This window comes from Carassius carassius, chromosome 40 (assembly GCF_963082965.1).
Source record: "Carassius carassius chromosome 40, fCarCar2.1, whole genome shotgun sequence".
Taxonomy (NCBI): domain Eukaryota; kingdom Metazoa; phylum Chordata; class Actinopteri; order Cypriniformes; family Cyprinidae; genus Carassius; species Carassius carassius.
The window spans coordinates 6740434-6863212 of NC_081794.1; the positions used below are offsets into that span (position 1 = coordinate 6740434).

The 122779-nt window shown below is 38.1% G+C and overlaps 4 protein-coding genes, 1 non-coding gene and 2 pseudogenes across 14 annotated transcripts; 6 read left to right on the forward strand and 1 right to left on the reverse strand.

The window, feature by feature from the left end:
- Positions 1-2967: 2967 nt before the first annotated feature.
- trnal-uag (transfer RNA leucine (anticodon UAG)) lies at positions 2968-3049 on the reverse strand. The gene has a single exon. It is a non-coding gene; the product is annotated as a tRNA-Leu (tRNA).
- A 564-nt stretch (positions 3050-3613) lies between these two features.
- Positions 3614-17889, forward strand: LOC132122038 (eukaryotic elongation factor 2 kinase-like). Of its 4 annotated transcripts, XM_059531885.1 has the most exons (19): positions 3614-4052; positions 4486-4767; positions 5821-5886; positions 7118-7218; positions 8389-8449; positions 8568-8605; positions 9069-9240; positions 9365-9514; positions 9607-9739; positions 9852-9979; positions 10498-10693; positions 13312-13367; positions 13502-13579; positions 13969-14025; positions 15393-15527; positions 16224-16412; positions 16512-16636; positions 16723-16901; positions 17424-17889. In XM_059531885.1, the coding sequence occupies exons 2-19, from the start codon at positions 4513-4515 to the stop codon at positions 17531-17533; spliced, it is 2229 nt and encodes a 742-aa protein (XP_059387868.1). In that variant the 5' UTR covers positions 3614-4052; positions 4486-4512; the 3' UTR covers positions 17534-17889. The 4 variants fall into 4 exon arrangements, with proteins under 4 accessions (XP_059387868.1, XP_059387869.1, XP_059387870.1 ...); XM_059531886.1 differs by lacking the exon at positions 13969-14025; XM_059531887.1 differs by lacking the exon at positions 5821-5886.
- Positions 17890-19062: 1173 nt separating this feature from the next.
- Positions 19063-29002, forward strand: LOC132122039 (proliferation marker protein Ki-67-like). 4 transcript variants are annotated; one of them, XM_059531891.1, is made up of 17 exons: positions 19063-19312; positions 19813-19916; positions 20739-20820; positions 20938-21053; positions 21165-21234; positions 21327-21396; positions 21530-22270; positions 22414-22646; positions 22731-22837; positions 22880-23346; positions 23448-23569; positions 23707-23881; positions 23970-24092; positions 24186-25198; positions 25448-25493; positions 25610-28033; positions 28448-29002. In XM_059531891.1, exons 2-17 carry the CDS (start codon positions 19828-19830, stop codon positions 28540-28542), a joined length of 5973 nt encoding a protein of 1990 aa, XP_059387874.1. In that variant the 5' UTR covers positions 19063-19312; positions 19813-19827; the 3' UTR covers positions 28543-29002. The 4 variants fall into 4 exon arrangements, with proteins under 4 accessions (XP_059387874.1, XP_059387872.1, XP_059387873.1 ...); XM_059531889.1 differs by having other exon boundaries at positions 22731-23346; XM_059531890.1 differs by having other exon boundaries at positions 22426-22646; positions 22731-23346.
- A 1422-nt stretch (positions 29003-30424) lies between these two features.
- Positions 30425-35301, forward strand: LOC132121856 (kinetochore protein NDC80 homolog; annotated as a pseudogene).
- Positions 35302-35782: 481 nt separating this feature from the next.
- LOC132121857 (speckle targeted PIP5K1A-regulated poly(A) polymerase-like) lies at positions 35783-41671 on the forward strand (annotated as a pseudogene).
- Positions 41672-51716: 10045 nt separating this feature from the next.
- On the forward strand, positions 51717-54349 carry LOC132122604 (peptide Y-like). Its single transcript, XM_059532982.1, has 4 exons — positions 51717-51866; positions 52138-52325; positions 53805-53882; positions 54048-54349. Exons 2-4 carry the CDS (start codon positions 52138-52140, stop codon positions 54067-54069), a joined length of 288 nt encoding a protein of 95 aa, XP_059388965.1. The 5' UTR covers positions 51717-51866; the 3' UTR covers positions 54070-54349.
- Positions 54350-55126: 777 nt separating this feature from the next.
- Positions 55127-118915, forward strand: mpp2b (MAGUK p55 scaffold protein 2b). Of its 4 annotated transcripts, XM_059531897.1 has the most exons (14): positions 55127-55237; positions 55329-55494; positions 66187-66267; positions 83967-84067; positions 88290-88442; positions 88539-88694; positions 104749-104976; positions 112302-112433; positions 112521-112623; positions 113547-113615; positions 113887-114048; positions 114334-114536; positions 117996-118124; positions 118213-118915. In XM_059531897.1, the coding sequence occupies exons 3-14, from the start codon at positions 66237-66239 to the stop codon at positions 118387-118389; spliced, it is 1644 nt and encodes a 547-aa protein (XP_059387880.1). In that variant the 5' UTR covers positions 55127-55237; positions 55329-55494; positions 66187-66236; the 3' UTR covers positions 118390-118915. The 4 variants fall into 4 exon arrangements, with proteins under 4 accessions (XP_059387880.1, XP_059387879.1, XP_059387877.1 ...); XM_059531896.1 differs by having other exon boundaries at positions 55150-55494; XM_059531894.1 differs by lacking the exons at positions 55127-55237; positions 55329-55494; positions 66187-66267 and adding an exon at positions 71565-72023.
- The last annotated feature ends 3864 nt before the right edge of the window (positions 118916-122779 follow it).

The window sequence follows — 122779 nt, forward strand, 5'->3', positions numbered from 1 at the left end:
ACTGTGAGTATTAATGCAATTAAGAAAAATAGCATTTGCTGATAATTTTGACACAGTTTTTGCTTGAACGTGTTATACATATATAATAATTTCTGTAATACATTTTCATTTTGCAACTTATAAAGCGTTAAAATTTGTATTAATTTTACATATTAAAACTAGTGTGTGAAATGGCAAATTAAAATTATGTAATTTAATTTTCATTTTCATTTTGCACCATACGTTGCACAAATGTATTGGAAAATGTAAATGTAAATACAGAAATGCATTGCTATTTTACATATTGCATTGTCATTGTGCATATTACATTCCAAATTGAATATTGCTACCCATATGCTTCCATACAAAACAGTTAATCCACAGCAAAATGCAAACAGTCTGCATAAAGTAGCTGTGCCTTTTCACGAGCCGTTCTGACTTCCGTAAAAATGTGATGTCAGAACTACTTAGACACCAACTTGAGCACTGCCCACTGTCCCACCAGACAACATTGCGTCCATGCCATTGCTGTGCAACTACAACATGGAGACATATCGAGAAAATGCTGTTCAGTCGATGGATTTCAGGAAAAGACATCATTGCACAGGCTTCCAAACAACATTAATATAAGAGACCAGTGGCTGAAAAGTAAAATGTGAGAGAAAATTGATTTCCCTGGTTGTTGTTTTAGAATAGTTTTTTCTTGCGCTTTTCCACTCAACTGCAATGCTTTTGAGCTTGCGTCTTACGTATTTTGCAGTGTCTCTAGCATAACACAGCATTAAAAAAATTTGGGCACTCAGGTCAAAACAAGTTTAAAAGTTTAAACGAAGAGACCTGGTGTTTTTTTTTTTTTAATCAAATCCCACGGTCACGTCTTGCATTTTCACAGCCATAACATTTGTGATTGCCCTTCTGTGACGGGGCCCCCACACACTACAGGGGTGTCCCGTACGCCACTGGATGGTCCTGGTATCTTTTCTCCCATGTCTGAGTGCATTCTCCACCATTAACTGTAGAGGAATGACAGTTAAACCCTCTGCATAGAGAGACCAATATGGCCAATGAAGACAAGGAGTCAAATTTGCAGGTTGTTCAGTTGACAAAGTTTACAGAGTTCTCCACAGTTCCAAAGGCCAGAGAAAATGAGTAAGAGGATCCAACCTTGAACTAACTCAGAACAGAAACACTAGTACTTTATCATATGGATTGTTAGATCATTCCTGAATGAATGAATAAATGAAAATAAAAGAAAGAATGTAAAACAACACAAATGTATGGTTGCTCTCTTGAAGTAACACACACAAACACACACACGTTTGTTTCTGTGTATTGTGGGGACTTTCCATAGATTACTATTACTTTGACCAAAAAATATTGTATTATCCCCTAACCCTAAGCATTGCAGAAAACCTGTTTGAATTGTTACATTTTCAGATAAACATCATTTACTATTTTTTTATTTATATTTTTATTTCCCTCGTGGGGACAGCAGACCGGTTTACAGAGTCCCCAAAATGTCAAAATTTCAGGTTTTACTATCCAAATCCAAATATCCCCACAATGTAGTATAAACAAGTGTACACACACACACACACAGGTTGCTAGAAAGAATCCTTCAGGATGATCATATTACATCACTTCTACAGGTTCTGAAGGGTTAGCAGTACAAATAATTCTAGCAACATCCAAACATGGTGTTTTCTTCATCACGTAAATTATTTAAAGACAGTATCTTGGCAACACTTAGTTACATTTGTAAGCAACTATTGTAAGAGTCATAGGTGAGTCATTAATCTTCTCATCTGAGCAGCTGTTGATACTCCTGGATACTGCTCATCATATTCTTAAACAACCCCTGCAAATACACCATTAGATACAACAGCATCTTTTCCCATCAAGGTTGAACTGCAGCACATTACTGGATCCGAACAATAAAGAGCACTGATACAAATTTCTACATGTTTTTCCAGCATAGTTAAACATCATCTATAATAATCTAAATCATCTAAAATAATTAAAATTGCAAAGCATACATGGGTTAGTGATAAATGTGCAACGTTAGTGACCTTTACAGCCCTAACCACAGAATAAATAAACAGGAACAATGTTCAACAACATAAAGAGGAACAAAGTTCAAATTAACAACTCTCTTTATATAAAATATAAATATATAATTATGATTTAGATTTATTCTATGGCAGCCAGGCTAAATGAGTAAACACTGTTTGCTACTGCATTCCTGCCATGGGTCAGACCTTCAGTCACCTCTCAGAAACCAAATACAGACATCTCCTGTAACAAAATACCAGATTATGTATAATGGTTTAAGAAGATTATGATTAGTTATTCATAATAGTATAAAAAAAGAGGAGTGGATTGCAGTTTCACCCCTTCACTATCCACCTTATTTTTCTGTGTGGAAGTAAGCTGTTTTCTGTGAATGTTTAAGACAACATGCAGTAAATGGTAAGACTGTTTGCACTACAAACCAATGTGTTCATAATTCAGATATACTATTAAAATAATGGTGAGACACCAATTTGCAATCTCAAGCAGCAGAACGAGCTGTTTTGTACAGCTAAAATAGCTGAAAGCGAATGGAACTGGAAGCCAGACTCATAACATTTATAAAAGGCCATGCCTGCTCTTATGGGAAAAATAAGGTGGATACATATATTCATATAAACAAGAGAGACATCTATACTAACAATAGTTTTGATTGATCTGATTTCTGTATCTTAATAAATTTTGCATTAAACGAATTTCAGGGCTCTGTGTAGGTCATTACACATCAACATTGTTTTAATTGGAAAAATAGTTTTACAGGGTTATAAAAATAACCTAATAATAACGTTCTGTATAAGTTCTGATGGCATTCAATCACGAAAGTGCTGACTGGGAGTAAGACCGCGAGGGTTTAGGGTGCGATTTGGGTCGGGCGAGACTTTCGCGTTCAGGAAAATTTTGGAAAAGTCGAAAATATATTGGCAGCGGTGGGATTCGAACCCACGCCATCGAAATGACTGGAGCCTAAATCCAGCGCCTTAGACCACTCGGCCACGCTACCATAAAACTACGTAAGCTACATATTAGCCTACATACCTAACATATTAACTCTGACAGAATTATTACATTATTTCGCGCTTAACAACATCAAGTTCAATTGTTAAGTATCATAAGTTTCATTTAAGTGAATCTTCTTGGAACAAACATAAGCGTCACATTTGATGACGCTGACACTGGCAATAAAATGAATCCCAAAAACACCCGCTCGGTTTGCAGGCCACCAGAACTGGATGAGCAGGTCTGTTCTTCATCACAGTGGCTACGTGCAGCTAGTCCTCACCAGTGGAGCACTGCCCTGCCCCCAGAACACGCGATTCTACTATGGCCAAGGCCCATATAATGAATATTAATTACGTAACGTGACGTTCACCTAGTGCGATCATTTGATTTGATTTTGGAATGTGGCTGTTTTGAAGGCTTGGCTTATAAATATTAATTTACAGGAAACGTCGGCATGAATAAATTAATATTCATGAGCCATGCCCCAGCCTTTAGTAGGATTCGAAACATTACGCTGAAATCGATTAACATCATGCGCTCCCCATAAAAAGGCCATGTGATTGACTATGGCACATGGCTGTCTTCTAAAAATATTCTGACGTTTTATTCCTTATACAAATTTGTTTTGTGTATTACTTCCATATATTCAGATACATTCATGTATTTTTGATAAAGACCACTAGAGGGCTGAATAAGCAGCTTTGACGTTGTGATGAGTTAAGGCGAAGGGTGTTGTTCCTTGGAGATATGCGCGGTTGGAGGAATCAACACGAGGGAACATTGCTTGCTGTCCAGGACACGTAGTACACATTTGTGCAAAGGCACAGTAAACCTGTCACTGTGCAGTGTGCTTGAGAAACAGCCGCAGCTGAAACTTCCGTTCAAACGCGCTTTTCATTGTTGAATTGGCTTCCTTTTTAGAAAGGGTTTAGAGGCGAATCGGAGATCTGTCTACTGTTGTCGTTATGTCTTCATTCTAGCAGCTTTATTGATTCGGAAGTAAGGTATGCCACTTGCACTTTTGATTATTCTTTATTGTAGTCTGTACTGTTTACACCTTGAGCTGTTACGTTATGCTTTTTGGTGTGAATAATTATTCAACAAATTGCATTAGATAAATGTAAATTTAAGCTTAAAATGAATCACGTTGCACTTGAACGTATTAAAATGAAATGAGTTTGTTATTGCAATCGTGTGTTTTAAGGTTATTTGGCACAACAACTGTTTGATGGGTCAATGGAATGCATGAACAGGAACAGGTTTATCTCGGACTGACATTAACGAATACCTTCACAATTTGACCAACGTTCTGGATCATTTGTTCTTAGTTCATCTAAAAACAACAACAACAACAACAACAACTGATTTTTCTGTTTATTGCAATGCATCTGCTGATGTAGCAGTATTTGACACGTATTCTAATGTGCTTGTTTGTAGTTTTGGTGCACAGCACAGTGGGACATCATGGCTGACGAGGAGCTCATGTTTAGTATGGAGGAGCTGGTGGGAAGTGCTCGGGATGGACCTAGGAATGGATGTGCTGAGAGTACACGGTCTTTCCAAGATTCCAATGCAAGCGATGATGAAGATGACCTCCGTATCTGCCCCATCACTGACGACCCCATAAGCCCAACCAAAGGTTGCTTTAATTACCAAAACAACGTCCTTTGCAACCAGCAGCTTTCAAATTCGTTGCCCAAAAACTCTTTCACATACAGGGTGAGTCTTTCCCAGTTAATCCGCAGCTGTAACACTTTACTGAAAAAATAGGTTGTGCTAGATTTTGAGTATAGCCATATGTGTAGAATACAGCACGACTTCCAGTGCCATATTTCTTTTATAAAACTGTTACTACATAGTAAAAATATTAAGGACACAAACATTCATTACAATGTTATTGTATTAAGCCAATACATTGAGAAGCAACTTCCTAGACAAATGTAGTCCCTAGCTTGTAAACAAAAGCTATTTTTGGACCAGCATACCACTATTTGTACTATATCTGTAGTACACAGCATGTTTATTGTGTGTAGTATAAGAATTTTATGGTACTTGCTTAATTTTTTTTTTTTACAAAAGAATTACTGATTTACAAAAAGGTGCAATATACAGCAGTTGTGCTAAATGGTGGTAAATGCCTCTGACACAAATTACATAGAAAAATGTGTAATAGGTTTTTATTTTTGAATTACACATTATTAAAATAGTCATGTGACAACAATGTGGCATACTAGTGTTTGAAACATTCATCATTGCTTAATGCACAATGTTTCACAGACTATTTCATACTATTACAAATTTCATTATTACAGTAGCTACATTTTACATCATAGATGAATACATTGTGTGTTTTAGCATGACTGTAATGCTGTATCATTATCCAGAACTGGAACTATCCATTTCATAATCCTATTTTGGTGGTAATCCAACAATGTCCTTATCTTGTTTATGTCCACTTAGACAATGACCTCTCTGTAATGGTGAAAGAGACTGCCTGTACCACAGATAACTAGTGAAGGAATGTTTTTTCTTAACCACGGAGTTTTTTTGCTTTGTCACCAAAAGAAGCAGTGAACTAATATTCAGTATGCAAAAATTGTTTTCTCCATCTCCGTGACACACTCACTTCCATATATGGAGCTCTCTCAAGCTCTTATGATGGGACCTCCTTGATCTCATGTACTGTAAATCTTACTGTAAATAAGTCAGGTTGCCTTTCTACTAATATTTTTGTGCTTAAAAAAGTGGGTCTTGTCTATTCCTTCAATATAGAACAAAAATGAACCCGAGCAGGATGGGCACTCTGTCAGGGTTGGCTCTTTAACTGAGAAAGGCCGGGTATGTTTGGAAACGTTTCAGTTTCTACCCTTCCACTTTACTTTTTTCTCTCCCAGAATTTGTTAACCCCTCTTACCCTGAGTCATTGTAGCATCTAGGCTGGAATACACACTCTTTCCATATTTCTCCTATCACCTTATTTTCCCTTTCATTCCTTGCTTTTGCTCACTGTAAAAATAATATCTATAAGGGGTGCAAAGAATGTGTGTCTGATGCCGTACAGACAATGATATTTTTTACATTTTACTTTATAGTTTATAAATGCATGTTAGATATCTATTAATATCTAGTGTTTTTGTAACCTAGCATAGTAAGACTTTCTACTTCAATAGAAATAAAAAACAAGTTAAGAAACTACCAATGCAAATACTGTTCATGCCTAATATTAATATGGGCATTAAAATTGTTAATGTTTTAAAAATTATGAATTTTTAATATTTACGTGAGTACTCTTTAGGAGATGCCCATGACTTATGGATAGCTATGTCACGCTATGTCTTATGACACATGGGTAATGTTTCCATACTTCAGGGGTTCCCTGTAAAGAGGAGCCCACACTTTGGTGGCATCTGATGTATATTTGTACTCGCCATCTCACTGACCTTTCGAAAAGAAATAAATAATTTGCTGAATGTACTTGTCCACAGGATCTATGTTTACTGGTTATTTTGAGATAACTTGTCATGTCTGCCGCACGTCAGGGTTACTTCACTGATGATGCTTGGTCCATGATGAGATTAGTACTAGTACAGTAAACCATATCTCTTACAGCTGTCATTTAGAATTTGCAAAGCACAAAGTTCAGGAAATAACCAAAAAAATAGCCTGGTGTTTGCTCCTGACAAATGCTTACCAAGATCACATAACAGCAACTTCTTGTTGGAGAAAGCCTACCTGTCCAACAGGAATGGAAATCAAGGAATGTAACAGTTCTTGTTCCAATTCTGATTCCTAAAGGGAACAGGGTGTCTTGATAACCATTTTCTGATGGCATTTCTTACATTTTTTTTATACTGGGATCCATAACTTAATGCCTACTGAATGCTCTCAGAATTGATTCAAGCTTTTCTTTGTCCTTTTATTCTTGAATGACCATTATTGCAGCATACCTATTTTCCTCCAGTACCTTCCTTCTTTTCCCAACCATTGCTTTGTGCTTGCACACCACCCAAAATATAATGTGGATCTCCCATTTTAAGTTTTTCAAACAATTTAAATTTCTTTTGGTCAGGCAACTTGGAAACATGCTATTGAGAAAGCCAAAGCCATGCCAGATCCTTGGGCAGAGTTCCATCTGGAGGAAATTGAGAAAGAGCACTGCACTCGATACAGGTGAATGAAAGTGAGGCCTTTTGAATTGTTAACCTACTGCTCAAGGAGTGGAGGTTTGAATCCATCAAGAGGCAACACATAAGCCATGTTAGAGAAGTTAATTTGAATCTTTAGACAGCCGAGCTTCAAGCTAGGTCAAGCTATTCCTTTGGAAAAGAATTGACATTTTTGAGAGCAGTAGTGGCAGTGTGCCGATTTTTGGATTTCTGGCCAAAGTTTTATGGATGTGCACACATTACACTCTCTTCCTACACTACAACCTACCAGCAAAAAGCATCTATGGGTTAAAACGTTCCGAACCCATAAGACTTTCATTCATCTTTAAAACATAATTGAAATTCCATTTAAAAAGTCCACACGACCAAACCCTTGGTGGTTTAAAAAGTTCATAAAGCGATTGTGGGTGTAATCCATAAGACTTGAGAGGCTTAATCCAGAGACATGTCTTTATATGATGAACTGATTTAATTTAGCATATTGATCAATTCACATACATGTAGCATAATAAATATGGTAAACAGAAGCTCAGCTGTACTTGCTTGATGCACGAGAACAAACCTGAGAGATTACTGAACTTTGGTGTTTTCCTGTTACCAGTCTTAAGATTTTACCACTATACCACCTCACAGACACCTGACACAACTCTTGAATGATTTCAGAACATGTCATTGCATAAGAGACACTGTAAGAATGATATCAGTTGGATACAAAAATTAGATCCGCTCCTCGATTCTAGAGCCTAATTTTAAACATTTGTAACTTCACACCTCTAAAATATCCCTTGACTTCCAGCCAATTGCTGAGTGTGCCGTTAAACAACTATGTTTGGTGGCCCCAGTCTGCATGGTACACAGTGTTCTGGTTAACGGGGAAAAAAGCAGCACTTGGTTGTGTAAATATTGGGCGTTTGCTTTCAGGGCTGTGCCCATTGTGCAGTATCTACTCCATTTACTCTTTTATTAACTGTCCTAATGAAGACAAATAATCACTTTTTTGTATTTTGGTTTCTTCACAATGTAGAAAATAAATTTTTAGGGTAAATTGTGTTTACATTTGCATCACTATGTAGCCAAATAGTTTGAGGCTAATTTCTAGTTGCTGCTGTGAAAAAGGTTTGATAACTACTTCCTGAGAGTGATTGACGTGTAAACGTGTGTTCTTGCTCTTTAGATACAATGCGATTACTGGTGAATGGGCAAAAGATGACATATTTATCAAGGTTTCCTCTCAGGTATTTTGGCATAATAATACACATTTTTTGTGTCAGTAACAACAACATAAATGTGTTAATACTTATTATTTATGTATATATATTTAAATGTATTTATTTTATTCTGTTTCTTTCACAGCCATTTGGAAAAGGAGCAATGAGGGAATGCTACAGAGCGTAAGTCAAGCCAATTTAAGCATACAGTTTATACCCTAGACTAGATAAATATAACCTAATGACTATTGGTTTTAAGTGAAGAGTAAAATTGTACCATTTCTTGTCAAGTATTTCATTTTTGTAGTTAATAAAAAAAGTACAAATATTCCATGTAATTGTTCAATTGCTGTCAAAATGGCACATTATAATATTAAAGCATTAGAAAATTATATTATAATAGTTTTACTTGTCACACTGCATGACAGTACTGACGCTGCTTGACACATCTTTTACTTTTGAAGGCACATTCACCACATTAACCAGCCTATCAACATTTAATTTCAAATATTTATTATGCTTTATAATAATATTTTTGTATATGCTTTAGTGGTATGTCTTCCATTTTTCAAGTGATAATTTTACAGCTCTCATCTTGGTTTAAAAGTTTTTTTTGACCTGTAGCTTTGTTCTCTTTCATTCACAGGAAGAAGTTGTCTAACTTTTCCCACAGCAGCAACTGGAAATCGGCCTCAAACTACGTGGCTAAGAGATACATGGACACCGTGGACAGAATTGTTTACTTTGAGGATGTGAAGTTACAAATGGTGGCTAAATTATGGGGCGAGGAGTTCAATCGCTACAGGCCTCCCAAAAAGGTACTACTTCATTGGATATTGTTTGTTCATAAAACATTAAAATTTTTATTGTGTGTAAACTAGGTTTGAACAATCACCCCAGATATGAATTATATACTTATTTAATGTATTCCATCATTATTAGGTTGACATCATGCAGATGTGTGTTGTGGAAATGACTAGTCGCCCTGGGAGCCCTTTGTTTCACCTGGAACACTACATTGAGGGGAAGTACACAAAGTACAACTCCAACTCTGGTTTTGTGAGGGATGATAACATACGCCTTACTCCCCAGGTGTATTGTTAAAGACGTAACAAATCTGAATCTGTTGTCTAAGTCAAATGATGTGTGCTTATTTATTGGCAATTATTCTTTTGTGGCTTTAGGCATTCAGTCATTTCACATTTGAGCGCTCTGGACACCAACTGATAGTGGTGGACATTCAGGGTGTTGGGGACCTTTACACAGACCCTCAGATCCACACTGAGAAGGGGACCGACTTTGGAGATGGCAACCTAGGTATTTATCAACATCCTGCATTCTTTTTCTCCTTAGAAACTTGATTTGTCTTAAGGTTGACTAATGTAAGCATGATAAAAATGTGTAATTATTATCTGTGTGTTTGTTTCAGGTGTGCGTGGCATGGCTCTTTTCTTCCACTCTCACCTGTGTAATAAGATCTGTAGGAGTATCAGCCTCACTCGCTTTGACCTGTCCCCTTCTGAAATTGCACAATTGGACCGCACCAACAAAATGCTGGTTTGTATCGGATAATAATAGTTTTAAAAAATCCTTATGTAAGTTTAGTCAGTGCTTGATGGTTTTCCTTGATGGTTTGAATAACAGAATGACAGAATTTTGAATGACCGAACATTTTGATTGGACAAAATTTTTTGGGTCCAATGTAGTGCTGTCAAAAGTGATAATGTGATAATGTTTGGTACTGAAATTTTAAAAAGGTCAATTTCCTGCTAAGATTTGATCGCTGCTGAGCAAATTCTTAAACAGCACTGATTGGTCATTGTGTTCATGCGCTCATCAGATATGTCTGTGATTGGCTTCAATGATCATTGCTTCATGCTCTTCACCAAGTGCTCACATAGAAATACATGAGAAACTCTATGGGTTATGAAGGAACTAACCATAGTTGCTTTTAGGAAACGCACGCCTGATCAGGCCTACAGAATAGTATTATCGCTTGGCACTGCATTCACAAACTGTTGCAACTCTTTATTCTTTTCTGCAGGTTTTCTAAATAAATTATTTTTTCTAAGCAGCAGTCAGCTCAGACTGTCCTCCGTGGATGTGAAGAACATTGTGGTTCGCCCAGGGTCCGGACGACCTCTCTCGGCCACACACCTGTGCTCCTCACCCGGCTCTCTGAGACTTCCTTGGTTGATGAAAGCAGTGACACAGACTCTGTTCCCTGTTCTCCACTTACTACGGGCATCTCCGCAGGCCGATCATCCATGGGTAATACTATACTAACCTGGTACTATGTGTGAATGCACCTGAGTGACCCAGCAGAGTAATATCAGATCCCCTTTAAAGGGGTCATCGGATGCCCATTTTGATATGATTCTTTAGGGTCTGTAACATAGTCTGGTTAAAATTTCTCAGTGGTAGTGTAAAAAAAACCTTTTTTTTTTACCTTTTCAAAAAACGCTCTTTTCAGGGCAAGCTGTTTTGTAGCATTTTCCTTTAAATGCAAACGAGATCTGCTGACCCCGCCCCTCTCTTCCGAGCTGCTTTCAGAGAGACTGTTTACTTTAGCAGCATTCATCATGAAACTTTCTAATTGGCACATTATTAGGAAAGGCAATTTGCAAAGATTCATTACAAAAACCTTATACTCACTTTTCCTGTAGCTGAAGCTGGATCGCGACTGATTAGTGCGGATGTTATCCACTGTGTCTTCAGCCGCTCAGATGTCGGGAGTAAATGACGACTGCTATGTTTTTTATTACATCCAACAACAGAACACCTCAATCACTTAGGAGACATTCTTGTCTACATCTGCTCCAACGGTGAAACAAAAGCGGACTGATGACAGCTCACTCAAAGCATCTAAGATTGGCTCGATTTGAAAAAGGGGAAGTGACTTAAAAAAAATTTAAGTGGTTGGATGGTTGGATTTTTATCAATATAGGGTAGTTGTGTACATACACTGCCAATACACATTTAAATTCAAACAACTTGTAAAAGTGCGTGTAGCATCCAGTTACCCCTTTAAGTCAAACCACATCAAGTTGGTGACAGATATATTCTATGAAGGTAATAATACTAGATTACTAGATAAGTAAACAGTCACAACCTATTTGAATGGAGAAAGACTGAAAGGATAAAAAAAGTTGGTATTAAAAAAACATCTATAGTGAGCCATACAGTCTGACAACAATGGTATCATACATTTAGGTATCAAAACCTAAAGATTTAGTTAAAAATATTAATACACTTATCAATCTCTTCCACATACTGTCTATGGTTATATGAATGTGTTACAGTTGCCCCCTACTTAAGAAAACAGACAAATTAATGAATGACATTTCTTATGGTCTGTTGGCTGTCAGGATGTTGTAACCATCTTGAAACACTTTTTCAAATATAAATATTTGTACAGTAAAGTACAAGAAGTCCTTCCACTTGTTGTCAGCTGGCCGAGAACTTAAGTGGACCTTTGACTGGCTGGTTGTGATGTTACTAAAATTACCAGTTCTTTTCACTGGGAAAACATAAATAGATATTCAGTGCATTTGGCTATTTTTAGACAGAACGTTCTCTGTACTTTCAAAATGCTTAATAGTTTAGTGTGTTGTTTGACACTTATAAAGCAAAAATCCAGAATCATCCTTTTGTATTTTGATACTAATATGGATAACAGAAAACTGTAGTTAAAATAAGGGTTCCTTTAAACATGAATTTCTGCAGCAGTGTGGCTTATCTAAATATAGCCACATTTTAATTTCCCTATAGACAGAATAGTAACTATGGGAATAAGTGTTTGTTTTCCTTAATGCTCAATTATGTTCTTGCCTAGAGTATGATGCACGCTGATGGTATCTATGGCTTACTTCATGAATATTAATTAGCTGTTGTTGAAGTTGCTAGGTAACCTGGGCCAGTGTGGACCACCACTGATCTGAATTTATTATAGATCAGTGTACACCACCCTTTCATTGTTTTGGTTAGAATTATAAGCACACACATCCTAATTTGCATATACAGTCATGGCCAAAAATATATGCACCCTTGGTAAATATGATCAAAGAAGGCTGTGAAAATTCATCTGCATTGTTAATCCTTTTGATCTTTTATTTAAAAAATTCACAAAAATGTATCCTTTCATTAGATAATAAGAATTTAAAATGGGGGGAAATATCATTATGAAATAAAGGTTTTTCTGAAGAACAGATCCTCATCGGGCATTATAGGAGAAAATTTAGACCTGTTAAACTGGCAAATGGAGGTTTCAAAAAGTTGAATAAAAGGGTGTCGTTAATTTTCAAATGTGTATTAGAGAAAAAACTTAATTTCATAATGATATTTCCCCCCATTTTAAATTCTTATTATCCAATGAAAGGATACATTTTTGTGAATTCTTTTAATAAAAGATAAAAGGATTAACAATGCAGATTAATTTACACAGCCTTCTTTGACCATATTTACCAAGGGTGCCGATATTTTTGGCCATGACTCTATAAGGCTTCAGTGGAGTATATACTTGTTTGTAACATCAAAACTGTCATGTTGAGTACTTAATATTATGATCGGAAACAGCATTAACAAATGTGTTCAAGCAATTAATATCAACAGCAATCTGATTGGTAGTTTTATATATTCCGTTCAATTAAAACACAATAATTTTTTTCTCAATTCATGTATACAAATTAAACCAACCACAACAAATTTTATTTGTGAATTTCATCGTGTTACTTGACAGCTCTTCGAACATTCTAGCTGAAATGTAAAGCTTGTTCTCGTATGCCAAGTTCATACATATTTAGCACTGCATTTCTTTGTTTTTGGACAATTGAGCATTCATTTTATTCATGTCACCACTACTATGTCTTTCTATCTATGTGTGTTTACAGGCTGGTCATTCATGAATGAAATGAATGATACACATCGAGCTAACGCAGATCACAAGGTCAGTTTATGAAGAAGAATATATATCCACCATTAAGAGCGACATTCAATTCAATTATATTTTGTGGAAATGTAAGTTGATTTTAGCAGCAATGCAAAGCTGATTTGTACTGTGAACCGTACTTGCATTAACAGGACTCAGAGAATGGAGGAGACAGTGGATGCCCCAGTGAAAAACGCAGTGAAGGAGACTTAGTCGAACATCACAGTCAGGTACAGATTATCAACTGGCTAGACAATGCAAATTAAAAATCTTACAAAAATATATATATTATATCAAAACATTATTTGTATCTGGCACAAAAACAGTGAAGGTTTTTGATGATTGAGCCATTTCTTTGAGAGTGTCAGACTTAAACCCAAGTAAATACAGAACATTTTAAACTGAACTAAGAATTTAAAATGGTGTATTTAAATAAGAAATTTAAATGCAAAGCTAATCTTGCTTGTTTTCTTTGTTACTCCCCCGGCAATGTTACCTTTCTGTTAGAGTGCTTTATAAACTTCTTGTTGTAGTGTGCTATGCCTAAATGCAACATGAAATACAGCAGCCATTTGGCCTCCTGAGATTTGTGATGGTAGGTTTTTACACCATTGTTTAGGGTCGTCCCTACTACAACGGACATTACTCAGAATCGGATGAGGACAGTGTTCGTCGGGTAACTACAAAACTATTGATGAACTCCCTGTATCTAATCATGATAGTCACCCATCACCCATTGATTCCTAATGTGTTTTCCTCTCATAGATCATTAATTTAGAGTGGTGCCCTTCTGTGATCCACCTGTTATCTAAACCTTTTCATCTCATTCCTCTTTCATCTAATGTCTAACCCTAATCTCATCTCACTTTCATACTCTTTCTCCTTTCTCCTAGATCTCCTTTCCCACAAACCCATATGTAGGGTTCTCATGTTAATGTCAGGGATTTTGAATGGAATGTAAAACGCACTGAAATTTATCTAGTTGTGCTCTGAAAAAAAATGTAATTGACTAGCAATTGCTTTGAAGTCTTTATAAATGACTTTCAAAATTACTAATAATCATGAATACCTATGTCCATAACTGTGAGAATCCTGCATGTGATTTCCTGCATGCATTGCTTTTTCTGTGCAGCTATATTTAAAGTGTTTGCTTTTGTGGTTTTCCTCAAAAATGTTAGTTCTACTGCTTCTCATAGAAATGTTTTATATTTAAAGTGGTAACATATAAAAGCAGTTTTTCAAATGACAAACTGTTTTCATTGACAATACAAGAACAATTCTCAGATCAGCTATCCACTGTATTTTATGTCACAACAGACCAATATCCTAAGCTATATACTCACTATATGCATAGCTTGGTCTTGGTCAAAAAAAGTAAATAAATAAATAAATAAATATGGACATAGACATGGGACAAGTCAATAGATGAAGTCCATCCAAAGATGTAAATTTAACTTGTGTGCAAAATTGAAATATCGCATACAACATTTGCGAATAAGCACGGTTTCCATCCAATGAGTCACAGAGACAAAAATCGTCACTTCCTGATAAACTGGCACTGTATAAAACTAAGAAAAGTAGGAGAAGCCACTGAATATAATAATTTCATATATAATAAATTACTTGAGCGAGCAGATAAAAAACAGTAAATGTTGTCATTGCTTTCGGAGTGGGATGCCTGCTGTTTGTGAACGCAGTCGTGTAAGACCATAATACAGAAATACTTTGATGACAGACTTTGCTCAGGGATTTCAGAATGACCATAAAATTTCAGATGCTATGGGACGAGATCGGTCTGCTGGTTAGTCTGGTTTTGCCATCCCACAGCACAAAGTCACATGATTCATGCGTAACCCTTTTTCGTCCAAATTCTAAAACTACCTCAAGCGAGCGTTAAAACTTTTTTGCGGATTAAGGCTTTTTTTTTCCGTTTCTGATGCAGTAAAAGCAGGGTGATGGAAACCCAGCTAAAAAATGATATAATTTTTTGCCACAGTCATTACTCTGGTTGCTTAATAATATACTTTTTTTTGTATCTCTCAGCTGACAGATGAAAAATGGAGTTTTTACCATTCATCTCGCTCCCACATACACAGACCCTCCTGTGTGGCAATGGAAGTAGAGAGACTGAACTCTATGCTTCTCGAAAAGAAAATTGGTCAATCCATCCTAGGCAAGGTAAGAAATTGTGCCATGTGTTTTATAAACCTGTTCTTGAAATGAACTGACAATATAAAATTATATTAACATAGATTATTCCTTGGTTTAATCAACCAAAAATGTTAATACTTTCATTGTTCACTGACCCTCATGTCATTTCAAACCCATAAGACATATTTAAATCACAAATTAGGATATTTTAAAATTGAGAGATTACTGTCCCTCTAATCAAAGTCTATGCAAAAAAAACTCTGAAGATCCAAAAAGATCTGAAAGGTGGTGTAAAACTAATCCATATGAATAAAGCAGTTTATTCAAAGCCTTCTGAATAGATAGGTTTGCTTTATATGATACAGAAGCTCAGATGTGCTTGTCACATGCTATAATGTACATTTAAGCTTCCAATTTTACCATATTTGATGTGCTCTATTTATCGTTATTGTCAGGGTTAACCTAAATGAAATCTGTTAATCATATAAAGCGATTTTATTTCTTCACAAGACTTGGATTAAATCACACAATTAATTTTTGGATTAGTTTTACAATGCATTTATGACCTCTTATGCTCTCCAGAATTATGCTTTCAATAGAGGGACAGAAACCTCTCAGGTTTCTTCATTTGAGTTTTGAAGATGAACAGAATGGGTTTTGAATGACATGAGGGTAAGTAGATAAGGAAAAAATTTTCATTTTTGTGTGAACTTTTCCTTTAAGGTACATCTAGCCGTGGTTAACTACCATGAGGGCGGGCGCTTCTGTGAGAAGGATGAACCATGGGACCAGCTTTCTGCAATGTACCATTTGGAAAGGGCTGCCATGTGTGGGGAGCTTGAGGCCATAGTTGCCCTTGGCCAATGTTACCTTCAGCTGCCACATCACATTCTACCAGAGATCGAATTAGAGGTGCTTTCTTTTCCTAATTATCTTATTGTGTTTTCTAATGATCTTTTTTTGGTGGTTCTGCTTATCTTCTTCTGTCATGTCCGTGTTGTTTCATCTCAGGCATCTGAGGAAAACAGCAAGAAGGGTTTCCGCTTTTTGCTGCAGGCTGCTGAGGCAAGAGACCGGCCGAGTATGATTCTAGTAGCACGAGCATTCGACACGGGTTTGAGCCTCTCTTCTGATAGGTGAGAAACGCATTGATCAGTTTTTTTCTTTTTGGACCAAGATGTGTTTAGAGCTGAAACTTTCATTTTGGACTTTAAAAATGCAGGGTTATGGACTGGAAACAAGCCGTGCACTGGTATGACTCTGCCCTTAAGATGACAGACTACGACGAGGGGGGAGAGTTTGATGGGATAAAGGATGAGCCGCGCTACCTTCTGTTGGCACGATTGGCTGAGATGTACCAGGAGGGAGGGCACAACCTGGATGCAGACCCTCAAAGAGCAGGTGAGTGTATCTCGGGAACACCTTTACAGCCAGAGACACGTGGGCTACAGCATTAAGCCCAAAGTATATGTCACTTGTTCACTTTGTACACTCAGGTTGCACATGGGCATTGAATTTGTTTTGCACCAATCAGTTGTTCCACAAGGTGGCAATACTGTCCTGGGCCTAGAAAACAAAACTAAAGAGACTGCAACAACAACAGATGCTCGGATTGACAATTCACCCTGTTCTTTATCTGCCCAGCACAAATCATTAAGTGTTATTATACCAAAGCAAAAGCAATGGAAAATGAATGCCTCATAACATAGTCCTGTGACTTTTAAAATAATTAGTATAATAAAACCGTGCAGATGTACAATAAGGTCCTTTTCTTGAAATGACAAACACAGGTTACTGTAGGGATACTTGGCTCCTTTACAGTATCATGGCAGTTTTGCTTTCTAAATGTGTCCTGAATTTGTTGTAACAGTTTAAATTGGAATTGTATAGATGTGTGAGTTATGATGTCTTTAAATTTTGTAGGTGATCTTTTCAATGAGGCTGCTGATGCAGCTATGGAGGCCATGAAGGGCAGACTGGCCAATCAGTACTACATGAAAGCAGAGGAAGCATGGTCTTTGATGGAAGAATGAAAGTGCTGGTGTGCAAAAAAGCATGAAAACGGTTCCTATTGTGCACCCAGCCTCTGTTTACATGCTGTTTTCAATGCCTTGTTTTCCTTGGGTCCCTTTGACTTAAGAGAAGTAATGTTCATATTGGATCAGTTTTCTAATGAATGTGACAAGGGCATGTGCTGATTCCAGATCAGTGGTATACTGAGGTGCTAAATATGCATACTATCCTGGTTCATTTTTAAATGAGAACAGTTGCACAGTGTCTGCAAACTTGTTGAAGTTGTTTCATGGGAATACTTGCATTACTTGGCAATAATTTATTTATCTTGTTTCTAAAAGAACAAAAGGATGCATCTTTAATAAACATGTTGTGACTGTTTAAAAAAAATAACATTACTGATGATTGATCTTCTGTAAAATGTATTTGCTAGTATGGTTAGTATTGTCTTAGAATATTAAGCATCAATAGCTATTGCTGTGAGTTTTAACTTGTTCTGTTTAGACTGTTAAAAAACTTTCATAATTTATCATAGTCAAGGAGTGCAAAAGTGAGTGTGATCATTTTTGAAGGTTATTTTCAAAGGATGACAAGATTACAAAGGAACAATAAAATTATTTTTTAAAAATGGCTCATTGTGTATTGTTTAGCCAGAATTTTATGTTGTTTTCAGTTTATACTGAGACGCCGGGCAAAATTAGTTTTTATTTTATTTGAATTTTTTTCAGTTTTCTTCTTTTTACAAATTTGAAAGTGGTGTATTATAGCAATCACTGTAAGTATCTTATTTGACTATGCATTACAGAGACCTATAGGACCTACTTGCTAAATTCTGCCCCAAGAATTTATTTTGGAGTGAAATAAAATTAGGTTTAGAGTCAATTACAAACTTTTAGCCTTTTAAACTTTTATGTTACAATAGGATCAATACTGACGCTTGCCTTTTCTATATAATATGTTGTAATAATGTATTGTATATTAATTTATCCATGTTTATGTTCTTTACTTTACACAGGTAAGTCATTTATTTGATCTAAATTTGTATTACATCTTTTACTCCCGATGTACACAATATTGGATTTGTTACTGTAAATTATACAATAATTACAAATAAAGGGAAAACCTGAGTATTGTATAATAATATACATTAATGCATTTTAAATAGGATGCTTAAGTGATTTTTTGTGGTCATAATACTAATTGGGCGAATGAACAGCTTCACTAGTTTTTCATAGCAGTAATGCTTCCGCCGTCTTGAGCTATATTAGGGCGGATCGTATCTAGTTTAAAAGAGCGGTTGCACATTTAACGTGATTTAATTGGCCACCTTTTCTGTCGGGTTGCGTCGACACAAAATCCTATTGGCTATGAAAGTAGCAAGTATTACTACTGACCAACCAGAAGCCTTCGCGCGGAATTTTGAATGGTTTTCAAACATTGGTAGGTATCCGTCTTATATCCCTCCGCCGATTGACAAAGAAAATAGTCCTTCATTTTTATAATGCATTACACGCTTAATTAACCCTTTAACAAGGCTCCAGTACGCTGGCTCCATCTATTATGCGAGATTATATTATATTTGTGTAAATAACTAGTAGTTGTTTAGATTTTTTCGCGGAGGGATATATGCCGTCAGTCAAGACGGAAACACGCGCTGATGTTTGGTAGTAACGTAGTTTGAGTTAGTTACGGCGGGAGCCAACGGGACAGTTATCTAAATGCTGGATTAAACTAGTTTTAAAAGCCGGGGTTAGACATCGATGGAATATATTTGATCGTTTTGATATACGGAACCTCAGGTAACGTTAAGTTAAATCCTTGATTATTTTCATTTCAAGGATACAAAGGAACTTCTCAAACATTATTGACGCATTGTGCTATCGACAGATGCGTAACAGTTACAGTTACAATTAACAAAATAAATTGGTAACATTATTTTCAGTGAGTGTGGTCAACACATTTTGTTGTTGTAAATGTTGATTTATTTCTGAGCTTTTTGCGTGTTGTGTAAGGTTAGTGTTTTAAATGCCGTTGGCCATGTGCTGATCTCGTGTCTTCAAATATGAATGTGATCGAAAAATGTTAAAATTATGCATTAATTCATAATATCGTATATATTAATGTAGTTGTTGATGTCTAAACATGGTCTTTTTTTATTGTATAGTAACTTTATATTGTATTTAACAGCAATGATGATATTCGCGATAGATTTCCACGAAACATTACAGTGAATATTGCATTTACGTCGATGAAAATTCACACCAGTCACGGTTTTTTTTGTTTTTGTTTTCTAAATAAGGTAAGTTGTTTTGAAATGCCCCTGCTTGGAAAGATCGTCGTGATCAAAAGAAATGGAGGAGACGGCACTGAATTTCCCCTCACAGCGTCCTGTTTGTTCGGAAGGTCAGTAACACTCTTTGTAATCATAGCTTAACTTTACATGGCTGTGAAGGTTTTTCTCAAAGTTATGCCAAGTAGATACAGTGAGGTGCATGGTACAATGAATAAAAAGTATAAGACTACTATTATAACACATACACACAATCACTGCAAGTACAATTGAAGTGCACTTGCTTGATAACATTAACGTTTGTCATCATCTTAATTGCAATTGATACAAAGAACTATAAATATTTGTGACATGCGCTGTTCTGCTCGATTGATGCCAGGCGGGCTTTTCATTGATGTCAAATTTGACGCAAGCAACCACTCTAGCCAATCAGAATAAGTTAATCTAAATGACATGCGTTCATGCTCATTGACGGAGTTTAACTCCTGTATGAGTCTGTTTGTTAAAATTATAGATATGTTTTGCAAAATAGAAGAAAATAAAGTGTTAAGTATTATCAGTGGAAGTACACTTAGAAAAAAACGTAAAGAAGCACTTGTCTTTTTTTTTAATTATGTTCATTTTGATGGAACACAACTTTCAGCCAACCTGAAGTGATGTTTAAACATTTTGTCTGTTGATATGAGTTAAGAGTGAATGGTGACATTAAATATGCATGTTTTAGTGTGTATAATAAAAAAAGGAACAACAAATGATTAATGTACACTTTGAGTGAGTAATGGTGTATATTTGAGTATTGTGTAGTTGAACTAGAATGACACAATAAATCTGAGCGAGATTCATGTCTTTGATGTCTTGCACTACATATCATATTTCATATTTACCAGTAAGGCAAATGGGCATAGTTTTCATGTGGACTCTTTTTACTGCTTTAGGAAGCTGGACTGTGATATTCGGATTCAGCTGCCACAGGTGTCTAAAGAGCATTGCAAAATTGAGCTGAATGAGAACAAGGAGGTAATTATATTTTTGTTAAACTTAAGTTTAACGTTGTCTTGTTTTTGAAAACTATTTATTTCCACAAACGAACACATGACACGCGATTTATTTATTGACTTGTATCTTTTGTTTAAGCTCATTTTGACCAATTTGAGCTCTGTGAACCCCACACGTATTAACGGACAAGCTCTTAATCAATCAGAACGTTTAAAGCATGGTGATATCATCACAATCATTGATCGTTCTTTCAGGTGAGTCAGATGTTTATTGCTATTAGTTCAATGCTGGGAAATAAATCTTTCTTGGACAATCCTTGTTTAGTAGAATTTGTTTTATGTGGTCTGTTCTTGTCAAAATGTCAGGTTTGAGTACCCGCCTCCTAAGACACCGAAGAAGACGCTGTCCACACCTGGAAAAGACAAAGCAGTTCAGGTGTGTGCTTTATGCAAGTCTTGCGAGACAGATGATTGATATTTTTTTGTTAATTTATTTATTTTTCTTTAATTTTTTCTTTTTTCCTATAGGCTTTGCAAGAGCAGCAGGAAAAAAGCACACCTGTTCCTGTGGACAAGAGGAAGTCAGAGCATTCGTTTGGTTAGTGATCATGAGATTTGAGGCTTTATTCTGTTTCTGTTGTATTAGTAGAAGTAGAATAATAGTAATATTAATTACTATTGTTTTTAAAATGATTTCATATCAATGATGGTTATGTGTACTGTATTTACAGACACTTGTTTAAAAGATGGGTCAAATTTGCCACCATCTGTGGAACAAACTGTTGAGACTGAACCAGAAGGCAGCAAACTTAAAAAGGACAGTATGTCACCTTTTTGTGAGCTGTACCAAATGGTCAAACAGGACCTTGCTGCAAAATCACCATGGAAGTCTGAGCTACCGAAAACACCTCTTGCAAGACCTCAGGTTGGTCATGAGAAAGTTCTTGCTGCAGATGTTAAAAGTAGTCCGATACCAGTCCCAACCACATCTACCAAGAAGCGAAGATCTTCGAAATCCAAATCTGAAGATTCAACTGGACCAGTTATTACTCTGAGCTCATTGAATGCAAATGTGGAAGAAAAACCCACTGAAGATATGCCATCTGTAGGGCCCAGTACCCCCTCAATGACGGAGAAAAATATAACTCCTGTCTCCCAGAAAAAGAGAACACCCTTGAAAACACCTCAGAAGTTCAGTGCTGGTGACGTAGTCCAGCAGATTGTCATAGAGCCACAGCCTGAAGAGAAAACACCTAAATCCCCAAAAGGAAGGAGAAGTGGTGGATCACAGAATCGGAGCCTTTCTCATCAAATACCCTCAGTCGAGCCTCAGACTCCAGGTTCTGAAGATAAAAACACTGAAGTGAAAATGTCACCAAGAACATCTCCAAGAGCAAATGCTGGCAAAAGGTTTCAAGTCCAAGATGTTCTGCCTGAAATTACGGCTACCACATCAGCTTCTAAGAAGCAAGGTGAGATGGCTTGATTTTCTCCTTATTGATTAATTTGTAACACATTAGAAGTGTCTGCGTTCTGAATTCCACATTTAGGAAAATGTTGCAAATATATGGGCCTATTTAAGTCATATTCATCATACTTTTGTTTTGTCCTACAGATGACACTTCAGGTAATGAGCTATGTGATGGTAATGAATCTTACAATGAAGTAACCATTCCAAAATCAAAGAAAAAGCGAGTGTCCTTTGGTGGTCAGTTAAGCCCAGAGCTATTTGATAAACGCCTGCCTCCAAATTCCCCCCTTCGGCGTGGGGCAGCCCCACGACGCAGTTTGGGTCTTTCCCAAAAGCCCCAATCTCTCCTACGACGAGCATCCACCATCGGTCTTATGGTAATGCATAAAACAGCTTTTTTTTTATGACACTTACATTTTTGAAACTTTAATCCAATCCGTTTTTCCCACTTATTTTTTTAGGCTCTTCGACTTGCAGAAACATTTCCAGAGGCTCAAAAACATTCTCCAAAGAGAGCTTCACCCAAACGGACAGCATCTCCAGCGAAGACTCAATCACCTGGTAAAAAGTCACCAAGTACCAAGGCTAGAACTCCATCACCCACCAAAAGGTCAACGAGTACCAAGGCTAAAACTCCATCTCCTGTCAAAAAGTCACCAAGTTCCAAAGCTAAAACTCCATCACCTAAACCTCAAAAGTCACCATCTGCTTCAACCAAGGCTCCAACACCATCCTCTTCCCCTGCTACACCTAGGACACCTGCATCTGCTAAGAGAGCTTCATCTTCAATGATTGAGTCTGTGGGTGACATGTCTTTAACTGTGACACCTACGGTGCAGGGGCGGTTTTCAATCTCTCGTATCAGTACTCCATCACCTGTCCAGGACCAAGGGGACGAGTCTGAACCACAGTCAACCATTGTAGAAGACGTGCCCCAGAAATGTGTAACACCAAAGATACCCATAAGGAGGAAGAGCATGAAGTCTTCTGCAAGAAAAACACCCAAAAGTGCAATTAAAAGTGCACTTGATGTCATGCGTTCAAGACGCAGTGGAGCATCACGGGCTAATCTAAAAGGTGAAACATTTAAACTGGTTATGTCAGTGCTTTACTCGAATACTAAATCTTTCATCAGTTTAAATATTTATTTACATTTTTTTTTGTTCCTTTGTTTGAAGTGTTGACTTCTTGGGCTGATATTGTAAAGTTTGGTCAAACCAAACCTCAGATGGAAGTTACAACTAAGAAAAAATCTACGAAGAGCATAGTAGTGAAGAAAACTGCAGTCCCAAAACCCAAGGTAAAATACAAAAGATTATCAGTCAAAAAAAAAGTTTTTGTTCTGAAATGCTCAAATTTCTGTTAATGTTATTATTCAATGAATGGATCATTAATTTGTGACTATTAAAAATTGCATTTAACTGGTTACCTATAAAGACACCTGCACGGAGGCTGAAAGATGATGTCAGCACTGGGCATGCAGCATCTCCACTTACCATTGTTGTTGGCAAAGCCCATATGAAGACTAACCAGTCTGTTGGTGCTGCACCTAAAATAGTGCCAAACATGGCACTGTTCAAGAAGGACATGAAAATGGATGAGGACTTGACAGGTTTGTTCAATGTTGAAGAAAACAATGTATGCAATTAATGTTTGATGAAATTGTTAGTTCAAATTCTATATGTTTTGTGTAATGTTAGGTGTTGCAGAGATTTTCAAAACACCTGCCAACACCAGGTCTAAGAATAGAGTTCCTGTGAATAATGAATGTCCAGAGATTCTTCTGAATGAGATTTCAGTGATGAAAACACCAGAGGAATTGGGTAAATGTTTCAGATTTTTGTCACAAGTGATTTACAGTTTGTTGTTTTGATATAACTCTGATTTCATGCCCTTGTTTTTCATTTCCCACGCAGGTGAAATGATGGTTTCACCATTAAGTGTGGTCTCTACTTCCAAACGTGGTGGCTACAACAATGAAGCAGTGACACGACTTCTTCTGGACAACCAGGAGGATAGTTTGTTGGAAGACGAAAGTCTTTCTCAGCTCCCTGAGAACTCAAATGAGGCAAGTTGCCATGACATCATTCCAGATGTAGAGACATCTTCTGATGTACAAATGGAGGAAGAGGCTGCTGCACCTGAAGCAGTAGCCAAAACCTCAAAACAGAGAGCAGCACCATCCTTGTGCCTCACTGGAGTCAAGCGACTCATGAAGACACCCAAACAGAAGGCAGAACCAATTGAGGACTTAAGAGGAAAGCTGCTCAAGACCCCCAAGGTATTTAAACCTTCCCAGCATGAAAGTCTAGAAGGTGTTAAGGAACTCTTAAAGACTCCCAAATACAGGGGAGCTCCAGTAGAAGACATGGTTGGAGTGAAAAGAGTGATGCAGACACCAAAAGAGAAAAGCAAACCTGTACTCTGCGCATCTGGTCTTCAGAGGCTTATGAGAACACCCAAAGAAAAGGTCGAGCAACATGAAGACCTGACTGGTGTGAAAGAACTGATGAAAACACCAAAAATAGAGGGAGCTATGGTGGAGAATCAGTTAGGGCCAAAACGATTGGTGAAGACACCCAAGCGGAAGAGAAATCAAGTTGAAGAGGACCTAACTGGTGTTCAACAACTGATGAAGACCCCGAAGCACAAAGTAGAACCAGTTGAAGATGAAATGGGTGTACAAAGGCTAATGCAGACTCCCAAAGAGAAAGATGAACCTGTAGAAGAAATCTCTGGTTTGAAGCAGTTAATTCAGACTCCCAATCAAAAAGAAGATCCTGTCAGCAGTCAGTTTGGAATCAGTGACCTGATGAAGACCCCTCAATTTAAAGAATCATTGGCACAGGATTCAACTGGGCTTGAAGAGTTTCAACCAGAGAATAGCTCTTCCCTGACAACAGAAAGCAGAGTGACTGAGCCTACTGAGGTAAATGGCTAGGTTACCCCATTAAACATTCACACCATGTTTTCTCAGTAGATAATTTAGCTGACAATGTGAGTTTTGTCATTCTGTTTATTTGCATTGTAGATATGTAAAGCTTCTTTGGATAGATGCTTTACTAACACAATAAACATTTTGTAATGGTTGACTTCATTCTTTTTTTTTATCCAAAGTAAATGGGAGTTGTTTTTATTTCCTTCTAATTTAATTAAACCTTGTATTTTTAATCTTTAGATACAAGAACCAGTGGAAAGTGGCTCTGGATTCATACCAGTTGAAGGTAAGTTAAACCTGGGTAATGCACATTTGTTCCCATCTATTTTATTGTTCTTAGGGAAATTAGGTGTTTGTAAGTTAACTAGTTGTATTATTAAATGAAGTTGTCTTGATTCATAGGTTTGGATGAGGAACATGACAAAGAAAATGTCTGTCCAGTTAAAACCATGGAGACTGAAGTTGTAAAATCTGTGGATCTTCAGTGCACTGCTAAAGTAGTTGAATCTAATCAGAGTGATCAAGAGGTTGAGACTGTAATTCCCCAGGAAAGACACCCTGACCAGAATGAAGAGTCAATTTCAGTTGAAGCTGTTGATGTCTTTTCTTTTGGGGCAGATGAGAAAACCCAGGAGCATTCTGAAGAAGCTGTATGCGTATCTGATAATACCAATGCAACAGTTGGAGCTACCCCAATTTCATCCACTGCTGAGCCAGAGGAGCTAATCAAGTCTCCACCTGCCAACAAAATTCAGCGTGGCAGTCGAGGAAGAGCAGCACAGAAATCCAAAAATGAAATGGTTAAAGCACCTGCTGTGTTGCCATTAATTGAAGAGGAAAATATGAGTTGTCCAATTCCTGCTAGCCCTGTCAGAGGAAGGAGAGGCAAGAAACTTCTTGAAGTTCCAGAAATGGCCGCCAGCCCAGTCAGAAAATCAGCCCGTAGTAGAGTGCCCAAGCATAGCTTTGTGGAAGAAGAGTCAAAGAATACTGAGGCTTCCCAAGTACTTGTGGAGTCCATAAATACTAAGATACCAGAGAACCTGCCTGTTGTTACCAAAACCAGGAAAGGAAGGAAAGCTAAACAAGATGATGCTGTAGTTGTGCCCACTGTTGATGCAAATGCAGTTGACACGCAGTGTCCTGATGCCAACGAAGAGCAGGTCCAAGCCCCTGTTGTGAAAACTGGGAGAAGAAAGATGATGGAAAAAATGGGAAGCAAACCTTCAGAAGAACCTGAACAGAAAACTGAAATTGTTTGTGAAGAAAATGCTGTTGCATCAGAGGATGTGAAGTTGCAGACTTCACTAGGTACTGAAACTGTCTCTACAATTAGAGCTAGGAGGGGTAGGCCAGCAAAGAAGGAACACTTGAAAACCGAGCCAACCCCTGCTTTGGAAAGTGAAATCCCAAGCACTCATGCTGTTGTAGTGGCTGAGAAGCCACTGACACCTGTGGCAAAGTCAGGGCGTGGAAGGAAAGGTAAAAAAGAAACTGTCAAGGACGAACCCTTGGATGATGTCACTGTTGTTTCCAAAGCTGTGTCAGAGGTAGATGTTGACCACAAAGAGGAGACTCAAACACTTGTGGTCAAGTCTGGCAGAGGGAGAAAGGCTAAACCACAGAAACCACAAATAGCTGAAGAGGTTGTTGAGCAAACTGCTATAGAAACCTGCACACATTTACCTGTGACTGAAGAACACACTGAAATGGTGGTCAAATCTGTGAGAGGGAATAGGAAGACAAAGCAGTCAAAGATGGCCGTTTCAGTTGAGGTTGAGGAGAACATTGTCAGTCCAGTTGAACAAGCAGAAACACCTGCTGTAAAATCTGGTCGAAAAAGGGCAGTTATTGCAAAGGAACCTGAAATAGTAGCAGATGTTTCTGTCAAAAGAGGTCGCCGTGCTGTTGCAGACCCTGGACCACCAGTTGCTGTAGTATCTAGCCGTGCACGTAAAGCAGTTGCCAAGGCAGAGTCTGAGGTTACCGAGGAGGTGGCTTCATCAGAAGAGCCAGTTAAGCCTGTTAAACATACCAGGAGAACAGCAAAAGCACCCGAATTAAAGAAAGAAGAAAGTACCATGACACAAGCAGATTTTGAATTTGTTGCTGTTGAGAATACAACAGTTGTTGCACTGGCGAAAGTGGAAAGAGGGAGCCGTGGCAAAAAACAGAAGGATTTAACTAAGGACATCTCTAAAAACCAAATCAAAGAATCTGCTGCAGTTGAGGAAGCTAATGAAATTAAACCCTCAAAAACGGTTAACTGGGGCCCCGATTTGGTCATCGGTAAAGATATTGAAACTTCTACAGATGTAAAAGAACCACAAATGAAGAAATCCAAAAGATTAGGCAAATTGCCATCTGAGACAACCTCCACAGAATCAAATGAATCAGCTGATCTGCCACCCAGAGGCCGCAGAGGGAGGGGAGCGAAAAAAGAAGAACCTCCTGTTGAAGACTCTAAAGAACCAGCTCCGGTACATGTCAAGCCATTGAGAAGAGGAAAGGCAGTGGCTCCTTCTGCACCCAAATCAGTGCCCACTGATAGCAAGACATCAACTCCCCTCAAAAGGAAAAGGAATGAGGTTATCAAGGTAACGGATGAGTCAGTAAATCAGGAACCTTTGCCAAAGAGAAGAGCTAGAGTGGCAAAAATCGCTGAAGTTGCAGCAGAGGTCTCCAGCAAAGAAAAAATATCTGAAGCTGAACCAGAAAAGGCTGAACCAACTCCCAAGAAAACTGGTAATAGAGCTGCAAAAGGACAGAAAAGGACAGCTCAGGAACCAGATCCAGCACCTGCCAAGGCTCAAGAGCCTGTTTTAGGTAAGCATAATGTAAATGCTGTTCTCTGTATTCCTGAAGGGTTCAAGAACTTTACATTGGGGTTTGGTAAGAAGTAGGTGTTCAGTGAACCTGATTGTGCAACATGGGACTAAGTAGTTTGTGGATAAAGTTCTTTTCAGATGTAGCTATATCGTTCAGTGAATTAGTCACTTCAGTCTTGCTGGTAATAGCCTTCAAATAATGTATTAAATATTTGGCTGCTGTGAGCTAACATACTTTGGGGTTGATTAAAGCAATAATGTGGTGACACTAAAGCTAATGGGCTTGGTAAGTTTAGACCTGTGTCTTATGTTTAAGAATATGTGATAATAATTATTAGATTTTCTTTTTTGTGTTCATGCTATGCTGTACTATTCACCTGTTGAGAGTGTAATGGTAACGTTTTGTTCACAGGAACCACCACTCGAAAAGGAAGGAGTGTGAAAAAAGTAGAGGAAGTAGATGTCCCTACAGAGGCAGCTCCTGTCAGACGCACCAGGAGGAAGTAAAGCACTGATCTTACAGCGTGGTCTTAATTCTCAATTCTCTATAATCTCTTAAAAAGGTTTAGTTTTATATATTTGTAATATTTCATGCCTTTTTTCTATATTTTTTTTCCAGTGTAATTTTAGCTGCTTTTATCTTATGGAAAACTGTTTAGATTTATCAGATGTGTGCTCTTAAACTCAAGAGGAAAGGGGCATTGAGACATGCAGACTTGTTTTTACTTCAAGAAAATGTTTAAAGAATTTCTACTTTTGAACTGTTAACTTCACTCAAAAACATTTTTTTCTTTTATATTCCTTTGTGTTTTTATTTTATTTTATTAAAAGAATAAAGTAAGTGAGGGGTGCTAAACCAGACTTAATCGGTCACAATTCAAAGTCCAAGAGTGTGTAATATCCTGTAGTAGGTTGTGTACATGTGACATGCTTGAAAGTTTTCAAATAAAAGATTCTTGTCACCTCATGTTTGATTTTATTTTATTTTTTCCTGAGTTTATTAAATCAGTCTGTCACTTGAAGTTGTTGAGACCATTTGTTGTATAGGTTGTAACGCATTGTCAGTGAAGATGTGCCAGAAAACAGACAATAGTAGGTCAATAGTAACCTATTTTGTGTGGGGGCAGGGGGTACCTCTTAAACGAAAAACTGTAAATGGTGTATGTTCATATCCATTGCATTTACAGCAGTTAAATTGCCATGGTATATTGTAAAAATGTAAAAAAAATAAATAAAAAATGCTACAATAATACCAAATGTACAACAGCATAAATGATCTCAGAAATCATGTTTTTGTAATCTTAGCATTTGTTGAGTAATAATAGGTTTTACATATATTGTGGACACAGTAATCCATTTAGTTATGTATAGTGACGAATTTTTGTCATTTTAAAGCGAAAAGTTAGTGAAACCACTGGGTTGGGTGCAAAATTCACACTGAACCCTAACATTATGTTTATTTTATATTGAACTGTCAGTCTTGCTGCACAGCGCAGTATCCGCCTCACCAGCAGGTGGCGCTCAGCCGCTCAAACGGAGGCGGTGACGTAATCCGATGTTTTTGTTGAACAGCGTTCGCGGAATATTTTGAAATCCAACCGAAGTATCGATGGAAGAAAAAAAAAAATTATATATATATATATATATATATATATATATCCCACTGTAGTATATTTTACAACCTTATACATTTGGTATGCTAAATTACATTTCTGGAGTATGATTTTTATAAACCGAGAATCGTCCCCCAGCTGAAGTTTATATCGGAAGTATTGTTCAGTCCAAAATTCTGATTTAATTCTTTATTCAGTTTTTTTATGCCTCGAGAGTTTTAGATGGTTGTTGTCGTTTATTTCTCTCGCTCTCTCTCAGATTCAATGAGCTTTATTGGCATGGTAAAAAATAATCTTTACCTTACCAAAACATAGAAACATTTAAATAGACATTTAACACAAAATATGCATATGAATAGAAGTATATAGCATATAGAGTCTATATATCTGTATACAGTAAAACGAAAGAACTAATAAAAATTATAATAAAGACTGGAGAAAGACTGGATCCTGTCACATTAGTTTATGTGTGCTGTACAGTGTTTTCTTCTGGCTGTGAATCGTGGTTCTGTTTTGCTGCTTGTGCTTTTATCCTGACAGGACTTGACATATCTTGCAGAGCTTGTTGAGGTTTCTCCCAGAATGTATGACAGTTTGTTCTTTTGTTGTATCTGGTTGAAGTGCTTTATGATTCGGGGGACTAATGTTTCCTTATTTGTGTATAATTAGGGATGTTGTTAAAAAGTGCAGTACTGTTTCCACTTCATGTTGAGTGCAGTGTGGACGCAATCTGTCTTCTTTTGGCAGCCAGGTCTGTCTGTCTCTATAATGAGGTTATGGTCACTGAGTCTGTACATGATCAGGACTTTTCTTAGTTTAGGGTCTGCCACTGTGTATTCTGCCAATTTATATTCTGTTTAGAGACAGACAGCATTCTAATTTACTTTGCTGATAATGTTGCATCTGTCCAGTGTTTCAGATATTTCTCTTTCTATGTTTTAATGATTTGATTTAGTCTAGCTGTGGTTTTGGATTGTAAAGTCAGTTCTGAGAGCAGCTGGCTGTGGGGCTTTTCTCTGGGTTCAGTTCTTGGTAGTTTAAGGCTTTATGGTGGAGGGTCTCAGTTATGACTGCTTTTTAGGTGCGCATAGAATTTTAATTCAATTCAAGTTTATTTGTAAGCAACTTTACAGAAAATTATGTATCTACAATATTTAGTAGTTGCTTATAAGTGGTGACTGTCAGTTTATGTGCATATGACAGGAATTTTCAGAAAAATTAATACAAGACGTAGTCAACCAGACGAACATTATTAACAGCAATTATTATATGATGCAATCACACTTGTAGCAATATTTGTTAGTTCTGTTTGTTGTTTCAGGGTTAGCATCATCTGGGGTCCTCTGAGGGGTCAGAATTTAATGGCTTTTTAATTTAATTTAAATTATTTAGTGGGTCAGCCCTAATTTTGTTCTGTAGGCATTGTGTGGAGTTTTTCGTTGTACACTGAGAATATTTTTACAGAATTCTGCCTGCAGAGTCTCTATTGGGTGTTTGTCCCATTTGGTGAAGTCTTGGTTTGTGAGTGGACCCCAGACCTCCATAGATTCCATAGATTGGTTCTATAACTAATTTGGATTATTTATAGCCAGATTCCAATTGGGATGTCAAGTTTTATGTTTTTCTTGATTGTGTAAAAAGCTCGTTGTGCCTTGTCTCTCATGTTGTCCACAGCCTTGTTAAAGTTTCCTGTGTTTATTCCGAGGTGTGTGTAAATTTTAGTGTGTTCTAAGGGCATGTGAACAGTGATGTTGCTTTTTGTAACTAGACCTTTTTTGGAATATCATAATTTTAGTCTTTTTAAGGTTTAACTGACAAGGCTCATGTCTGACAGAAGGTGTGCAGGAGGTCCAGGTGCTGCTGTAGACCCTCTTTTGTGGGTGACAGCAGCACTAAATCATCCGCAAACAGAAGACTTTTAACTTTGGTGTCTAGTAGTAGGGTTACGTCATGACTCTGTGTTTGTTTTTTAACTGCAAATTTGTTATTAGTGTACATGGATTTGATGATGTCATATGTTTTTCCTCTGATGCCTGTGGTGGAAAAATTCATTGAACACTGCTTCTGTATGCCTATATATGCATGTGTTTTCTTAGAATTGCTATTATATAATAATGCTATTAAATTAACACTGCTGTAGTAGCTTTATGGGAGTTTCACAGGGCTTTCACCATAAATTGATTTTTAAACATAGTAGGCATAAAGTGCTCTGGTTATTTTCAGCTCTAAATATATAAATTTCAGTTATAAAATTATTAGGCAGTCAAAAAACTATCCTGTAATCATGAGAGGGAAGAAATATCTAAAATTAATTGGTCCAAAACAATGGTTACAATGAGTATGTTTTCTCATTATTTCTAGGTCCTGGTGGAGCGAGGCTTTCCAGGCAGCATCACAGTGAAGTCTCTCCAGTCTCCATCCACAAAAGAGTTTTTAAAGATATACGAATAAATCTAAACTTTACTGGAACCATCCTTTCAGATTCCCACTGCCAAAGTGGAGGAGGAGATCCCAAGAATGCTCAAAGATCTGGGGTAATGACAATATGAAAGAACAAAGCAGAACTAAATTAATGCTTTAGTACATGCTGTATGAATCAGTTAAAATGAAGTAGTCTGACGTCAATCACGCTTTGATTAACCATCCTGTAATCTGTCTTAGTCAATAAGATATGGTTGTGGTTTCGTTTCAGATACCCGTCTGTGCTCTCAAAAAGCTCCATGTACTCCATTGGTGCTCCTCACACCTGGCCTCAGGCTCTTGGAGCTCTTATCTGGCTCATCGACGTGGTCAAGGTGACTCTTCTCCAGATCTTTAACAGGGTAATGTGATTTATAATCTGTATATGAAACTGTTATGATTTAAGAGAAACCTTTAACTAATTATGGATATTCTGTGTCACTTTCACTATTGCTCATACTTGGGTTTAAGGGTTCATTGTCTACACGGGGCAGAACCCTTTGAGGCTCTCTACACTAGATGTCAAAGCAAATGTTCAGAAATGTACACTAATTCAAAAGTTTGGGGGTTGAGATTTTTGTTAGCCAATTCTGCATTTATTTTATCAGAAATATAGTAAAAGTTATACTGTTACCATTTAAAATGACTCATGTAATGATTGCTTGAAGAATAGAAAGTTCAGATGAGCAAATATTTTGAAACATTAAAAATATTTTTGTTGACACTTTAAAGCAATTTATTAAAATATTTTATTTATTATTCATACGTTTATTTACTTGCTTAATAAACTCTCTGCAAACTTCTTAAAAAAATCTTGCTGCACTTTTGAGTGCATCACCCACCCACGTCTCAAAATCAAATCAACAACCGATGCGATAAGTCGTGGCCCTGTATTTAAATTTTTTTTTTTGATAATCTGTTACTCCCATATGTATGTCACAGTGCTTTTCTACAGCATTCCATGTGGTATAAACCTTGCATTTAGCCACTAAAATGAAAAATGTGTCTTTTATGTTTTTAATAACCTCAATCTTACAAAATATATATTTTGTATAACTAATGCAAAATACAGTTTCATGGTTAATACATTTTCTGAATTCTCTCAAGAGAAGCTGTACAATGTGGATGAGGCGCTGTTAACTCACTGAACAGTATCGTTTAGTAGGAAAGAGGACAGGGAAGCTCAGATTGCAGGCTGATCTGCAGAAGCTACAGAACTATCGTTGTACTCTAGAGACTCATGAAACTGGACTGGTAAATAAGGCAGCAGGACTAGCTGAGGAGCTCGAGGCTGCTGGTGAGGGAGATTACAAGATGCAGATACAAATCCCATGACATTGTAAATACAAAGGTGGAGTTGAGTTGCTTAATTTCCCTGTTCTTTGTGCAGAGATGCAGCTGGAGGGCCTGAAGCAGGAGAGGACAAGGCTGCAGCACATCCTGGAGAATCAGAAGTTCACTCCAGCTGATATTGAGCGTATTAACAGAGAGAGGAATGAATTGCAGCAGACTGTTCACAGCCTAAACCAGAGTCTAGAGGAGGCTGAGCAGCTTGTGTGGAACAAGGTGGTCAGCCTGTCCAAAACCAAAGAGAAGGTCAGAGATTTACAGATGTACCAGCCAGTTGATCTGAAATCGCATACTGTTTGAATAGTTTTCATAATTTGTATAATTAAGCACTGCCTAAGTGACCATTAAAAAAAAAGTTCTATATAGTACGAATATGTGTAGTACGATTGAAAACCGGACGTAGTACCATATTCTCATGTGACTTATGATAAAGTGAAAAAAAAGTGACGTGACATTCAGCCAAGTATGGTGACCCATACTCAGAATTCTGCTCTGCATTTAACCCATCCAAAGTGGACACACAGAGCAGTGAGCACACACACACACACACACACACACACACACACTGTGAACACACACACAGAGCAGTGAACACACACTGTGAACACACACCCAGAGCAGTGGGCAGCCATTTATGCTGCGGCGCCCGGGGAGCAGTTGGGGGTTCGATGCCTTGCTCAAGGGCACCTAAGTCGTGGTATTGCCGGCCCGAGATTCAAACCCACAACCCCTTGGGTTAGGAGTCAAACTCTCTAACCACTAGGCCACAAAAAGTCTGTAATTTAGTAAGTAATTTTTTTGATCGTGAACAAATTAGATAAAGGATCTTCAGTGCAGCATAAGGGTTAAACGAGGAATGTAAACTGACCAACCACAGTTTGCTTTTACTTGCCATGTACATAAATCTGAGAAGATGATAAATAAACCAGCAGAAACTATAAGAGGAGAAATTAGTGGCTCAAGAAAACAAAGTAGAACTAGATCTAACAGTATCAAATAGAATTAATCTGTTCCAAAGATTTGATGACAATTGCTTGGTTTCTATTAATAATTTTAAGGAGCCAGCCAATCAGATTAGAGCTTGTTTTGTGTGTTTTCTGTGCTGAATACATAAATCAGTCAGTTAAAATTCAGGCTAACACATTAAGTAAACATTAGAATTTTTCTCATTTTGTTACAGGTGGAGTTGAAGGTTGATAATAAACTGGGTCGTAAGCTGAAGCTCATCCCACAGTGAGCAGAGAACGCCTGCGGTCATGACTTTGAGATCAGAACAGATTACAGCGCCACAACAACCACAGTACAAGACACAGATACTGGTACTGTCACTACAGCTGTTCATCAAAGAGGCGTCATTTTTGTAACGATTAAGGACTTTAATTCTTGTATATACATAATAAATGAAAAATAAATATAATACAAAAAGATTAAAAAGTTAGTTAGATTTTTTTTAAAGAATAGAATTAGAATAGTGAGTGCTAAAGTTAGAGGGTCAAATAAAGAAGGAAGAGATGTGCTTTAAGCCGATTCAGCTGCTCGGATTGAGTTGGGGAGGTCATTCCACCAGGAGGGAACATTTAATTTAAAAGTCCGTAAAAGTGACTTTGTGCTTCTTTGGGATGGCACAATCAAGCGACGTTCACTTGCAGAACGCAAGCTTCTAGAGGGCACATAAGTCTGAAGTAATAAATTTAGGTAAATGGGTGCAGAGCCAGTGGTGGTTTTCTAGGCAAACATTAATACCTTGAATTTTATGCGAGCAGCTATTGGAAGCCAGTGCAAATTGATAAACAATTTATACTTGTATTTATATTCAACATGTATTTATTTTCTAGATGATTAATGGCCTAAGCCTACAGTCACTATGAAACACGTGCTGTAATGATGTCATATAATAAAATATAATACAGTGTAGCACATATCTTTATAAAGCCTTTTTATCTAGAAAAGTGCATTAGCTTGGGACACATTTTTACATTTATTAAGTCAAACTGAATAATAAGACATTTGGGTTGTTAAGCAAATAAAAAGGTATTGACAACATTCATCTTTGCAATGCAGAGGAAACAGAAGCTGCATCATAAGTGGCATTTAGATGTATTTACCCACTGTTTAATGCAGCTTAGAGAGACATGGGATGCTTTAACCTGCAGTTTAAAATGCATAAATAATGTTTGATATTTTAAACGCAAAACATTGAAAAATGATGTTGCAAATTATAAAGAAAAAGAAAAGATACTTTAAATGTGAAATCAAAACGCCGTCATGTCTCAGAGACGCTAAACCTCGAATCATTTCATGGGAATTTTCAGTACTGCCTCTCAATGGAGCTCGATAAAGACATCCAGACAGTGCAAAGAGGGTTTCACTGCTTCCTCTGCCCAACAATTAAGTTATTATAAACTAAAACATCAGCGCTAACACAAATGAGACATGTTCATGCCCTTTGCAAACCTGATATAATACAAGAATTATATATAAAAAGTACTTGCTTTAAATGTGGCTACTACATTTTAAGGCACTTTTAGCCAAAAAGTTTTGTAGCACATTCCATGGTAATACCACGGTTTTTATTTCGTATCATAAGTCTTATAAATACAATACTATGATTGTTATTGGGTAAAAATTCATAAGCATGGTATACACCAAAGTAGCTACAATGGTATAATCCTCTCATAACGTCACTTTACCAGTTTTATTTTGTAATTTGCTTAATGTTCGCCATCAATTTTATTTTGCATTCAACGGTTTCTGTTCAGGGCCAAGCCTAGAAGACCATGTTAAAGGGAAGAAAGACCAACATCTCCTGTGGCTCAGAGCTCAGGAGGAGAACAGCGTGTTTGTAAACAGCTTTAAACCAGACAGGTCTCAAACTGATCTGAAGGAGAATTTCACACAGTTTGGGCCGGTGTCAGATGTGATCATGGACAAGCAGGAGGTTCATATACTGTACACACTGTCTTTCCCCTGTGGTATAGTTCTCCTGTGTAATTGTTGTCTTGCTTACATCTGCATTTGAGAACATATTCAATAGTTGCTAACCCTATGTTAACATTAACCCTGAGTTAAGTAACATTAACATATGATTCATCTGAGTAAAAGGAGATGTAATGTAATAATTGTTGTTGTTTTTTTGTAGGATGTTTATGCTATGTTTATGCTACAGCATCAGCTCAATGGACTGAAACTCTCTGTCAAGCCCAGAGAGAGAGAGGAAAGAGTTTAAACTGGCCAGCAGGGGGAACAAGACTCCAAAAAACCCCAGATCTGCCTGGGCAAAGTCAACTGTGAGCTCTGCAAGGCTACATCTGTAAGAGAGCGCTTCACATTCAGGCAGCACTGTTTTTATTTATTTTTTTATTTATTTTTATGTCATTTTTGTGTGTAAAGGTTGATGAGCAGATGGTGAAGGTGATGGAGAGTTTCGAGTTGAAAGACAATGAGAAGAAAGTGAGAGATCTTCTAGTTCAGCTGCTACAGGAAATTTGCACAGAGTTCTTTCCAGGTTCTCTCTTAACTAAAACCTGAACCAGACAAGACGAGTGCATAAAATAAACCTTCACCCTATCTATTTTCTTTGTTTATAGGGAGTTGGGGAGTAGATTTAGAGCAACCCCGGGGTATACATGTATCACCCGTAGGTATATTTCTGTCTAGAAACACCAGCTAGACCTGGGCGGACCACCAGCTGTAAGTTTGGTTAGGGCGCCTTGATCGTGTGCCAGATAGGGATTGTATTTATGTGTGCTTTATTATAGGTTAGGGGTGGGGTCCTTTTTGTTTATTTCTTTGCTTTGGTCCCTCCAGTCCTCCCTTTTTCCCAGAATATTGTTTATTATTTACAATATATGGTTTATTTACAATATTACCGTGGTTAAATAAAAGCTTTGTTTTTATACTGTATTTGGTGTTTGTGTCCTTTTTTCACACCACAACTCCATACCTCCTTTGTTGGCATCGGTGGGCCCGAGCAGTGGGTTGTCACGCTCCCCTCCCTTTGGGGATCTAGGTAACATGCATGTTATGGAACTTATTGTGAAAAATTTACCTGGGCCAGGTTTCCCGATAACGATTCTAACTATTATTAATATACAGTATAGAGAGAGAGAGTGAGACGTTATTTCCGGGTCCAATACATAGCTGGTTTTCGTGCACTTCAACAAGTCATTAACATAACACACACACACAATCTTTGAAGCATTTCCTACATTACTTTTTTCAGTCATTTAATTTAAATGTGTATTTCTAATTTTTCCTGCCCTTTTTAATTAATTAATTAAACGAGCTATAAAGTTTACAATAAAGCGCAGTGAAATCCTTCTATTATAATCACATTGCACTTGAATAAAGTTAAAGGTGTAATCTGCCGATTGTCCTGCAGGTGACTGCATAAATCTGTCTTCTTACGATGCACTTAGGGCTTAACGATTACTCCAGAGCACTCTTAGATCTATGATGATTTTCAAGTGCTACTTAAGTTATGATGTTTTTGGGAAACAGATCGTAATATTAAGATCAGTGGTACGATCGTTTTTACGAACTTCTTTTAGGCTTACTGAAGTCTCCATTTTATCTGAAATTGACCTGTCCACTGCCACTCCTGCTGAAGTATTGGGATTGGTTGCAGTCATTTTGAGGAAGTACGCTCCAGGTGTGCACAAACTCCAGACACTCAGCACTGCCCGACTTCCTGTGTTCAGGTTCAGTCATTGAGATCTCATTCTCCACGGTGACATCACCATCAACAACAGGTTGAAAACAGCTATTTTTGGCCACTTTGTGAAATGGAAAAACTTTGAGAAGAGCACCCTACTGGATAATCTCCGTTTATAATAATTTTGTTCTTTCTGCACCAGACTGGCAGTAAGAAACACTCGATTTTTGCAGTTGTGTTCAGGCATTGACTCCAGACTGTGACTCTTAGTGTACACCATCTGATTATGGGCCAAGCAGAAACAATTAGTGGGTAATAAAGTTGTTTACCACATATGAGTGCTTCTATTTAGGGCTGTTTTTTTTTTTCTTTTTTCTTTTTTGTCAGCGTATTAATAGTTATAATTCTAAAATAATTCGTGACCGTAAAGTGATGTGACTATAATACAGTAATAAATCATCAAATATAATGTTTTAATAAAATTATTCAGGAATGCAGAACCATCATTATGTATGCTTTGAACTGTACTTTTACAATTTAAATAATTTATTACATTGTTTATATTCCAGTGTTAAGTGTTAGACTCAAACTTTTAACTCAAAATATTCTTTTGATTTTGGGGTTATATGAATGCCCTGGACATTTCTTGACAGTTTTGGTGCGATTCACATGTAGCTACCGTTTTCTCAACTTAACCTTATACATTTTGAATATTCTAGGGAAGCTGTCTGGCCCTGGACGGTTGTTGAACAATTACGCTCTTATACACTGCAGGTGATCTTCTACCTTCAGAATCGAGACCCTCCTGTGCTTCCCTCTGTGAACCAGCTAAAGAACATGGTCTGTGTGTTAACCAAGACTAATCTTCATTTAACTTCCTCAATAATTTTTTTTTCTCTATTTTATGACTTATTTTGTTGACTTTTTATTAAAGAAGTATTATCTGCAGATGTAACAGGAGGATGTCAGACTAAACCGTATCTGTCATTAAAAGCCTGAGATCCAAACTCATGATGGCTTTTTTTGTGCAGGTGAGGAAGAAGAGTGTATTATTAAGGAATGGGATTGTACATTTCCTAGTCAGCTTTGTATTGTACCGCCCAGCAAAAACACCGAAGGTCTCTGTAAGTATAACATATGCTTTACATTATCAGTTAACATGTTAACATTCACTTTCTTAAACTGGTTTCCAGTTAACTGTAGGTCATTAATGGCTTCAGCATTAACTGATCATCACAGCTACAGTAGATTTTTACCAAGTTTCTTCCGGCATGTTAACCCCTTTACTGTCTTTCTGTCCTTAGACCTTAGTGCAGGTGAATAATTTTCAAAACCCACAACCTTCAAAAATGTTTTATGAAACCAATAGAACACACTGTACTTCTGACCCTCACATCTTCGATGTGTTATTTGTCAAAAAATAAATATAACACTACCCTGACTAAGGTTTATTGAAGTGCCCATCTGACTATATATTCACATCCAGACAAAATTGTTTCACGATAGTCTATAGAGGATGAGACAATAAATTGTACACTGTGTTTTCATGCAGCAGATGGAGAAGTTCTAGAGTAAAAAACCCATTACTGCATCTCTAGAAACTGCAAACATATTAGAATAAAAGTCCATGCAAGTTTCTTGATTTGTGGAATACTTTTTAGTGCTTAAACATCGAAATTTGCATTGTTGGATAAATATTCTTTATGTTTTGATGTTAGATGTTTTTTGTACCCGTCAGCCTACTGATGAGCCTGGAAACATGCTCAGTATCTCATTTGCTTTTTTACAAACCCTAGTGTGCTCTCTACCTACATATAATCACGGGTGTCCTCCAACACAAAGGCTGTAACAAACAGCAGGAAGCAGCAAAATTGAGGTAGTTTGATGTTACCTTGTTATCAAAATTAAAGACAGCATTGCATGTATTCTCTGTGGAGAAGTTTCCTTGTTTCCTCTGGGACTGCCCTTCTGCCTATTATCTAAATGGAAATATAGAATTTATCTATCCAAATATAGTTAAATATATGGTTTACAAATTATTTTAAGGTCTATTTCTTGCTATTAACAAACCATTAAATGTGACTTGCCTCAATCTCTTAATTTGCTGCTTATAAATATTTGGTAAGTAGTTGTTAAGGTATTGGGTATGTTAAGGGATGTAGAATATAGTAATGCAAAATATGTGCTTAATAATCAGATTTTAAAGCACACATCTATTTTTATAAAGGTGATTGTTGATTTAAAAAAAATCCTTCCATTATTTTGGCATGTTTGCCTCTCCATAATGTACATATAATAAATGTGAACACTCACATTAAAGTTTGAACTCAAAACTTTATTAAAATCTGATAAGATCTGTTGCAGATAATTTGTTTAAACAATCTGAAATTTGCATGTGCATGCTGAGTATATCCTTGTCTAATACAAATACTGGCTGAAGTCTACAATGGCTTTTGTAAACTATATACACATATCTTGGTTTGACAACTGTTTACATTTGTTATAAACTGTATAAAATTACTTGGAATTGAACTAATGAACTAAAACTTGATCTCCATATCAATACATTATAAAGCTTGTATGACAGTTCTTATATCTTAATGATTAGTTAGTGTGGAATGTTTTTTTTTTTACAGTCTTGAGACATTTTGTCATTACTGTACTGATTTGATGATGTCCAAAGAGGTAACTTCCTCAAATTCAGAAACTTATAACAGAAAATATATATAAAAACACATTTTGGTTGAAGCTTTTATTTAAAAAGAAGAAAGAGAACACTTAATAAATTTAAATAAATTAATTAATACACTTTTTAATGTTAGAATCTAGGGGAATGGCAAAAATGGTATAAAATGTGCTCTTAGCAGTGATAGTGTGATGTTGGATAAGAAATGTGACTAATATGATTTCAATAAAAACATTTTTTTTTAATATTTTTTTACCATATAAGACTTGATGGTGACATGAAAACGTACATGTATGTTATAACAGAAATGACTCACTTGTTGTAAAATTAATAACACACCTTATTGTGGCCTTTGCCCTTAATTACTTTTTGCAGCTTCTTTTTCATGTTAAGGTTCAGGACCTGTTCTACCCATCAGCCTGCTGTCTATATGGTGGACATCATGGCCGTAAGACATGCTTTGAATGGGAAAGCTGAGAGTGCCCTGGAATGAGAATTAAGAGGCGTGTGCAGAGATAAATAACTGTAATTACAAAATGAGGCATGCTGCTTCATTACAGCTGCTGTATATGACACTGGAGGATTAATCACAAATGAACAGCACACATCCTGCTTTATTTCATGCAATCTCATGTGGATGCAAACTTAATTAAGACAGATAAAATAAAGGAGGTAAAGACTTACATGAGTTTTTTTTTTGTATTGTTGGAAAAGAGTTTGTGGGAAATGTAGGAACGATACACAAAATATATTAGCTGGTATTGAGCATGTACAGATGCATGCATTCTGCTTTTTTATAGTGCATTACAAATTATGTCATTTGTGACTTCTGTTAATTGAAAGACTGTCTTTAGAGGTTGCATCAGAGTGTCAATTTAGGAAGAAGACTATCAGCGTTTTAAATAAACATTAAAATCATTGGTTAAACTTTATTTCGATACTCCACTTTAGACATTCTACTGACTATAAGTAACTTTGTAACTACATGTCAACTACATATCGACTAAATCTCATAAATTTGCAATACATGTCTACTAACTCTCAGAGTAGAGTTAGGGTAGGTTTAGGGTTAGTGTTAGGGGTAGGCTTAGGCTTAGTATAAGTTGACAATAAGTTGACAAAGAGAGTGTTAGAAGATATTAAGCAGACAGTCTACAAATACTCTACTAACCGCTAGTTGACGTAGTTGCAAAGTTACTTACTGTTAGTAGAATGTCTAAAGTGGACTATCAAAATAAAGTGTTACCAAATCATTTAGTAAACTAGATTTATTTTCAAATAAATTAACTCATATTTAAATATTAAATAAAAAAATTAATTGAACTGAACGGTAACCATTTATGTTGCTATTAGTGCTGTCAAACGATTAACTGCATCCAAAATAAATGTTTTTGTTTATGTAATATATGTTTGTCTACTTTGTATATTTATGATGGATATATAAATGGTGAGGCTTAAGGGGAGACACATGGAAAGTGGGGTGAATCCGGTACTCAGGTGGTAATTGGAGTTTGTAAGTGACCGGATTGATCTGATCAAGGATGTTGAAAGGGCCAATGAATCTGGGACTTAGCTTGCGGCAGGGCAGGCGCAGGCGCAGGTGGATGTCCCGGGTGGACAGCCAGACATTCTGACCAGGTTGGTATGTAGGGGCCTCAGATCGGCGAAAGTCGGCTGTCATTCTGCACCTGCGTAGGGCCCACTGGAGTTGGTGATGGGCCGCGTCCCAGTCCCTCTTGCTCTCTCGGAACCAGTAGTCGATGGGGGGGACATCCGAGGGTTCACCGGACCAGGGGAAGAGTGGAGGTTGGTCGCACTGGAATAGAGTGAGTCTGGTGATAGGTTGTCGCAGGGAGTTCTGTGGGTACTCGGCCCACCCTAGGAACTGGTTCTATGAGTTCTGGTGGCCGTGACAGAAGGTACGGAGGAAGCATCCAATCTCCTGAACCCTCCTCTCCGTTTGCCCGTTAGATTGTGGGTGGTATCCGGAAGACAGACTGATGGCCACATCTAGGAGTGAATGGAATGCTTTCCATACCCGGGAGATGAACTGAGGATCTCTGTCTGAAATGATGTCTTCTGGGATGCCGAAGTACCTGAAGACATGGTTAAATGGGGAAGTCGTGGCCTAGTGGTTAGCGAATCGGACTCACAATCGAAGGGTTGTGAGTTCGAGTCTCGGGCCGGCAGGAATTGTGGGTGGGGGGAGTGCATGTACAGTTCTCTCTCCACCCTCAATACCACGACTTAGGTGCCCTTGAGCAAGGCATCGAACCCCCAACTGCTCCCCGGGCGCCGCAGCATAAATGGCTGCCCACTGCTCCGGGTGTGTGTGTGTTCACTGCTCTGTGTGTGTGCACTTCGGATGGGTTAAATGCAGAGCACAAATTCTGAGTATGGGTCACCATACTTGGCTGAATGTCACTTCACTTTCACTTTTTTTTCACTTTCACTAAATAATAACTCGGCCGTTTCCATGGCCGTGGGCAGACCTTTCAGGGGGAGAAGACGACATGACTTAGAAAATCTATCCACTATGACAAGAATGCAGGTATTATTATCTGAAGGAGGAAGATCAGTAATAAAATCCACCCCTAGGTGTGACCATGGGAGATTAGGGACGGGCAGAGGATGGAGCTTGCCTGATGGAAGATGGCGTGGGATTTTAGAGACGGCGCAGTCTGTACATCCGTTCACGTACCTTCTGACATCCGAGGCCATGTTGGGCCACCAGAAGCGTTCCCTTAGCAACGAGAGGTTTTCATTGACCCCCGGGTGACCAGTGCCAAGAGACGTGTGAGCGGAGTGAATGAGTGGAGTGCGCCATGTCCTGGGGATGTACTGGTGTCCCGGTGGGCAACCCGGCGGGGTGTTGGTAGCAGGATCGGATGGAGGAAGGGTCTCGGCAGACCAGGTAATGGGGCTGATGATGACCTTTTTTGGGAGTATGGTTTTGGGTTTCTCTAGGTTTTCTTCGGGGGCGTGACACCGGGACAGGGCGTCAGCCTTCACGTTCCATATGAGATGGTAAAGTGGAAGCGGGTGATGATTAGTGCCCAGCGGTCTTGTCTTGGATTTAACCTCTTGGCGACCCTGAAGATACTCTAGTTTCTTGCGGTCAGTGAGAACCAGAAAGGGGTGTTTGGCTCCCTCCAGCCAATGCCTCCATTCTTCCAGGGACAACTTGATGGCCAACAGCTCACGGTTGCCGATGTCATAATTTACCTCCGCCGGGTTGAGCTTCCGGGAGAAGAAGGCACATGGGTGGAGGCGACTGGGATTCCCCTGCTGCTGAGATAAGACTGCTCCCACTCCGGTAATAGAGGTGTCGACTTCAACAAAGAAGGGTCGGTTGGGGTCAGGATGGACCAAGAGTGGAGCGGTCGTAAATGCCTTCTTGAGGGAGTCGAAGGCCTCTGTGGCGGCTGATGAAAAGAGCATTTCTCAGCCTTGAGGTAGAGCTGAAAGGCCCTCAGGTGTTGCAGGACCTCCGCAATGTGGCGACAATGTTCCGCTAGGCTCCGGGAGTAAATGAGGATATCATCAATGTAGACGAGGATGAACTTATGTAGGAACTCCTGGAGCACCTCATGGATAAAATCCTGGAAGACGGAGGGGGCGTTAACAAGTCCATACGACATCACGCAGTACTCATAGTGGCCAGTAGGGGTTATGAAGGCAGTTTTCCACTCGTCCCCCTCTCTTATCCGGATGAGGTTGTAGGCACTGCGGAGGTCCAACTTGGTGAAGACAGTGGCACCACGGAGATGTTCCAGGGCAGCTGGGACAAGGGGAAGTGGATATCGGAATTTGACGGTTATGTTGTTAAGAGCCCGATAATCGATACAGGGTCGTAAGCCTCCGTCCTTCTTTTCGATGAAGAAGAAACTCGAAGCAGCAGGGGAGGTAGATGGACAAATGTAACCCTGGGCCAGCACCTCCTTGATGTACTCCTCCATGGCTTTCTCCTCCAGAATGGAAAGGGGGTAGATCCTTCCTTTAGGCACTGGTTCACCCGGCAGCAGATCGATGGCACAGTCCCACGGCCGGTGTGGAGGCAGCTTGGAAGCCCGTTTGGGGCAGAAGACGTCACTGAAGGGGGCGTAGCATGTAGGGATGGAGATGGATTGGTTTTCCACTGGGCTCTCAATTGAGGTAGTATAAACTTGAAGAGGTGCAAGGGAAGGTTTGGCTGGGACAGGACAACCGGTGATACAGCTCTGGAAACAGGAATCGTCCCACTTCAGGACTTCACCCGTCTTCCACGAGATGACAGGGTTGTGCTGCTCCAACCATGGGCGCCCTAGAATGACCTCAGCGGTGGATTCCTCCAGAACCAGCAGATGGATCTCCTCGTGGTGGAGTAGTCCGGTTTGGAGGGTAATGGGACCCACACTATGACGCACACATCTTCTACTCAACGGCCTTCCAGTTATTGTGTGGACCTGGTAGGCTGACGGCATTGCCGTGGTAGCGAGGTTTGAGTTGACGGCAGAGGGCGCCTGAGATGAAGTTGCCGGCTGACCCAAAATCGAGGAGGGCGGAAACTGGAAGAGAGTTGTCAGCGGCAGTAAGTGTCACAACAGTGGTGAGTGGTTTCATTTGGTACTTCGAAGGGAGAATGGCACTCACCATGGGACGAGGAGGACGGACGGGGCATACAGAGATGATATGCCCCGGGGATGCACAGTAGAGGCATAGATTCTGGGCCAGCCATCTTTGTCTTTCAGCCATAGTGAGTCGATGGGAGTCGACTAGCATAAGTTCTAGCATGGTGCTCTTCTAAGCACGACTGCATACGGGTGGCGAAGCGGATGGAAAGTTGGATGAACCGTTCAAGCCCGTTGGTGTCCTCGTATGCAACGAGATGCAACTGCACTCGAGGTTCCAATCCCTGACATTAGGTAGTGAGCAAGGCCTGTTCGTTCCATCCACTGGTGGCCGCTTGAGTCCTGAACTGAAGAGCATATTCATTGACAGACATTTTTCCCTGTTTAAGGTTATACAGCTTCTCACCAATTGACGAGTCCCAAGCTGGTCTGCCAAAAACTTCACAGAAATGGTCGATGAAGCTGGAATAAGACTGGATAACTGGGTTATTCTGAGTCCAAATTGAATCTGCCCACAGAAGTGCTTCACCTTGCAGTTGAGAAATTACGAATGCTACCTTGGATCTCTCGGTTGGGTATAAGTGCGGTTGCATCTCCAGGACCAGCGAGCATTGAAGAAGAAAACTGCTGCAACCCTCCGCCGAACCAGAGTAGGGCGCCAGCAACACTTGTAGAGCCTTTCTCAGCCTCCAAAACAAGTTTTCAAATATATTTTGTGGTTTACCTTTGTGCAGTTTAACAATGACAGTGTTCCCATGATTACTACTCATCTAATACAAAAAAATAAAAATAAATAAAAAATAATAATACTTGTCATTATTTGATATATAATGTAAAAATAATATAATTGTTCCTTTTTTAATTTATTTAAATATTTTACATTTACATAAAATATGACTTTACTCTTAATATACATACGTTCATACATACATATATTTATAAATTTGTGTTTGTCTCTGTAATTTCTGTTCAACCTGTCAATAACCAATATTTCCACTTTTGAAAAAAAATGGTTTGATCATTATGACATATTTAAAGATGTGACATCTTTGTTCAAACAATGGTTAGTTCATCTTGCAGTGTTTACCAGTATTTAATTAAGTTTATGTATATTGGCTTTGTCAAGCTCATAAAAGATGTAGGCACATTTTGAAAAGTAAATATATTAGTGTTAGGATAAAATAACATTTTGATAGGCTGTTACCACATTTAAATGTATTAATAATACTTTAAGACTTTAATACTTAAAAAAAAAACCACATTTGTTCACTGCTAATTTGAATATTTGAGTTGATGTGTCCAATATTGTGGTCCCTTGATGAAGGTTACTGCCTTTGTAGTTTGGATATGAGATTAGAAAATAAGAGTTTAGCAGTAACCGTTTCTAAAGAAATTATTATAAAACTTCCTGAGAATGGAGTTTATTATTAGAACTTTAATAAAGAGGAAATCAAATCAGTGCAGGACTACATTATACTTCTAATGGGTTTATAAAGTTTCAGCACTAAAACAGTATCAGTTTTCACTATGGCCTTCTTCATTTTAGCATGTTTAGCAGCCTTTATTACAACATGGCCACTCACTGAAGCCTATGTTAAGTTTTACATATCTGAAATTTCCATTAAAGTCATTCAAAGAACCAGCTGGAAATGTTCCCACTGTCTCCAATGTCTTATTCTTAGACATTATGCTATCAGTCTTATACTTCGTGTCTCTAAGGTCGTGAATCAGCTCATGCAAACATGCTAGGCTGCTACCAAAGCACTCTGCTCACATTAGCAAGGCCATAACGCATGATAAGACTGATAATAATTCCATGTTTTTCCTCTGATTCCCTGTTACATTATCCCTGAGACAGGAGGACAGCCATAAATGCAGGAAGTTTAAGGATTTTGTGCGTGTAAGTGGCAGACGTACGGTAGCAAAGTAAAAATAATGAACGACTGCACCTTTTCATAAATGGTCATAAATGGCTTTTTACTGTAGAGTTCTCCTCTTCGGCTCCTTTTTGTCTGAGAGACGGCAGTCTTGCCTCTGTCCGTGTGTGTCTTAGCCAAACATGGCTTATATAATACATGTTCATTTTACAAAGATTTTGAACATTTACCATAAGTTTGTTTTTAACTGATATACTCTTTTTGATTGTGATGTAAATTTAACAGAGAAGGTAAAGGTTTGAACACACTTGACACTTGACTGAATTTATTTTTCCCATAAGCAATTTATATATATATATATATATATATATATATATATTCATTCATTCCCTCTTTGGATTATGTACATCAGTTCCATAAAACTGTGACAAAATTGCTATTTTGTAATAGAAACAGGGGTAATAATAAAAAAAAAATCAGCACTTAAAAAATGGTAGTTTGAATGTGGTGGGAAAATATAGCTTTCAGTAGTAACCTTTTTTAAAAAGTTACAATAAATCTCTTGTCATTTCCTCAGAATGGAATCTATTATACTATACAAATGTATTAAGATATAGTGTTTGTGCCTTAATTTATCAGCACTGTGCCTTTTTCAGATATCAAATAATACATGTAGATTGAATTAATAAAGTCATGAAACTGCATAAAATTAGAAAGCAATATAAAAATCTTCAAGTGGTGTGTACACTATATTGTAGCATTTCAGGACAGTACAGATGCTTCATCACAGCTCATGTCACTTACCCTTAAAAAGCACCAAGTAGACATTCGGTGTAAACTGTGTTTACATGAATATGTAATTAAACTGTTTAATCAAACATGTTCATTAAAATTAGACATATGTTTCATTGTATGTTTTAAAGACAAACGATTCAGTCACAGCAAAAGGAAAAGATTCAACTCAAACTCTAAATGATGATGATGATCTACATATGAATAATGTAAATAATAAAGCAACAAACAAACAAATTGCCATGTGAGACATTTTACTTCCTTAATTTAGTTTTCCCGTTGTAATCTGTTTATTCTGTCATGTCTATTCTGTCTGCCTCTCCTCTTCCCCAAATATAGTTTTATGATACTGCATATAACTTAATTTTACACCTAGTGGAATTATTACACACAAAACCTAAAATCAATTCAATTACATGCTCCATACTAGAAAGGTGTTCCTATTATTGATCAGAAAATATAACACCATTCATTTTCATAAGTATCTACAGCCCTCTCTGATCAAAAAGTGTGTTCTGTTGGGGTGAGCTGAGCTTCTCTCTCATCTGCGCGACAATCACTGCGTCAGAGGAGATTATTCACTGTCTGCTATTTGGAGAGTTATCATAGCGTAAACACTCTTCCAATAAGTTTGTGCTTGTATTATCAGCCGTGGCTTTCTCAGTGTTTGTTCAGATTGATAAGCTGAAGTGTGAGTATCAGTATACTGTGTGTTGTGTCTCCTCATTGACTTTTATGGTTGCACAGGTTGAGCGACCAGGAGCGAGTGACTCCAGCCACAGAGACAATCCTAAAAATTGTTCAACAGAAGCCTCAGTAAATGTTCCTGTAAACTGTATGCGTAATATAAACATAGAAATGAGTGATTTGTACCAGCAGATGAGTTCTTGCATATTGTAGGCTGATCATATTTATATTTGATAAAGGAAATGTCCACAAGAAAAACAGCTATGTGCAGAAGACCACTGACATTTATATAATCTGTTGTCTATTATGCCTTTTATTAGCGGCCATGACTAAAGGATTTATACTTTAATCTATTCTTGCATTTATGGGAGCTCAGAGCAAATTGCCCACGTACCTCTAAATACAACTATACAACCTGATTTATCAGGAAAATCTAACTATTTTATGAGGTGGCATTTTCATATGAATCCATAGAAAGAATTACGCACTTTGATTAATTACTGTGAAAATTTACTTCGAATTTAGGCTTCAAAATGTATAAAACTGTATACATTATCATGATGAACAAAACATGTAAGAATCATAAACTTTTGCTGTTCACAGAGCAAAATTTTATTAGGTTTTGAAGAGGAAACCAAGGTGATACTAATTTCCGGGTTGATTTAAAGTTGATTAAAAAAAAAAATTTAATCATAGCAGTGAGTTAAAAAAAATTATATTTATATATATTTTTTAACTCCAACCGATCACAAATGATCACAAAATTTAACAAGGTGGTGATTTCAAATGAATTTGTATGATGTGGTTGTATGAAATTGTGCCATTTTAGAAAAACATAAGCATGGTGGTCCTAATCGTCAGTGGGGTAAGCAAGTCCTACAAATTATCCACCAATTCACCCAAAACTTAAAATAGTTATCAATTACCAAGACAAATTTGGGATTTGTCCAGACAGATCTCACAGGAACACAATCTGGGATTTCGTAAACATAACTGTTGCACACTTAAAACAGACTCCGTCTTCCTTTTTTTTGCAACTTTATTTAGCCAGTTCTGATGAAACTATCTTTTTTAAACGAAGCAACACAACATCTTATATCAGCCGCGCTATAGCCTACATTCCTTTTTTTTTCGTCCGTGCTGGCCTATCACATCATCGTAACTGAACTTTCACCTCTCAGTAACATAAATCAGAATAATATCCAGAATATTTATCGAACTCAATTACAATGAAATTATAGTGATTCCCCTTACATAATTCTAAACATATCCCTATTCTAGGAAATTATGAAATGATAAAATAATACTTATAAATAATAATTCTAGGTCGCAACATAACCGTCACAGGGGTGAAAGCAGATAATAAGAAAACCGACAAATGAGATTGTACAAATTCATATAAATTAGCCACCAATTCACCAAAAAGTACAAGTTTCAAACTGCCATGAGATTGTGTTGATTTGTCTGTTCCTCCATAGGCTGCTATTTGCATTGTCTATTATTACATTTCCCAAATTCCCAACAATTACGCTAGAACACTTGAGTCTCATTAAAAACACTCGAAGATTAATTCCACTGGCTAGTTAACTGATCCATGTATTGATTAACCACCACTGTCTTCATTAGTAATCAATCAATGAGGTATAATTAACATTTCCAGCTCTCATTTTCTTCCTGATTCTTTCTTCTAAATGTATGACTATCATTTATAGATTTGAGAGAAATTCTTTTAATCAAAAGCCCCATCATAGCAGTTGTGTCTTAGTGCGACAGGACACGTTCACACACAAAAGATCAGGTATTTATCCAAACAATCTGGCTTATCACTTCATTTGTACAACTCGTTTAATGTCTAAGGCAATAGTGTACAAAGATTGGAATTTTACTTTGTCGGACGCAATCCGGGGTCAAGCCACATACACTCATTACATGTTGCTCGCACTTAGTCCTCTAGCAGGTTTACAAGCGTTTTACTTTTGCTATTTTATTCAATCCAATGCGATTTATAAATCTTATTTGCAGTACATATTCCCTTCTTTCAGAAATCTTTCAATGGTCGCTGTATTGAACTTGTCGAAGGTCTAGGTGTTGATCATTCATCTGACACAACATGAAAATAGGCCTAGGCCTACATCTTTCAAATAAGTAAGTTGAGTAGGCTAATGAATTAATCTGATTACTAAAAGCTCCGGGAAATGTGTTTTATTTTGAAGAGACGTTATATTTGAAAATTAAGACAGTAAGGTCCTCAAAGAGCCATTTTCCTTCACAGAATATGAATTGGTGCATGAAAAAGGTATGGTATATATACTATAAAATATAAAAATATACTGTAAATAAATAAATGTATATACATGTAAATATTTTCATTATATATATACCGTATGTGTGTGTGTTTATATATACATAATAAATATACACAGTACACAAACATTATATTATGTAAACAAAAACTTTTATTTTGGATGCGATTAATCACAATTAATCGTTCGACAGCACTAATTTCTAGTAATAATCAGAATAAACAAGTATTGAAATTGTAGTAAAATTTTTGTTTCCATAGCAAAAAGCCTACATTATTGTAAAATTCAACTGATTTGTGTCTTAAAACACAGCTGAACCAATCAGTTTGAATGAAATTTTGTATTAGTAGTTTGTTTATTATTTTCCAAGCATGTTATATTAACAATAACGCACTTAAGGCTGTGCTGTATTGTGCTTAATGTGTTGTGCTTAACCAGTGTCCATTACAATGATAATCAGTATTTACCTTTGCTGAATTATTTAGCAGTGTTAAATTGACTATACTATAAAACTGTTGTCTGCACTCTCTGTCCATTCAATTTTTAATCCATATTTTGCAGTAGTCTTGTTAATCTTCAGAGTACCATTGTGATCATATGGCTGGATGGCTTGTGCCAGTGACTCATTAGTTTATCATTAACACTCTGGTTGTGTGTAAATGCTGGGTGGGGTTTGGACCTCCCTCTGGGGTCTCACAAGCTATAAAAGCATCCTGGTCTGGTGAGAGAGGAGCAGATCAACGCCAACAGCCAACATCAGCTCTATACAATCCTTCTGGGCCTGAACGTCTACTGCAGAGTAAGTAGCATTCCGCTTTTTTCACTCTTTAAAGCAAATAGCCTTTAGTAGATGATAACTTCAACATAATGACATTGGATTCAGAACCAAGGATAGCTCCATAACAAAGTGCATCAAGTGAACTTGACAGAACTGTTTAGCATTGAGTTTACCGTCTATTAATTGGTTTAAAGGTTCTGTAGACTTTGGCATTTGTTCTTCAAGTCCATCTGAATCAAAAGTACAATCTACATGTATGAATCCCAAAGGTTTTTTGTTTGTGTGTAATCAGATGGCGAGTGCACTGAGATCTTGGACTGTGCCGCTGGCTCTTGTGCTGTGTGTCATCGTGTGTCTCAGCAGCCTGGCTGAAGCTTACCCGCCCAAACCAGAACCTCCAGCGGGAGATGTGGGTCCAGAGGAGATGGCCAACTACCACACGGCTCTAAGACACTACATCAACCTCATCACACGACAGAGGTGAGGCTGATTGTGTAAGATAAATCAGTATTAGAGGCCAATAGTAGCACTGATTACTTAATAATAACTTTTCGTAATAACACAGCCCTGCGTCTTGAAATTCAGCAGATATTCAAAGAAGGCCTAATGTTACATAATTTATTATTTAATTATTATGTTTGGCAACACATTATTTAATACATTAGTCATCATGAATTATTAATAAACAAACCGTTTACAGCATTGGTTAATGTAGATTGATAATAAATTCTAAATATGTACATTTGAAGTTACATTATAAATTAACATTAGTTAATCTATTAAATATATAATATAACATTAAACATTGAAAAATAGTATGTGTAAATTAACATTAACCTAGATAAATAATGTTTGTTCGTGTCTCATTATTGTAAGTTATTAATACTTATTAAGTCAGTAGAATGTATTTCTGTGTAAATTGTTTGTAAAAGTATCTTGCATAAATGACCACACTAGACTGAATGTGACAAAACATGTAAGAATGGTTTTACAAACAATTTATACACAAATTTGTTCTGCTCATGTTTTATGATTGAAGCCCATTCAGATGATTCTTGAAACATGATTCTCAGATGATAATGGAGAGTATGATGGCTATACTAATAGCACTATTTCTAGCACATCTCATATTGATGTAATTTACTGAACCACTGTGTTGCATTTTTTTTCTTTTTCTTTTTTTTATATTTTATATTTTAGAGACAAATAAATATATTTTATTACAGCTAGTTGCCAAGGGAACATTAATTTTCTTTTAGTTTATGTACTAAAATAACTAAAAACAAACAAAAAACAACTTTAAATTAATTAAATTAGAATTGTTTATAAGGCTTTTTAATTTGTAAGCTGCTTTTATGAAGCCCTAAACAAATAAATTGAATTGATTTACATTTAGTCCCAGTGAGCAATGCAAAAAGGTTCCCATGCAGGCGAATGAACTCAATCTAGTTTACAGTTTAAACAAAATCACTTTAGTGTGTGTTAATGATTTTACCAAATTGTGCATTGCTTTGGTTTTACCCGAACACTCACATGTTTGCGAGGGGTGGGCTGAGTTGCCAGATATCCTTCAACCTGTATGAAACCCCTCATTATTGTGCTGTGCCTTAAGATAGATTGTTATTAAGTGGGATTAACATGTCTGGTTACGTCTCTGATGATGCATTCTAGAGATGTACCCTGATATTTTCTGCAACAAGTTTAACCTTAACAGGCCACAATTAAACGACGATCATGTGTTATTTTGGGTTTGTTTCTTGTTGATTTCCTTATATTTGTGAATTGATGTACAATTATATGGAAGATCAGTTTCTTTTAGTTAAATCAGGAAGTTGCATTGTAATTCTTTTTGGTGCTGTTTGTTCAAGCCAGCATCATTAATACTATTGCTCATACTGAAATTAACAAACACTAAGCATGTAACGTGCTACAGACTTAAATCATCTTCTCTTTATTCAGATATGGGAAGCGATCCACCGCTGAGGAAGCCGTGGCTGAACTGTTGTTCGGTGAAAATGAACAGGACGTCAGGCCCCGGTGAGCAGTGAGAGAACATACTGCAATATCTTTGTTTCTGAAGTTTTGTATCATTGCATGTTATATTTAGTCACATAGATACAAATGTCAGTCGAGAGAGAATCGGACAAACCCCTGGTGGAGATATTCAAATTATTATAATTGTTATTTTTTGTTTCTGTGCAGTGTAAAAGACTTGTTATGGTGACGTGACTCCTCTCTGTGGCTGGTGCAGTGGCTTTCTTCATTCATTAATCTCTATGATAATAAATGAGTTTACCGAACAGCAGAAACCAGCATAAGCCAAACCCTCATCAAAATGAGGCTCCAAAAACACCTCATGATCTATACATCTCTATCAGCCTCTTTCTTTTCTTCCTTCTCTCTCTTTCTCTTATGAGTTGATTTATGCTTTGTGAAAGACAATTGTAAATAATTTAATATTCAATGACAAAATTGACAATAATAAAAAATTACTGGATGTTGAACTCTTGATTCCTGTCTTCATTTATACATCTTACATGTTTTTTTTTCTTCTTTCTTAAATACCTCTTCTTAAATAAAGTGAGACTGTGTCTGAACTAGTGCATATGTAGACCACTAGATGGGGGAAATCAACAATATTTTTTATATTTGAAATATTTGGCCATCTTCATTATTTCATGAATCACAGTTTGAAACCTTTAGTTTTTTATTGTTATATAATAAATAATAAAAATAATATATATAATTAGCTATACTATTCATATTGCACCGAACAAAAACAAACAAACAAACATATATATATATATATATAATTTGTATAGGTTTTCTTTAATGTACTTTAAAGTACCATGTAATACAATGCTATAGCCTACTGTGCGCAGATACATCATATAACATTTCAAAATAAAACATATTTTTATTAATACTTCTATTGATTTTCGTAGCTATCTTGTAAATGAGGACGAAAGTTCTATAAATAAAAATAGTCCAGGACTAAAAATCTTCCATGCTATGATCATATATTTGGACATATATGGTAATATATGGTTTTATTTCAAGAAGCCTACCGCCTCAAGAGTATACTTTTGGAAAAAGAACCAAACTTGCTGTTGGTTAGAGTTGTTATTAATAGAATAAATATAATGTAATAGTATGGGGAAAAGACAGAGACTGCGGTATATGGTGAATTGCTTTTAAAGCCGTAAAGGTCTGAGTGATTTGAGACTGGGTAGAAGAGGTGATGTGGTGGGGTCCGCTGAGAGGCGTGGAGTGTGCTGCCCCTTTAAGACTCACAGCCTCTAAATACAACAAAAGCGCATCGCCGCCGGTAGAGACGTGATGTAAAGCGGTTAACGTTACACAGATTGTTTAAATCTTCGTTTAGTCATCAGGTGATGAGATAATAACTGAGTAGATTATCTAGTTAACAGTGTTCTGTTCTGATAATTTTGCTGTCTATTTCACTGGTTGCTGTGTTATCAGGTGTGTTTGCGGTAAATAAGACGTGAATTTATTAAATTTATTAACGGTTCGAGAGCAGATGGATTATAACGTTACGCGTTAATTCAGCGACCAGCATCATGACCACCGTCTCCAAAAAGTGAAAGACGTGCACTGCTGGTTTATTTCTCCCTGACAGACATCACAGGTGAGTCAAATACGTTCATGACAGATGAAAGCTAAACAGCTCATAACAGCCCTTTCTGCGAGCGACGCGATGCAATGCGACGCGACGCGACCCGACAAACAAGTAACGTTAGTTTGATTTGGACTGAATTTCAGTCTTATTTTACTAATATTAGTGCTTATCTAAGATGCTCGCACAAAAATACCGTGGTAGGCTATTACATTGGCTTTTCTGGTACCATGATAATATTAGATTTTATTTTTGAAGAAGACTAACGTTTCTAGAAAAAGGAAATTATTCAGTAGGCTACCATTTAAATATGTGCTTTACTGTCTGATTCCATCACCGTAAATTACCATACCTTGCATAGGTAAAGTGTTTAGGTTATTTTTAAAGGAAAATCATGCTATACTGAGTATAGATTGATATAATAGGCCTATATTTTTTGCAGTTGGCTAACTCCGAATGACGTAACCTATTATGAAGACTTTGTCAGATTCTTTTTATCACACTGGTTTTATGAGCTTTTATTATATTTTAGTTGTTTTCACTTCACAAGTGGTTAGAAAATGATGAGCTGTTGTAAATGGCAAAAATGCAGCTGTACTGCACGATGCTTAGTACAAAGTTTCAATTGATGGATTTTTTTTCCTAAAAAACCTAAAGTTTGTCTTAACGAACGTCAAAGGTTTTGTCTATAGTTATTATTATTATTAGTTAACTAGAACATAAACATAGCAAGGGTTCACACTAAACAAGGGGAGTCTGCTTTTAGTTATCATGCCGCTCGCTGTTTAATTGCAGACACAAAATTCATCTGTTTAGCTGTGCATTTACTGAATGAGCACTGTGCGATGTCCGAGCTGATTGCACTGTATTTAATGTATAATCATTTTCTATTCTTAACTGATTTAAACTCATTTAAAACCTCTTAAATCAATTCTTAAATCATTTTCAATTTTTTTTCAATTTTTTGTTTTATTGTAGTGATTATTCTATTATTATTTTCTTTTCTTTTATGTAAAGCACTTTCAATTACCATTATGTATGAAATGTGCTATGTAAATAAACTTGCCTTGCCTTGCCTATATAGTTATAGCCATACCAGTTCAGAGTATGTATAATTCTGTATGTGTGTGTCTGTGAGTGTGTGTAAGAAAGTGTGTGTGGGTGATTCTATCCGTTTTACACTTGATGTTTTAGAGTGTAACCTCTTCCTTGCTGTTCACTTTTTTACTGCATTGTAGTCAAATTATTGATTTTATTTTACATAGTTGCACATAGTTTACAGTCACCACAGTATGTTATCTGCAGCAGCCCCGACCTCCCGCAGTATGTTATCTGAACCAATCAGGATGCAGCGCACCTAAGTGGAGCGCGAGAACAGAGCAGACTGGGTATATGCTTAACTCCAGGTTCACACACTCTGTCTGTGATGCGTAGCCTTTTTTTTCGAGCCCATGATAACGGAACAGAACGTTCACACTGCACGCGGTAAAAGATGAGAATAGAAAAGGTTATAAATAGAAAGGTGCGAAAAGATTTAATATCTTGCGCATGAGCACAGAGAGTTGTGAGTGCACAGGAAACCGGTTGAGCGAGAGGAGATATGTTGTAAGGCAGCGTGTATCTGAGCCTTATACAGTCTATGATCTGAGCACGCGCGTCTGGTTTTGTTAACAGAGCAATCGAATCTGTGTGCGAACGGATAGATTCACGCTCGTGCATTATTTTAATGTGCTTCCACGTTACAATAATGCGCTATCGATGCTGCTTCTGAACCGCGTACACATAACTTACTGTATACGCACTGCAGACGGAGTACGTGTGAACTAGAGGTCTTCTCGGGTCCTAAAAACTGTACCCGACCCGAATCGACCCGAATCACTACTTACCCGAACCCGACATGCATACATTATTTATTTTTAAAGAAAAACCCGACCCGAGACAGACCCGATAAAATTAGACCCGAGTCCGACCCGACCTGACGGCATTTCCTTTAGAACCCGACTGGACCCGAACGTAAACGGCATTTACATGTGCACAGCCTGCAACCATGCGTTTCTCAAAAATGCACTTAACATAGACGCGGCAGTAGGAGTAGCCTACGCGCTGAAGTGCTGAAATGTCAATCACACATGTAACCCATTACGTCCTTTAAAAGTTGGCATAATGTTATTTACCGGACCATACGATGATTAACATTAGAACCACCACAGGATAAAATTTACCGATGGCTGTTTCTCAAATATAACTTTTCAGATTACAGAATAACAGATTTTCAATAAAATATACAAAGTCTCCCAGTCATTGATTTTGACTAAACACCGATGACGACCCTGGATGTTTCTGTTCTACATATTCGTTTTCCCTCACCTTTTTCGCAATGTCTGTTATCGCCTCCATGCTTTTCTGACAGTGTCGCGTATTTTTCAAATTGATTGACAGGCCTGGCTTAACGACAATTCAAATACCGGTACTTGCATTTAGTCAAACATCCATCCACATGATGGCGCACTAGTTCTTGGCAAAGGGAGGGGGGTTGGTTAATGTGGAACTGAGTAAATAAATGCGTTGCGAGGCAACCGTGCTTATAGCCCGTTGCACGTAGAAGCGCTGATTTGCTCTCACACTTAGAAAAAATGAGAGAACGGTGTCATAGTTGTTTTAAATAATGCAATTTTGTTAAATGCCCAACATAGTTTAAAAGAATTCGGGTCTTCTCGGGTCCATTTGGAAAAGGCATATTTATTTTAAATTACCCGAGACCACTAATACCGAATCCGACCCGTGTCCGAGGTACTCGTTGGAGTTTTGGACCCGAACCCGCTCGGGTCTCGGGTCGGACCTCGGGTTTTCGGATCCAAGTGGACCCGTGAAGACCTCTAGTGTGAACCTTGGGCAATAAATATATTGGGCAAAACATAACACCACTACAGGCACCACTACAGTGAGCTTATGACCAATGCATGGCAAAAAAACCCAAAAAACCATCCCTGAACAAGGGTTTTTTGTTTTATTTTTTTATTGTAATTTTTTGCCATATGTCTAGATTTTGTTTGAAATCTTTACTTAGTGATTATTTTGACTTAAGTCTGTTCTAGAGACGTTACAACTTTTTGATAAAGCTCTCAATGGTTTTCTTTTGGAAATATGTTTCAAATTTATACTGAATGCATTTATGACTGTAAAGCATGCCTGTGTGTGTCAAAATCATGATTAAAATCGAAATCGCAAAATTGATCAAAATATCGTGATGTTTTTTTTGTCCATACCGCACAGCCCTAGTGTGTGTGTACGTGTGCACAAGTACAAGTGTGTACCAGAGTGTTGTTGTGTTGATTTTGCACTCTAGGTGTTTTAGAGTTTTTTTCTAGATTTTTTTTTGCATTGTGAGGGACTTGTAGATTGTACACAAACAAATATAACTATTTTCGATTTTTTTTTCCCCATTTCCCATTCATTGATTGAAGATCATGAGTGTGACTATTTTTTTTATGCCCTCAATGTTATAATTTTTTTTGTTCACATATACCAAGTGCCAAAAAAGTCACAAAATTTTGTTACCATTCTGGTATAGAATGATACCATGTATATATATATATATATATATTTATATATATATATGTATATATATATATATATATATATATATAGGCTTACTAATATTTCAGTGATACTAAAATAACAATGATTTGACTTTGATACTAAAATACCACAGATTTGTTTTTCTATTACTATATTACTATTACTATTTAATTTATTCTTATTATTGTGATTATTCTTATTATTTATTATTCTTATTATTTGATTTTTATATCTTTATCTGATTGCTAGTTGTAGCTCATCTCCTAGATGTCTTATTCTTTTAACGTGTTTTCTGGCTTTTGTGTGGGAAAGTCGACACCTCTTCAACTCCCACGTTCATATCTGTGTCTCTCATTCAAAGACATGGCATGACCTCTCTGCTTCTTTTCCACCCACTGTGTGTGACAGCTTTACCCTTGTGTGCAGCTCCAGGGACTGTTCCCATGAAAACCAGTGTTGTATCTGTGCACTCAATAAAAAGAAGTGACATTGTAAGACGTCGTCTTTGACCTAAAAAGGTCTACTATGTTTCATATTTCTGATTCGATTGTTTATGTTTTGATTTGAAAACTGAGTTAAGCCATAAGGTAATTTATGGTATATACGTCTTAGATGGAATATTACTATACTGTGACACATCAATGTGCAATGAAAAGAGTCTTTCTGTCACTCATCTGGCACATTATTGTACACCAGGTGGCACAACAGCTGCCCAAGAAGAACATTTGCTTATTTAATTATCTGTGTGTAAACACACAAAGCCAAATCATGAATACTTCTGACCACAGTTTGTCCTGAAACCGCTTACTTGAGTAATGTACATCGCAAGAACATAATAAAGAACATCAATTACATTTCTAAATGACATGCCCTAAACACAGAGCAGCACTATTAACAAGATTTACTCTCCAATTTCCTAGTTATTTTGCTCCATTCAAATACCCTACTGTAGAGGCTCTTGGGATTTTGTGTGTTGCCTGGCAACCATCGCTGCAGCTGCGCAGCCGGAGAGCTAATGCTACAGTGCTGTTAGTGCTGATCTCCTACTGTCATTTGCTGTCCTGACTGCTTTTGGTTAAGCTAATTGAGCTTATGTGTGTAACTGTGTATCTTTAACACAGCTGTATCTGAGTAATTCAGAATCACTTGCGCACCAGTCATGAGAAAATTCACAATAAATTATCGGACAATTATTGATATATACTACCCTACCTTTGGCTAACAGCAGCTAGTAGAAAATCCTTTGTTGTCATTGTGTATTTGGCTGCTCAAAAGTATATAAATTATGTAATTTTCCAGCAATATGCTGGTTGATAAGATGTTGCTTTTTTATGTTCAAATTTAAAATATCAAATAAAGTTCTAAATTACTGTTCTAAAATAAAACAATTAGTGTTCTAAACTACAAACTACAGTTCTTTGATATATGTCATCTGTGTTTCTTATTGATGAAACACAACTACTGTAGGAAATCTGTGCTTGTCTGAATGTGTTTGTATGAATGTGATTTGTATGGAAACGTATGATTTTTTAGAAAAATACCCTCAAATACTGATTAATATAAAACCACATAAAGTTGCATTTAAAATAGCTAGTAGTCTTAAATTCTTCACTTTCAAACACTCAAACCCTCAAGATTTTAACGTCAAATCTTCAAGCTTTTATTTCAGCAGGATATTGGTGAAATACTGTAAAAAAATATATAAAAATATAAACAAAATATGTGAATTTAAATATTAAAGTGAATCTAGTGTACATTGCATTCCTATATCCGTGAAAATGATAAAAAATGCTGTATAATGCATGCCAGGCCAACAGTTAGCGATGTTGCTATGAATGAGTTGGAAAATGTGAAATCCAAATGTACAACCATCAATCACTTAATTAACCCTCGCATTAAGTTCCCAATGCACCAGTTCAGCTAGGATCTGAAGGTGCTTGCATTGCTTGTTTAGGGGGTTCCCTTGTTGTAGTCTTTGCAGAAAGGGGTTTCCCAAGGTTGCTGATTGGCTGGAAGTTCAGTAGTCATTGAGGTCATGTCTTTGGAAGTCAATAGTTGGGCGTTGGCTGAAGATGTGGAGTTGTGGACTGGTTGAAGTTTTGAGGCGGTTACAGACTTGAGGTGAACTCGGAGAAAGCGTTGTGGCAAAACTTAACTCTGAACACAAAACTTTCAATGGGAGAGTAAAGAAATTAAAGTAAAAGAAAGAAAAGTAAAGTTTGACAAGACTAGGTGGCTTTTCCACTCATAGTTTTAGAGGTTCTACTGGCATGTAAGCCAGAGCATGCTGGAACGGTGCTCAAAGAATGTACAGGCAAAAAGCATGGCTAAAAGCCCTAATGCAAAAAGCAATGACTAAAAGCAATGGCCAAAGGCCGACAAGGCAAAAAGCATGGCTAAAAGCTTAATTTGATTATTTAAACTGGGGTGTTGGACACATCCCAAATGGTGTCTTGACCAATTAGACATCGTCTTAGATTGGGGTGTTGCTATGTTTCTCCTCCTAATACATAAATGAGCATGTTATCTTATCTTATCTTATCTTATCTTATCTTATCTTATCTTATCTTATCTTATCTTATGTTACCGAAATCTTGCAGAGTATAATTTGGGCATGATTTCTATAACAAGAATATAATACATTTTACAAAGTGCTGATTAATATAAACGTTTAAAGCATAAAAATTCAAACTCTTACATACCCAACAGGAATATAATCCTATAAACTATACCATAATTATTCAAAATAAATACACAATAAGCGATTAGGACTTGCTAGTCAAATGAGTGGGTTACATACATGATATAGAGTTAAGCAATAGACTAATATTCATTTATAAGTCTTTTTGAGATCATTTTTGGTGTACTTACATCTGTAAAAGATGTCTCTCTGTAGTTCTGGGGATTTTGTGAGGATGTGCTTTGTGAGGAACAATAAGGTAAAAGGTCTCATAACGAATCACAGTCTGGTTCTTGTCCTGGGTGTGGGAAACCAACCCGAGGAAGTCTTCAGCTCTTGATTTCTATCACAGATTTACATGTGACGGTCATGATGTGCATCTGTTTGAACATTAATCTTGGTTTCTTGTCCCAAATTTGACAAACTTTTTCCTGAGTTGTGATTATGAATAAGTGTACTTTTGGAACACCAATCTTTAAAGGGGTCATTTGATGCGATTTGAATTTTTACTTTCTCTTTGAAGTGTTACAAGCTTTTGGTGCATAAAGAAGATCTGTAAAGTTGCAAAGACTAAAGTCTCAAATTCAAAGAGATATTCTTTATCAAAGTTAAGACTCTGCCACACCCCCCTGAAACGGCTCATTTCAACACGCCCCACGTGTCTACATCACTATGTGGAAATATTTGCGTAATGCTGCCCAAATGTTCATGCAAAAAAGAAGGCGTTGTTTCAGTAACCTCAGTTAGTGTTGAAGCAGCCATGCCATGGAGATGCTGTATGTATCTAGGTGAAAGCAAAAGCACTTTATTTGGCCTTCTGAAAGTAGATGCATTTTTAGGAATCTTTAAGATTACTTACAACAGAACAGCAACACATTTTATGGACAACTGTTTTGTGAACCTAGGAAAGGAGGTAATTCTGACTTTGCTACGACAATCTGACGCTTCTGAATCAGCTACTGTAAGTATGTTTTGTTATTAGTTTAAGTATTTGCTATTGAATGTTAAAATGCTGAGTTTTGTGCGTACACGCATGCACGCGTGTGTATGTGTGTGTGTGTGAGAGAGAGAGAGAGAGAGACAGGGTCACACAGTGCAGTCAGTTGTCTTAACCATCCATTGCTTGTGAACTGCAAACACATACGAGCTTCATCACTGTGTCTGTCACGCCACTCTGTTCCTGTTTCAGGCTTGAACTGATGATAAGTCTAAGGACATTATTAAATGTCTTTACATTTATTTTGACAGAGGAAGCCCGCGATTATGGAAAGTGGCGTTGCATTTCCGATGAGTGTTCAGTTGGCCAATCAGAGCAGACTGCGCTTATCGGAAGGAGGGACTTATTTATATTAGAAACTGTACCCCACATCTTTTGCTCAAAAACCACTACTTGGTGTAGATTGTAATTACTATGTAATGCAGTCCCTGTTGTTGCCATTGCGAACCGGCCCCAAACAGAAAAGCAAAAATATAGAGGCTGTGTGTGTGAGAGGCGCTTATGGTCTTGGTTACAACCATTCCCCCATTTAAAGTACTGAGAAGCCCCACCTGAGGGAGCTGAGAGGGGCTATTTTTAGCCCAGATTCATCAGTACCTGTGGGTTTGTGCCTTTTTTTAATTTTGGCTTCTTAGATTTGTGTTCTTAAACGGAGCTAAAATTAATTGTTTGTTTGGAACCTTTCCTTGTTTTAAAATTAAATGTGTATACATAGTTTTAATTCATTATTCATTATTTTAGTTTTGATGCATCAAGTTAAACTACAAGAAAATGAGAAAAACTTTTTTTTAAAAAGTTTTTTCAGTTAATGTTTATTTTAAGTAAAATAAAAATGCTTGTTATGGTTTTAGTTAGTTTAGAAAATATATTTTACGAGGTGATGATTTATTATGCAATACGTATGATGGAATTTGTACAGAAGATTTATGACTTTTGGAAAAAGATTTTACCATAACCTATATCTAAACATTAACATCAGTGGAGCTCAAGTAGTTTGTATGAAAATGAGGTTGTAGGAATTCATACGAAATAGCCACCAATTGGCCAAAAGGTAAAAAAGTGATGAATTGCCATAAGATTGTGTTAAGCAAGATATTTACGTTGATGAATCTATCTAGAACAATAAGACCAGGAATCTCATTTAGTGACACTATTGGCACAGACCTCACCATTTTTGTAGAGATAACAGAGCTTTGTTAAGAATGAATAGAGCCGGTCTTTATTGAGATGAGAATTGCTTCAGGATGAAGCCTGTATTTTGGGTCCTTTCGTTGCTTTAAGTAAGAGATGCTTTTCTCATCCTTCTCTTGTGTTAAGAGATGTAATTTTGTCTATCACTCCTGTGTCTTATCTCTCACTTGTCACTAACACACACAGCTGCGTTCAGACTTCTGTGCTGGCAGGAGGAGCTGATTGCTGGGTCATCTGCCACTGAGGGAAGCCAATGTCACAACAGACAAGTTAAAGGGAGAGAGAAACGGTAACAGAGATAACTTAGAGGTATATCACTCAGTCTTAAAGAGAAAGTTCACCCAAAAAGGAAAATTCTGTCAATTACTCACCCTCATGTCGTTCCAAACCTTTGTTCATCTTCAGGAAAAATACGTTTTTTTGATGAAATCCAAGAGCTTTCTGACCCTGCATAGACAGCAATGCAACTGAAAAATTTTATGGCCCAGAACGGTTGTAAGGATGTTGTTAAAATAGTCCATGTGGCATCAGTGGTTTAACCGTGATGTTATAAAGCTACAAGAATACACAAAGATAACAAAAATAGCGTCTATTCATGAGAGCAACACTGTGATTTTGTGTTTTTGGTGGTCCTGTAAACCAAAGGTAACATTTTTATTTATGTTTTGATGTTATCATATAACACCCTGCTCATGGTCTCCAGAAACTCTGTATTACCATGTTAGTAGTTCTCCATGCTCAAATGCTGTCGTGTTTCTGTGCTTAGGGTTTGGTTTTGACAATAAGCTTAGGAGACTGGTAAAGAGCATTGGAGTATAACACACACACACACACACACACACACACACACACACACACACACACACACACACACACTTACACAATCTCTCTATCTTTTACGCACTTTCAGCTGGGTTATGCAAAGTCTTGCTGAGGTGCACAGTCAGAGTGTAACAGCTTCAGTGAGAGCTATATTTAACTCACTGTATGTGTAGAAGTGTCACGCCGTAAGATAGCACCTTTAAACTCCTCTGTATAAAGTGCCATTTTACCTTGTATGTATCATCGTGTGGAGCTAAAATAGTGTGAAAGAGTTGCCAAATTTGTCCATGGCATCACACATTTATTTTCCCACTAGGATAGAACTTTCTTAAGAGAGAACAAGAGACTATGTTTATGTGAAAGTCTAGAATAAATGCTTGTTACCTTCTGCTTCAAATTATGATTTGATAGTTTTATGTAGAATAAAAAAATTATTTTGTCAAAACATTTATAATTAGACTATAAAATGCTTGTAATTAGATTACACTTGTGTTTTTATGGATTACATAATTACATATTCACACATTATTTTGACCTAAAAGATATATTTCAAGTCCCCATGACCTTTTAATTATTTAATAATTAGCATATTCATGTTTTTCTAATGTCTAGTGTTTTTAGTGTTCAAGTATTATTTTTACTCTAAAAATGTTTACATTTGCACGACTGAAATAGTAAGCTTTTTTATCAAATCACAAACTCCCTGAGAAACCTTGGCACTTTGTGTTGTTGATAATAAAGTATATTATATATTATGTATATATAAATACACACACATACAGTATATTTTTTGGAAATATTTACATGCATATGCATGTATATATTATATCTTATATTCTATATATAAATATATTTCATATATAAACATAACATATTTTTCTTAAATATATATGCATATGTGTGTATTTCTACATACTTAATAAATATATACAGTACACAAACATATATTAATTTAAACAAAAACTTTTATTTCAGATTGGATTAATCGTAATTAATCGTTTGAAAGCACTAATAAAAAGTAATCTAAAAGTAATCGGAATACCTTATCTTAAATGTGTACAGTATATTACCATAATGGTTATATTCCATTTCTAGTCTGGTTTCATGTTATGTTTATGTTTCTTTTATTTTTCATTACTGCCGAAAGTGATATTTGGTTGGTCTTATTGGAGTATCTTGCTTATTAAAGATGATTATTAAAAAAAATCTTAGATTTTAGATCCTTCCTCCTTGTTTCTTTCACTGATCGTGACAATTATGCCACTAACTACAGTTTTTATCATGTAATTTGTATTCAGTAACGAGCTACAATTTGTTAGTAATCTAACAAGGACTGAATGTATTGCAGCTCTCTGCAGAGAGGGTGGATTTGGAGTAAATACTTGGGCTGACCATGTGATTTTCACACAGAAACTCTCTCTCTCTCTTTCTCTAGTTGGCCTCTGACAAATTTTGTACGTGGACAGACGCTCAAAGAAAACGAAAATGCCAGTAGCATCCACCAGCTCTGACTCAGGTAAGATGCGATATCTTAATGATTTACTGAACTTAGAGTTTGTTACCGGTCCAAAACCTTGTTAATCCACAAAAGGGTTTTGTGATATAATGAGGAGTGAATGTCAGTGACAACCATAACAAGCCAGTCAGACATTTTTGGCTGAAACCCCACAATGAACCGGGATTAAATGTTTGTGCTTCACTGAGCATCCACATATCTGCCAAGCTTCAGACCTAGCTTTCACTGAAGAGACATTTGAGTCAATATCATTGTATTTCTCTGGACAGCTACACAGACTGAAATCAATGCGTTGTTCTGTTATGATGTACAACTTTTGTTGAAACAAAGACAAAATCTGAGAGATGATCACATCCTCCTGTACAAGAGCTATTCTGAGAACAGGGGAGTTGGTGTTGAGAAGGGATGATGAAAATGTAACAAGTATATTAAAGTATTAAGACTATGTATATTATAGAGTAAAAAGTATATAGGTATTCAATAGTTTAGATTTTAGAAATTCTATGTCTATGATTATGTATATTATACAGTAAAAGTATATAGATATTCAATGATTTAGATTTTAGAAATTCGGTAACACTTTATTTTAAGGTGTTTAAGGTACACTGTTAACATGGACACCTTAAAATAAAGTGTAACCAGAATTTCTTATCATAATTAAAAGAGTATTGTGGGATTGTATATTTCTAAACAATGAAAGATGGTTAAGTGTCTTTGCAGCTCAGTTTGTGCCTCTAATGGTGCAGATATTACATGTCACTTTATTTTTTCTTCTTCTGCCATTTAATTACATCAAAGGACTTTAGAATGGAGAAAATAAAATGATATATGAAAAGTTTAATTAGCAACATTTTACAATTAAGTTTAATTTGTTAACATTAGTTAATGCATTATGTGTAATGCACTAACAATGAGCATTACTTTTACTGAATGTTAATTTATACTAATACATTTGTAACATTTTTTAAGTTACTTTCAGCTCTTTGATGGCACTGAATGGACTGTGCACACAGAGAGAAAAGAAAAAGAAAAATTAGGTGAACTTCCCATTTGTGTGAATAATAAATGGTGCAACCTGGAACACGTTACTCTTATTCATAGGTTAGTGACCCAAATATTGAGTTACTCCCTCTGGGGATGCAGCCATACTACCTACAGTACCTCAGGACGTTTGTTTTGGCCATGTGCTATCTGTCCTCTGATGTCTACTCGGGAGGTTTTGTAGATTTTAAAATAAGAGAAAAAAGGACTTTAGACATGATATCGGTGCAGTTCCTATAGCAGAATTCACCCTTTATGTGATGAGCTTTTCAACCTTTCTGAATTAAAATGAATTAAAATATGCATTTTTTAGGTATACAATAAAAAACGTCAGCTTGACACAACCTGTCACAATAACATCATAAGGAAATGAAAAAAGCTTCATTAAATGAATAAAAATTCTTGAAAAGAAATATAATATATAAATATTTATATATAATTTTTTTAATGCTTCACTAAGTATACAAACTGAAGATGAACTTTCATCATCATGCAGAAAAACATAAAACAGCAGACCCTCATGACTGTTTGTTTCAGACCTTTTTATGACAAAGCAAGGTTAGTTCAGATAGTAAAATCTCTTGTGGTGCAACACACACAAAAAACAATTATGTAATAATTGTGTAAAAATATATTTTTACCTCTGAAAATATATGTAAAGACTTTTAGATGAGATAAGATACACGTCAAGTTGTAAGGAAAATATGTTAATTACTTAATAATTAAAACATATGACATTAGAGTCATTATTTTTAAACTTGAAAATGGTATAAAAGATTTAGAAACCATCTGAAGCCAAGATGAATACAAAGTGCACATTTTTAAAGAACTTGGCATGCAGAGGTGGGTAGTAACGAGTTACATTTACTTCGTTACATTTACTTGAGTAATTTTTTGGGGTAACGAATACTTTTCGGAGTATATTTAAAGATGGGTACTTTATACTCTTACTTGAGTAAATTTTTGGGGAAAAATCTGTACTTTTACTTCGTTACTGTGGGCGACGCTCCTCTCGTTACTTTATCTTAATGCAATAAATGTTATAATGCTTCAGTTTATTCCAAACGCGCCGTCTACTTTTCTCTGGGCAATGAGCGATGCCCATTCGCGAATGATTCATTCTTTTGAGTCAATTCTGTTCAAAGGCTTGATCAAACCAATTGGCAAACGAGTGAATTGGTTCATGAATCAGTTTGAATGAGTCGTTCAGTTCCCTGCTGCACGCGCTGAGCGTCTGAAGTGGTTCACTCGGAGTTGTAACGTTTAAGAACAGAAAGAGCGTTGAAAACGTGGGTGGAACTGCACTGAATTGAAATCTGCAAAGGTTATTATTTGCTAGCGATGGAGATCCTTATTAGATGAACACCGCGTGTGCTGTCTACTGTTTAACAGGTAATAACTTGGGCTACATTCGATTACAGTACACGATACCACTGTGACATTAGTTTGTTGTACGTGTGTGGCTTATAACAGAGGGGAGTCAAGTTGAATGCAGCTTCCAAAAGACAAAAAATAGCCGATTAAGATTTTATTAATTTTAATACAATCACACTGGTGCAAGTACGTTCAGCGAGTCATATTATCAGCTGCTAAATTCAGATCTGTGATTGCTTGCTGGCGCTAGCCAGAGATAGATGCGTTTATACAGCGCTGCGTATTATAACAAATCACACATGATTCTTTTGAGCTTATTAAAGCATTGGCCAATCAGAGGTGTTCCGATGAGTCATCGCTAAAATGCCGGTGCTTCCTTCACTCGCTCACTGACTGAATACCTCTTTCTGGCGAATTCTCTCGCATAAACAACAAAGTGCAGATGTGTGTACGAATCTTTAATTAAGATATTGATTTCACAGTGTTAACAGTTTCAGTGATTTTAATGGGAGTTTCTGAGAGTGATTGAAATCTAGACTGTCAGTGAAAATTATCTTTAATAATGTACATGTTATTTGCTCTCTTTCTGAACAATGAAAGATTAGTAGTAATATTTATATCACATTAACTTTCAATGTTAAATTCACATTTAATATAAAGTCAGTCGTATTAAAAATATGTTATGGCATGACACCCATGTCTGTTACTTAAGTAAACAGACAGGGTTTTATAATAAATTACATAAATTGGAGTAAAGGCTGATGAAATATATACATTTATACACGCACACATACATTACATACATTTTATCTATATATCTAAATAAAAATAGGCTCAGTATATATGACCCAAAGTAACTAGTAACTAACTACTTGAGTAGATTTTTTATCCGATACTCTTTTACTCTTACTCAAGTAACTATTCAAGACTAGTACTTTTACTTTTACTTGAGTAAATATTTCTAGAAGTACTTTTACTTTTACTTGAGTACAGTTTTTGGGTACTCTACCCACCTCTGTTGGCATGTCATTGACCCAAGTGCCCATTAGGTAGATGCTTTTTATCCAAAGTGACAAAGTGACTACAGTTCTCAGAACAGACAGGTTAGAATAATAACTTTTCTAGAAATGTCCCTGTACTTTAAGATGCTGGCTTCTTAGTTTTTGAACCTGTAGCTTTACCAGTCTGTAGTATCCTGCATGCCTTTCTGCTGAGGGAGCAGTGCCATTTCAGCAGATTGTAAGCACCTAAACATGCTGATCCAGAAGGCCAGCTCCATTACTCAATTACTGAGTGAAGTGGTGCTTGGACAGAATGTCTTGAGCTGATCCAGGTTCTAAAGTGGGTTTAGACAAGACTGTCCAGGCTCTTTATTATAGGGAATGTCAATGCCACCAGTTTTTGCTGCCTGTCGTTGGTCAATGGCACTAGCAAGGACTTTCAAGAGCCCTTTCAAGAGCCCAATCAACTTTCCACTTAGCTTGTGAGCACTGACCTTCAAGACTTCAATACATCATCACTCTTAAGATGTGCTAGCTTCCATCTCATGCATTTTCTTGACCCGATTGCCAATACTGTCATCCAGAGTCCTAATTTAGCAGTACATGAACACATCTAGATCTGTCTAAAGGATACAAGGCTCATTTCACCTCAGTTGACACTTGTGACAATGAGGTCCAGTTAGCCACAGGTAAGCACAAGTTGCAGACAGCTAACTGAGCATCATACATACAACTCCCTTAGCCAGCTGTTAGAAATGTGCACAAATAGGGACTCTCCACTTTGTCTTGTTTTGCATTTATTCATTATTACAAGGTTTAGAGTTACAGAGTTTGTTTACAGTGTGTATGTTTACAAAGCAGACTGTATAACATTTGCATGAATTTATAGTTCTTGTACTTGCATGATCAATTTGACAGTTTTATTTCTATATTACAATTAAATCTAAAATGAAATAAATAGTTTACTGTGACTTGACATTGAACAAAAACAGGGAATAATTGATGTAGCAGCATTGCGCTGTAGAATCTCAGTGTTTATTTGTGTCTGTATTACAGACATCTTGTGTTTATTTACAGATTAACTGTAATAGTGTGATGTCCACAGTACCATACTGGCACTTGGGTTCCCAGCATGCATTGCAGGATCAATACAGTACACAGTCACAGTTTTCTGCCTCTTGGTTTATTTTATTGTATCTGTTTTTTTGTCGCTTTAAGTTACTTGGGTAACAGTTTACAACAAGGTATGTTTGACAGTAGTGACCAATGCATACTAATTTACTTATGGAATTTAAATATTTCAAGTTGTATAAATTAACATCAGTTAGTGTTTTTATTTAAATCAATGCCTGGTGTTAGTATTTTTGCATGCCTGAGCTTATGTTAAAAGGTCACCAGAAATAACAACCACCACAACACCACTGCAAACACTCCATATTACCTGTGCATAGGATTGTTCAGATCATCTTGGAGGTACCTCACAAGAAATGTTTCAAATAGAAATTTCATATTGATCTCTCATAACAGACGTATCTTGGCGGGGTTTGAGACATTGTTTAGAGCTCATCTAAAACATTTTCTCGCGAATAAAACCACAGAGATCCAAGAGTCTTAAATAAGCCTCAGCTTTCAATGTAATTTCATAGGAGACATATTTAAGGAGATTAGATATTATAGAGAGCTCTCAAGTGATTCTTCTTTCCTAAGGAGAATTTCCTCTTCACTCTTTGTTCGCATGAGACATTTTCTCTTCCTCCTCCTTTTTTCTCTATACTGTCTCTCTCTCTTTTGCATTGTCTCCTCTTATTAGGTCTCTGTGTTCGATCTTACGGTTATGTTGAGCTTTCTTGGTGAATCTGTCACAGTCTTCAGCAGCTGAGAGGGAGTGATAGGGAGGAGGCTGAAATTCTCTGCCAACCTGTGTGTCTGGAATCTGTGTTGTTAGAGTCAGATAGAAGGATATTAGGAGGCAGAAAGCCCAGCCATTTATACTGCCTCAAACTGTCTTTAAACTTACAACAGGAGGGATGAAGAGAGAAGACAAAAATGGGAATAACAAGGAAGCCTGAGGTGTCACAAAACAGGGAGGGAACAATCAAGAAATCATAGATCTAGGAAGGGACATGCGAGAGGAAGAATAAGAGGTGGGGAGACTTTCTGGAAACCGATGCTGACGTCAAAGAGTTGAAAAAAGTGAAGGAACAGAAAAGAGGGAAGGAACGCATGTGAATTAGAGGCAGGAAAAGAGGCTTCAGAGAGATTGAACTATGGCTGGGAGTATCTATAACAGAATGTCCCTGGAGGAGATTGGATCGATCAGCTCTCTAGAGGGTCCAGGAGGTAAGACACAGAGCAGAAGATCTTTAAAAGCATGCTGTGATTTGACTAGAGCAAGAGGGACTTTAATTTTTACTGTGGTTTTGCAGTTAGAACAGTACACACAACTGTAATGATGGAAGAACTGTTAGATATGCCTATTAAGAAGCATCATATTCTCACTGTAGTTGATAACATGATCAGGGAATACTATTTCCAGTGTTAATTAAAAAATTTGCAATTTTAAAATTGAAAAGTATATTGTGTGGTTTTAACATACAACTGTTAAAATCTAAGACCTTAAGAATGCATTAAGAATACACTTATACACACAGGCTTCATAATTATTATTTTTTTGCATACCTCCAGCACATAATGTGTGTGTGCATGTGGAGAGAAGAGATGAGGAGGGGTGCATTGAAAGAGAGGTGACAAACCAGTGTCCAATTAGCTTTGTGCATGAGTGCACATCCTGTGTTTGTTACAGCTGCCTGGACAGAATGAGTCTGACAACTTCCTTTAATTTCAGATTTCCCCTCTCTCTCTCGGCTCCCTTTCTTTGAGGTTCAAACTACAGTCAAGTGAAATACATTCCATTGCATGTTTTCACAAAAACGCAGCTTCCTTGACCATAATGCAGTCTCATAGGACTGTCCGCTCAACTTCTATTCACATTTCACTTGAGAGGCTGACAATATATAACGACGACATATCTTTCCTGAACACAGTAAGCAACGTCAGCCTCATAAATATTCAGTTATTGAATAATGCATGATTACATTCAATCACACTCTTACACACCTGTAGGACAGCTGTGTATATTGTAATAAAAGCAGGGATGACATCTCCAATCCAAAACATGAGCAAGAGAGACTAGCTTTTAATATTGTAGGTGTGATGTGTCCTCTTTTTATACAAGCTGTTGAGAGAATTATGGGTGCAATAACAGATTGTGTCTAAGGAACTCAAAGATTGTATTTCATTACTACAGTGAGATCGCATACGGAGTGATGGTGATTTGATCAGTTGTTCTAGTGTTGATATGTGATTTCACACTTGCATAAATGTAATAACAAAATGCTGTGTGGAAAGCTTGTGTGTGTTTTATTCAGTGGATAAAATCACTGTCAGTGTGAATGGGGCTTTACATTACATTTATTCATTTAGCACATGCTTTTATGGAATGATTTATAAACAAGAAAAAAACAAAACTAGTAAGGATAGTTGTAATGGTCTGTTATTAGGTGAAATAAGGCATGTTTACACAGCCAATTCAATGATGCTTTTTGCCCTGATCAAATGTAATGCAGCATAAAATCCAGACTAAATTAAGCCTGCAGATCCGCAAAGCATCAAAGCATACAATTATAATTGCTGTGTAAATGTATTTATGCTACCTCTGATTAGCATTCAATAGTCGATTGCCAAATGTACACTGCAAAGGTGGCACAGAAGTGCTTCTGAAGTGTTATTTATGTGTCTTTACACAGACTGCTGTTCAGAGGTGACATAAATGCATTACGTTGCAGTTATAACTGCGTATTTTGATGCTAGAGGTTGATGTGAGTCAAAGCAGGCATAATTTAGTCTGGCTTTATGCATGATTGCACATTTACACTGAATTTTGAGCAGGCACAGTAGCATTAACCTCTGAAAAGATGCCTAAATGCCACTTCAGAGGTGCTCCCATGCCACCTTTGCAGTGTAAAATTGTGTTATGGTATATTTAGTATTCAGATGACTGGATCTACCCATGTTTGCATTACTTTAACTATAATGCAATATTCTCCAGACATTTTTGTATGCTACGAGGTTTATAGGGTAAAAAGGGATTTAGAAGAAGGTTGATTACATGCTTCATTTCCTGAGAATATGAGAATATGAGAGTAAAGACTGACAGAGGCAGAGTTTCCCAAAAGCATCATAAGCAGATCGTAGAAAAAAAAAAGTACAAATATTATTTTATTTCCCAAAAGCACAACAAACTTTACAAACAAATTCAATCTTAAAAGCACAGCCAGTGTTTACCCTTGTTTTACCATGTTGTCTGTCTCTGCATTGTTTGACATTGTCTGGTATGAACAAATTTGTGGAATGATTTTGAAATTATTTTTGGAGAAATGCATAAAAACATTACGAATGACTGTAACCTTGCATGTAAGATAACTCGATAGATAGATAGATAGATAGATAGATAGATAGATAGATATTAGTATATGCAATTTCAGGGCTTTTCAGAGATTTTTTTAAAGGTAGGCATTGTTATGAGTGAGTGTGTACTGTAAACAGGACTAAATGCACAAACTAAGATATGATCATTCCTAAAAGATAAGACGGAAACCATTAAAGCAAAGAAATGATTGCTAAGCCCGAAAGATTAAAAGGCGTCCATTAAAACCCATGAAGGGTTTGGAAATATGTAATCAGAAATTGAGTTGAGGCATCTTTATGCAAGTAAATAAGAACAGGAAAAATTCTGAGTAATAATTTGGGCTCCAGGGAATGAACAGATTGCAGTTAATAGATCACTTGGAGAAATGAGGTGCAGGTTTAAGTTATTTGAGTTTTAATATACTTTGTTGATATGCTGAATAAGGGGTGGGCGATAAATCCTCAAAACTATATCACAATATTTCAAGAATATTTGTGATGATATTTATGACGATACAGAAAAAAGCATGGAACAACGTTTTATTGGTGATTGCAGTTGGCAGGCAGCAGCATTTATTAGTGCAAACACAATGAAGTGCATTTTCCATCCTTAATGACTAATTAATTTGAAGTGTAAATCTATTGTCAAAAGGTGGCAGAAGCAGCATTATAGTGCAGTAGTAGTGACCAGTGTTGGGCAAGTTACTTTAAAAAGTAATTAATTATAGTTACTAGTTCTCACAAAGAGTAACTGAGTTACATCATTATAAAAGTAACCAATTTCCAGTGAAAGTAGCTATTGCATTACTTTAAAAAAATGTATAATTATAAATAAATAATCAAATATGTCAAATAACTTACATGCCTCCAATATTAAATGTGAAATGAATGGACACTATATATAATAAATTATTATTTTTAAACATTGTACACTAATACAAAACAACAATTAAAAAATACTTATTTAGCACTGAACATTTTTTAACATTTTAGCAGACATTATACCAACAGAAGTTCCAGTCTTTTGCAAATATGATAAGATAAATATATCGCTGACTCTAAACTGTAATTTCCTACTTTATTAACTTTCTAAAGTGTTAAATTAAGTGGAAATGGCAAGTCCAAAAACGCTTATAATAGCTAAATCTGAATAAATATGAGGAGTTAAATATGAGGAGCTTTACAGCAAATTAGTTATTCAGAGAACAAATTTTATTTTTGAACATGAAAAATTAGCTGAGGTCCAGACCTCATTGGCCTCATAGTTGGCTACGGGTCTGATTTAGGGCCATTTTAATCATCATGCAGTAACCAACAACAACCTTTTTTCATCTGAGACATAAGATGCCGTACAAAACGGTTTCTCACTGTCGGTGCTTGTAATGATTTTTGCATCTTTCTCTGACAGTTTTAAAGGGGTCATATGATGCTTTTTTAAATCTCATTATTTTGTGTATTCGGTGTAATAGAATATGTTGACATATTTTAATGTTAAAAAAACACATTATTTTTCAAATACTGTACATTATTGTAGGTCCTCTATCCCCCACCTCTCTGAAACCTGTAATTTTCTACAAAGTCCCTCCTTCCGACAAGCGCAGTCTGCTCTGATTGGCCAACTGACCCAGTGCATTGTGATTGGCTGAACACCGCAAGCACTCGTCGGAAATACGCCCCTTTCCATAATCACAAGCTTCTTCTTTCAAAATAAATGTAAAGACAGATAATAATGTCCTTATTTTTACCATCAGTTCAAGTCTGAAAGGGGAACAGAGTGGCGTGATAGACACAGTGATGAAGCTCGTATGTGTTTGCAGTACACAAGCCACAGACGGTTAAGACAGCTGACTACACTGTGTGACCCTGACTCTCTCTCTCGCTCTCTCTCTCTCACACACACACATGATGCGCAAAACTCTGCATTTGAACAGTCAATAACAAATACTTAAACTAACAACATACTTACAGTAGCTGACTCAGAAGCGCCAGATTGTCGTCCATAAAATACATTGTCGTCCATAAAATACATAGCTGTTCTGTTGTATGTAATCTTAAAGATTCCTAAATGCATCTACTTTCAGAAGGCCAAATAGTGCTTTTTCTTTCACCTAGATACACATAGCATCTCTCTGACATGACTGCTTCAACACTAACTGCAGTTACTGAAATCATGCTGTGACGAGTGGGGCGGGGCCAAGAGACGTGGGAACGAGGAGTGAGGCCGGTGGAGTGATTGGAAATGAGCGACACCTGCTCGACCCACCGGTCTCGAGTCCCACGGAGGAGATGGAAGGATATAAAACAGGAGCGACGACACGATTTTAATGATCAAAATAAACACAAAACAATCAAATAAAATCAGAACACAAACTAAAACCCAGGCCTGGTCCTCTCTCGTCCGTCACTGTCGTTGTTCCTGTTTTTTCAACTTTACAGATCTTCTTTAAGCACCAAGAGTCTGTAACACTCCAAAGAGAAAGTAAAAATTTAAATCGTATCATATAACCCCTTTAAATGCTTCCACACAGCCATCATTGTTCTGTACAATTTATTAGATCTTTTAGCTTAGTCTTGCTTATACTTGAATATTTTCTGCTGCCAAACATTCAGTGCATCCCTAGAAAATATGTCATTGCGTCACTGTATCATTGAAATCGCGATATCATGTAAAAACATATACTGATGTAATCGTAGATGATATATGGGACACCCCTAATGCTGAATATTTTAAGATAATCGAGTTTAATTTTAGATAAAAATATTTTTCATTTTGAAGGTGGGTACCAAAAATAAAAGAATTAAAAAATATATATATACTGAAAAAATTATACTACATTTTTTAAAGTAAGTGGGTAAATGCTATATAGTATGAATGATTTGTATAAATGAAAAAGATTCAGTGCAATAATTTTTTCGGTTCATTTAGCAGACTTAACTATTATTAAAATAATTGTAAATTAAATGTTTTAAACATAATACAATGAAAAAAACAATTATTCATTGAATTTACTAAAAAAAATTAAGGTAAGTGGTTGCAATCAATTTATTTTAACTAAATTTAAATACATTTTGTTGAAAGATAGTCTTCTAAATTTGTTTATTTAAATGTAAATTCAATGATTTTTTTTCAGTGTATATTTTATTATGAATAAAATAATAATCCAAGCTGTTATTAAAATTGTTGATAGCAAGCCATTATTATTACCCTATATATATATATATATATATATATATATATATATATATATATATATATATATTTTTTTTTTTTTACTATATTTTAATTTTGCTTTAAGCACAGATTGGCAGCAATAAATAGATGAAAAATTGCCCTTTTTAGGCATTTAATATTAAAAATGTATACATATATTAAATATCATTAACTGATTGCTTGTCACGATCCCCACACAAGAACAGAGGACAGGTAGATCCAATAGCAGGAACTCTTTAAATAAGGGAAAACCGTTACATCAAATCCAGTCCAGGCAGGGGTCAAGACCAAAATGGCAATCAAAAATCAACAGACACAAAACAAACGGGCAAGAACAGAACTCCGAAGTGGCGTGATTAATACAAGGACTCCGTAAAACATACTAAAACAGATAGGGTATATATACACAGGGAAATCACAATGCTAATGGGGAATTGGCTGAGTGCAATGATTAATGACCAGGGACAGCTGAGTGCAATGAGGAGTCAGCGATCGTGGGGAATGTAGTTCAGGAAGTGACAGACACCGTGGGGAAGGAGGACATCTAGTGGTTACCCAGGGAACACAAACCAGACACTGTGACATTGCTAAGCTCAACTTTGGTTACTATAGCAGTATGAAAGAGCAAATATGCTCGGAAATGAGTTGAGCGTTACTGGCTGTATATTATTAGGAGAAACAATCAGTCACAGAGTCTCCAGGTGAGAAAATGAGTGTGACAGCAGGTTAAACTTCCTCACAATGTAAAACAAATGAAGGCAAAAATTATGGTAAACTAAAGTCTCTGGCACAATTTGACATTTGAAAGTCATAGGATAATTCAGTTTAATAAATGAAGAAATAGATTTTGAAGTAACAAATGTCATATTGCAACTAAACTTGTTTTGTCGATCTGGGTTCATGCAGAGTTTGAATTAGTGTGAGTGCAAGATGTTCAGGAAATGGCTGTTGTACTGAAGTGAAAATAAAATACTACAGGCTTTCAGTGTTTCTAAAGGAGTGGAGGAATGGAAATGAATGAGAAGCCAAACACTCAGCGGTAGTCCTGACTCCTGAGCTAGGAAAATAAACAGTAATGCAGCTCTTATGTCAAGATAAGCACTTCAGGAATCTGAGACTTTAATGTGACCAGCAATGAGCTGCTTCAGTGTGAAACAGACATATACAGTGACAGATGCTTGCTGAACATCAGAGCATGTGGCAAAATTAGTCACATATAACGTCAATGCAAACAATGTTTCAGAATTCGAATCCATCATAGCTTAAAGGTCTCAGCGGTCAGACTCAAAAACATGTCTGTGTGTATCTTTGGTGTGTGCTTTCACTTTAAATGTCACTCAGTCTCGACAGGATGTCGACACAGAGTTAGTAATGAGCTTAACCCTGCTGCTCAGAGATAGACCAGTTGTACATGTGTTTCCATAAAGATATACATTACAAAGCTTCTTGAGGTATTAATTGTAGCAAGGAGGTCTATAATACCTGGAGAGAGCTATTCGTTAGCGCTTCCATTCATCTCAGTGGTATTTGCTCAAAATATGCAAACTACTTGCCACCTCTTAGCTCATGGGCATAATTTTTATGGGATTTTTTAGTTTTAATATCAACAACAACAACAACAACAAAACACAGTATGTGGTACCAATTGATAAAAAAAAAGTTTATAGCAAAACTCCAATTGCTGCTTTACATTTTCTTTCCTGCATCACTGTCTTATTTGACGCAAGATCACAAACTCTGTTTCAAAGACTAATCAGTTGCTACACTTTAGCTACTTTTAAAAGAATGCTAATTATGGAATCAATGTACTTTACAATATACTATAGAGCAATCTGAATGAACTGATTTGAAGTTTTTAAACATTAAAATGCATGTTAATTGCTATAATAGTTTATATTTAATGGAACTGATATAACGGCGAGCCCTAAATATAATAATCCCCTTATGAGCAGCCCCGCCCCCCGTAAATATAAATTGTTTAAAAACTCTTTTATTCTACAGAAGTTCTAAGCGGCCATGCATTATAATTTTTTTCCGTCTTGTTTTCTCGTTATAACGACTTCATTTTCTCGTTATCTCGACATAACGAAAGTCGTTTTCTCGTTATAACGAATTAATTTTCTCGTTATCTCGACATAACGAAAGTTTGTATTCTCGTTATAACGACATGCCAGTTTTTACTGTTGCTATAGTAACCAACTCAACTTTGACAGGCATCTGATGGACAACCATGCAGGCGCTCTTACTGTAGCCTATATTTCAGCAAATTTTGCTTCGCCTAGGTAATAACGTCTACAATACTGTACATAAATAAAGGCTGATCAATCACTGTTGATTTTTCCAGAGACAGTAAACCAGAGGTTGTGTTTTTGTAATTAACATTTCAAAACAACACTGTGAACACAGGCAGAGCGCCTTCAGAAGGATGCAGAACTATTCTAAGATCTTTTAGAGCTGCTTGGATTAAACTCACTTTTAGTTTTCCCTTTATTTGAAATTAAATTATATATAATTTGTAATTTTTAGTAGTCATTATATGCTGTGACAGATATCATGTGTGTTACAAGCTTCTGTTTGAAAAGAGTGTTCATGTGTACGTGTAGTGTATGTGTGAGTGCAGAAAAAAAAATGATTACAACATTATAGCACAAAACTGAATTAAAATAAAAGCCTATGCACTTTACATATACATCACATTTCTCATCAATATGATTAACAATAAAGATTAATAATCAGGAAAAGAAACACATCACAAATAGCCTGCATCGTTAAATCCTGTCCTACTGTAGATAAACAGAACAACCCCGCTTATTAACTACCTAATCATGTGCCTAAAAGAACCACAAATAAATATATAGGTGCAAACAGAATACAGTGTCGTCAACCTTGGTTTTGTTATTTTATGACACAGAACGCGTTGGTGAAATAACATACAAAATAATCATATTGTTTCAATCATTTAACATTTATGAATTAATTAAATGTGAGTAATGAACAAGACACAAATTATAGCGATCACGAGGAAGGTCCACGTACAGTAAAGTGGATAGTGTACAGCACCCCATCAGTTATATTCAGGTCTATAGTGCCGCCTGCTGGCACAGTTTTGTAACTTCTTAGAGAAAATTGTGTCGTTATAACGAGAAAACGACTTTCGTTATGTTGAGATAACAAGAAAATTAAGTCGTTATAATGAGAAAACGACTTTCGTTATGTCGAGATAACGAGAAAATTAAGTCGTTATAACGAGAAAACAAGAAGGAAAAAAATTATAATGCATGGCCGCTTAGAACTTCCATATTTATTCTGATACTATAAAAACATTTTTATTTTGCAAAAAACAACAACAATAAAACTTTTTGCAAAATTCAGTAATTGGTTTTTATACTGTTAATGCACTGCAAGCAAATTAATGCTGTATTGTATCTTTTTTTTTTACACAAGTTTATTGCAATTTATTTTGCCTGTTTTGAATGGGATGCTCTCTTAGATTTAAATTTTATGTAAGATAAAGTACTGTCATATGATTTCACTGCCAACTGAGCTTTTCTCATCAGGTGTACACTTATGCTGTCTAGATAGGCTGCTTACTAGTTTTGGAACAGAACAGAAAATGTGAGATCTCATCCTTTAATTGGCCAACCTCTCTTTTGTTTTCCATTACAGAAGGAATTACAAGTGGTTTATTATCTTGTATGTGACTTCGCTATGAGAACACACATACACATGCTGGTTTTATGGGGACATTTGGCTTAATGGTTTTTATACAGTTCAGACTGTATTTTATATTCATTTACCCTAATCCTACATTGAAACCTATGCTTTTTACACTAACCCTACACCTAAACATACCCCTTATAGAAAACTTTCTAAAACACTTAATTCTGTATAATTTATTTATAAGCTTATTTCCTCATGGGGACCTAAAAATTTTCTCACAAGGTCAAAATCTACTGGTAGTACTATATTTGTGGGGACATTTGGTCCCCATAATGTAGTGAATACCAGTACATAGACAGTTTTGCTCACTGTCACTTAGCAACAGTCTTGGGATAGCATTTGACCTTGATCATATACAGACTTTAATTCACTGCTTTGTGCTGTGAGCCTATAGATAACTTTATTTCACCTTTTAGATCTCACAACAAAAACTCATAAAAGATGTATGGATCTCTTTAATTCCATGAAATAAAAAATTAGATTGTTTGTGTTTTCCAATGCTGAAATGTATTCATGTGAATGAATAGACACCTACGCATACGCTTTAATATTCTAATCCTGGAGCTCCTCCAGCACTGTTTCGTATATGTCCCCTATTTGACATTCCCAATTCAGTCTGAGAGCACTTTACTGATGAGATGAATCATGTGAACTCACCTAGACATATCCAAACATCCCAAATGTGCCCATCACCAGGATTGGGAATAACAGTTTTAATAAAACTACAGTATAGTTCTATAAATTCATATTTACTGCATGCTGTAATTATTACATATTAATTGTCAAACACAGTTTTCAGCTTATCTGATAGTCAGTGATCTTTTCCTTTAAACACAATATGAAGACTCAAAAGACCATCATTGAAAAATGAATAGACTAAAATGTATTTGAAATATATATTTCATGTTACGTATACTACAATGTCATTTATATATTTATGTACTTAATAAAAATATCCTGAAATTGTACTTTTTGTATACTAAACTGATATACTTACTAAGTTTTGTACTTAATGCTAAATACTAAGTTTTGTACTTAATGCACTTTAATTGTGCAGAAGTAGTGCTTTAGTAAAACTTAAAACACACTGAAGTATAATTTTATCGTGCTAAAGTGGAATTATTGCAAGTATATTTCAGGTACACTTTAAATATCTTGTATTTAAAGACTAAAATTATTCAAAGATCATAAAGTCCTCATCAATAGCTACATCCAAACACATTTTTAGGCTAAATCTTAATAAAATGTGTATCGTGCAATAAATAAATACTCCAAATAAATGTAATTATAATTTTTATCCCAGTAAGTATATCAGAGCAATATGTCAGTAAATATGTTAATAGATTTGTACTTGGCATGAAATAAATGTATTTTTAAATATGTAACTTTTTACTAGGGACACCTTTCTTTCACATTTCTTAATTGCGTTGAAAGCAATGTTATTTTTGATAGTTATGCTTTTAGCAGCTGCTTTTACCCAAAGCAATATTGCTTTCAAGGTATACTTCTTTCAGTGTTCTTGAAAAAGGGAAGAATAAAATATATAAAATATGTGCAGGGAGACTCAGGTGTGAATTTTATAAAGTAATATTTTAAATTCCAATGCTCAATATTTTAAAATATTTTAAATAAACCAAGCTAAATCTTAATTTAATTTGATGGCATTGACATTTAAATAATCCCTAATTTTGTGTCTAAAAAAATCAATAATTATAAATACATAAAAAATGTATAATTAAAATAAAAAAATTATACATTAAATTCCTTACAACAAACAATTAAATTAGCCTACTTATGCTTTTATTTAAAACATTTTATTATGAGAAAGGCTCCACTTTTTTATCCAAAGTTTCACTTTAATTTCTTCTTTAAAAAAATTATGTGTACATCTCTGGATTTCCTTATAATCTGTTTGTTGTATTCTCCAGCAATCATTGCTTTGTCACACATCATTTTATGTTACACTCTGTTTGGCTGGAAGAGGACTATGCATCATGTCTGAAAACTGAACAAAGGAAAATAGAGTTGAGAATACAAGGGAAACATGAACCTTGTTCTGTGCAAGTGATGAAGATTGCTGCAGGGGGAATTTAAGAGAATTACATAGGAGCCATGGGGGACTCATGAAACTTTCTGAAACTTCCTTTCATGAAACTCTGTTTGAGTTTGAGGAGATTCAGTTTTGATGCTTCTCCGCTGCTCTGATCTTTTCTCATGTATATTTGAGTGCTTCTCAAGTAAGAAAATAAACTTTTTTTTTTTTCTAGCAATCTTAAATATGTACAAACAAGGACTTCAATGGATAAATAATGGGTACTATTCAAGCAATCCAAAAACATTATTTTTGCAAAATGATCTATGGAAGACTATAAATCATCCTCTGTCTCTCTGATCTGCTCTGGAACATGATGTTAGACAGGCTTTAACGAGGCTTCTTTTAAAAGATAATTTGCTTGTTTCGCATTGAAAAGAAAATTTTTGTCTTTGACAGTGGGCAAAAGTTGAAAACAATACATTTATTTCCCATTAACATTTCTGTCATTTGAGCAGCTTATTGCGGAGTGCTTCTGAAATGATAAAGACGATAATCTCAACATCATGTTTTATTCACGCATTTTTGGTTGTCACAATTTCATCTCCAAAAGTCGTTTGAGTGCACACTTTTAAACTATAGGCTGCACCTTAGACACCACTGGAGGTCAGCTTAGACTCTCTAATAAACCCAAAAAATCAGCTAAGAAATCAAACTGTTATCATCATTCAGATGGTCTTAAGAGATGGACTCATTTCTAATGTACTGTCATTTGAGTGGCCTGTTTCTCTATGAAAGGATGGAGAAATGTCTTCTTTGTAACATGTGAACACTTTTGTCTTCTCGTCCTCAGCAATGCAAAGTCTTTTAGATACCTTGAGTGACAGCACTAGCTCCACCACAGCCAATGACCTGGACCTCATCTTCCTCAAAGGAATCATGGAGAGTCCAGTGGTGAGTTATCTGCTTTCTTAACTTGATGTCCAGGTGTTCACATGGGTCTTCTTTAATTATGAGTCTGTCTACAGGACCCTCTTTGTGAAAGTTTTATTTGATCCGTTTATCAAAATAATTTTTTTTTTTAATTTCTGGGGTTCTCAGAAGTTGTCATAGTTGAGTAACATTCTACAGCAGTGAATGAAAAAGAGATTCAAGAGATTGATTACGGTGATCAAAAGAGAGAAAAATATAATATTTGCTATCACTACCTGAAGAGACAAGAAACAACTAGGGATGCACCGGTTAACGGGCCATAAATCGGAACCAGAACTGAAGCTGCGCGAGCATAATGTACCTGTCCACGCCCTGCACAAGCGGAGACAATGAAGGGATTTTCAGCTCAACTTCTCGCGTGTTGGATGAGAAACGAAACAGACTAAACAGTGACAAAACTGAAATGCATTTTTTTTTGCATTTTCATTTTACCTTAAAATTACATCGACTTAATTTGATTTAAAAATCACCTGCTGTAGCACACTGAAAAAAAAGTGTTTCATTCATCCAATTATTATATCCAAAATTTTAGGGTAATGATTCACATCTATATTTTTTTTAATTGAGACAATAGTTATTTATTTTTCATTGACTCAAGTAAAAAAATGTAGATGTGAATCATTAACCTAATTTATTTTTTTAATTGGATGAATGAAACACTTTGCATCTTTGTTTTATTTTCACCAACATTATTTGATTTTAACATTTTGGAATAATGTATTTATATAGCATACTTTTATTTAGTCTCACTGGTAAAGACCTTTTTTAAATTTAAAACCAAATTTAAAAACTAAAATACTGAATGCTGATTAAGAAACATCTTATTGAATGTGTGTTGATTGTGTTGTTTGGATTGTAGAACTATGCAGTTGTTGCCTTTAATTTCACATGGTTACAGTTAATCTTTTCATTTAAGGCCAGTTCTCTGTAGTTTCAACCCAATTCAAAAACAAAAGCTAAATGCTGATGTCTGTACTATCTATGTTTGTATTGAATGTAGGCTACTTACTGTGCAGTTACTGCCGTTAATTTCAGATGGTTACAGTTATTGTTTTCAATAACTTGTTTTCAGTTATGGTATGTATGTATGTATATATATATATATATATATATATATATATATATATATATATACGTATATTAATGCTGCAGAAAGCTACAGGCATTTCTCCCAACACATTTACTGTGCTTTTTGGCCACAGACTGGGATTTGGTGTGTTATCTAGTCTTTTAAAATATTAATAGCCAAGAAAAGTTGCTTGGATTTTGTGGTGGTGGTTGTTTTTTCCCCAAGGTCAATTCTGAAGCATGTCAGATTGATATTAGCATTCCACATAAAAAATGAAATTATGTATTGTTGATGTAGATGTTGATAATGTTGTGTGGGCTAAGTTATTTAATCATTTAAAGTAGTTAAAGGGTTAGTTCACCCAAAAATGAAAATTAGGCTGTGTATTACTCACCTCAGAGGCATCCTAGATGTATATGGCTTTCTGCTTTCAGACGAATCCAGTTGGAGTTATATAAAAAATTGTCCTGGCTATTCAAAGCTCTATCATTGCAGTCAGTAGGTGTTGCAGTGCTTCAGTCCAAAAGAAGTGCAATAAAAAGTGTCTCACATGGCTCAGTGCGGTGAGCAAATGCCTCCTGTAGTGAATTGATGCATTTTTGTAAGAAAAATATCCATATTCAGAATGTAATAATCACTTTAATCTAGCTTGAGCCAATAGTTGTACACAGAAGCAGCTCTGGGAGAATGACGTATGAGGTTGCCTTTGCGCATGTGCAAGTCTTGTGAAAACCAAGGTTTGTTTTGTTTTGTTTAATCTCTCTGCTGCATTTCTGGGTGCGTCACTTCTGAGCGGCTCATGCGCAAAGCCAAACTCATATATCATCCACCCATAACTGCTTTCATTTACAACAGTGAGTGCAAGCAAGATTAAATTGATTATTATGATTTGAATATGGATATTTTGCAGTCTTTTGGATTGGATATTGGCATGGCCGTTCACCGTCTGTTCCGAGGATGATCCCGCCAGTTTCAATCCAGACCCAAAGCCCAGCTCACCTTCACCTCACTGCACGGAGCCAAAGCCTAGCCCATCAATGATGGAGAGCCCAAGCCTGCTGCACCTGACGAGCCATCGTAGTATAGGGTGACAGAGTTGAGGATTGCCATGGAGCCAGAGCTGCTTATGATGCCAGACCAGGTGCAAGAGCCATCTACAATGGCTGCCACGAGGAAAATAGCAGTGGACAGTGAGATCTCTGAGAGGAGCTCTGCCCACTGCACCATGGATGAGGGTGAGCTTATTGTGGATCTGGGTATGTGGAAAGCTGAATAGGATCCCGAACTGGATTTATGGACAGACTTGCTCCCTCTCCTCCTTCCTTCGTTGGAGCCCTCTGTCAGTCCTGTTCCAACATCTGGCCCAGGGAGGGCCTCAGTGCCCAAGAGCTAGCCCAGAGAGGGCTCCTGTTTCCATTTCCAGCCCAGAGAGGGCTGCGGTTCCCACGTATGTCCCAGGAAGGCCCCCAGTTCCCGAGTTCAGCCCAGAGAGGGCTGCTATTCCCACATCTGGCCCAGGAAAGACCTCAGATCCCGAGTTTAGCCCAAGGAGGGCTGCGGTTCCCACGTATGGCCCAGGGAGGGCTCCTTCTCCCACATTAAGCCCTGAGAAGGCTCCTGTTCCCACGTCCCACCCAGAGAGGGCTCCTGTCCCCATGTCAAGCACTGAGAAGGCTCCTGTTCCCATATCCAGCCCAGAGAGCACTCCTGTTCCTGAGTTTGTCAAAGAGAAGGCTCCCGTTCCCGAGTATAGCCTGGAGAGGGCTTGGGCTGTTCCCAAGGGCAGCGCAGGAAGGGCTTTTATTCTTGAGTGCAGCACTAAGAGCTTGGATGCTCACAAATGCCCACCCACCTGCCCGTCCATTCCTGCCTCCTCCCCTGCTGTCGTCTGGCAGCCCCTCTGTTCACCCTTAGCACACCATCTGTGCAGTGGGATCATCGCAGGTCTGCCAGTCTCCATCGGCGTCGTGGCTGGAGGATCCCCAATCTCCGCCTCCAGCCTTTGAGTCCAGGATTCCACCTTGATCATTTGACCCAATGACTCCACCATGGCTCCTAGCTCCCACCTATCTGCCATGGCCCGGCTGTCCACTGGCTCCGCCAGACTCCCTTGTCCCTACGGCTCCGCCTTGATCTGTCGTCAACCATCTGTCACCTCAGGACTCCACCCCTCCGACTGTGCCTCCCCTCTTTGGCTCTGTCTGGATCGTCTTCCCTTCAGCTCCACCTCACTCCTCTGTCGCTCTGACTCCACTGCAGCCTTCCGGATCCCTGACTCCACCTCAGTCACCTGAGTCATTTAATCCACCTTGGCCCTCCGGATCTTTCTTGTCACCCTGGATCATGGGCTCATCTGCCACCTCCTCCGCCGCTGTTGGCTGGCCCCCTAGAGTCGTCAGCCCTTCTACACCATGGACTCTGTCTGCTGGCTTCCATCTGGGTGTCTGTCTGAAAACTAGAAATTCCATTTTTGTGATAACAATAGCAACAGTAAGTAGGCTAGTTAACTATATTAAAGTTACCTAAGAGGTCATTGATTAGTAAATAAAAGATTACAACTATCTAATCAAATTTAAAAAGGTACTGTACATTTATACTAAATATAAAGTACAACAAAGATCTTATTATACATAACAAAGTTAAAAACAGTAAAGGGACTCAAATGAGTGTAATGGTTTTATATCTGTTCATTTTCATGAACTGTCCAAATGAAATGAGTCTCTAGAATTAATCTGACTTTCCAAAGCTGTAAATGATAGAGGAGACCGTTTAAGTGAAAACATTTGATTATTCCCTTAGCGCATTACAAAATAGCTACTGGATAAGCTAAACTGCTTTGTCAGGCTACTGAAAAATGTACAGTAGTTAGTAGCTCAGCTCATTTAGTTCAACTTTACCTGTGTTAATGCTTTTAAAAATTCATAATGTTTTAAAAATGTTCACAATGGCAAAAATCATTCATGTCTGAATTTGGTCAGTCCAGTCAAATCACACCTTCACAGGTCATGTGCTGAAAATTCAGACATTATCTACCCACCCTCATATTCATGTAAGTTCATGTTTCCCCCCCATATTAATTAGATGCTGAATGTTTTGTGTGTTTTGTGCGTGCAGTCTCGTGAGCACTATGAAGAGCCGAAGCTCGAGGCGGTGAGGGACAATAATGTGGAGTTGGTGCAGGACATCCTGAGAGACCTCACCACCCTCACACCTCACAGTCAGGCAGCAAATGAGCTCGTCTGCATCCTCAAAGAGCCACACTTTCAGGTACAAGCAGAAACAGTCGAGCAAAAAATAATAAAATATAAAATATCTTTCAAAAAAATTTAAAATATGCCTCAATGCCGGTTTTATTTTCTACAGTCTTTACTTGAAACACATGACTCTGTAGCTTCCAAAAGCTATGAGACTCCGCCTCCCAGCCCCTGTGCATTTATGGACCCTGCATTCAACAACCAGCCTGTGCCTCCGGATGCTGTCAGGATGGTGGGCATCCGCAAAGTGTCTGGAGAGCACTTGGTGAGACCTGAACTGCAGAAAAATTGCTGTTTGCTGTTATTTGTTTTTATGCTGCTTTTTTACCTGCATGCCATGTGAGAAGTGCTTTGTAGTTAAATTGAACTGAAAATGAATATTTAATTAAGTGAGGGATGATTTATCCTTCATAAAACAGATATTGTACATAGTACAGTACATTTTCACAGTGAAACATGGCCAGGTACATGGGCCAGGGTTATTATTGTTAACTAAATCGGTTAAAAAAATGCTTTGTTAAATGAAATAAAGCTGAAACAAAATATAAATATGAATATAAGATTAAAAACTAAAAGATATTTTTTTAAATGCTGCCTTGGCAAATAACTGAAATAAGTTCAAAAATGACTAACCGAAAATAAATAAAAACTAAAACTGAAAAAATAAATAAATAAAAGTATTATGGGATTTTAATTATAAGCATAAGGAATAAAGTATAAAAATAAAATATAAAAATAAAATCTAATTCTAAATATTAATAAAAAACTATATTATTATAGAAAGTATACTAAAATAACAGTGACAAAGCCAATAATTGTAAATATAATAATTCTAGTTTTATGTATAGAATTTTTATATAAATAAATAAAAAAAAAATATTAGTGCTTTATTCTGCATGACTTTACTTTAGATCCATTATTCCTACTTCATACCTAAACTTAACAACTACCTTACAAACTATTAATAAGCTGCAGAATAATTAGGAGTTTATTGAAGGAAGTCATAGTTAATATTTAGTTAAAAGGGTCATATGATGATGCTAAAAGAGCATTATTTTGTGTATTTGGTGTAATGCAATGTGTTTATGCGGTTCAAGGTTTTTACATTATTTTCCACATACTTTACAGTATTGTTTCTCCTCTATACCCCGTCTTTCTGAAACACGTCCATTTTTACAAAGATCATCAGTCTGAAAAGCGAGGTGTGCTCTGATTGGCAAGCTATCCAGTTTGTTGTGATTGGCTGAATACCTCAAGCATATGATGGAAATGTTACGCCCCTCACCATACTGTGATGGCTTGTCCTGGTGTTCTAACAAATAATGCTTCCTATCAGATTATGCTACCAACACTATATTTATCCTACTGTAAAGGTACATTTAGGGTTTGGGTAGGTCAGTGGTTCTCAATTCCAGTACGTACAAAATGTGCAGAGCAGGGGGATTCGAGGACTGGAATTGAGAACCGCTGAATTATGCTACCATCTGTTTTAATGGGAGTGTTGAGGCTATCCTATAAGCCTTGGCATAGATGGCATGGTGTTCTCAACGCGTAGCAGAAAATTCTGAGTCCAAACATTAGCTCTCTTTGGGTGGTGTTCCCGTTTATTATGAAGGTAAAAAAGGAGATAATTTATATAAAATGATACTTCACCCAGTGCTGAATATTAAAGTGCTGTCATGCTGTTGGTAAGCTGAGTGCTCACGGCTACGGTAAGAACCGTGTGTTCCTCGCCATCCACACCCTTTCCTAACTAATTGCAACACCTGTTAATATATCTACCTCCCAGTGACGTGTCACACATAGTGCAACACTCCCACCCAGTGGCTAGAATAATAATAGCAATATTAACCTATCCAGTGAAGGTGAATATATAAATGGCTCCTACACCCCGGCCCCATAATTGTGAATATTTACTTTAACCAATTTTAAACTAAAGGAGTCATTCGTGCAATGATAATCTTAAGTACAATCTTCTTCTCTTGAGCTTAGGACATCTGTAGGCAGATCAGCTAGTCAGGACCTCATCTGTGACACTTCGACTTCCATCAATAGGCAGATCTTTGTTACTGGCCGTTCCAGCGGACCCGTTTTTGTTTTCAGCAGCACCGAGCGAACGAAGCCTTTCTTGTCAGGGTATGTCTGTGTAATTTTTCCCATCAGCCAGGACCCTCGTGGAGCGACAGGATCCATTATGACCACAATGTCTCCAACAGAAAAGCTTCTTTTTGGTCTCATCCACTGGTCTCTTCTGGAGTAGTGGTAAGTATTCCCTCACCCAGCGTTTCCAAAATACATCAGATAGGAACTGCACCTGCCTCCATCTTCTTTTCAGATACAGGTCATCCTTACAAAAGAGCCCAAGAGGGAGGTATGGCTTTGACTTTAAGAGCAGGATGTGGTTGGGTGTAAGTGCTTCGAGGTCATTCGCATCATCAGAAGCCTTTGTAATGGGACGACTATTGAGAATGGCTTCGACTTCACAAAGAATGGTATGAAACCCTTCATTATCCAGTGTTTGGAGTCTGAGCGTGGAAGAAAGGACCCTTTTCACAAGACGAATAAGACGCTCCCAAACCCTTCCATGGTGAGACCCAGCTGGAGGGTTAAAGGACCATGTCAGACCATTCTGCAATAAGACATGCTGAATCTTCTGTTGGTCTCAGCAATGGCTTCCCTTAACTCCCGCTCAGCTCCTATGAAGTTGGTGCCATTATCTGATGTCAGGTGTGTCACCTGACCTCTACGACACATGAAACGGCGAATGGCATTTATGCATGAGTCAGTATCTAAAGCATAAGCAACTTCGAGATGAACAGCCCTGCTCGCCATGCAGGTAAAGGGAACGCCATAGCGCTTTGCTCTGCCCCGGCCCTTCTTCACCTCAATTGGCCCAAAGTAGTCGACTCCCACATTTGTGAAAGCAGGTAAGTCTGGCACAATCCTCTCTATTGGTAGGTCAGCCATTTTTTGCTCCCCCGTCTTTCCTTGGAGACGGCGACAAACTACACACTCAGAGATGACCTTCCTGCAAGCAGAATTGGCATGAGTAATCCAGTATTGCTTCCTGAGAAAAGAGAGCATGTGATTTCTACCTGCGTGACCCAGTCTTTGATGGATATTCTTTAAGATGAGTTTGGACACATGCTGCTCTTTAGAAAGAATGACAGGATGTTTTTCAATTTCTGGCATGGCAGCCCTACTAAGCCTTCCTCCCACACGCAGCAATCCATCCTCCAACACTGGGTCCAATTTGTAGAGGTCACGGTTTCTTTTGACAAATCCTCCGTTTTTCAAAACTGCAATCTCATCGGAAAACCTTTCTTGCTGGGAAAAACAGATGATGGCACTTTCTGCCCTCTCAAGGTCACCTGCAGTCAGTGGCTGTCCACGAAGTGCCAATTTTTCCCTTTGTATTTCGGCATAGAGGTAGTTGCTTCTTCGGCCTCCATTATCGTGGCCAATGCCTTTAGAGGCTTCAAGAACCTTTCTCCTTTTGGACAGGGTTAGAAGCACATCTCTGAGTCTGAACATCCATGCCACAGACGTTCTCAGCTTCTTAAAATCTGAAAAGTAGCTTAAAAACATCTTTGTTGCATTCAGTGGACGATAGGATACAAAGGCATTCACCAGTAGATCTTTCTTCACCTCCGGGTCACCCAAAGGGATTAGAGGTTGTTCCATGATGGTCTTAGGCCATTCCACCTCCCCCCTCAAAAGAAAGTCTGGTCCCTTCAGCCACCGCCTGCATGCAAGAAATTCTTCCGCACTTAGACCCCTGGAGGCCTCATCTGCTGGATTAAGTTTTGTGCCAATGTGTCTCCACTGTGCAACATCCGTTTCATTTCTAATCACAGCCACCCTATTGGCCACAAATGTATGAAACCTCCTGATCTCGTTTCCAATATACTTTAAAACAGTTGTATTGTCTGTCCAGAATACTGATGGGTATAAATCCAGCTGCAACTCCCTCTTCAGCATGTTGTCCACCCGGACAGCCAGGACAGCAGCAGTCAGCTCAAGGCGAGGAATTGTTATTTGCTTTAAAGGAGCAACCCTGGCCTTGCCCAAGATAAAAGCAATACTGACATGATTTCTCTTATTCTCCATCCTGAGATATGACGCAGTTCCGTAGCCATACTCACTGGCATCAGAGAAGTGATGAAACTGCAGGTGAGTAGGTGTTCCAAAATCCTTCGGCTTGATGCACTGGTCCACAGTGAGATCAGTGATATGATGGAGATCAGCCAGCCATTTAGACCACTGCTCGGAGAAGACATGAGGTATGTTGGCGTCCCAGCCGATGTTCAGCCTACACATATCCTGCAGCATCCTTTTAACAGGTAAAGTAAATGGTGCAAGAAAACCCAAAGGGTCATAGATAGACGACACCACAGACAATATGCCACGTCTTGTATGTGGGCGCTCTTCGATGGCTATCCTAAAGGTCAGCATGTCTGTATCTATGCACCAATGAAGACCAAGAGCTGTTTCGACAGGACTTGCCTTTTGATCCAGGTTAAGCCCCCTGGTGGTCTTGGAGTGCTGTGACTGAGGAATACTAGCCAAGACCTCACTGCTGTTGCTTGTCCACTTCAACAGGAGGAATCCTCTCTTCGCACAGGCTTCAGTCAATTCATGCACCATTTTTATGGCTTTAGCCTCTGATGACACAGATTTTAAACAATCATCCATGTAGAAATTTTGGAGTATTGTGTTCAGAACACTAGGTTCAAAGTTGTCTTTGTAGTCTTGCACAATTCTCCGCAGTGCATAGTTCGCACAACTGGGCGAAGACACGGCCCCAAAGAGGTGAACTCTCATCCTGTATTGCATGGAAGCTTGTCTTGTATCGCCATCAGGATACCACAAGAAGCGTAAAAAGTCTGTGTGCTCCGGAGTCACCCTCACCTGATGGAACATGGCTTGGATGTCTGCCATCAGCGCTACTCGTTCTTGTCTAAACCTAGTAAGTACGCCAAGTAAGGTGCTTGTGAGGTGAGGCCCCTGCAAGAGCTGAGAATTCAATGAAATTCCTTTAAACACAGCAGTACAGTCAAAGACAACTCGAAGGGTTTTCTTCTTTGGATGGTATACCCCATGATGGGGAATATACCACACCTTGCCGTCATCTCGCTTCAGCTGCTGATGTGGTACAAGCTCAGCATAACCCTTTTCAATGACTTCGGAGAGGAAAGCTGTGTACTCTTGATGATAATCTTTATTCCTCTTGAACTTCCTGCGAAGACTTAAGAGACGCTGCTTTGCAATGCTATAATTATTTGGCAAGATGACATCTTTAGCCTTAAATGGCAAGTCAAAGCAACAGTGTCCTTCATCAAGCTGAATTGAAGACTCCATTATTTGCATAAATCTTTGATCCTCTCTAGAAAGGCAAACATGGTCTGATTTTTCATTGAAATCCTGATTGTATTGGGAAACCAATAAGTCTTGTAGCTTGGTGACTGAGATCCTATTGACAGTGACTTCAGGAAGGCCTTTCTTGCCTTTACGCGGCTCACCACCTCTCAGCGGGCCATTCACGACCCACCCCAGTAGAGTCCTGACAGCATAAGGTCCATTGCCTTGGCTATTTATTATTTCCCATGGTTCCATGAGCTTCGGTGCATTGGTGCCAATCAACAATTCCACCTCTGCCTCAAGACTGGGAACTGGAATGCCTTTGAGGTATTTCCATCCCTCTAGGTCCAGTTGAGTGAGAATGTTATTTCTGCTCACAGGCATGGTCTTCTGGGTATAAACTTCAGGTAAGTCAAGGAAGTTTTCTTCATTCAAACCAGACACCTCAAGACCACTAAGCAAGAATGTGTCTACAGACCTCTCTTGGCCAAGAGTACGAAGAAGAATGCTAGTCTTGACTCCTGAAAGATTCAGTTTTCTCATGAGATGTTGAGTACAGAAAGAAGCTGAACTCCCAGGGTCTAGAAAGGCATAGGTGTTCATAATCGTGCTCCCGGACTTGGCCTTCACCTGTACAGGCACAATAGAGAGAACACATTCATCACTTCCGGCCCCAGTATGGCCACATGTCTCCAATGACACAGATGCATTATTGACTGACACTTCATGTGTTTTAAGTTTAATGTGTAGGACAGTTGGATGTTTGTGTTTACATATATCACAAGTCAAAGGCTTGTCACAGTCCCTGCTCATATGACCTCTCCTCAGACAGCTGAAACACACTCTGCCCACCTTCAAAACCTCCAATTTCTCCCTGTATGACATCTCATCAAGCTGCGAACACTTCTCCACTGAATGCTGACTCTTACAAACACAGCATGACTCTTCGTCATTCCTTTGTGAAGCTGGCCCTCTGTGCTGTTGGTACCAAGCTGCTGATGTGGTTGATCCTAAGGCAGTATTGATGGCAGCAACAGTAGCTTGACCTCTTCCGGTATGTCTACTCTTTTGTTTAGAGGAAGAGTCTGATGGCGTACCCTGTAGGTCACAGAAGTGAGGATCAGACAGAATCTTTACCTGACGCTCAATGAAGGCCACAAAGTCTGGGAACATAGCTCTGTAACCACGGCGCTCCTGTAGCTCCCAAGCGACAGACCTCCATTTTTCCCTCAGTTTATATGGCAACTTCATCATTATCAGGCGAAGATTGGATGGCACGTTCAACTCCTCCATATGCTGTAAATCTTCCATAACATTACAACAGTCCCTTAAAAAGATTGAAAAGGACTGCAGAGCATTAATGTCATCAACCCTCATTGTAGGCCACGTCATAGCCTTCTCCATATAAGCTACAGCAATTTTTATTCCATTTCCGAAGAATTCTTTCAATAGATTCTTTGCTCTCTCATAGCCATGCCCAGGAGCCATGTTATAGCAACTCCGAACCAGTTCTCTGGGCTGCCCTCTGGTATGTTGTTCAAGATAATAAAGACATTCTTGTTTATCTGTAGTTTTCCTTTCAATTGCTTGCTCAAAAGCTCTAATGAAGGCAGCATACTTAAGTGGATCACCATCAAACTCTAGGATAGCTCGTGGCGGAAGAGAGGCTAAGGCTTGGTTCTGTACCAGCTGACCGATTATGTTAGTTTGCTGTTGCATAAGGTCATACAAAGTAGGTTGTTGAACATTGTCGACAGAGGAATGATGGTGCGACTGTGATTGCATACATGTACTCCCTTGTGAGGTCAGTGGTTGAAACCCTGCTGTTGAAGCATTAGTGAGTCTGGGTCTGTCAGAAGACTGGGCTTGTGGAATATGCGGCCTTTCCTTAGGCCGTACAGCCAATGGCAGAGAATGGTCCTGTTGGAAAGAGACAGTTTTAGGAAGTTGCAAGACAGGAACGGTGTTCGCATAACTTGATGTTTGTGATTTCAAATGAGCATGAAGATAGGTATTCATGGCATCCTCTCCATTATCCTCTTCATACTCATCCACATCTTTACCACCACACACATTTTCAAACACAGACAATCTAGCCGTAGCAACAGCCAATTTGGCCTCAACCTCTAGCTGTTCCTTTTTCCTTTTCAGCTTTGCCTTTTCCATTTGAAGGGCTGCTTCTTCAGCGTCAATGTCATGCTTTTTTCTCAAAGCAGCTGCAGACTGTAAAAGTGCAGCCCTTTCAGCCTTTGCCTTTAAACGCACAGAACTAATACTGGAAGCCTTTGAATGGACAGAAGAGTGATCTTTATGTTTTGACCCTTTACTTGAGACATTGGAAATACTATCTTCAGGCCTTATATCAACATTTGTTATAGACAGCAAATCAAGATTCCGGTCATCATTTTTTGCAGCAGCATCGGCCAACCAGTTCTTCACGTCATTCTCAAATGTATTAAATTCCACTGTTTTATGTGCAAGCCAATGTTGTTGTTTGTCGTATTCAGAATCTGGCATAGGCATTTCCAGCAACGTAGTTTGGGTTTCTAAAGCTTCATTGAACAACATTCGATTTTTTTGCAGATTTTCGAACAACATTGTAAATCCCTTAGCTGTTAAATTTCTTATGCGTTTCCCCGAGTCATCAACAGCAACACTCGACTTATCAGAAATATCATTTTTATCTGTAGCCACAGAAGCAATTTTGGCTCTATGGAGCTCAGTTTCTTCCTCTGCAATCATCTTTATGCATTAAGCGCATCCAGTTCAAAGCACTCAATGATAACAGCACAATTAATCTTGCTCATGCAGAGGCAACCAACAGCACACACAACATAGCACTTTCAATTTTACGAAGCAACAACACTGAAACAGTCTTTCATTTCAAATACGAGAATCCACCTTTTTCCAATTCCATACATCAGCAGAAATATATGAAAGTGTACCCACCAGCTTTCCGTGATTGCGGTCTGCATGAGGACTTACAGATGTTTCAATTATAACTTCCAGGCTCCGTGACAGGTAAGCAATCCAATGAAATGGGCAATCCTTTCAATATCCAAGCGATCAGGCCACTCCTGTCCAATTCAGAAGCATCTCCCAACGAAAAGAAATAGGTTCTTACTGTGTTGAAGCTATCCTATAAGCCTTGGCATAGATGGCATGGTGTTCTCAACGCGTAGCAGAAAATTCTGAGTCCAAACATTAGCTCTCTTTGGGTGGTGTTCCCATTTATTATGAAGGTAAAAAAGGGGATAATTTATATAAAATGATACTTCACCCAGTGCTGAATATTAAAGTGCTGTCGTGCTGTTGGTAAGCTGAGTGCTCACGGCTACGGTAAGAACCGTGTGTTCCTCGCCATCCACACCCTTTCCTAACTAATTGCAACACTTGTTAATATGTCTACCTCCCAGTGACGTGTCATACAAAGTGCAACACTCCCACCCAGTGGCTAGAATAATAATAGCAATATTAACCTATCCAGAGAAGGTGAATATATAAATGGCTCCTACAGGGAGGTAGCAAAATCTGACAATTAGAACAATTCGTCAGAACACTGGCGCGATGAGACAAAACCAATAAAACCTATTACAAATGAGGGATTTGTTGGATCCAGTGGGGACATAATTACGGATTATAATGACTTATACTGTCTTTTTACGCATTGCGTTGCATCGCGCCGTGTAAACATAAAACCATGTCTGCATTTGTGATCGGAGAAACGACAAGCGCTACTCTACACTGCTCAAAACTTGCGTTTAAATCATCAGTGTCAAATCCTTTAAATATAAAAATGTACTTACAGTTTGTGAGTCAGAAGTGCCGGCATTGTAGTCTTCTCTCTCAGGATCAGGAAACAGTTCTCCATAAAATGCACTGCACACATTTGAATATCTGGGTTGAACCGTTCTGGAACAGTGTCGTAAATACAACTTAACCACTGATTTCTAGTTATGTCCTCTTTTGGAAGGCCAAATAAAATTATTTTTTCGCTTTGGCAATGAAACACACAGTCTCTTCACAACATGGTGGCGCCAGCAACAATAAAGTTACGCCTTCTTTCTTTGTGTGAACATTTGGGCGGTGTTATGCAAATCTTCCCTCATCGTGATGTAGACATGTGGGGGCGTGTTTGAACAGCCATTTTAGGAGGGCGTAGACAAGTATATAATATAATATAATATAATATAATATAATATAATATAATATAATATAATATAATATAATATAATATAATATTTGTCTTCTGATTTGCTCTTACAGTGGAAACACACACACACAAAAACTCTCACACACACTATTGAAAATTATCACAGTCTGTGAAAAGGTTCCATGTGACATGGGAAAAAATTACACAATTAATCTTTATATTGAATTAACCATAGTTCCCTTTCAGTCGGTCACGTTCGACGTTACGAATGGGATCTCGCCCGAGAGCAAAATCACCTTCGAGTGGTACAAATCGAGCCAATGGTACACAAAGTACCTTGGTCTGCGGAATTTGCATCGCAAGCTCTGCTCCGCAGAGCGGGTATATAAGGAGCAGCGTGAGCAACTCGCATTCAAGCTTTCGCTTCAGAGCCGAGCACATCGCTTGCTGCTTTCACCGGAGTGCTACAAGCAGGAGTCACTGGTGTTGGTGTGTCTGGTGTTGGTGATTCAGTGGTTCGTCTGGGTTTCCTGCGACAGCTCCCGCGTTCCACTGAGAGCTTCAACACCTCTGAAAGAGCTATTTCCTTTCACAAAAGAGTACGGGCCGATTTGCGTCTTTTTAAAGATGTCATTTCGCCCGTGTGTTTCTGGGTGCGGTCGATACATCGCTTCTCGTGACGGCTACGATCGCTGTGTCACGCGTCTGGGCTTCCAGCACGCTGAGACTGCATTCGTGGATGGCTCATGTTCTCATTGCGGGGACATGACCATCTCGGCATTGAGATTGAGACTCGATTACCTTAAAAGGTATAGAGTCCCCTCTGCCACACCCCGTTCTAGCTCCTCTTCTCGTAACAGGGCTACTTCGGCTGGTTGCCAGGGTGATCTGAGGGTTACCGTGTGGGCTTCCCCGACGAGCCAACCTCCTCGGGCCACACTCCCCTCACATACGCCGCAGCCGGTTGAGTTTCCAGATGAGTCTGCTGGACCCTCTCAGGCTCCTGACATCTCATTCGGGGCTCGCGAAGAGGACCATATGTCAATCGCCGCATCACAAGGTGGGCTTGAGTCCTCGGGAGATGAGGTTTCGGCTGCATTGCCTCCTTCGAGCTGACGGCCATGCTTTCCCGGGCAGCAGAGAGCATCGGGCTTGAGTGGAATCCTCCGCCCTGTCCCGAGCGCTCGAGGCTGGATGATTGGTTCCTGGGGGCTGCTCATGCAGATCGCCAGCACCCCCCTCTGGTTTCTTTATTCCTGGAAGTGCACCAGGAAGTAACCAGTTCATGGAAGGCACCTTTAACTGCCCGAAACCGTGCTGGTACTTCCTCCGCCTTCACTGCCCTTGATGGCGGTGCGGCCAAGGGGTATGCTGGGATTCCCCCGGTGGAGCGTTCGTTACAATGCAACTGTGTCCGCAGAGCGTCTCCGCTTGGCGTGGTGGTCCCAAGCTGCCCTCCAAGGCCTGTAAGTTCTCATCCATGCTTGTGGCCAAGGCTTACAGAGCTGCGGGTCAGGCCGCTTCTGCCCTGCATGCCAGGGCCTCACTTCAGGTCTATCAGGCCAAGCTGCTCCGGCAGCTGCAGGAGGGCAGTGCTTAACCAGGGGATTTGCAGGAGGTGCGCACTGCTACCGACCTCGCTCTCTGGGCGACGAAGGTCATTGCACGTGCCTTGGGTCGTGATGTCCACTTTGGTGGTCCAGGAGCGCCACCTATGGCTGAACCTGGCAGACATGAGGGAGTCTGATCGGGCTCAGCTCCTCAACTCCCCAGTCTCCCAGGATGGCCTCTTTGGCGACGTGGTAGAGAGCTTTTCCCAGCAGTTCTCTGCCGCCCAGAAGCAGTCTGAGGCCATCAGACACATCCTGCCCCAGCGGCCCACTGCTCCCTCCACTCCCACTCGCCCACAGCAGCAGCCTTCACCTCGGCCGCAGCGAGGAGACGGCCGCCGAAGGGCGGCGCAACCCGTCTCTGCCCCTAAGCCTGCCTGCCAGGCCAAGCGGCGTTCTTGAGACGGGCGACCCGGAGTTGGAGACATAAGCTCGTCAGGAGATGGTAGCAAGACCACTCCTTCCCCCGGAGGAGGGCCGGGGGAGAATCCTATGTTCTCATTTTCTTTTTGTTCCGCCACTGGCCCTGCGGCCGGTGGTACCCAAACCTTCACTAAAAGACCTGTTTCCTCTACCTCCGGGTCCCAAGAGGCCACAAACGACAGTTGGTGACGCTCTTCCTCGCCGCTCTTGTTCTCTTCTCCCCTTGCCAGTTTCCATGCAAAGCCGGCTCGAGAACACTTCGCCTTCTCATGCCCTCTTTGCTACTTGGAGTCAGACGATTGCCCACACTCCACCCCCGCTAAAGGACGCTATGCCTCCCATGCCCGGGCTGTCTGCTCCACCGCGCTGCCCCACCGTGGGTACGCCTGTTGTCGCCTTGACCCCACTGATTCGGTTTCTGGGAGCCTGGCTAGAGCACTCCAGGCCTTCCCGCTGTCTTATCTGGATGCTCAGGCTTGGCTACGTGATTCAGTTCGCCCGGTGTCCCCCCAGGTTTCGGGTTGTCCGCGCGATGATGGTGGGCAGTCCCTCCAGCCGACATGAAGTCCGGCTTTTACAGCCCTTATCCAGCCCAGAGAGCACTCCTGTTCCTGAGTTTGTCAAAGAGAAGGCTCCCGTTCCCGAGTATAGCCTGGAGAGGGCTTCTGTTCCCATGCCCGGCCCAGAAAGTGGTTCTGTTCCCGAGTCCACCCCCGACAGGACTTGTGTCCCTATTTCCAGGCAGGAGAGGGATTCTGTTCCCAAGGGCAGCGCAGGAAGGGCTTTTATTCTGGAGTGCAGCACTGAGAGCTTGGATGCTCACAAATGCCCACCCACCAGCCCGTCTGTTCCTGCCTCCTCCCCTGCTGTCGTCTGGCAGCCCCTCTGCTCACCCTTAGCACACCATCTGTGCAGTGGGATCATCGCAGGTCTGCCAGTCTCCATCGGCGTCGTGGCTGGAGGATCCCCTATCTCCGCCTCCAGCCTTTGAGTCCAGGACTCCACCTTGATCCTTTGACCCAACGACTCCACCATGGCTCCTAGCTCCCACCTCTCTGCCATGGCCCGGCTGTCTACTGGCTCCGCCAGACTCCCTTGTCCCTACGGCTCCGCCTTGATCTGTCGTCAACCATCTGTCACCTCAGGAGTCGACCCCTCCGGCTGTGCCTCCCCTCTTTGGCTCTGTCTGGATCAACTTCCCTTCAGCTTCACCTCGCTCCTCTGTCGCTCTGGCTCCACTGCGGCCTTCCGGATCCCTGACTCCGCCTCAGTCACCTGAGTCATTTATTCCGCCTTGGCCCTCCGGATCTTTCTCGTCACCCTGGCTCATGGGCCAGGGTTCGGGGTGTCCGCATGACAATGGTGGGCAAAGATGCCACTGTCATGTGCACGGAGTTCACGACCCTACTGGCAAAGGGCACGATAGAGCCGGTCCCTCTAGCCGACATGAAGTCCGGCTTTTACAGCCCTTACTTCATAGTACCCAAGAAGACAGGTGGGTTACGGCCAATCCTGGACTTGCTTGCCCTGAACCGAGCTCTGCGCAGACTCCCGTTCAAGATGCTAACGCCCAAGCGCATTTTCGAATGCATTCGTCCGATGGATTGGTTTGCAGCGATCGACCTGAAGGACATGTACTTTCATGTCTCCATTCTTCCTCGACACAGACCGTTTCTTCGGTTTGCTTTCGAGGGGCAGGCATTTCAGTACAAGGTTCTCCAATTCCGGTTGGCCCTGTCTCCCGGTGTCTTTGCGAAGGTCGCGGAGGGAGCCCTGGCTCCTCTCAGGGAACAAGGTGTCCGTATCCTCAACTACCTCGACGACTGGCTGATCCTAGCTCACTCTCGAGAGCGGTTGTGTGAGCACAGGGATCTGGTGCTCAGACACCTCGCCTGACTGGGTCTTCAGGTCAACTGGGAAAAGAACAAGCTCTCCACTGTGCAGAGGATCTCTTTTCTCGGTATGGAAATAGACTCAGTCACCATGTTCGCGCGGATTACGAACAAGCGCGCGCAGTCACTGCTGAATTGCCTGAGACAATTCGAGGGCAAGAGAGCGGTTCCACTGAAACTGTTTCAGAGGCTCCTGGGGCATATGGCATCTGGGCAGCGGTCATACTGCTCGGGTTACTCCATATGAGACCACTTCAGCACTGGCTTCACGACTGAGTCCCGAGATGGGCATGGCAACAGAGCACGCTCCGAGTGACCATCACTCCGGCCTGTTGCCGAAACTTCAATCTGTGGTTGGACCCCTCATTTCTACGGGCTGGCGTGCCCCTAGAACCGGTGTCCAGACATGTTGTTGTGTCAACAGATGCCTCTGCCACTGGCTGGGGTGCCATGTGCAACGGGTATGCTGCGTCAGGCTCCTGGACGGGCCCCGACTTCAGTGGCATGTCAATTGCCTCGAGTTGCTAGCAGTATGACTTGCTCTGCACCGCTTCAGGGCCCTGCTGAAGGACAAGCACGTTCTGGTCCGTACGGACAACACTTTGACCGTAGCGTACATCAACCGTCAGGGTGGTCTATGCTCCGACCGCATGTCGCATCTCGCCATCTCCTCTTGTGGAGTCAGAATCATCTGAGGTCGCTTCGTGCCATTCACATCCCGGGCAGGCTCAATCGTGCAGCCGACGAGCTCTCACGGCAGCAGTCTCGCCTCGGGGAATGGAGACTCCACCCCCAGTCGGTTCAGCTGATCTGGGAACGCTTCGGAGAAGCTCAGGTAGACCTGTTTGCCTCTCCAGAAAATTCCCACTTCCAGTTGTTTTACTCCCTGACCGAGGGCACTCTTGGCATGGACGCCCTGGCACACAGCTAGCCGCTGGGCCTGCGCATGTATGCGTTTCCCCCAGTGAGCCTTCTTGCACAGACGTCGCAATTTTGCCATTTTGGCTCACCATGACCCTGTTGAAGGTAAATCTCTTGGGAGGCACGATCTGATCATCAGGTTTCTGAGAGGAGCAAGGAGCCTTGCCCTCAGCAAGTCCCCTCTTGGGACCTCACAGTGGTTCTATCGGCACTGCAGATGGCTCCCTTCGAACCCTTGCTCTCAGTAGAGCTAAAGTTTTTATCTTTGAAAACTGCACTCCTGACGGCTTTGGCTTCGGTGAAGAGGGTCGGGGACCTGCAGGCATTTCCAGTTGACGAAGTGTGCCTGGAATTCGGGCTGGCTAACTCTCACATTATCTCGGGTACGTGCCCAAAGTTCCCACCACTCCTTTTAGGGATCAGGTGGTCAACTAGCAAGCGCTGCCCCTGGCGGAGGCAGACCCAGCCCTGGCACTGCTCTGTCCAGTACATGCGCTCTGCACCTACATGGACAGAACTCAGTGCCTTAGGACCTCAGACCAGCTCTTTGTTAAGGAGGCCAGCAGAAGGGAAAGGCTGTCTCCAAGCAGAGGTTATCCAACTTGACAGTGGATGCTATTGTCCTGGCTTATCAGGCTCTAGACCTGCCATGCCCCCTAGGGGTAAGAGCTCACTCAACTAGGAGTGTAGCTTCCTCCTGGGCACTGGCGCATGGCGCCTCGCTAACAGACATCTATAGAGCTGCGGGCTGGGCGACACCTAACCCATTCGCGAGATTTTATAATCTCTGTGTAGAGCCCGTGTCCACCCGGGTACTCGCCCCTTCGGACCAGTAAGGACCTGCTCGGTGTCAATCTGCTTGCTGCGTCATTCCAATCCGCGGACTGGATGCGTGCGTTATTCCCCTAAGGGGAGTTCCTCAGTCAGAACCCTGGGTTCCTCCAGCACTGTTGATGTCCAGCACTTGCGTACATGCCCTTTGGTCAGCCCTGTGTGGGACTAGGTGCCTCCATGTGTTGTGATTCCCCCTTTCTGGGCAATCCCACGTGCGTATGTCCACAGTAAGTCTCTCTGCAGCATGTGTCTTTCCCTTGGCAAGCCCCTTGCCAGCTCTGTCATTGAAACTTCCACCCTGTGGGCTGGGTACCTCAGAGTTCTTATGTATCACAATCTTGGTGGATACATGCCTCCTGTAAGTCGTCCCACGGGCAGACAGCCTGCTAGCATACGTCCAGCTGGAATATGCTACCCAGTGTATTCTGTCCAAAGCTATAGGCCCTCACTCATGCTGGCCTCACAACAGGGTGCTATCACTCACACGGGTCACTGGAAGACAGCCATGTGGCGTTTTGTAAGGGACCCCATTCGTAACGTCGAACGTGACCGTGCTGGTGTTGGTTCAATGTGTTTTCTGAGGTCCAAGGTCAACATAGCCGAATACCAGGAAGTTTTAGAGCACTTCATACTTCCTGCTGCTGACCAACTTTATGGAGATGCAGATTTCCTTTTCCAACAGGACTTGGCACCTGCACACAGTGCCAAAGCTACCAGTACCTGGTTTAAGGACCATGGTATCCCTGTTCTTAATTGGCCAGCAAACTCGCCTGACCTTAACCCCATAGAAAATCTATGGGGTATTGTAAAGAGGAAGATGCGATATGCCAGACCCAAGACTGCAGAAGAGCTGAAGGCCACTATCAGAGCAACCTGGGCTCTCATAACACCTGAGCAGTGCCACAGACTGATTGAATGGAATTAGTTAAATAAATCAACTTTTTGATGATATTCTAATTATATGACCAGCACCTGTAGTTTTAATTTTTCACTATTCAATTTCTACCCTATTGATTGATAAAGGTGAATTAGTACTAAAGTTTATACAGTATATATAAACCACTCAAAAAAAAAAAAAAAAAAAACTGTGATGTTGTTTGAATCACATTCTGTTCACTCTACCAGGGTGTGACATTCCGGGTGGAGGGTGGAGAGCTGGTGATTGCTCGGATCCTGCACGGGGGCATGATAGATCAGCAGGGCCTGCTGCATGTGGGTGACATCATCAAAGAGGTGAATGGACAAGAGGTGGGGAGTGACCCGAAGGTTCTTCAGAACATGCTAAAAGAGTCCAGTGGCAGCGTGGTCCTCAAAATCCTCCCCAGTTACCAAGAACCACACACACCACGACAGGTGAGCAACATTCAGATCTATTTTTGTTCGGTCGGAAATACCCCCCAAAAAATAGTGACTGTTAATAAATGTTTGTAGACTTTCAATGCAATCACAATACAAGTGGTCACACAAGACACATTTGAGACATGGTAATGTACTTCCAGGTGTAAACAGCAGTTACTTTACCACTTTTCTATCTTTGGCCGTGAAACAACAACATGATAATATGAGTCAGCTCACTTGCTGATGTACCTAATGATTTGGAATAAATCAGAAATCACAAGCTTGTATATCAGGTTATTATGTTGAAACACTAAATAAAATGGTAGAAGACGAAAAAATTTCGTGAAGTCAGACATTCGACTTGTCATAAACAGCTCATGATGAAGCCCACGTGCATTTAGTATACAGATGTTTACCCTAACTAAAATCCAAAACTGTTCTTAAATATTCTTACAATGAAGCATACCGCTATAAAATGTTAAATGTTTAAAAAGTGTTTTTTACTTGGTAATGTGAATGTTAAAAGACAACAGAATGGCATCATTCAATTTTTTTATTTTGCAAATATGAAAATGTTACATTTGAATGTTCTCTATTTCATGTTTTAAAAATGTTAGATGAATGTTAGAACTAGAATGTTTCAGAAAATCAAACCAAAAACAATGTAAAACAAAACAGACATTTGATCATCACTTACTGTCTGCAGTTCTGAATCATGACCGGAATCTTTTTATAGCTGGGACTGCTCCGTCTTTCAGTATCAAACAATGGGCAAATCCAGCATTCTTCAACAAACACACTTGTGGAACTCCGCTGCTGCCACGGAAAAACAAACTGTATCCACTGTTTACATTACACTGGGTTCTTTCAGGAAGCTGAACTAAGTTATATTTCCCTTACAACCAAAAACACACTTCTTTGGATATATTCTTCCCGAGCAAGTTCCTTGCATTACTACTGCCGGATGAAGGGATTGATGGGTGCGACTTTGCTCTTGCTCTAGCTCTGGTCGATGAGTACGCGGGCATGTGTTTCCAGGAGAAAAGCCCATATAAGGAGTTCCACTCTGTCTACGTCATGAAGAGAAACAGTCGAAAAAACTCTCTGAAACTAGAACAAAATTATAAGTAAGATTTTTGGCAAGAAATACTCTGTCACACATCCAAATAGTTAAAAAAAAAAAAAAAAAACAAACATTTTCCATGCTTAGTATGAGAATCCAAATCTTTAACAGTGTAAACAATTCTGAATGCATGAAACAGCATTGTACCCTGCCACCGGTGGTAGTGCACGTGACGTCACAAACTCTATAGCAAGCATAATACAAAGTTTTGTATACACGCATAATAACTGTAAAAGTTGCAAATTCTAAGTCTATGGTAATTAACAAATTACTTCAAACACAGCGTTTCCTTTAGATTGGCAGATTTGAGCGCAGGAAAATAGTTTATGCATTCAGCAAATTAATTTAGTGTTGGTCGATGGATCTTGTTGGGAAACCAAATACGTCGCCAATCTGGAGTCATCTGGATTCATGTCACCCATCAATGTTTGCACAAATTCCCGTGATCGCAAACGCTGGCTGGTCAGGTTTGGCAAGGCTTTCTCTGAATTGGCCAAATACAAATGAGACAGCGATAAATAAAAGATGGTAACAAGAAATATGGCAATGATCCCTATTTCAAAGAGAGCGCGTGCAGATGAGGAGTTACTGAGCTTTAGGGCCGGCTCTAGGTTATTTGGTGCCCAAGGCGAGAGAGCCCCCCCCCCCGAGAAATAGAAACTCCACAGTTATTCCATAGTTACTCATTTTTTATTTTAAATGTTCACACAACAACTCTTTAAAAGCAACAACCTGAAGGATACAGTAGAAAACATTAGAGAAGCATTAAGATCTCACCTCAAGGAAAAGCAGTTGTTATCAATAGTGTTTTCATTTTATTACGTGTTTTCATTTACCCCATCATTTAAAGCGCTAAAACCAGCTGTCAGATGTTTTCGCGCCACTCCCGGTTGCTGAGCAGCTGAGTTTGACAGCTGCTTGTAAGAGTGACTCAGTCATTTTTTAGGATTGTAAATCTAGTAAAAAAAATGGACAAATACAAGCAGTGTGTGGACAGTGCACAGCAAAAGTGTACAGCGTGTGCGCAGCTTTCATAATACGATACATACATTTAATTAACTTTTTTTTTTTTAATTCTGCAATTTTGCGCCCCGTCCAGCAGATGGCGCCCCAGGCGGCCGCCTGTGTCGCCTGTCGGCAAAGCCGGCCCTGCTGAGCTTGGTTGGTGGCGGAAAAGTAAACCGTACGCAACACCACCGAGACGCAACAGGTATACAGGACATTATGTACTCAGTTTCAGTACCTCACAGACTGGACGGGGATTTATCATGTCGTGTTGTGCTACATCCAGTGTAGCAGCACTGATTATAATGAGTATTTTGTCGCGCTGCATCGCTCGCGTCCGTCAAACAGGGTGTATTTAACTTTCTTATTTAGGCTACTTTCTTGATTAACTGTATTATTTCTTTGATATTTATTTGCAGGCGGTTCGCTGACAGAAGAGCTCAAATAAACACGAACTGACGAGTTAAATAGGATGTGTTAGATGAGTGAGATGGTGCTGGGCTGATTTCAGAGACGTGCATACATACATATATATACATATATATAAATATATAAATATATATATATATATATATATATATATATATATATATATATATATATATATATATATATATATATATATATATATATTTACAGTGTTGGGGAGTAACTAATTACATGTAATGGCGTTACGTAATTTATTTACAAAATTATTGTAACTGTAATTAGTTACAATTACTACGAAAAAATGAGTAATTAAATTACAGTTACTTATGAAATTTTTAACGATTACAAAGGGGATTACATTTGAATATTTACACACATCCACATACAGATTTAACTGATTTCTTTACCAAATTGCACTAACTACTCTGAGACATACCGCCCTAATAATTTCCGGGCTGCGGAAATACAGTCTGGTTCGTAGAATAAAAACGGAATGCCTAACGCGGACGGAATATGCCACATTTTGGATGACTAAATCAAAAGTAGGTCAGTAGGCCTACACTTGAATCAAAACATGACATGGACTAGTGTCTGTGAATATTAAGCCCCAAAAATGCAATATATGACTTGCACATTCTGCGTGTCTGTGGAAATCAGGCGCGGACTGGAAACCGGGAGAACCGGGACAATTCCCGGAGTCCTGGCAGCCGATTTTGCCCCACTATTTAATATCATTATTGTATAATTGCCTGCCGAATGTACTAAAGCGATCATTTGCGAATCCGCCATTTGATAATTAAATCTCTAATAAATAATTTATTGTTAGTCATGACTCGCTCGCTCTCCGCGCCTCCGCCAAACGGTTTGGATCAGACTCAGAGTAATCAATGCGAGAGAGAGAGAGAGAGAGAGAATAGAGTGGATTGCTGGAGCAGAGAAGCAGAACTACTGTTCAGGGTTTCAGGTCAGTTTCATCTGTAAAGATGCTTTTTTGTCTTTTTTTTAAATTTTTTTATTTAATCAAGCAGCAGCACGTTGCTCACCAGTCATCACTCAAAATACTATATAAAGGACATCATTATTATCTGTTGTAATGTTACAGTAGTAATTTAGCTGAAAACAATTCAGATTTTTTTTAATAGGATTAGGGGGAGCTACGACAGACAACAACACAACCCCTACGAAAATTAACATTTTAATATTTAACTATAAATCCAGAGAAAATGGTTACTATTGTTCAACTGGGGTAACCAAAAATGTAAAATTATTTTACAAATGTATTTATTTAAAAATAAATACAAATCCATTTGCAAAAACAAAAACAAAACAAGGTTATTTTACTTTTATATAGGCTAATAAAAGCATGGTTAATTTTTGTAAGGGAAAAACATGACTCGTGTACAGTATTAGGATTTTTCTATAAAGATATTGTAGTATTGTAGAGTATTGCATTGTAAAGTATAGTTTTGTTCAATCTGGAGTATTAAAGTCATGAGAGAGATGGATAACAGGGCAAAATAAAGAGACTGAAGAGAAAAATGGAAGTGAAGGTGCAGTTCAGGAGAGAACTTTTAATTATTTTGCATGTACCCAAATTAAAGATTTAAACCTTTTTTTATGTCAGGTCCATACAAAAAATAGTTTTGTCCATGATTTTGTTTGTATGAGTTTGAATTTTCCAGTCTGAATTTTTTTCCCAGTCCGCCCCTCCTGTAAATTAATGGAGAACATTGTTTTATTTACTACACTTGCCTACTGAAGCTCGCAGTGTTTTCAACCTCTGCCGCCTCAATATAGGACTACACAAGCACATAAACATAATTTCTAGAACTGCTCTGTGTCACTTCATGAGCATTTTACTTATTTTGAGAAAACTATCATATACAAAGAGACAGCCGTTTAAAAAAACACCAATGTTTCAGGAGTTTATTATACAGAATATGACACATGCTTATTAGATAACTGTATTTAAGTTGATGTAAATGCTTTTATTTATTATTCTTTAATTTTCACAAATTTAGAAAAGTAATCAAAAAGTACTCAAAAGTAATTAGTTACATTACTTTAATAAAGTAAGTGAAAAAAGTTACACTACTATTACATTTTAAACTGTAACCTATAACATTTCCAAAGTAACCTTCCCAACACTGTATATATATATATATATCCTGTATATAGCCTACTATATATATCCTGTATATACTATACATGCATGCACAGTTTAAGTCAGCTTTAATCACCTTTTTGGTAATTCCATGAATTAACTGACCACGACACTGCTTGCACATAATTTATTTCGCAGTTTGATATGAAAGGATACGTACAAAGGAAGCGCGCGCCGCATTTGAGCACAGGAACGTTTCCTCGCTCGCTTAACTAGCACCTGATGCTGAAGTGAAGTGGAGCGCATGTCTGAAACGTCTCCTGTTCAGTCATTCTGCGACTGAATTAATTCACTTCTTGTCATGAGAAAAAGGGACAGAAGCAGCAGTTGTGAGTGGGTGGCCATCCCCGCCCCTACGTTAAATATTTTGAATGCGTTAAACTGGAAAAAAAATTATCGCCTTCGTTAACGAGCAAATTTTGACGCTAATATATATATATATATATATATATAAATTTTTATCTGTCAACACCGCGCCACCGGCGGTTGTTGGTCCATGACTACCGCGGTGGTAAAAATCAGCCACCGTCACAGCCCAATTCGAAATGCCTCTATATCAACATGTTTGAGATCAAACTGCCGGATTAGTGTACCAGTCTCTCTGCCAAAGCATGCTGGGAGATTTGGTGCATAGTGCCATAGCCCTTCCTGTTTTTGATGCTGTGCCACCTCACCTAATGAGATGAGACACAGACAATCTTCAAGTCTGTCCTTTCACATTTTCAGCTGTGTTATACTGCGTATCTTTCCCGCCTTCTGCTTTTCTGAGATCTCCATCTTATTAAATGAGAATCAAATGAGTGAAGCTCTGTTTCTCTGCCCATATGGTGCCATATTCAGAGTGTTCCATCTGTCTTTATTTGATCCCAAAATAAATGAACAGCTTCCTGTGCCTGCTGCCAATATGGGACTGGACATCACAGTGTCATGTTACTAATGTGATGCACGCTTCTATGATGTGAATATTCATGTTTTTGAGATCTGCTTTAGGTTTTTGGGCTGGTAGATAGTATTGTTGGCATGTGTTGTGTTGTGTTGTGTGTGGAGGATGCTTGTTGTTGACTCTCTGAATGATGTAATCCAAGCATATTTTCTGTGTCTTGACGTTCCAGCACATAATAGAAACATTCCACTGGATTGCAGGTGACTACAGTTGCCATGACAACAGGATTTTTTAGGCACTGAAATGTCTCTTGAAGGGATAGTTCAACCAAAAATAAAAATCCTATCTTAATTTACTCGCCTGCTTGTTATTTTAAACCTGTGTGAGTTTCTTTATGAAATGTTTGCTGAAAGTCTTCTCCTCCTACATCTACATGACAAAGAAGTGTGCCTATTTATATAGAATGTTTACTTGTATGTACGTCAAATCTTCAAATCGAAAAGTATACTGTATATACACTATAAAAAAACATAACAAAAATTGTATTTAAAGTTATTACACTTTTATGACAATTTTTATTATCTATATTTTATTGTTATTGTTATCTATATTACACTTTGTATTATTAATTGTAAATAATGTCAAATTAATTTTTTTACCCTAAAGTACATTTGAAATAATTACATTTTAGGCATCTTTTGTTGTTCTTTACAGAAGTGCACTTATTTTAATGCGTTGACTGGCATTCTAAAGCAATTGTAAATATTTGATTATTTTAACTGTAGTGTGTTATTTGAAAAATCACATTTAATGTAGGCCTTTATTTTATTTAATATAAATGCTTGTCAGTGTATTTTGGCAGTACATTTTAAAGTGTAGCCTACTTCTTTTTCACCAGGGTTAGTATTCACTTTATAATTTCTAATAATGAACATAATATTTCACAATTAATTTGACAGATTACAGTTTGAATGGCAATAAAATATTTAATGATATTGATTTATTTTTCCCTCAGACAAATCAGATTTCATTTCATGCGGATACTGACACTCTTGTCTACTAACTTTTGGGGAAAAACATCCCTTCTATGGGACATAATTTCATTGGGAATATTTATGTGTGTGTGTGTTTGTGTGTGTGTGTATATATATATATATATATATATATATATAAGCAAATGATTGCACAAATGAGATGTTTAATCTTTTTGTGTAAAATTTTACTGTTTTCATAGTTCATGTTTTAAAAAAATGTATACATTTTTATAAATTGTTGTTATAAATGATTAATAATTAGTATTATGGCATGATATTCTTATAATAATATTAATTGATATTAAAATAATTTAATTAATTTAATTAAGATTAAAAGTTTGTGTGAAAGAGGTAAACATGTAGAAGATATATATATTTTTTTATTGTGACCTTCATGTAACAGGAAAAAAGTATTAAAATCAACCTAAAATCAACATATACTTAAAATCAACATAAAAGTGCCTTTCATTGAATAGTGAGTGTATATTTACATTGACAATATAAGGAATCAGTAGAGATAGATGTGCCCAACTTTCATTTATGCTAGACATACACCACTAAAGTTTTCAACAGGCTTTCAGTATGACACTCCTCTGATTGATGGACATATTCAATAATAACCATGTGTTTCTCTGTCTTTACTCTTCTCTCTCTCTCTCTCTCTCTCTCTCTCTCTCTCTCTGTCTGTCTGTCTATCTGCAGGCCTATGTAAAGTGTCACTTTGACTATGACCCCTCTCACGACAACCTGATCCCCTGCAAAGAAGCTGGACTCAAATTCAGTAGTGGATACATCCTTCAGATCTTCAACCAGGAGGACCCCAACTGGTGGCAGGTGCGTGCACGTGTGTGTGTGTGAATATATGTTGGTGATCTTTAAGCTCTGTATGGTGCGATTCCTTGACTCTGGTCTCACCTGCAGGCTTGTCATCTGGAAGGAGGCAGTGCAGGCCTGATCCCCAGTCAGCTGCTAGAGGAGAAGAGAAAAGCATTTGTCAAGAGAGATCTGGAGCTCTCTAGCACAGGTAGGACACAGGGCACTAAAGATATTTCATATATAATGAATTCATGTCTTTTTGCTGTAAAATCTGTAATAGTTTTTATAACGAAAATCTTTTATATTGTTAGTATTAATATTTTTTAAGATAACATTTCCTGGACTGAGGCAAATTAGGTTTAATTTATTATCATAAATTTTTTTTAAAATCATGAGCATCATCTAAAAAGTGAGGCGTTTGTGGAAGGGTTTTTCTCGCAGTCATCATTGTATTGCATTGCATTATATGTTTTGCCCACACAATAAAAATTACAGAGCTTTACAAAATAAATTGAATCTTAATAAGACATATTTTTGATAAATATAGAGCGACAAATTAAATTTATTTGTAAGACTGCTGTAAAGAACTAATTGATTTACATTACAAATAAGAATTAAATTTTAATATTTTTGACATATAAATAGTGACATATGCACCAAATAGCATATTATTCTTTTAATAAATCTATTTTTTTTTCTCCTTGAGTATGAGCTCCATATTCACCTGTATCCTACTATATGAACCATATAAACCTGGTGTATCAAATATGATACCAAATGTAAAACACATATGCATACTTTTAAAAGAGATTTTCTTTTATGTTTTGTCTAAAGGTTCATTAAACTGGTCCTATTTAATCCTAATTATTACAGAGTAGTGCACCCTGGAGGAATATCAGCATGATTCATGTAATAAAGAAGATCCCTTTGCTGTTAATTATAGGAAAAGGACATTATTTATTCATCCTCAAATTATTCCAAATGCTGTTATACAGTAATTACCTTGAAAGGATCTAAAAGATTTCATAAGTATGGCCTGAGGTTAAATGGACAGTGATGTGTTGGTCTCCTGTAGTAGACAGGAGTCATTCTGTGTGTTTATACTACCAGGATGTGTGCTGATGTCCGCAGGGCCTCTGTGTGCAGGGATTGGGGGTAAGAAGAAAAAGAAGATGATGTACTTGACCACCAAGAATGCCGGTAAAGATGGCTGCTGTCCAGTACCCTTGCTCTCTGTTGTTGTTGAAGTCAGTTCTTTGAGTTTATTTCATGTTAATAAATGGCAGTCATTTGTTTGTATAATGAGTTTGTCAGTTTCATTTCAGGAGAGGTAGTTCAGGGAAATACAGTAAATGGAACCTCACTAAAAGCCATATTTATCTGACAAGCTGAACTGGAACTGACAAATGATACATTTCTATATAGTGACTAAATCAGACTAACAAAAGATAAGATCTTTTCACCATACCAGAGTTCGACCGACATGAGTTGAGGATCTATGAGGAAGTGGCCAAGGTGCCTCCGTTCCGCAGGAAGACACTGGTTCTGATTGGAGCACAGGGTGTGGGCCGCCGCAGCTTGAAAAATAAACTTTTGGTGTCGGACCCACACCGTTACGGAACCACCACACCTTGTCAGTGCCACACCTTAAACATTTTTATTTAATATTTATGCATTAAATATTCAAATTGACTTTATGTTGGATGTAATTAAAGTCGGGCCACATCTACTGTTATAATTATTATTAAAATTATTATATTTTATCAGTAATGCAACCCCATCAGAAACAACCAACAAACTCAGAACCATCCAAAAATTACATTTAAATATAAAAAATGTTTTATAATTAAGAAATAAAACGTACATCTGATTATTTGCGGTGGGAATATTAATCAGCCCTTTTTGTCCCTCTGGACAGACACATCTCGTAAACCCAAGGTGGACGAGAAGGAGGGGCAGATGTACCTGTTTATGTCTCGCAGCGAGATGGAAACTGACATCAAATGTGGCCGTTTTCTTGAACATGGGGAATATGACGCAAACCTGTACGGCACCAAGATCGACTCCATTCATGAGGTTGTGGACTCCGGCAAGATTTGCATTCTGGATGTCAATCCGCAGGTGCTCTTTTTAAGTTTTTGATATCCTAAAGGGGGCATTAGTGGCCACTTTTTCAACTGTGCTGCTTCCTGAAATATTTTTCCCTTTTATTTTCCCATTTTAAAGTGCTCCTATTATGGATTTTTGAAAATTATCTTTCATGCAGTGTGTACCACAGCTCTAAGTCAATTAAAACAACCTGCAAAGTTATAAATATGAAAGTACACGGAGTATAAAGTTATTGTCTCTAAAAAAAAAAGAGTCGACTCTGAATCATTGAAACAAGTCATTTTTATAATGAATCCCAAGCCGTTTCATGTTGACGTCAACATGAAAGATTAGCATATTGCCCACCCACTTGTTAAGTCTTTTCGTGTTGGTCTGAATGACCAAATTCATTCTTTGCCACTAGGTAATGCGTTTACAGCGGTAAAAATAGCAGTTTCCCTGGTAATGCTGTACATAAAGCAGCACTGCACTCACAAATGCTGCTTTTTAAGGCATTACAGGCATGATGACAATAAAATGAGACCAATCGGACAAATTACTGCCGATTAGCATCACGCAAAGGAGAGGTTTGGAAAAATGAATCATTGAGCGAATCGTTTGAGAGTCGTTGAGCAAGTAAGGTAAAAATAATGGGATATTATAATACAATGAGTGTTTTTTGACCTTGCATGAAAGGCAACCTGTTGTTGGGGACTCCCTAGTCTCAGCCTCAGATGTCACGCCCATGGAATGTTGGCTAAACATCTGATGCATATGGGACGCAAAAACGTGTGTCACATTCTTTAACGTTCTGTCTGGAAGCAAAGATGCTGTGACGCTGAACCCCCTCATGAAAGAAGAAAGCCGTAGTGTTTACAACTATGACGACGAGTGCTTATCAGGATCAACTAACCACTGGAGTGTCAAAAGTATGTGAAATATCTAAAGTTCGCGGCATCTTTCAAATATGTCCGGGAGAGTTTTACACACTGGTCTGTTATTGTGGCAACAATTCCACATCCTGAAACGTGACGCTGAACAGAACGAACTGTGATTGGTTGTTTGACATGTCGATCAAACAACCTCATGGGCGGGCTTTGGCCAATGAAAGCTGCCATGAATTCAAGACCTTCAGCCATCAGTCTGAAGGTCTGGCTGTCTATGTGAGTCTAGGGAGTCCTAAAAGCAAAATACAAACCTTTCATTATCCATTAAAGGGACAATATGAGAGATTATTATTTTTCCCTATTTTTACCCAGAATAGGGTGCTGTGAGCACTATGAAGCATTGTAAACATGTTAAAGGGGTGGTTGATTGCGATATCACTTTTTTTAATGTTAGTTAGTGTGTAATGTTGCTGTTTGAGCATAAGCAAAAGCATAAGAAAGTTCAATGTAAACAGAGATATCGTCTTTTAAAATTCTTGCAGTTTAATGCCTACAAATACAACTGGTAAGGGACTACAACAAGTTTCTTACCGGGTTCGTTACGTCACGAAGCCAGATAAACCCCACCTCCGGAAACGCAACAAAGGGGACAAGGCCATGTTGTGCTGCTTTAGAGAAGAGAAAGAGAAAACTACAGGTGCACGTAAAAATATGTTTATATATGAATCGCGATTCTGTCTTCTAATGATTCTAATGGATTCACACGTTTCAAAACCAATGTTCTAAAGCAGCGGTTCTCAATCCTGTTCCTCGCATCGCCCTGCTCTGCATCTCTCTCTCTCTCTCTCTCTCTCTCATTCAGATCGTCAGATCAGCTCCAACACTCTTCCATTTATACACTTATTTTCACATAGCAATGAGAAGCATTATACATAGACGCACGTATGGCACAGTAGCTTTTACAAACAACAGTGTATCTAACAGTATAAGGGGCCGTTCACATATCGCGCCTAAAAACGCGTGGAAAACGCTAGGAGCGTTTCTCCTTCTTTCCAAAGCGCTCGGGCATTTGCGCTACTGAGGCGTCTGTCGTTGCTAAGCAACCATGACCCGCTCTCTCCATGAAGACGCAGAAATTTCAGCAAAGGGTAAATGGATTCGCAGCACTAAAAATCGCTTGCAGTAGCTCTGCTACTAAGTTTATTTAAAAATGGATATCCATATACAGCTATGATCAGCTGTTCCTTAATCTTGGCTGAGCTTTCAACGTTGTTACGGGAAAGGATGGAGCTGAATGGTTAGTTCTTGTCACATGGCCCGCGGTGCGCTTGCGGCATTCTGAAAAGTTGAGATGTTTTTAACTCGATGCGGTGCGGACTCGCCTGGAAAAAAAGAGCGCGTCGCACCGCGTCGCTTCCATTATGAGCGTGCATACCACGCACCTACATTGGAAATAACGAACTTGAGCGCGCAAAAGACGCGATATGTGAACGGCCCCTAAGACAACAACAAATAAACATACCTTTAAGAGCCATGCTTGCACAGGTTCTGAGTGATCCTCTTCATTAATATTCTCTGCGTCTCAATCTGGCTCAAATTGATAAGCAATATAGAGGATGTCATTGGAGAACATTCTGAGCTTGATGGGGGCGGGCTGTTCAGACGCACTCAAGGCGGTTTAGCGAATCACAACACACTGAGCCAGCTGACCAATCTCAGCCCATTGAATATTTCTGAGGGAGGGGCTTCATAAAAACAGGAAATAATCGAGGCGCCTGTGAGAGAAGGGACAGATCGGAGTGGAATAAAGGTAAAATTATGTGAAAAATATTGTGTTTTTTTAAAAATGAAGCATGAACACGTTAGACTGCACCCGGTAAACACAATCAAGCCTAGAAAAAACCCAGTCAACCACCCCTTTAATGTATGTTACATTCATAGTGTAAGGCGTCCTTGTGCAGAAACTCCAAATATACCTGACAAAAGTAATATAACTTATGATGTTCCAGGAAATCACTAATATGGACAAAGGGGTCCAACTATTGTTGTAACTGATCAAACACGAAGACAATAAACACAACAAATCTGTGTTCTTCAAGCCATCTTGGGTATTTTGGAGAAATATAAAACCATTTGTGACCCTGGACCCCAAAACCAGTAATAAGTAGCTCAGGTATATTTGTAGCAATGTTCAACAATACATTGTATGGGGCAAAATATCACCCTTTTTCTTATATACCAAAAATCATTAGGATATTAAGATATTCAATTTAAATTTTTCTCCATATTTAGATTTTTTGCACCCTCAGATTCCAGATTTTCATTGTTGTATCTCGGCCACTATCCTAACCAAATATCAAAGGAAAGCCTATGTATTCAGCTTAATTGTGACATAAATCTCCCTTATGTCCATTACACTTCTGGAACCCAACTATTGCACTCTAGTTACAAAATTTTACTTTTTGTATATATAAATACTACTAATACCTGTTGCAGATTATTTGTATTTTAAATGGAAGTCTATTGGGAAATTTTACAAGTTCTATTCAAAAACTTAGTTCTACAGTTATCACCTCATTTCATTTGTTTCCTTGTTCTCCTACAGGCGCTCAAAGTTTTGCGAACAGCTGAGTTTCTTCCATATGTGGTATTCATCGAAGCCCCAAACTTTGAGGTTCTGAAAGACATGAACAGATCTGCCATCGAGGCTGGTGTTGTGACTAAACAGCTGACAGTAATTTGTTTCTTGACACTCTCAGAATGATTAGTTCCTTGAATGTTGACTATATTCCTTAAGTCTCTCTCATTTAATCTCTCTTTAGGACTCAGAGCTCAAACGAACAGTGGATGAAAGCGAGAGGATCCAGAGGGCGTACAGTCACTATTTTGACCTGAGCATTGTGAATGACAACCTGGACGGAGCGTACCGCAGCCTCAGGAGGGCGCTGGACAGACTTAACACAGACCACCAGTGGGTTCCTGTCAGCTGGGTCTTCTGAGAGCAGTTGGCTTCTTCAGTCTGCATTTCTTTAAGTGGCTAGGAGTCGGCTGTAATCTATGTGAACTTGCCTGTTCTGTAGATTTTTGCACAAGAAAACACGATGATACAAATCTAGTTTATTAATTTGTAAAGAAACGAAGCTGATCTGTATATCTGTATTTGTTCTAAAGAAGTTCTGTACAGTGCTGTACGTTGGTTATACCTGTGAGTGTAGGGCTGTATATTTGTATAGAAGCTGTAGAATATGTTTTAACACCCCTACGTTACAATAAAGCTATTCAGAATCATGTTGGATATATCAATGCTATATGATTACGTAGTGTTTTGCAGGGATTGTTTAGTTATGATGAGTATTATGGCATGCCATATTCCTGTGCATGTTCGGTTCGTTTGCATTACTTCTTGTAACATTCGTTAGTACAAAATCCATTTCAGTTCAGAAAATGAAAAATGTGTTACGATATATGTCATTTGAAGTTGATTGGTCTTTTTGCATTATATAAGGATATATATATATATATATATATATATATATATACACACACACACACACACACACATTTGTTTTTGTGAAACCCCCATAGGCGTAATGGTTTTTATACTGTAGAAACTGTATATTCTATCGGCCTTCACCAACCCTACACTTACCCTTAACCCTCACAGGAAACTTTGTGCATTTTAACTTAATCGATTTTGCTTAATCGATTTTACTAATTAAAAAAAAAACTCATTCTGTATGATTTATAAGCGTTTTGAAAAATGGGGACATGGGTTATGTCCTCATAAGTCACCCTCTCCTTGTAATACCTGTGTCATACCCATGTCATTATACAGAGTTGTGTCCTGATATGTCACAAAAACGAGCAAACACACACACACACACACACACACACACACGACTTATTAATTTATCATTCCAGTACAAGGATTGTAAAATGTTTCACTGTGACTAACCAATCGCAGCGTTCTGCAGTCATATATTTTTCTATAGTGATGGTAAACTGTATAATTGACCTTTGCCCAGGAAAGTGATTTATGATGTGGCTGTACTAGTTTCATACTTCCACACTCTCCTCACATAATAAAATATTATCAACTGAAATCATTAGTTATTCATTCATTTGACAAGCAGCCAAATTGATATATAGTGTTCTTAAAAGTATTTACCCTCACAAGTATGTGCAGATATAGTTTTTTTTTAAATATAGTTTCAAGTAATTATATTTATAATAAAAGTTTATTAAAAAAAAGAAAAAAAACATTTTCCTATTATTTTATTCCATGATTGCCTTTGTTTCTGTGAGCTTTTGTGTGAGAGACTGCTATGCAGCAGTAGAAGACAGAAGGACATATTGGTCAGTTCTTCCCAAGGATCGAAGATCATCTTATTCAATTACTGTAACAGAATGTTATTCAGCATACACAGTCATCCAAAATTTTCACAGAAGATACAATATTTTATTGGAAAATCAGCAGCACATTTATGTGCATGGAGCAGACCCTGTCTTCCTGAAGATATTTCAAAACACCTTTCAAAATATTCACAATACATGTATTCACATCTCATCTCACCTCAGTTTTTGTCACAGTGATTTAAAACTACAAAATCATTTACAGAAGTTGCATTCAACATTGTGTGTGTCAAAGAATAGTTTGGGTATTTTATGCAGTTCAAGTTATGATTAATACAAACAAAGCAATACCTAATTAGATGAAAGCACTGGAAGTTCAGTCCTGGAATAAATAATATATCCAAAATGAAGCTAAAAGAATTTCTTCAGTTGTACATAATTTAACATGGTGCTACATTTACTATTATTTAAAAAAAGTTATTTCTAGGCCTTTTTATTCATATAGGATAAATTACTGTGAGGAGAACGGGATCAGCAAAGCACCTCGAGACGGGAATCGAGCTTGGGTCACCATGAGTGCAGTTGGCTTTACAGATGCACTAACCACGAGGTGTATATTTAATATATAGCAATCATTTTAGAATTTATCTGGTTGCATTTTATTCCAGTAGTCCACTTTAGGCATTTTACTAACTCGAAGTAATTCAGGATTTACATATATAAATGGAAATATGGTTACATTTCAGCCACTTCTCTTCACATGGTTCACAAAAGCAGTAAATGTTTTGTTCTTAAGATAAGATTTATCTCTGACGTAAAAACTGTAAAGCTCTTAGACGGTTGAGTAACCGTATGACAGACCTAGGTTAATTTGCTCATTAATACGAAGCAGCATCTTATCTTGTCTGATGTTGAAAGTGCTGAATGATTATTCTGGAAAACTGAAGTTCCAAGTACCAAGTTCAAGGGAAAATCCTAATAACCCTGCCTATTTGGTATGAACTTTCACATACATGACTCCAGTTATAAAACATGAATTAGTTATCAATACTAGTCATTACACCAACAAAAATATATATTCAGAAGTGTCTATTGTTGATGACTGGATGAGGTGGGCAAAGGTGGGCAGTACGGTGGCGGTGGCATGCTGGAAGAGTCCATCTCTGAGTCTGGAGTCACTCGAACGTCAGAAATATCTAATTTAAAGCTGGACTGTAAAAATAAAAACAACCGTATTAGAAGACCGTTGAAACAGCATTTCAGCATACATAGAGTGATATATTCTTTAGATAAAACTAGCTGAAGCTGTCCTAAACAGGTCGTAGCTGGTTTGAGCAACTCTGACCTGCTGAAAAGTACCCAAAACCTGCAAAAATAAGCCAGTAGACTAGCAAAGAGCAGTTCAGCTTTTTTAGATAGATGTAGGCCTACCTCATATGACGGTGGTGGACACACTAGTTCATATGGTGGTGGTGTGAACTCCGAATCATCATGAGAGCTGATCTCATCTTGTTCGTCTCTCTCTTCTCTCGTGTGAATGGGGTTGGGAATCACATAGACATGGTCGCTGGTTGACAGGTCCAGACTGGAGTCAGTGTCTGAGAATTTACTGCAGATTTTGCAGCAGTACTTCAGCATGCACAGACTCACAGTCAGAACCAGCAGCGGCGTCAGCCACGTCCTGCACATCATCAGACATACCACCTTTACCTCAGTCTATTACCTACATACCCTAGTGAAACATAAATATACTATACATTTATTTCATGCTAAGTATAATACAAATACATTAACATTAATAAAAATACCCTGCAATCGTACTTCTGCTATAGTAAACTGGTAGGCATATAGGCTACCTAAAGTCTGTTTGATTTTGGGCTTAATGCACTGTAACTGTGTGGAGGTAGTGCTGAAGTATATTTGACTGTGTTCAAGTGGAACTATACTTCAGGTACACTTTAGCATTTAAAGACAGATTTTATTAATAGATCATACAATCCTTATCAATAGTGATATTAAAACACATTTAAGGCTTGATATTAATAAATGTGCATTGTGCACAAGTAGGCCACTGAAGTCTTAAGCAATATGTCAGTAAATTTGTTAATAGACTTGAACATTACTGAGTATGAAGTAAACATATTTGAAGTATATTACTTTTTTACTAGGGTATAGAAAGATCTTATAAAGATTTTATGAATGTCATACTTACTGGATATAGTATAATATATAATCAGCCATTGAAGTGGCCAGGAATCTCTGCAGAGAAAAATGCTATATTAATGTACATCTGTAAATGATCAAGACAAGTTACTTTAACTTTCAACAAATGCAACTTTTCATCCCTAAAATTAATATTTTAATAAATAAAAAACTATTAAAATTATATCAATCCTAAATCAATAATGTTTGTGTGAAGGATCCTAAAATTGAAAAGGCAGCTATATATATATATATATATATATATATATATATATATATATATGTGTGTATGTGTGTGTGTGTGTGGAAAAAAAATTATAATATACACATATACACACACACAGAGAGAGAGAGAGAGAGAGAGAGAGAGAGAGAGAGAGAGAGAGAGAGAGAGAGAGAGAGAGAGAGAGAGAGAGAGAGAGAGAGAGAGAGAGAGAGAGAGAGAGAGAGAGAGAGAGAGAGAGAGAGAGAGAGAGAGAGAGAGAGAGAGAGAGAGAGAGAGACAATAGTACAGTAATATGTAGGGCCCATTTAGTTCAGGTTGTCAAATGTCAAAATATGTTTTTAACAAGTGTTTTAAACTAATTAACTACATGACTGAATTTGTCTTGATCGTAAAAACCTTTTTGATCAAAAGGCTTCTATTTTATTTTAGCTTGTCGGTGAACATAAACTGTCCACAGCAGAAATGTTTCATAAAATTAACATTTTAATTTAAATAACAAAATGAATGAGTTGGTGTGGAAATCAATACAGTTTTATATACACTTCTATTTATTCGAAAGGGTTTTTCCCCTCAAGAACTTAAGTCAAATTAAAACTATGTAGTAAAAG

Bases quoted from the DNA above. Each gene is read 5' to 3' on its own strand.
- LOC132122038 (XM_059531885.1), top strand. From the start codon at position 4,513: ATGGCTGACGAGGAGCTCATGTTTAGTATGGAGGAGCTGGTGGGAAGT. The intron at 8,450-8,567 runs GTATTTTGGCAT...TTTCTTTCACAG, and splicing joins TTATCAAGGTTTCCTCTCAG to CCATTTGGAAAAGGAGCAAT. The intron at 13,368-13,501 runs GTCAGTTTATGA...TTGCATTAACAG, and splicing joins GAGCTAACGCAGATCACAAG to GACTCAGAGAATGGAGGAGA.
- LOC132122039 (XM_059531889.1), top strand. From the start codon at position 19,828: ATGCCCCTGCTTGGAAAGATCGTCGTGATCAAAAGAAATGGAGGAGAC. The intron at 22,271-22,413 runs GTGAGATGGCTT...TTTGTCCTACAG, and splicing joins ATCAGCTTCTAAGAAGCAAG to ATGACACTTCAGGTAATGAG. The intron at 23,570-23,706 runs GTAAAATACAAA...TTACCTATAAAG, and splicing joins CTGCAGTCCCAAAACCCAAG to ACACCTGCACGGAGGCTGAA.
- LOC132122604 (XM_059532982.1), top strand. From the start codon at position 52,138: ATGGCGAGTGCACTGAGATCTTGGACTGTGCCGCTGGCTCTTGTGCTG. The intron at 52,326-53,804 runs GTGAGGCTGATT...CTCTTTATTCAG, and splicing joins AACCTCATCACACGACAGAG to ATATGGGAAGCGATCCACCG. The intron at 53,883-54,047 runs GTGAGCAGTGAG...GTTTCTGTGCAG, and splicing joins GAACAGGACGTCAGGCCCCG to TGTAAAAGACTTGTTATGGT.
- mpp2b (XM_059531894.1), top strand. From the start codon at position 71,951: ATGGCTGGGAGTATCTATAACAGAATGTCCCTGGAGGAGATTGGATCG. The intron at 88,695-104,748 runs GTGAGACCTGAA...TCACTCTACCAG, and splicing joins AAGTGTCTGGAGAGCACTTG to GGTGTGACATTCCGGGTGGA. The intron at 112,434-112,520 runs GTGCGTGCACGT...TCTCACCTGCAG, and splicing joins AGGACCCCAACTGGTGGCAG to GCTTGTCATCTGGAAGGAGG.